The 144,179-nt window shown below is 44.9% G+C and overlaps 3 protein-coding genes across 3 annotated transcripts in view; all 3 read right to left on the bottom strand.

The window, feature by feature from the left end:
* Positions 1 to 17,438: 17,438 nt before the first annotated feature.
* On the bottom strand, positions 17,439 to 22,343 carry Sox7 (SRY-box 7). The gene is made up of 2 exons (XM_028758880.1): positions 22,106 to 22,343; positions 17,439 to 18,352 (listed from the first exon to the last, which is right to left on the bottom strand). Exons 1-2 carry the CDS (start codon positions 22,341 to 22,343, stop codon positions 17,439 to 17,441), a joined length of 1,152 nt encoding a protein of 383 aa, XP_028614713.1.
* A 21,770-nt stretch (positions 22,344 to 44,113) lies between these two features.
* Positions 44,114 to 101,447, bottom strand: Pinx1 (PIN2 (TERF1) interacting telomerase inhibitor 1). The gene is made up of 7 exons (XM_028758828.1): positions 101,312 to 101,447; positions 97,473 to 97,582; positions 95,604 to 95,696; positions 93,673 to 93,751; positions 90,094 to 90,186; positions 84,128 to 84,204; positions 44,114 to 44,891 (listed from the first exon to the last, which is right to left on the bottom strand). The coding sequence occupies exons 1-7, from the start codon at positions 101,328 to 101,330 to the stop codon at positions 44,367 to 44,369; spliced, it is 996 nt and encodes a 331-aa protein (XP_028614661.1). The 5' UTR covers positions 101,331 to 101,447; the 3' UTR covers positions 44,114 to 44,366.
* A 39,163-nt stretch (positions 101,448 to 140,610) lies between these two features.
* Positions 140,611 to 144,179, bottom strand: part of Xkr6 (XK related 6) — a 206,522-nt gene continuing 202,953 nt past the window's right edge. The window contains exon 3 of the mRNA XM_028758765.1: positions 140,611 to 142,453. Within this exon, the coding sequence (XP_028614598.1) occupies positions 141,489 to 142,453 (965 nt within the window). The 3' untranslated portion in view covers positions 140,611 to 141,488. The remainder of the gene's footprint in view (positions 142,454 to 144,179) is intronic.

Here is a 144,179-nt window from a genome sequence, read left to right as displayed (position 1 = left end):
CACAGCATGGAGCTGGGGACACAGTTCAACGTGGCAGAGAAGCCACAGCAGCAGCAGGGGCGTGTGGCAGCTGGTCACATTGGATCCACACTTAGGAAGCAGGAGAGCAGGGTAGGCTGGCAGTCAGCTTGCTTCATCTCTTTTATTCACTCCAGGACCCCAGCCCATGGAATGGTACCATCCACACTTTGGGTGGATTGTCTCACCTCAACTAATGTAATCTTGAAACTCCTTTTCCAGACATGCCCAGAGGTTTGTTTCTAAATCCTGTTAAGCTGACAGTCCAGATTAACCATCACAATTCCTGAAGTAGTTTCAGGCCAGCCAAGACTCAAGGGGGCAGGCAAACAGACACAGCCCTCAGTGCAGGGCGTGACAATCATATAGAGCCATCTGTAATCTGCCAGGCTGGCACAGACACTGTATACGCAAGGAAGCAAATTAGAAATCAATTGAGCAAGTAAATCTGTGAATGGGCGCCACTGGAGGAGTCCATGCATGGCCTCCTTGCTCAGCTCCAGCACTCTGCTTTGACTCTTGGGATTAGGTCTTAATGCTAATTTGTTTCAGACTAGGTGCTTTCCTTTTTTAATCTCAGAGTTATGAAATATCAAAGCTGAAGGGATCCTCAGGGTGCAGAAATCTACTTCAGCCATCTCCTAGCTGAGTAAAATGAAGAAGGGAAAGGATTTGCCATGGTGGCTTTTGACCCATGACTGGGATCCTACAAAGGCTCTTCCCAGAGGCCTGTTGTTTACAAGAACATGGGAGTCTGCCCTTGTGAAGATTCACTTTCCAGAAATCCCTCTCAGTACCCTGTTGGGAACAGTTATTGAAACATCTTCAGAACCCAAACACAGGAGGATATTATGGAGAGAACTCAGACTAGGAACTCACAAAGCCCCACTGTAAAACTCCACATTTGTTCCAGTGGTGGCCCACTCGGTTGCCAATCATGTAGCCACGTGGCTTCAATAGTCACACCTATGGTGACCACCCACGCACTGTGTTATTCCACATTCCACAGTCCGGAGCTATCTGTATGTTTGGGTCCATGAGCATCATGGGGAAATCATATAATAAAAATAAGCTCTGGCTTACATTGAGAACCTACTAAGCAAGGCTCTGATTTAGTCTCCTCAATTTATGGATGAGAAAACCAGATCCAGAGATGTTGGGTAATCCTGGCTCCGTCTCCTTATTAATACTTCATCCGCTGGGACCAAACCAGACCGCCTACTCCTTTCTCTCAGTCAACCTGGATGTCCCAGTATGCTCTACGGGGAGATCTCAGGGAGCTCTGATTCCTTAAGTTCAATCCATGAGGAGGCAGAGCTGAGGGAATGCTGGTCACAGAAACAGGACTCCAAACAAGAGAGACATACTGAGCAGGGGTGGAAATGTCTGGAAGCTGAGAGGCTTGAAGGAAGGCTAGGAGTATATGCAGCCACACGCTGAGCAAGCCACATGCTGTTACATGAATTTCTTCAGAGATTTTTTTTGGGGAGGGGGAGTGAGACAGGGTTTCTCTGTGTAGTCCTGGCTGTCCTGGAACTCACTTTGTAGACCAGGCTGGCCTCGAACTCAGAAATCTACCTGCCTCTGCCTCCCAAGAGCTGGGATTAAAGGCGTGCACCAACACCGCCCGGCTTCAGAGATGTTCTAATCAGTCCAGATCTAAATAGCATTGAACAACCAAAGAAGTGATTCCATTCAAGTTAGGTGAACTGGTGAGTTTCCTGGAGTTATGTACAGGCACATATCGGCAAAGGATTATGTGCAGGGGTATGGATGTCTCAGAAGTAGCTTTTTCACTGGAAAGGCCACCCTAGCATGAATGACCACGCTAGAAAGCTGTGTCTCTGGAGCCTTCAGCACAGCTTGTGCGTAGCTACACCACTAATGTGTCTCCTCTCCCATAGCAACGATGTGCTGTTTGTGGAAGCTCCAAGAGGACAGCATAACCCTTAGACATTTCTTGTGAGTTTTACGAGCCTTCTGAACCTTCTGTCCTCCAGGAGGGAATGTTTGAACCTAGGGAAAACAGCCACACGATACAGGCTTGCTCCTGTGTTGGATGGAGAAGAGACTGGTTCGTGAAAGCCAGATGATGAACTCTAGAGCGAGCAGGATTTGTGACTGGGGAATTCTGTATTCCAAGTTCATGGTCAGGGGACCTGTCTGGAGGGAAACTCACATGTTTCCTGAAGTGCCCTCTGCCCTCCACCAACACTACTGCAGGTGCCTAGGAGACAAAAAAAAAAAAAATCACATCCTACAAAGTCACAGTCCAGCTGGCAGAGAGACACAGGACTAGGCCCCATGTGGTTTACAGAGAAACCTCCAGGCTCAGGAACCCCAGGGCCTTTGTCCCTCCTCCCAGGAAGAGAGGTTTCCATGTTAAGCAAGATAGTACAAGTCAGGGGCTAAGCCTGGCCAGCCGGGCCCAGGCTTATTCCCAGCACTGTGGGGCATCGGGGCCAAGTTACTGACTCACCCTGCAAGCCTCACATAGTCATTTCCCTTCAGGGCAGTGGTCCAAGCTTGAAAGTGGGCATCCCTGCAGCCCTGGCCACTAGGGCCTAGGCCTGGAGCCCAGACGGGCCTTCCCAGCATTTCTGAACAAGACTGACTTGCTGCTGGCAATTGTGTTGTATCCTGGCAGGAAAACTCCAGAATCTCTTGATGGTGGGAACCATTCAGGTAGTCTCCTGGAGGAGTCTGTGCCAGTGGGAAGACTCAGCTGGAGCATGGGAAAGGTGGTTAAGGCCCTGTGCTTGCCAAGGCTCTGCAGTAGAGGAAATAGAACCTGGTTCTAGTTCCTTAAGCAAACTCACAGCATCCTGGGATGCAGTGACATGGAAAAGAGCCTATAGAAGGTTCACCACAGGGTGTCCAGTCACCACAGGAGTATAGGCAGTGATGAGGAAAACATTCAGGATTATATTTATTCATTTAAAAAGCAAGTTCCCAGCCTGCTCTGGGCACACAGGGAATAAGCCGACGAGGGTGAGGCAAGCAGATCACAAATTCCAGGCTGAACTCTTTACTCTCAGAAAAGCCAGTTTTTGAGAGCTGGGATGTAGCTCTACATCCCACAACCTGTGCTAGGCTCTGAGGTCAATCCCCAGAACCATTCAGAAATAAAGCAGCATGTTTCCAAACCAAGAATCTCAACATTCTAAAAAGACTTTGGGTGGTTTGACTGTAAAAACATCTAGAAAGAACATAGTGAAATATCAACAGACAGCATCACTGCATATGGAGCTTACAGGGATCTCCCCTGTTCCAAAGGGATCAATGGAAGAACAGGATTTAGTGACCTGATAATATGTGTATGTGTGTATGCACGTGTTTATATGTGCACATGTATCCATATGTGTACATGTGTGTATACATATATGTGTGTGCACGTGCACATGTATGTATGTGGGTGTTTATATGTGTGTTCATGTATGCATGTATATAATGCATACATGAATGTGTGTAGATGTAGATGTATGTGTGCATATTATATGTAGATGTATGTATAGATGTGTATCTATATAATGTGTGTATGTGTGAATATGTATGTGTATGTGTATAATGCATGCATATCTATATGTAGATGTATGTATATGTGTGTCTATATATGTGTTTATAGTTATGTGTTTATGTACACCTGTGTAATGTATACACTTTTGTGTGTATGTATAGTGTATACAGAGGTATGTATATATATGCATCTATATATCTGTGTGCCTGTGTGCATATGCATGTATGTATGTATGTATGTGTATATATATATATATATATATATATATAATGCATTTATATGTATTATGTAGATACATGTGCACATGTGTGTCTGTATATATATGTGTGTGAGTGCGAATGCATGTGTATGTATGTCTGTCCCCATGTAGCACAGATTTCCTGCCTGTCCATACCCTGGTGAGAACAGTATTCCAAAGCACTTTTGCTCATGCATGATGCCAGGGTGGGGTGTGGCTTCAGCCTAGGAAGTTGCAGAATTCAGAACAGAATTAGATTGTTCCAGAATCAATAGAGGGTAATATTATTTGGAAGCTATGTTTCACCATGGACTGTCCCCGGCTATTTCAGCTGATTCTGTGCTACCTCTGATGTCCAGAAATACCACCTTGCAGAGAGAAATACAGATGCAGAGAAGCAAAGCCGCTGAACTCGAGTGGAGCCCTGGGCTGGGGGAGAGCTCTAAGGTAGAACAGAGCTCAGGACCAAGGCAGAGCAATGGGGCTCTCAGGCCTGAGCAGCTGTTATCCATTCTGCAACCACCTCAGTACACCTTCTCTGTACTTGCCACAAAGATCAATGCGATGACCTTCCCAGATAAACACATTCCCATACTGGTTGGAAGAAACGCTTACAGAGCTGGCATCAACACACTATGCTGCCATGTGCAAAAGATTATGGAATACACAGAACTTGGACCAGTCAGCTCTGATGGGGACTGTGAGAGAGCAGGCCCTGGGGAGTGAAGGTCATGCTTTCAAAGGTGGAAACATTTGAATCAGTGTCCTGACACATATTGGGAATTTTCTACGTGAAGTTGTGGAGGAGAGCAACTCAGCAGGTGAGAACCACGTATGCAAAGGCCCTGGGGTGTGAAGTAACGAATGACCTATCTGTAAATTTGCTGTGGACACCAGCTCAGGCTAAGAAAATGGCTGGAACCTCACGGAAATAACCCTCGGAGAGGGTCACACTTCATTTTGTTAGCAGAACTGAGCTAGCAGATGTTTTAAAGGTGGATAATTGCCTCCTTAGATTGTCTGAAAATCTTCTGGCTGCCTGGGAGAAGGAAAGGCCCCACAGCAACAGGAATAAGGCAGGACAGAATCCAGGAGGGCAGGGGCTCAGAGACCCTGTGCCTAGCAGCAGAATCCTAGGCCCCATCCTGTGGGAGGACCTGTGGACAGGATTTGACCATCAAGACATCTTGTCCCATCCTGTTCGGTGGGCCCAGGCTGGTGGAGAGATGGAGAATCAGAGGTGGGCAAGGTGGGGCCATGTTTGCAGGAGATAGGGGCCAGGCTGGTGATGTATGGGAATGGAGCCAGGCCAGGTGTCTGGGGAACTCATGTCATGCCTTGGTGACAGAAGGCTGGGTGGCAGCCAGGGGAGTGGGGGCAGCCAGAATCCTGACTGAGCTGCGTTCGGGGCAGGATACATCAGTTCTGGTTCTAGTCCGGCTGTGTGTAGCTCTTGAGCCTCACCTGGCTGAGGTCTTTCCCGGAGACCACACAAAAACCATAACCATATAGAGATCACCCTAATACAGGGGGCAGGGGCAGAGCAGGGAGGGACTAAAGAGATCTTTCCACAGTTCAGAAAACTCAGATGTTTTACCACTAGGACACTGTGAGTTCTGCCTCCTAATTTAGGGAAGCCCAGAAAGGGTATGCAACTGGTCCAAAGTCACACAGCAATTGGATGGCCGAGCTGGACTGGCAGAGCACTAAAGAAAAAGGCCTTGACCCTGATCTGCCTCCCACACTAAAGGACTTGAGATGTACATTGGCCCTCTGCCATCTGCCTTGCTTCCCAGGGAATTTCCCTCCTTTCTCTTGTAGCCCACCAGCTGCTTGAGAACCTGTGGCTTTGCCCACTTGGGAAGAGGCTCACTCCAGGATCAAAGTAGACCCAGAGCCAATGGAGCAGAGACTGGTGGAAAGGAGTGAGGGTCTGGCCTCCACTGCCTAAGGCCAGTCTGCACTCAGCTATGTGGGTGTGGCCCCCTACTATGCAACTGGGTGACATTCACAAGAATCAGAACCAGCTTCCCCATCTGGAAAGGGTGCACTTGTGCTTGGGTCAGGATGGCTGTGATGAATAAAGAAACCAGCAAGTTTGACAAGGGCCAGCACTTAGAACAGCACACACTCACCTCCTCACGCGTGCACAAGACCATTCGCCCAATAGATGCAAATACGTCCCCATCAAACCTAAGCACACCTGCTCAGGGCAGTAAGCAAGCCTTATGGATGGTGTGTGTGTGTGTGTGTGTGTGTGTACAAGTGTGTATGTACATGTGTGTGCACATGTGTGTACGTGTGTGTACATGTGTGCGTGTGTACATGTGTGTACATGTGTGTGTACATGTGTATGTACAAGTGTGTATGTATGTGTGTGCACGTGTGTGTGTGTACGTGTGTGTACATGTGTTCATGTGTACGTGTGTGTGTGTGCGTGTGTGGAGGTGTACATACTTGCACAGGAGTACATGGAGAAGGAGAACAAGACAATTGCACATGTCATTTTGCCATCCACTTTTTTGTTTTGTTTTTAATTTTTACTTATTTTTTAAAAGACTTGTTTATTGTGACACACAATAAACACACTTGTTTATTATTCAGACACACCAGAAGAAGGAGGGCATTGGATCCCATTACAGATGGCTGTGAACCACCATGTGGTTGCTGGGAATTGAACTCTGGACTTCTGGAAGAGCAGTCAGTGCTCTTAACCTCTGAGCCTTCTCTCCAGCCCCTTGGCTCTATTTTTTAAAACAGAATTCACTGGGTAGTCCAGGATGACCTGGAACTCACAGAGATCTACCTGCCTCTGCTTCCAGAATTCTGGAATTAAAGGTGTGTGTCACTACACCCAGCCACTTTTTGGTTTTAGGTCAGATTATTTACTAGCCTGGACCTCCACATGTAGGCTAAGCTAGCTGGCTAGTGAACCCCAGGGATTCTCTTGTATCTGCTTCCCCAGAACTAAGATTACAAGCCTGCATCTCTGCCATGCAGATTTTTCACATGCGTCCTGGGAATTCAGGTCCTCCAGTTTCACTGATTCAGCCATCTCCCCAGTTCTTTTGAGAATCTTTTTTTTTTATAAGGAGTCAACTCTGAACCAGGAGAGAAATGGCTAGAATATAAGGATGAGAAATCCACCTACTTTGGGGAGATACCCTAACTGGGGATAGGCCTGGGGAATGATTAGGGGGTGGGGGGTGACAGGAAGGTCACTCGGAAGCTAGAGTTTGTGATCATAATGGCCACAGCCCTTACAGGACCAGATCCTCCTTCATTCACTCTCTGCTGAGCTTTGAGCAGCAAGCCCGTTCTCCACAGTCTATATCTATTGTACCCCTACGTGTCCCACTCCAAAGAGCAGAGTTTGGTCCGGCACCATGGCAGGTTAACAGAAGGATCCAGAGGTTTTCCTATAGGAAGAGGAGCTGTGGTCAGCCAGAGAGAACACTGGAAACAAGAGACCCCTCCTCTGGCCACTCACCTGCCTTTCTTCCTTAGGGTTTGGGGGGCACTGAACAGGCATTCCTACTGCTCTTGACTGTGCCTAGCTTCCAAATCTAAAGAGGGGTTAGCCCCTAGAATCTTGTGGTTTGCTTTCCAAGAGTAAAAGGCAGCTCAACGAAGGACAAGGCTATCTCATGGGCTGTCAGAGAAAGTGGGGTACAAACCTGCACCCAGAGCCCACAGCTGCCTCTCCTGGGATGTCCCTTGGAGATGACCGAGGAGGCAGGTTCCTGGATGACAGAGCAATTTGAGTGGTTTCTAAAGCCCAAATTCCAGAAGTGGGGTCTGATTGGCTCCTGCTAGTGGAAGGTCTGCCATCCTGAAAACAGTTGGCTCAGGGAGCAAGCTTTCTGTTCTCTGGTGATGCACAGGGTGGGACCCTGAGACAGGCGGAGCCCCTAGGTGGGACCCCTGGGTGTACAGATCCCTGCATTTCCTGTAGCTGCTGGGGACACTCAGGCGGACAGAAAGGAAGGCACAGACCTCTGCTAATCTGGAGAAGAGATTTTTCTCCTAGAAGGCCCTTCCTTGGGCAGGGCTCTCTTGGTGGTGGCCGTGGCGGCTGGCCTGAAGGTAGTGGCCAGGCTCTATAGGGAGAGGCTGCCTTATCAGACAGGAAACACTGGGCTCTGGTCACTTCCTCCCACTCCTGGTCACAGCAGCTCTCAAGGCAGGAAAAGCTCAGCAGTTAATACTCATTGGTTCTCCTCCCCACCTAACCCTCTGAGCTGTTCTCCAAGCATAAAAGAGGCTTTCTTAGGTGCTGTGTGCCCCCGCTATGTGTGCACTGTGTGTGTGTGTCTGCGCGCGCGCGTGCTGTACGCTTGTACTATGCACATGTATGTGCTATGTTCATAGGTTTTGTGTGTGTGTGCTGCATGACGTATGCTCAGTGTATATATGCTATGTGTGTGTACCATGCGCATGTATGTCATATATACATAGGGTCTGTGTGTGTTCTGTTTGCTATGTGTGCACTCTGTGTATGATATGTGGCTGTACTATGCATATGCATGGGTTACATGGGTAAGTTCTGTGTGCGTGTTGTATGCTGTACATGTACTGCGTATAGAGGCTATGTGCATGCACTCTTATGTGCTGTATGTGTACACATGGTGTGCATGTGTGTGTTGCATGCTGTGTGTGTGTGCAGGTAGTTGTGTGCACATGCTGTGGGTATGTGTATATTGTGCTGAGTGTGTTTTCTGTGCTGCCTGTTGTGTATGAACTGTGTACATGTGTGTGTGTGTACGTGTGTGTACATGTGTGTGTGTACATGTGTGTACATGTGTGTGTATGTGTGTGTGTACGTGTGTGGAGGTGTACATACTTGAACAGAGTACATGGGGAAGGAGAACAGAAGACAATCTCAGATGTCATTTTGCCATCCACTTTTTTGTTTTGTTTTTAATTTTTACTTATTTTTGCTGTCATTATTATTATGTCTTCCGTTTAGCTTCTCTGAGCCTCATCCCAGCCCAGAGCTTGGCGTCTAGTGGCACAAAACCTTACAGCAACCCCTGAAGACATGCTAGGTATGGCCTCACCTCCTCTCACCTGCTTTGGGTCCCTTTTCCCAGGAGTCTGTCTGAACTACAGCCACTGCTACCTGTTGCCAACCCTGAGGCAGGGGCTCTTGCAAAGAGGGTGTCCTGGAGACCTGTGCTGGAGCACCTAGGAGTCTTCCCTCTCCTCGGTCCCTTGCTCTCTTCCCCACCTCTACCCCTCAGCTGCTTACCCTTAGGTGAATCTTTACCTCACTGAACCCTGTCATCAAACCTAGCAGGTTCGATAAAAAAGATGCCTCCTGCTCAGCCAAGGGGTGTTTTTCCTCCAAGGGTTCAGAGCTTGAGGTGATAGTTTCCTAGTTCCAATCCCCTTCCATTAAAAATGCAATATCAGCTTTATGCATAATAGCCAAAACCTGGAAACAACCCAGACCCCCTTCTATTGAAGAGTGGATAAAGAAAATGGCTCATTTACACAATGGAATACTATTAGGCTATTAAATACAAGGACATCATGAAATTTGCAGGCAAATGGATGGAACTAGAAAATATCATCCTGAGTGAGGTAACTCAGACTCAAAAAGACAGTGTGATACACTTATAAGAGGATATTTAGCTATAAAGTACAGGATACCCACGCTACATAGACCCAAAGAAGCTAAATAACAAGGAGGGCCCAAGGGAGGATGCTTGAATCTCACTGAGAAGGGAAATAAATTTGCTATTGGAGTTAGATGGGTAGATGGAACTGAGTGGTAGTGGGGATGGGAAGTGGAAAGGGGGATCAGATGTAGGGAGAGCTGGGCAGAGAGGACTGGGAGAGTGAACAAGTTGGGTGAAGACATCTCTAGGATTTGCCAAAGACCTGGGATGGGGGAGGGCTCCAGGGAGTCTATGAGGTTGACTCTAGCTGAGGAATATGGAGCCTGAAGCGGCTACCTCCTGTAGCCAGGCAAGGCTCCCAGTGGAGGGATAAGGACACCAACCCACACACAAAACTTTTCACTCAAAATCTGTCTGGCCTACAAGAAGTGCAGGGACAAAGACTTCACAGAGACTGAGGAAATGTCCAACCAATGATTGGCCCATCTTGAGGTCCATCCCATGGGCAAGAACCAACCCCTGGCATTATTAATGATACGTTGTGACACTTGCAGACAGGAGCCTAGCATAACTGTTCTCTGAGAGGCCCCACCCAGCAGCTGACCAAAACAGCTCGAGACTTACAGCCAAACATTAGTCCGAGTTCAGCTGGGGAAGTCTTGTGGAAGATTTGGGAGAAAGATTGAGGGACCCAGAGAGGATAGAGACTCCACAGGAAGATAAACAGAGTCAACTAACCTGGACCCTTGAGGGCTCCCAGAGACTAAACCACCAACCAAAGAACATATATGGGCTGTACTTAGGCCCCCTGCACATTTGCAGCAGACATGCAACTTGATTTTCATGTAGGACCCCCAACAACTGGAACAGGGGCTTACCCTGATTCTGTTGCCTGCCTGTGGATCCTATTCCCCTAACTGGGCTGTTTTGGCTGGCCTCAGCAGGAGAGGATGTACTTAGTCCTGCAGTTACTTGAGGTGTCAGGGTGGGTTGGTACCCAAGGAGAACCTCACCCTTCTAAGTGATGAAGGGGAGGGGAAATTGGAGCAAAGGCCATAGGAGGGTAGGACTGGGAGGAGAGTGGAGCTGCAATGGGGATGTAAATTGGATAAATAAATAAATAAATAAATTTTTAAATAGAAAAAATCAATCACAGTCAGGCCTGGGCAATCAAGTGGTCCATATTGCAGACTCAGTTACTCAGACTGAAGGGCTTCATAGTATTGCTGGTGTGGACTGTGTAGCTCTCCCCAGGACAGTCAACACTGCGCCTGGGAAGGCTTTGTTCCCAGTCATTATTTGTCATTTTCCAAAGACTGGCATAAAGAGAGGTTGCATAGCAGAGCTTTCTGTTAGGTGTCATAAGTCATCTGATGGAAAATCTCTGAAGGTGTACTCAGGCTAACTGTGGGCTGCACCCTTTTATATATGAGGCCTGAGCACAGGGAATTTGAGTATCCACAAGAACCCCCATACATACCGAGAGCTCTAAATTAGAATGGCCGAAGAGATGACAGTGGGATGGGACATCTCTCGTCTCATCTCTCTCGCACAGTTCAGAAAGTTACACATGTTTTCTGGCCTTCCCGGCATCCTGAGATGGAGTGGTAGGGATGGTATTCCTCTCTTTCCAGGTAGATAGACAGACAGACAGACAGACAGACAGGCAGGCAGACAGACAGACAGACAGACAGACAGATAGATAGATTTTTAGCTTCTTGAGATCTGTTGGAGGAGCTGTGAGATTTTCCCAGTTTCTGTGATAAGAACGAAAGGGGTAAAGAGGCATGGACAAGTAGACTTCTTTAGTCACCCTCTACATGACCTTGTGACCTTGAAGTCACAGCCTTACCGTATAGATCTCATCACTTCTCCAACACAATAACTAGCCTTCTTGGGGCCTCTGGAATGCCCATGGCATCTGAAAAGTGAGACATCAAGAGCCTGGTCACACAAAGTAAGTCACAAAAGGTCAGCAGGGAGTTCCAGTCTTCCCATAGGATCTGCTCTTCTTTGTGGGTTCCACAGGAGCATTTCAGCTTTTTTGTACCAGGAACTGAAGGCGATGTCCACCTTAAGCTATGTCCTAGCAAGTATAGCTATAAATGCAACCCAACAGATAATCATAAGGTTACTTAAAATATTGTAAGTTCTTTTTGTAAGTTCTGAAATATTGCCTATGTAAATGACATCCCGCTATGAAGTCATTGGATTGGACAATCTAATTATGGGAGAGTGATAGGGTGGCCAAGGGAGATATGTAAGCTGTGATGTCAGTTCACTGAAGTTCTGTGTAGTCACACAGGAGGCCAATATGAAGACAGATGTCATTGACCAACTCCTACCCTAGGGTGTTAAATGGAACAAGCTATTACAAGTGGGTTGTGTGTCCACATGATCACAATTATAGCACATACAACTGTGTAAGCTGGGAAATGGGACAGGAGATGCTGCACACAAAAACGATCATAGGTAAATAGATACAGCAAGTGAGAAATTTCTTTCTCGGCTTTTCTTTATCTTTCTCCTTTTCTTTTTCTTTCTCCTATTGTTCCTTTCTCTCTCCTTCTCCCTTCTTTCTTCTTTTACCCAGAGTCTCACTGTGTAGTCTAGAATGGCATCAAACTTGTAATCTTCTGTTCTGTCTCAGCCTTAGTGTTACTGGCTACACAATGGGATGGGTGGATCATGAGCCCCATCTGAGGCTCTCAATATTCTTATTAGGATTTTATCAAGCAGGAAGAGAACAGCTTTTGTAGAAGAACTAAGCATAATAATATGGGAAAAGTTTAACACTAAAGAATAAAATAATTGTCATAAAAGACATATGAAAATATATATCTAGACCAAAAATGTTTAAATCAAAATGGATATATGTTTAAAAAAAAGTGATGGCTGTAAGTTTTGAATGAGAGGTATCTTTTTCTTTTCCTTATGGTATTATTTTCCTAAATTTGCTGCAAAGACAAATCTATCTACATTTAGAACTAAAAATTAGATAACAGACTGACAGAAGGTTGGATGATGAATAGGTGTGTGTGTGTGTGCACGCACACACACACACAGATGAGTGAACACAAGAAATATAGAAAGGAGACATAAAGTGAGAAAGAAATGAGAAAAGACAGAAAAAATTATATATATATATATATATATATATATATTATATATTATATATATCATATATATAGATGATTAATAGATAATAGGTGATAGATTATAGAAGATGATAGATAGATGGATGGATGATGGGTAGATAAATAGATATGATAGATAGATAGATAGATAGATAAACAGATAGATAGATAGATGATAGATAATGTTTGCTAGATATTTGGCATTGTGGGGGGTTTTGTTACTTTTTGTCAACTAGACACAGATTATAGTCATGTGGCAGGAGGGAACTTCAACTGAGGAATTGCCTGTGGGTGTTTTATTTGACAAATGATTGATGTAAGAGGGACCTCCTGGGCAGATGGCCCTAGGGTGTATAAGAAAGCAAACTAAGCAAGCCATGCAAAGCAAGCCAATAAGTAGCACTCCTCCATGGCTTCTGCTTCAGTTCCTGCCTCAGGGTCCCTGCTTTGATGGACTATGGTGTGAAAGTGTAAGCCAAACAAACTCTTTTCTCCCCAAGTTACTTTTGGTCAGTCTTTTACCGTAGCAACACAGAAGCAAATGGGACAGGATGGGTATGTCCTTTTTCATTTCTCTCTCCTCTTCCCTTTGGGAAGAAAGCAGAAATATTATTTATTCAAAAAAGGAAGACTCGTGCACCATCTCCAGCCTATCTCTCCATTCTACACTGCAGCAGATGCAGGCCAACCTCAGTCACATGAACCTGAGAGACACACACACAGAGGCCTTAGGAACATGATTCCATGGAGGATAGACCCAGAAGGATAGGGGTCTTTCACCACCATTCAACTCAACCAGGGTTCTAAAACCTACTCTGGGTCTGGCAATGGAGGACACACAATCCAGTTGAATCCACTGCTGGCCCTATGGGAGAACAAGGACCTGCCACTTAGACATTGTATGAGCTATCACTAGACAGGCAATAGTGTGAGGAAGGGTATCCAGGGAAGGTGTTAGCATGGTTAAACATGGATACATGGGAGAAAATGGTATTTTCAGAGACCAGTTAGTATTCTTGCAGCAAGATCCACCGGAAGAAAGGAGAAGCTGAGAAACTTCTGGAAAGAAGAGCATCGGCCACCGGGGAACTAACATTGGGGCTGGGCAGATATGCAGGCCTGAGATTTGTATAGTTGGCAGGAGATGTAGAAGTGTGGCAGAAGTATGTCTTAGAGAAAAGAGCACAAGTGTTTCCCTTTCTATAATATTTGTGAAAATAAAGACTGCTCTGGACATAAGCAAGTGAGAGTTGAAATATAGGGCTCCTCAACCACAAGGTGAATCTCCTTTATTGTTCACTGTTTAAGGAACAGGAACAGAAATCTTCAGGCAAAGAGTGACATGGGAACATCAGCATGTTAGAAAAACAACTCGTCGTCATGCCTTGTCATCCTATAAGATGACATCAGTCACATAGTAACCTGAGTACCACAGACAGGGTGTACAGGTAGCTGGGACCCACAGAGACCTTGGTTCCCACACTGTCCCACTCAGAGCAGAGGACCCTCCTGCCTGCTTCATGTCATCTCATGGGCATGGACAGTGTAACCACACTGTGTATTACAATGATGCACGCCCATTTGGCAGTGCCAAAGGGCACATCTTGACCAGATACTGCCACTTCAGAGCTCAGGATAGCCCAGGATACTACCTCACTATATCCCTGAATATGGCTACGACTGGCCAGGTGCAATGACAGGCCAGAGCAGCATGGCTCTGTGTCACCTCAGTTGTTACCCACAATTCTTTTCTTCTTCTCTGGCTTGAGATGGTGATGGATTGAAGAACAGTTGATTCCATGCCCTAGTGAGGCACAGAAAACAGAAGCAAGGAGGCTAAAGAAGAAGAGTTTCCACAAGTTCAAGGCTAGTCTGGGCTACCTAGTGACTTCCAGGTCAGTGGGAACCACAACATGAGGCCACATCTCCAACACCAAAACCAAACCCAAAAAGCAGCACTAAGCCCTCAGCCACGAAAGCTTTCAACGAGTGTGCCATGTGGGTGCTGAAGCCAACACCCTAGGAGTGTGGCAGGTCTCATGCCATCTCCCACTTGAGACCTTGGTGTCCTTGGCTGTGTAATGCAGTGGGAATGATGAGTTTTACCTGGGCTATGGATGAGAAACAGTTCAGAAACTTTCTGTCACACTCCCTACAACTGTAAAGTGCTCCTAAATAATAACTGTAGGTTATAATCAGCAGGGAAGGATGTGCAGAAGCCCAGGAGGGCCCTCTCAAGACCTGCTTCTTGGCCTAGAGAAGCATGGGAAGGTGCAAGGCTACCGTTGACTTAAACAAGTTCCTTCTTTACATGAAGAGAGGCCAGTGGGAGGCACCACACATGAGACTGAGCCATGCTGGTTTTCCAGGAGCTTTTTGACTGGAGGTGTGTCCTGGAATGTTCCTGCTGCCTCAGCTCTTGATTCCAGGCTGTGTGTTTGCCTCCCCAACAGCATGCTGTCCAGTCCAGAGGGCCACTGCATGCTGCTACACCACTCAAGTAGGGGAGAGGGCAAGATGGTTATTTGCTTAGACTTGGGAAGCATGCAGTTACTGAACAGGCGTGGAAAAACTGCTCATGTGGATTGCCATGGATTTCTTTTGCCAATATCAACAAAAACAGCATCATTACTAATGTGTAGAATCGAAGTTCATCTTTTCAGCATGACTCATAAAAAAATTTTAAAACCCTATATAATTAAAACTCCTTAAAATAAAAATGTTGATTCAGAAAGCAACACAAACAATATTACAGGTAGCACTGAAACCTAGTATGAAAACTATTTTTTCAAAACTATTTCAAAGGATTGAATGGTCAAGGTACAAAAAAATTTATTTAAATTAAACATTTTCAACAAATTAATATTCATAACTGTTCCATGCATATGCAGTTTTCTTGAAAACAAATGGAACAGAGTAGCTTAATGTCTGTGATACTGTTTCACGAGATTATTAATATCCATCCGGGACTGGGCACCAGTCAATCATATCATCAACAATTCACTATTTATCACCAAGTGGTATATACAGTGATAGCATAAAGATTAAGTATATCTTATAAGTGATTTTATAATAAGACTTCTTGGGGGGGGAATCTGTCAACAATACAAAATATAAGGTGGACATAATGGCAGAATATAAAAACACATTTCATAAAGGCAATAATAATACACACGTGTCCAAGGGCAGACAAGAGTCTGTTAGCTCAGTGTTAGGTTGTGTTCCTTCAAAGGAGGCTTAGGGGATGGAAATGTCTGGGGTGGGACCAAAGCTCAGAAACATCTTTGGGTGTCACAGTGTGTTTGTTTGGGACAGCCAAAGGACAGTGGGATAGTTGAATTGTTCCGATGTATCCACTTGAGGGAAAAGAACCAAGTTCCCTTCAGGGGACTTATGCTTGGGATTTCAAGTGAGGGGCCCTTTGAATTAGGGGTCAGTTTGGAGGGAGAGTAACGGTGAAGAGAGAAAAGCCCTCCTGGGAGCAAGAGGCAGCAGACATCGGGAAGACAGTCATCCTTTGCCTCTGTAGTTAAGGGTATGCTACAGCTTTGCTTGAGAAATCGGCACACCCCAAAGCTGCTGATGTGTAGACAGATTCTTTAGGTTTCTAGCTCTTTGGTTCATTCTGCAGGGAGGTGCTGGGGCTTTGCTACACTTGAAAGAGTCTAAATCTGGCTACACACCTTGGGGCATGGAAGCAGGGAACATGCCTGCATAAGGGCGTTTCTCTCATGCTGTAGTCTCCTGAGATGTATGTAACAGAAACAATGTATCTAAAGTATATATATTTTTAAAAATTCCAGACTGAGTGTGGTGGCACTTGCCTTTAATCCCAGCACTCAGGAGACAGAGGCAAGCTTAACTTTGAGTTTGAAGCCAGCCTGATCTACACAGTGAGTTCTAGGACAGCCAAGGCTAACCAGAGAAACCCTGTCTCAGAATGAAACAAAGCAAAACAACAAGTTTGAATCTGATTTTGCTTTCAGAGGTGCAGTTGAACAAACTAATTTCCTGAACCAGGGTACATGTTTTCCTTTAAAAAAATTACAGTGTGTGTGAGTGTGTGTGTGTGTGTGTGTGTGTACGTGCATGTGACCATGCTCAAGCACACATATAATTCAGGGGAACACATGCATTCAGAAGTCAGAATACAACTTGCAGGAGTCAGTTCTCTTCTTCCACCATGTAAGTTCCAGGAATAGAACTTAGGTCTTCAGGCTCAACAGCAGGCACTTTTACCCACTGAGACATCCTACGCCATCTTGCCAGCCCAAGGGTGAATATTTTTCTCAACCGGAGGAGTTTCTTTGGAAATCTAGGATGGCTGTGGATGGGGTTATAGGAGAGCAGAAAACTTGAGTCCTTGGGCAGTCAGTGCACATGAAGTCCCTGGGAAGCTGCCCATTACTGAGGTCACACTTTCCTTGGCCTTGAAAGGGCTGTAACTTGGAGATCCATAGAACAAGGGCTTGACTATGAAGCCAACCTCAACTGTACAAGAGAGAACAGTCAGGGCTAGTCACGACAGAATGGGGTTTTGCCAGTTAGAGACTGAACTGAGATGGACCCCAGGCCCAGGGTCCTTCTCACTGGGAGCACCACAGATCAGAAGTAGCTACACCAAAAGCAGGAGGTCCAATGCACTAGGCTTGTCTCCACCAGCTACACGGATGGTATAAAGTGTCTAGAACATCCTATTGCATACAGCTCCCAAGGCTGTGCTTCCAGGGGGAAGCCAACAAAACACATTTGAAGGGACAGAAGGGGAGCTGGATCCTGGCTTTTGACCGAAGGCTCTGGGACAGCAGTTTTCACCTCTTGCCATTGCTACAGTTTCTGCTCTCCTCAGTGCTTCATAGGGAGGAGAGGATGGCAGGGCTGGGCCTGGCTCCATCCCTCCAGCTCTATGACACACTGTAGCTGTTGTAATACGTGGCCGTGGCATCAGCCAGGACGGAGATGAGGCTGGTCTCTGTAGGGCCTGTTGGAGTCCCCTGGGAGAGCGGGGCATGCCCAGTGAGGGTTCCTACTCCTGCAGCAGAGTCAGGGTGGCCAGGAGTGTTCAAATACTGGTCAAATTCATTGCGATCCATGTCCCCCAGAAGTTCTACCTGACTTAGCTGATCCAAGGTGTCAAAGCCAGGGTGCTCAGGAGGTGGAGACAGCTGGCCCAAATGGGCCTGGAGGTTGGGGTGGAGAGGGTGGTAGGTGGCATGGGAGTAGTAGGCTGGAGATGGGGTACATCCAGGAACAGAGGACATCATAGAGACCCCTGGGGATTGGCCAAGGGCCAAAGAACCTAGAGGGTGGGTGCAGTGAAGGGGACTAGGTGTGAACTCCGGTGAGTAAGGGGGCCCTGGTAGATGGGAGAGGTGATGGGGGTGGCCATGCTCCTCCTGACATGAGGACGAGAAGAAGGTCTGCTCCGGCTCCAGTGCATCCAGGGGTGACATCTCTGGGGGTGTGGGCAGCCCGTAGGGATATGCGTCCACACTGCCAGGGGCAGCAGCTGCACCTTCGCGGTAGCAGCTGTGCAGTCCAGGCAAGGTGGTACCTGGGGAGTACTCACCCCTGTCCTCCTTTTCCCCCAAGGCCCCCCTGCCAATGCCATTTTTCTCAGGCAGCGTGTTCTGGTCACGAGAGAGGGAGCTCAGGAGGAAGCCAGGGTCCACACGCTTGCAGAGGCGCTTGCCTTGTTTCTTCCTGCGGGGCCGGTACTTGTAGTTGGGGTAATCCTGCATGTGCTGCAAACGCAGCCGCTCTGCCTCATCCACGTAGGGCCTCTTCTGTGACAGTGTCAGCGCCTTCCATGACTTTCCTGATCACACAAACCAGAAAAAAGACATGCTCAGACTCCAGACTGCTGGTTCAGCCCTTGCACCTGCTTCAGCTTCGTGCTTCTTGGCATTTCATGTGCAAACACCTCCAACTCTCACCCCACCCACTGGACCCCTCTCACAGCCACAAAGGACACTGCCTGCCTCTAGGCTCTTTTCGTCCCATATCTCACACACACACTGTGTGATCTGGGCTGAACTAACTCTTCCTGTTTGCATCACACAATGTTAGCGTCGTGGAGAAACATGCTTAGAAATCACCATCTCACCCAAAACCACAAGACGAGTCAACCATTCCAACCGTGAGAGTCCCAGGGAAGACCCGCCCGGCCCAATCATCAGCAACAGAGAAAAACAATCTAAAGACCACAATATTGACTGGGGTTCTTATATCCTTTAGGGGTCCGTTGTGTTTATTTGTGGCATTCAATGAAAATTCCCTGCCATGAAGGGATATCACTCTGTTTAGTAATGTATATACACGGCTCTTACGTGAGGTAACCCAGCTCCAGCCAATTGTGTCATCAAGAAGTAGATTAAAGACTCTCATTCAGGTTCATAAATATTATTCCTCACCTCTGCGGGTCAAATAGACATTGCTATGAAAGGATATAGGTATGGCTTGAAAGCTAATATATATTTTTTATTGGATATTTTATTTACATTTCAGATGTGATCCCCTTTCCCCATTTCCCCCCACCCAGAAAGCTAATATTTACACACACACACACACACACACACACACACACACACCACAGAGAGAGAGAGAGAGAGAGAGAGAGAGAGAGAGAGACAGAGAGACAGAGACAGAGACACAGAGAGAGAGACAGAGACAGAGATGCACGCACCTATGCGTGCACACTACCACTTCTCCCCATGGAGTTAGGACCCTTCGACTACAGCAGGGCAGTTACTCAGCCATAGCTCTCCACAGAGGCAAGCTCCCTAACTGCCTTGTATCTTGTCTCCATCTTTCCTACTATAACATGTGCTGCTTCCAACCCAGGGCTCGCTTCTCTCCTATAGGAGTGTCCTTTCTGTGTATCCCCACTGGTGCTAAAATGCTGCTCGTACTTGGTTTTCTAGTCATCATTCCCTCTCTGTCTGTTCCATTGTAATTGCAAGCACCTTGGTATCACTCCTCTTCCATCTTTCAATGGAACACAATCCTACTCCATAGAGTCCTGAGCGTCACTTCTAGACATTTAAACTGTTACAGGCTAAAATGGAGGTGAGCATCTGCAAATTTAACATGCTCTCCCATGACTCTAATGTACCCTGAAGTTTCAGATCCTCTAGTGAAGAGGACAAGGCATCTGGCCGTGTAAGCCCTATAAGGAAAGAGGTCATGTCTCCCTACTGGGTACAATCCACTTGTGGCTAAGCACAGGGTTATGTATGCCCTGCCCTGGTCCCCTCTGTCTTTGCCTTTGCCCACATCGGCTGGCTCCATGGGTCAGGGTGTCATAGGACACTAGGGGCTCAAAGGCAGAAGCTATCGCTGTCTGAATTGTTTCAATTAGCTGTCACTTAGAAGTATGTCTTGAGGAGTGTCCACAGCACCAGATAAGAGATGACACTGGTTTTCAAGAGGCCACAAGGCACTTGCAAGACATCCAGGATCCAGACACAACCCATGCTCTATCCATGGCTTGACTATAAAATGTAGCTCTGGTTCCCAAATGTACCCAGATGCCCTAGTCTTAATAAAACATGATTTTCACTTTAAATCCTAAATGTCTAATTTGTGATACACTTTTTCATTCATCATGCACTAGGCATGCCTTGCTTAATGTATTTAAATAATGAAATAGTTCACTCTCATCCCTGCTTTCCTTCTCATAGGCCAGAAAGGGAAGAAAGTTCTCAGGAAGAAAGAACAGGGAGGCTGCAGCTGCCCTGCTAGCAGGCGCTGAGGGGTCTCTACCTTAACAAGCAGTGAAGAGATGCTGTTTTCCCCTTGCCCATTCTGAGCTGTGCTCCTAAAGGAGGAAAGACAGTTTTTTTCTGCAAGATGAACCGCACACCCTAAAGCCTAGAGTTGTATTCCAGATAGAATTAGTCCACAGGAAGGTTCATCTCCTGTCCCTGTCCTCACCGCCCAAACAGGCAGCTTGGATTCTTCTGCAGGTCCCCCACCCTTCTTTCCCTTCTCACCAGGGCCTGCATTAGAAACCTGGTCAAAAGTAGGAACATTCTCTTCCACAACTGGGACTGAACCACAGAGGGATTCATAAAATTCATTTAGAAAGAAAACAATATAAGCTTTCAGGTAAAAAAAAAATTGTTGCAGATATTAGTCTATTTCTTGTTGTGCTAATAGAGTAGGGAATGAATATATGGGCTTATTATTTTGTTTGGAGGAAGGAGCCCCGACAACGGCAATGCTCATCATGCACGCTGGGCACACTTGGCCACAAGGTTGAATAAGAGGTGCTTGGAACCCCACCACTCTCACCAACTGCTTTTTGGGGCTTCTAGACAGCCAGAGGGCTGGGCCATCTTTCTAGGCCCAGGCCTATTACCAGCAGAAAGCCAGCCCTTGCTCTGTGACTCTGAAAGAGGAAAGAGCCCAGGCTCCTACGGAAAAGGGAAGGGCTTCCATCCCAGCGGGGTGGGGTCGAGGGGCCTGTATGCCTCTCCTAGAAGGCCTTGGTGCCCTCTGCAAACACAAAGTATTTTGAGGGGATTTTATTGGTTAGAATAAATAAGAACCACATTGAAGGATAAAGAGATTTGAAGTAAGGTGAGGTTGAAAGTTGTTTGGCTTCAAGATTAGTGAGGTGGCGGTTCAGTGGGTAAAGGTATTTACCACCAAGCCTGAAAATGTGAAAGTCTAATTCCTGGAACCCACACAGTAGAAAGAAAGAACCTACTCCTCACCTTCCAGATGTCTTCTGACACCCACACACTCACGGTGGCATGCGTGTGCATACATATACACACTAACACAAACACATTTAATATATGTGTGCATACACACATGTATGTATGTATATATGTATGTATGTATGTATGTATGTATGTATGTATGTATATTCCCACCTACCCCTGCTCTGAGCACTGGAGAGAACAGAAAATCCAACAGGAACTCGGGTTCCTTGGAACCAGCTTAGCATTTTCATCCCCATTTCTCTGGCCTGTCTGGTTCCAGTCAGGATTATCTGTACCATAACTGCAAGCAAGAAGCGGTGGGCTTCACAGACCCTCCCTGGCTGCTCGAAGTATCTTTTCAAGTAATCTACACTTCTGCGATAACTAGATAAGCGAATCGAGCCTATTCCAGTGTGCGTCTTTTGTTACTGACTTTTTTCTGTTAAATAGTTAAAAATACGGATGTTTCTCAGTGAGGCCTTAATTGACGTACGTTCGCTATCTTTTTCCCCGCGATAATATCTTATTCTGATTTCCCAGTCATACTATGTGAGGAGTGGAGTCTCCTCAGTCTTTCAGCAAACGCCAGTTCCACCCAGGATGAACGTATCTGCAGGTCTGAGTCGGTGAGCCCGAGTTCCAGTCCCCAGGATCGGCTACCGGTCTCGCCCGCCTCAGGGACTCGGGTCTCTGCTACGTGACCCCCGAGAAGGGACCAGTCTGGAGCCCCGCGCTGGTCCTACGGTTTCACCGTGGACCACTTAGGCCCTGGTGGTGTCCGTGCTCAAATTCCCCCCGCCCCCAGAACGGCGTTGTCACCCGCGCCATCCTCACACCAGCTTCGCGCCCCGCGCACTCACCCAGCATCTTGCTGAGCTCCGCGTTGTGCAGGTCCGGGTTCTGCACTGCCAGACGTTTCCTCTCATCCTTGGCCCACACCATGAAGGCATTCATAGGCCGCCGGATTCGGCTCTCCGAACCCTTGTCCCCTGAAGGTCGGGAGACTGCGGGCGGCGATAGCCCATCCGACAGCTCGGCTTCCAGGGCGGGACACTCCAGTCCCTCAGTCCACGGGTAGGCGCCCAGCAGCGAGGCCATGGCCGAACGCGGGTCACTTGGCTTCGCCTCGTGGGGCCAGCGCTGACCTGGCCCTCGCTCAGGTCGCGACGTCCAACTTGGCCAGCAGCCTCGGGCCGGGCCCTTATTTATCAGCTTCGGGCCACCGGGCCCGCCAATGACTCTCCGGGGCGGCGCGGCCCCTCCCGGCTGCCCCGCCGCGGCGTCCCCGCTGCGACCTGCCGGCAGAGGGAGGGAGGGGCTGGGCCTGCCCCTGTGCCCGCCCCTGTCCGCCCCTCCGCCTCCCGAGACTGGCCGGGATCCGTGCTCCGGTGCAGGTGCTGCAGGGCCAAGAGGAGCGCGCCCACAGCCCGCTGTCACCTCTGCTTGGCAGGAGTCAGGTCCAGCCCCCTGTTCCGCTGCTGGGCCGCCCTCCGCGCTGGGACCAGACTCCAACAAAACTCCCGCAAGGGAAAACTGAACTCAAACAGCTTACGCCAGGATACCCGAGGAGGAGAGATGCTGACTATCAATGTCTCTAGATCGACCAATTATGCTGTTGTGGACAGATCACACCTATGGCTTGGGTCATCTCTCCCCAGTAAACGTGGGCGGCCACCAAGGGTCTTAAGTAGATGTGGGATCCACTGAACCTCAGGCTCTGCTCAGTGCCCTCCCCCAACTGATACTCTGGATCTCTAGAGGGGCGTCAGTCTTCAGGCTCTCTGCCATCCGATTTTCCTCTTCTTGTCTTTCCCCCCATCCCACTCTATCGCTGCCTCCCCGCAGTCGGAGTCTGCGTCTCCTTTACTGGTAGCCCTTTCGCGGAATTCATTTCTGGTGTTTCTTCCGACTCCAGAGGAGCCGCTTTTCCGCTCCTATGTCCCCCAACTACTTCCTTGCAGTGGAACCTTCTTGGTTTCCCGCATCCTGAACGAGCTATGGACTGGGAACTTGAGACCCTAATGCATATCGCGGCTGCTTCGACTGTTAGACCAGCACCTACACACCGTAGGCATTCAAGAACTGTCGAATGAATGAACGAAGGAATGAATGAATAAAATAAATGAGTCGATGTGGCTTAGACACACCCCTCTGTAGAAAAGACCGCGGCGAGGAGTGGGGGGAATAGTTCCCGGAATTAGACCCACAAATATTTATGGCACGCCACCCCATGTGGAGACTCCACCAAGGCGACCTTCGAAAGCGGCAGAGTCTGAGCGGAAGGCAGTGGTGTTGGGTGTTAGACTCTGCCTTGAGTTACTGAATGCGTGACAGCAAGTCCGGTATCTCCCAAGACCTTTCCTAATCCTAAAACCCGACCGATAAGGCTGACCTCACAGGCGGTGATGAGGTAAATACAGTGAGCTCTGGCTGTGTAATCTTTGATGGAGATGCCTCTCTAGTCTCAAAGTCCCAGTGCAGTGACTGAATTTGCTTACAACGTGCGAAGCGGCTCAGAGGCTTGCAACTTCTCCGAGTTTAAGACCTAATTTTACCTCCCAGAACCCCAGATAAAATTCATCAGGGCATGTGCTTTCGGCATAAAATAGACTGGCATTTCCCTTCTCCTCGGGCCAGGGTACAGAAGCAGCGCTCTAAGGCCGGTGTTCCTTAAAGCCGGTGGTCGCTCTGCTCCCTTCCTCCCCTCCTACTGTGCAAAGCCAGGACAGCTACCAGCCAAGGGTGATGCAGCAGGGAGCTGGCCTGGAAGAAGTGTCCTGAGGTGCAGGCAGCAGAGCCACCAGGCACCATCACTAGACTGGGAATGTTTACCCTGTGTATCTACCATGGAGGCCGAAGTCCCCCATGGGGCTGGGGGAGGGGGGCGCTAGGCCATTTGGAGAGTTAGGCTTCACTACCAGGATTGCTCCCAGACTTCTCTTTGAGTGGGATAGCTCTTTGAGAAAAGGGGACAGGACGTCAGCGGATCACTGGGGGCCACTATTTTGACCCTTTCTTTGCTCTAGGGTTGGGTACTTTTAATGCAACTTCAGAGAGGCCAGTGCAGTATACTCTTCTTAAAGAACCCTTAAAGGCCCTAATCCTTGAGCTCTCCGTAAGTGGAAATTGTGCGGCTGTGTACAGAGCACCTAGGACCCGAGCATGTGCCGGTTTGTGAAAATGCTGGGCTGGCACAGTGAATAGCTCTTAGGGAAAGCTGTAGATATCTTGGCAAATCCTGGGCAAAGAGAGGGGCCAGACTCAGAGAATACAGGTTAGGAAAGTTGCTTCCAAGTAGTTAGTTTCACACATTACAGGTGGTGATAGTTGTGAGTCTGGGATCAAGTGACTGCTTTCCATCGCTCACTCACTTTCGTTACTTCATCTTTGTAATGGTGCTTCCTCTTCTTCTTCTTCTTCTTCCTCCTCCTCCTCCTCCTCCCCCTCCTCCTCCCCCTCCTCCTTCTCTTCTTTTAAATTCACTTTACATCCCAATCACAGCCCCCTCCCTGTTCTCTTCCCAGTCCTATCCTTACAAATATCTCCCCCATTGTCCCCACTCCTTCTCCCCAGAGAAGGGGGAACCCCCTCTTGGGTACCACCCCCATCCTGGGGAATCTAGTCCCCGCAGGTCTAGGCACATTCTCTCCCACTGAGGATCAACCAGACAGTCCAAGTAGCAGGGAAGGGACCTGGGAGCATCCTCTTCGCCCAGTGGGAAAGCCAGAAAAGGGTGGAGGAGACGCCAAAGGACACAGAGTTACGGTGACCCTGGCGCCTCTCCGGTCTCTGCAAAAGTCAGACTTTGCAAAAGTACTGATCAGTCCAGGAGGGTCTAAAGGCTGATGAACTGCAACAGCTACAGCACCCCTTCCCGCCCCGCTCCTCCCCGCCCCAGGCATTCGGATGCCCGATTTTACCAGTGCTGGTCCAGAACTCTCCCTCATCCCTGCCCTTTTCCTTCTCCCTCAATCCCTCTACTTTTTACATCTGTAGTTCTCTAGCCCTGGTTTTTCAGGAAGATATAACCTGACACAGAAACCCTCAAATCCAAGTTTCTTGCAATGTGTCTGTAGATTCCAGCTTTCATGTCTCCATCTGTAAACTGAAGATTAAACCAGTTACGGGTGCACATCAATGAACTGTGAAACAATAGTACAGACACATAGTGAACGTCTAAAAGGCTTAAAAGGTCAGACCTTCAAAATTCCCCCCCTCAAGGAGATTGTTCCATGACTCTGGGAGCCTGGGGAGAGGGAGGGAGACAGACAAAAAGGATTGAAGCTGGCTTGCAGGTTCCCACTTCACCAAGGCAGCAGCACCCACTATGAGCTGCAGAGACAGGGGCAGACGGTCTCCTTTGGATGCTGACAGCTGCGGTGCAGTCACTTGGAGCAAATGTCTCTTGTTGCTGTTTGCCCCTTGACCTAAGCTGGAGGTGGAAATTTTCCTCACCATCTTTGCTTACACTGATCTGTCTGTATTTGACTGACAGGACACAAGCTGGTTGCGATTGGCTTGCTCCACTCTGCTTCCATACCACCTACGGGAAGTCCACAATGAGCTTAGCATAGGCCATTGCCCAGAGGAGGAAGGCCAAGCTGTGCCTACAAGTGATGAAGCCGAGACTCCACCTGGCATCTCTTGCTGTCATACCTCAGCTTCCTGGTTCTCTTATGTCCAGAAGAGGGCATTTCACCAACCCCTGATATTCACTCTCCTTGCCCCCTCCCCTTAGCTCTTTAACTTTAGGAAGTTTCAGCAGAACTTTTTTTCACAGTCACACCCAGAGGTCAAGACTTGTCCTGGATGCTGAAACCAAAAGGGCCAAGAGCAGCTGGAGCTAGCCCAGTCCCACCTGTGTACTGTGTACACCACTCATCTCTGGTGACGTCTATTTTTTCTTTCCTCTTTGTCCTTCCGTCTCCACCTTCCTTTCCTCTTCTCCCCCATACCTTCTTCCTCCCTCCCCCATACTTCCCCCCATTCCCCTCAATGGGTTCCTCACTGGTCCCAAGTTAGCAGCCCCCATTTCCCTACAATCCACTACCCTAGAGAGCTCCACTTTTTCAACCCATAGGAAATCTTTTCAAAGCCACTGATGATAAATCCATTGAGGTTCCTAATTTAGAATAACTTTAAGAATGAAAACTCCCAGCTAGGATTTGAGATGTCATTGTAACTGAGCCAACTGGAGCAAGCAGAGCACAAGGTCACCTTTATGGATCTCACAGGTCACAGGCTCGAAGGTCCTCTCTATAGAAAGGAATTGTTCCTGAGTGTGAATAAAGTGGACTTTGATAACTCTTCTGAAATATAAGAGTAGAATATCAAAACAATGTTTTCTTAAAGTTCCAGACACCCCTAGTTCCTATGGCACCCCACAGTCCCCAAGTACCAGCTCTCCAGTCACGTGCCTGGCCAATCCTGTCTTCCAATAGATTCTAAGAGATGACAGCAGGAGGAGGACTGCCTGGGCTCTAGAAGGCCAGTAGAACTGGACACTGCTGGTTATGGAAATCTTAACCATGGAATCTGGTTGGGTCCAGCCAGGTCCAGGTGCTCATCTGTGACCTCTGAAATGAAAGATTGTGATCTGTGAGTCTGCAGGTAAGAGGAACAGGAGAGGCCCAGACAGGAACATGCTTTCTAACTTGCTTCTTTCCACTCAGAACATTTGTCAGTTCTCCCTGAAAGAAGCAGGCTGCTGCACTTCTTGGAAATGCTGTACTTAATTGGTTAGGTCTAAACTCTTGAATCCTGATAAAGGAATCAACAAATCAGCCGGGTGTGGTGCCACATGCCTGTAATTCTAGCATTCCAAAGGCAGAGGCAGGAGGATCAAGAATTTGAGGTCAGGGGCTGGAGAGATGATGGCTCAATAGTTAAGAGCACTGACTGCTCTTCTAGAAGTCCTGAGTTCGATTCCCAGCAACCACATGGTGGTTCACAACCATCTGTAATGGGGTCTTCTTGTGTGTCTGAAGACAGCTACAGAACTCATATACATAAAATAAATACATCTTAAAAAAAAAAAGAATTTGAGGCCAGCCTCAACTTCATAGTGAGTTCAAGATTAGCCTGGACTACATGAAACTCAGAAGGAAGAGAGGGAGAGCTGGAGAGAGGAACAGCGAAAGCAAGAGTGAGAATGAGAGAGCAAGAGAGAGAGAGAGAGAGAGAGAGAGAGAACGCACAATACTCTGTAAGAATGACTGGGTCAATGAAATATATTTCTTTCTCTTCATCCTGTTCAAACTGCCTAGGTAGAGTGGAAGTGAGTGAAAACTATGAAGTAATAACACAGCATGGAAAAGAAGCGTTTGCTGAGGTAAGTACACCTAAGTCCTAGGTGAGGAGTGTCAGGCTGATGATGACAATGGTGACATTCAGCTTGATAGAGATCTGATCTCAGAGCTTTGTCACCAGCCAGCAATCCCAGCGTGAGCTGGCTGAGACACTTCTTGTTTGTTTAGCTTATGGGATTGCCTTAGTGGGTGGACTCAAAATTACTATCATTTTGTATTCTGGTTTTTTATTGAGGCATATCACATCTGCAGAAAAGTAGGGATGCGTGCTGGCTGTTTCACAGGATGACCAAACTTCATAGTGCCCAGATTAGGAAATGTAAGGTTCCCAATCCTGCTGTTTTTAGTTGCCTGCCTTGTCCCCATCATAAATTGCAGGTTTCCATAAAATAAAGCCTTTCATTCTGTTCCTACCAAGCCTGACAATCTGAGCTTAGCTCCTGGAGCACACATGGTGGAAGGAGAGAACTGACACCAATGGTTTGTGCTCTTCTTTCTCTCTGTCTCTGTCTCTCTGTCTCTCTGTCTCTTTGTCTCTCTCTCTCTGTGTCTCTGCCTCTCTCTCTCTCTCTCTCTCTCTCTCTCTCTCTCTCACACACACACACACACACACACACACACACACACACGAATGAATGTTTACAGTTCTTTAAAAATAGAGTGCTTAATAAAACATTTGAGCGATAGTAAAGTTAGCAGATCTGGAGCACACTGCAGTGTGTAATTAATATGCAGAAGAAGACAGCTTGTTACTCTTAGTGAGGGGTGAGGGGAACATTATGCCAGGAAGAGTCTAGGGGAGGCCTTTGGTTATACAAGAGGTAAAGGAAGGGTGGGATAGCTATGGGCAAGGGATGCCACCATCAGCAAAGGAAGGAACAGGTAGGGGAAGTGGCCTCTTGGTTTGGGTAAAAGGAATGGTGTTTGCAGGCTCTGGGCATAAGGAACTGTCCCTGTGCAGGGGGGAGGGGGAGGCTTGGTCCTGTGTGTGTGTGTGTGTGTGTGTGTGTGTGTGTGTGTGTGTACTCATTGGGAGGGGGGACACCTGGCCCTGAGTTGATAAGGACAAGTAGATAGTGACCTGGAGTGTGGAAGCTCACAAAGGAGGTGATTAAGGTTGAGCTCAGGGAAAGCTTTGCATATGAAAGATACGTCACAGGTGAGCTGCCTGTTATCTCTAGGAATTAGCTGACTGTGGAGGGTCATTGCTCCAGTGTCTGTAAAGCCCAAGAACTCAAAGAATCTGTATAAAGAAATTGCAAAGTGTAATTAATATGCATCCATTTTTGACTCTCTAGGGCTGAAAAGAACAATTTGCATCAGAGCTCAGCTGATACTCCAGACGATCCCACCCTCATACCCTCACCCTTGCCTGCCTCTCTGGTCAGCCTCCTTTCCTGGCCTGGGAATCCTCTCCTCAGCTCAGAGTCCCCTAGTCTCTGTTGGTTTCCACCCCCATCCCCAACCCCGGGCTGCACTTAGAAACCTTGTAGCACACAGGGCTCCCCAGAGGAGAGTGTCCTGTCCCTCCCCAGAGGACTGTGAAGGGAAGGTGGGAGGAAACAGTGAATGGTGGGTGGGCCAAGTGGGTAAGAAGAGGGCTCCCTCAGTGGCCTGCTTCCTGTGTTGTTTGCCCAGACCAAATCAAGGGCTTGCCTGAACACTACTTCTGCCATACTTGCTTGTGTGCAGGGTTGCTAATCTGAAAGCCAGCTTCTTGGCAGTTTTAGAGAAACCTTTACAGACAGATCCTAGGAGAAATGTGTCCCTCATTCAACATGACTGCTTAGACCATCTGTCTCAATTGGTCCTGGAACCATTTGCTCCTCAATTCTGCTGGGCCCAGTAGGGGCTTTGGAAGGGGTGCACTCCCACTGTTTACATCTGAACACAGGACACAGGGTTGAATGCAATGAGGCTGAATCAACTCAAACAACATCCTATGTAAAAAACAGAATCCCCCTTCTGCCCATGACGAAGACTTGAGGATCATAGCTACCCTCTTGCCTCACGTGCATGCCTGCAAAGCTGGGGAAGAAATAAGGGAACAAAGGTGTTCAGACATTGCACAACAGAGCACAGGATGCTAAAAGGAACACCCCTCTGGGGAGCCCTGTGTGCTACTAAGGTTTCTAACTGCAGCCCGGGGGTGGGGGATGGGGGTGGAAACCCACAGAGACTAGGGGACTCTGTGAGCTGAGGAGGATTCCCAGTCCAGGAAGGACAAAGCCAGCCAGGAAAGGTGGCTGACCAGAGAGGCAGGCAGGGGTGAGGGTGTGAGGGTGGGATCTGAAGTTCTTCTGGAGTATCAGCTGAGCACTAATGCACACTTACGTGTGAGTGCATGTGTGTGTGTGTGTGTGTGTGTGTGTATGCCGATTCTGTCAAGAGAGCACTGGAGAAGGCAGGAGAATAGTTGTTGGTCTCCTGAACTCTCACAGGGACAAAAAGATTCTGCCAGACTAGGAAGGCCTCCTAAGACATGCAAGTAGCCTGAGGGGTAAAAACAAGAACATACAACCTATAGTCAGAAAAAAACATCAATCAATAGAAACAACCAGAAATGACAGGCCTGATGAGACTGATAACATTAAAAGAGCTCTTTTAAAAAGTTCCTCCTCCTCCTCTTCTTCCTTTTCCTCCTCCTCCTCTTCCTCCTCCTCCTCCTCCTCCTCCTTCCTCCTCCTTCTCTTCCTCCTCCCCACTCCAGGAGGAAAGTGAGAACGTTAAGAGAGAAGAGAAAATCTTTAAGACCCAAACTGAAGACAGAAAGCTGCAAAAGGCAACGTGTGAGAAACAAAATACAGGAGATAGGAGCTGGACACTGCCGGAAGAGGTCATCGCAAGCATGGGAGTGCCAACATGAATTCTCCTAAAGGAAAAGGGGAGACAAACTACAAGCAAACAACAAGATCAGCAACCTTGGAGGTGACGCCAAGTGCAGAACTTAAAAGCAGCCAGACTCTCAGATGAGAGGAGTTAGAAAACACGTTTGGAGGAATAATGGCTGGAGACTTTCCAAATTTAACAGAAGCCATAAGCACACAGTTTCAAATGGCCCAAGAGCCCCAACCAGAGGCAACACAAAGACAGCACACTTGGCACACCTAGCCAGGTTTCTAATAATTGCTTTATATATTAGTTAATTTAGTTGTGTGTGTGTGTGTGTGTGTGTGTGTGTGTGTATGTGTAGAGGTGGGCAATGCTCATTGCCTGTCATGTGTGGAGGCCTGAGGAGGACACTGGATATTCTGTTTTGTAACTCTCCACCTTATTCCCTTGAGACAGGGTCTCTCATTGAACCTGGAGTGAGGATGGTGACTACTAAGCCACAGCTATCCTCCTGTCTCTACTCCCTCACCACCACCATAGTGCTGGGGTTACAGGCTCAGGTGTGTGTTTATTCTTTGATTTTTTTTTAAGTGAGTGTTCAGAATTTGAACTCAGGTCCTCATGGCTGTACACCAAGCAGACTCTTTCTTACCTGCTGAGCTTTCTCCTCCACCGTTAGTATTTGAAAAATTAAAAAGCACCTAGAAGTCCCATGGCAGAGGATGCCCCATATAGTATGTCCCATGGCAGATGATATCCTGTGGCAGAGGATGTCCAATGGCAGAGGACGTCCCATGGCAAAGGTGCATACACAGTAGTGAGTGGCAGATTCAGAGGAGGCCAGACACGTGGGGTGGCCTCTTCTCATACCAGCTCCTTCTTGTAGTCACTAAGCCAGGGCTCTGAGACCTAGGCCACACCCATGAGACAAGTGTCAGTCATTTATCCTGGGCACTGTTCTAATTGTCTCCTACCACCTCACTATCCCTTTACTAAAGGCCAAGCTTCCAGCACCTAAATCTCTGAGGGACATGACATATTGAATCCAGAAAAACTATTTTCTAAAATGCAGACAAACAAAAGACTTTTCAATATGCGAAAGTTGAGGGAACGTCACTCAGCAGGCAAGCACTGCATTGGATATTGAAGGAGGTTGTCTTTCCACCAAAGGATTGTGGTGCCGCACAGACTTCTAGGTCAACACAAAGGAATGGTAATATAATATATGGGCAAGCATAAGATATCATTGAAAGATAATTGTTTAAAAATAAACCCAACTTCCTATGGAATTTAAAACAACATTTAACTAAAATGGTGTAATAACAATAGCACAAAGACCAACTAGAGGGGCAGGAAAGTCCACTATAAAGGCTTTTGAATGCTTGTATATGTAATTATTCTATGGGAGACACTGATCAGCAATGTAGAATGTAAACTCTATAGCAACTACTTTAAAGAATAGGTAATTAATGTATGCCAAACCAAATAATAGAAAACAATGATTTTAACTTATCCAACACAGGAAACTGAAAGGAGAAACAAGCAACCAAACAACAAAAACCAAAGGGCTGGCAAGGGGAGTTGGCAGACACAAAATGCTTGCCATGAAAGCCTGGCTACCTGAATTCAATCCCGAGAACCCAAGAGGAAGGAAAGAACCACCAGCTCTTCAAAGTTATCCTCTGAACACCACACATGTGCTCTGTGGCATGCATGTGCCTGTGCTTCCATATACACATATCACACACACACACACACACACACGCCTAATTTAAATTAAAAACCAAAGCAGGGAGGATAAGTCAAAAGCAGTAAGATATTAGATTAAATACAGCCACATGTAAAACTAAACAACCCCCAATACAAAATCCAACCAAACAACAAAATCCACAATTCTGTTTCAAGCACAGAAGAGAGACAGAGACAGAGACAGAAAGAGACGGAAAGAGACAAAAAGAGACAAAGAGAAAGTTTTCTGGATAAACAAAATTTGGTTGTGACCTACCCTGAAAGGAATATTTTGAAAAGGTTCTTCAGGGTCTGGAGAGACCTCATCGGTCAAGAGTGATTGCTGCTGCTTTTGCAGACTTCCCAGTATCCACAACCCCCTACTGTACCTCCAACTCCAGATCCTATGCCTTCCTCTGACCTCCCCAGCACCAGCACATACATGAGCAGGTGTGTGAGCATGAGCAAACACATGCACACACATATACACACAAGAAATCTTCATTAAAAAATATTCAGAGAGAATAAAATTCCATAGGTCAGCAACTTGGATCTATATATAGAAAGGTCGAGAGAGAGAGAGAGAGAGAGAGAGAGAATTTTTGTGTCTAACATGAAGTGACTGAGCTCAGGGACTTGTGTGTATTAGGCAAGTGCTAAATGTGGCCACTGAGCTACAGCTCTAGCTGAAAATGATTAATTGTTTTTTATTATTCTTTGATACAAACAATGGATTCAATCATTATAACTTATCTGTGAGTAAAATGGATGACAGCAGAGCCAAGAGACATGAGAGAGAAGTCGGGGCACGCTGGTACCAAGCACTTGCACCACCTATGATGCTGGACAGTGTTCTTTGGACGCAGACTTGAATTAGTTATAAAATGTATATTGTAAATCCTAGGGTGACTACTAAAATAGTAAAGAACTGGTACGCTAACAATATGCTAACAATAGGAGGAAAATGGAAGTTTAAGAGAATGCTCAATGAGGCTGTATGGTTAAAAAAAAAGAATGGAAACAAAGAAAAGAAGGAAAGAGAAATGATGGCAGATACAGTGTGTATGATTCAGCTCTACGGTGACTGTGTCCACGGTCAGGGTTCTAAGCATCCACTGAATGAGTGGCTGTCAATATGGGCTAAAGAGCCGAAATCCGAAGAATATATCCTAGGCCAAAGGTATAGGAAATATTTTTGATATAATCATAGAAAAATTCACGAGTCTAGGAAAAAAGAGGCTCATTGTGTACAAGATATATACAGAACACCAAATAGGGAAAGAAACCCCCCCATCCTATCATCACGAAAACACTAAACATACAGAACAGAGAAACTGTATCGAGAGACAGAAACTCCAAGAGAGAGATGCTAAATCATGTGGGAAGGTACCCTCCTGTCCCCACTCCAGCAACAGCTGACTTTTCAACAGAAACTTCAAAAGCCGGGCCTTGACTGACAGTGAGGACAGCCTGCAGCGGGAGAGCATGCACTATGAGTCCCCGTGTTTTTACTTTCCCAGGGAATCACATCATTTCAGTATTTTGCTCCAGTTTTTCTTTTATATCCATTAAAATATGACACAAGCATTCATCTTAAAAAAGTAGATGGTTAAAGGAAAGTATGCCATGTTGGTATTAATCCAAAGAAATCTGAGCCAAGCCTAGTGGCGCACACCTATAATCTCAGCTGTGCAGTTTAGTGAGACCCTGACTCAAATCACAATGTGAAAAGAGGGCTGGCTCTCGGCTCCGAGGGAGAGCACTCCCCTTTCTGCTCAGCTGACTTTGTATAGGGGTCTGTGCGGGCTACTTTCTCGTCCTTTTGTGGATCTTCTATTTTCTTTATGCCCAGGTGGGGATTAAATCTAATGTAGAAAAGTTAAAATAATCTACCGTAGACTGTTCCAACATCAACCACACACATAAAACTCCATGCCTTTACAGCCTTCATCCCTGTGTGTCATAACTCACATCTCTACATGTTCTATATTCATTAATGAGACATAGCTGTTTTAATTACCTCACATACATAGGGTACGTTCATCAATGCATGTATTCATTAGGTCTGCATAGATTGTCTATTCATTAAAGTAGATGTATCTATTTGAATTAGCGTACATCTCTGTATATTCTTATTTTTTAAGGTAGATGTATATTTCTCTTAATAAAGTTGCCTTTCAAATTCCATACAAAGTTAAGAAGTGAGGCTGCAGAGAAATCTATAGTGATGTTTTCTAAAAGCTTATGTGTGTATGAGTGCTTGCTGGCATTATGCAGGTGTACCATGTGTGTGCAGTACCTTGTAGGGAAGAAGAGAGGGTTGGCCTCCCTAGAACTGGAGTAACAATTGATTGTTAGCTGTCATGTGGGTACTGGGGTGCTGAGAGAACCTGGGTCCTCTGCAAGGGGAGCAAACTCTCTTAACCACAGAAGCACTTTCTCTCCAGCCCCCTTTCCTACATTTCACGACTTAGACAACAACTGGGAGGCTCTAGAGACTAGAAGGTAACAACTTTGGAACCATGTACACATGGGCTCCTGTCTTGGCTTAAGGGTTTGCTAGTCGAATGATCTTGAGAAACTGTCAATCAAACAATGTCCTGCTCTCCACAGAGTGTTCACAACCACCTCTGGGTGCCATGAGAATAAATGAGAATGTACTTACAAAGCATCAAGTCTGAAAAGGTGATGATGAGATGGCTGCTATAACTTGGGTACAGTAGGCAGAACTGAAGTCGTTGAGAAACTCAAAGTACCCTTGATCAAAGTACCCTTGATAGAACTGTAACCATCGTGAGGGCAGAGGAGCTGGCTTAGAGGGTATGATTGTTTATCATGCAAGTGTGAGAATCTGAGTTCAAACCTCTGGCACCTATAAAAAAAAATCTGGGCATGGTGGCACATGCTTGTAACCACAGCACTGGGAGGATGGGGTGAAGACAGGTGGATTCTGGGAAGTTCTCTGGCCACTCAGTCTAGCAGAAATAGGAAGCTCTGTTAGTTGAGAGACTCTGTCTCAAGGGAATAAGGCATGGCACAATAGTGGTACCCAACTTCCTTCTCTGGCCTACCTATATGTGCACAGATGGGTATGTGCAAACATACAGAGAGAGAGAGAGAGAGAGAGAGAGAGAGAGAGGGGGGGGGAGGGAGGGAGGGAGGGAGGGAGAGAGAGAGAGAGAGAGAGAGAGAGAGAGAGAGAGAGAGAGAGAGAGAGAGAGAGAGAAACAGAATAGGTGATGGAGAGGAAAGAGGGATGGCAGGGAGAGAGAGAAGCCAGAAGGTCCCAGTATAGAAGAGATCATAGGAAGCCATTTGGGGTCCCTCTTCAGTCTGTAGTAGTCTTGCAACAAATTATCGAATTGCTGCCCTGACTTGTACATCTCTGGTGAATTTTCACAGGTTTCTTCTATCTCTAAAATCCAGGACCCATGAAGGAAGTTAACAGCAAAGTCTGGTTCCAGTGAGGGACTTCAAGGTCTCCATTTCTGACCTTCCATCAGAAGAGCACAAAGCATGCTGGCACGGATGGCCTACTCCTACCTATTCACCCACACTGGTTTTACTGCCCAGGGTGCACACGAACACTCCTTTGCTTGCAAAATCTTTAAAGGTTGACAGTTTCCTCTTGACTCTGAACACATGAAATCATGAAGGCTCAACTTTTGTGGCCCAGTTAACTGAACCATGAGCATCTGAGGGCTGGGGCCAGGTCTCTGTCAGCATGTTCACTATCTCTGGAAATGCTGTAGCCTGCAGGCTAGTGGAATGGTTAAGTGAGCACTGTGCTGGTATCTTCCCACAGTATTCTGCACCTCTTCCCTTCCTTGAGAACGGAAATGTGTTGGTATGGAAACATTTGACCAAAACAGGACTAAATTCAGTGGTGAAAAATAAGAGCAAGGGGCTGAGGTGGTGGTGGGTGGCGTGGGTATGTGTGGAGTGGGTACTGGGGAGGGGATGGCTCCATAGCACGCATGAGGCCCTGGGTTTGGATCCCCAGAACAAGTGGCAGCACATCTGTAATCCACTGCTGGGGAGGTGGAGACAGGACGGGCCAGTCCAGATGAACTGGTTAGTCCCAGGTGTAGTAAGAGACCCTGTCTCAAAACATCAGGTGAAGAGCTGAAGAGGCGACCTAGTGGTTAAGAGTGCTAACCCTGCAAACACGGAGACCAGAGTTTGGAGCCCTGAAAACACTTGTAGCTTGGAGACAGGAGGCTCACTGAAGCTTGTAGCTTTCAGCCTTGAGAAGGTAGGAACCCTAGTTCAGAGAAAGTATCTCAAAGGAATACTTCAAGTACTGGTGGCCCCTGTACTCATCGGCTGGGTGTGGAGTGAGCAGTTCTCATTTCAGGGCTGGAGCTGTGGACGGATCCTGATTTGGAAGATGCCCAGCTGTGTCTCTCCCTCTTCCAGCTCACTTAGCATCATTTGTTCGCCTCAGATGGGCAGTGCCTTGCCTCAGCACGGGGAGTTTTGCAATCCCTCCCAGCTACATTGCAACAACTTGCTCGACTTGGGGCTGCCTTGGAGTCCCTGGCAAGGTAAGGATCCCAAAGCCTGTCACCTGAGAAGTCTGAGTCAATGTAAGCCCTTCCCAGCCCTGCCCCAGGGCCTGCTCACAGGTTACCACCTCCAGTGGCCAGCCCTAAGCCTTCCTGGGACTCAGCTGGCTTCAGGATGACCTGACCACGCCTTTCAGTGTCTCATCCTGAGCTTGTCAGGCCTGCATGATCATCATCAGAGCTTGAGAGCCCTGATAATGACCTAGCATCAGAACTCCTGTTCCAGGCCATGTGTACTGAGGGGATGGTTGCCACCTTGCCTGTGACTGGGCTCCCATGAGGAGCTTCTACTTCTAAATATGGTTTTCTCAGAGTACGCCTAGGTTCATAGAACGTTTAACAAGAAGGTAGGTAGGAATTTCCCATGTGTCCCTAGCCCCCCCTCCCCTCTTATCCCATTGCTCCCAGTACCCACTTCCCACTTCAGGGAGAGGTGGTGGCTACAGTAAGTGGATGTCTCCCAGAGTCCACAATGGATGTGGGATCCTCTTAGGAGCTTACTCAGTCTTGCTTTGGACAACGTGTACTGTGACCATGTCACAGTAAGCACTGGCTTTGCATTTTCCCCTTTGACCAGTTGGAGGCAGAGAGTACCAGCTTCCAGTACCAGCTGTTGGGTATTTTGCTAGGTCCCTCTTACCTTTAATCCCTCTGCCACCCCATGAAGGGACGAGACTTGGAAGAAAAGGCTTTCTGAAGAGTCATATGAGGGTCTAGTGGTCAGGTGAGTCACAAGGAAGATCCTCTGGGAGAGGTGGGACTCGTATATACTGTGTATGTAAGTCTCTATTGCTGTAATAAAACACCATGTCCAAAGGCAACTTACATATGAAAGCATTTGTTTTGGCTTATGACTGCAGAGGGATAAAAGTTCATCATGGTAGGAGAGGCACAGCATCAGGAATAAGAAGCTGAAAGGTTACATCTGAACTGCAAACAGGAAGCAGAGAGGGCAAACTGAAGGTGGGGTGAAGCTATAAACTCTCAGTGTCCACCCCCAGTAACACGCCTCCTCCAGCAAGGCTCCGTGTCCTAAAGGGTTCGTAATTTCCCCAAGCAGCACTACCAACTGTACACATGAATCTATGGAGAACACGTCTCATTCAAAGCACCATAGTCAATTCCCTGGCCCTCGTAGGCTCATGGCCGTCTTCAAAGATCCCCATAGTCTTTTGCAGTCTCAACACTGTTTAAAAGTCCAGAGCCTCTTTTGAGACTCAGAGCAATCTCTTAGCTATGAGCCTGTGTAAAAGAAAAACAAATCACATATTTCCAACATACAATGGCACAGACTACACTTTCTTATCACAGAGGGGAAGAGGAAAAACATAGAGAGGAAACAGTGAACTAAAACCAGACAGGAGTCCATCAGGGAGGACACCAAATCTTGCAGCACCCTGCCTGTTGTCTGTGACTTTAATTCCAAAGGGTTTAAATGGCTTTGAACCCCCAGATTTGCTGCATGTGACATCCATTTATTTGGGGCTGGTCCCACTTCTTGCATACATCTTTCTTTGGTAGGTCTCACAGCTCTGGCATCTCCAGCATCTTGGGGTCTCCTCCAAAACTCAGGCTTCACTTTCATAGCCTCCCACAGTGGTCTCTCTGGGCCTCCATGCAGTGACTGCAGTCAGAACTAAGGAGCCATGGCACAGGGGAGCATGTCCCAGAGATTTGAGAGTGGAAAGGAAGGCCAGATGCTTGTGGGTAGTGTCCATCGGCAGAGCGGTCCAGTAGCAGTGCTAAGCTGTGAGCTCCAGGCCTGCTTCATCCACACATTGTCTGACCTCATCCAGGGTTCAAGTATATATGCCCAGGGAGGACATATGTCATGCGGGGAATTTCAGGGGACCTTCAGGAGGGAGTAGCTAGGGGTGACACTTTATTCCTGTGGTGTTTTGTTGGTCCTCACTACACAGGTTCTTGTTTTGTTGTGGTCTGTTTGCTACTTATGAAGAATCCTGGGCTGGAGAGTATATCTCAGTAGTGAAGAACTTGCCTAGAATACACAAAGTCTTGGGTTCAATCCCAAACATTGCAAACACAAGCCAAAAATGTATAATATTTGGGTTGTCAGGATACCTTAGCAGGTAAGGGTGCTTGCCGCCAAGCTTGATGACCTGAGTTTCATCTTCAGGATCCACACGGTGGAGAAAGACAAATGAGTCACTAAAATGCATCTTACTCATACATATGCAAGATATATGTTTTGAATTAAGTGTAAATCTTAAAGAGCCCTCCTATACTCATGATGTTTAAGGCATCATCTTGGGTGGTCCAAGGATACAGGTGAGCACCTTCAGAGCGGAATGGTGAAAGCAACACACAAACTTAAATACAAATGCATTTTGATGGGAGTGGAAGTGTAAAGATTGGGGCAAGCTAGGACACTGCCTTTGGAGTGTGGAACAGAAAGGGCTGCAGAAATTGTGGGGCCTTGTGGGTAGAGAAGTCAAGCTCTTTGGACTAAAAGGATAGTCTGTAGCAGGCAGCCAGAGCTAAGGAGCCCCATGGCACAGGGAAGAATGTCCAGAGATAAAAATCGAAAGGAAGGCCAGATGCATCCAGGGTAGTGCCCATAGGGAGAGCCATCTAGTGGGAGTGCTAAGCTGTGAGCTGCAGGAGGACAAGCCTGCTTCATGCATACTGGTGGAGGACAGGGGAGAGCAGCTGAAAAATTCACACCAGAGTTGCTGTCTGTGGGTGCAAGTAGTTCCCATGACAACAGCAGGTCCAGAGGGCAGCCAGGGAAGATGAGCTAGAGCTCCCTGGTAGCACCTAGGATTTGAGGGTGCTGGAAAAAGCCCCCTGGAGAGGTAGGTTAAAAGCTTGCTCAGACAGACCTAGGAACTGTCCAGGATGAAACAGAAACATAGGTCAGGAGCATCTCTACAGAGGGAGAGGGAAGAACAGCACAGAACACCCCCAAAATATTTAGGGTGTGTGGAGCCCTGCCCTGCCAGGTGGAGGGTGGGAAGAGCCAAGGAGTGGAGAAGAGACTGGGGAGGACATTATAGGATGTCTGGAGGAGACACATTTGTCATACTCTTCAGCCATGAGCCCCCAGACTAATCACCACCTAACTCCTTCACATTTTCAAGCTGAGTTGGACATTTTAACAGAGCACTCAATGGTTGACTTGGTCCCTTCTAAGCTAAAGGGTTATCTCTGGCACTGGGTGGAGTAGGCTTTCTCCTTGGCTCCTTCCATCCTTGTCTTCTCAGCAGACCTACTATGTATTGTAGAGCCACTGTGGGATAGCGTAACTCGCATTCACATGGACTCCAGGGTGGGCAAAACCCATGCCTATTGCCAAATGTGTGAAGGAACACTTAGAGAACGATCATCAGTTAATCAGCTAGATATGCTGTTGAGAGGGGGATTTTAGTAAAATCCATTCTAGGTTCAGGTTTAATAATGGGCTGGCAAAGACTTTCTGAAAGCTTCCGGCCTAACTGGAGCACGGACAAGGATGTTCTCAGGATGAAACACTGCTTGGATCGAGGGGAGGGAGCTTGAGCCTGGGCTTGTGCAATGGGATTATCTCAGGATCTACTGGTGTGCTCTCAAGGACATACTGGGAATGTGGGTAGATTTTCATTGGGTTAGCTCTTCTACCGTCAGTAGCCTAAGCCTAAAGTTGGTGATCAAGACATGTTTTTATGCTGGACAGCGGTGGCACATGCCTTTAATTCCAGCACTTGGGAGGCAGAGGCAGGAGAATTTCTGAGTTTGAGGCCAGCCTGATCTACAGAGTGAGTTCCAGGACAGCCAGGGCTACGCAGAGAAACCCTGTCTCGAAGGATAAAAAAAAAAAAAAGGCACGTTATTTACAATAACTGCTTTTTGTCATCTATGTTCACTTTCCCAAGGAAATCCAGTGCAGAAAATTCCAGATGCAATTAGTTACAAAGTCCTTCCCTCAGTTAAAGAACTCACTGCAGTCTTCTTACATGGTTATTGTTACCTTCACATAAAAATTTGACTCAGGCTTTCAATCCATTCACTAGCTAGTCCCTAACTGCAAGTATCACCTCTACATGAACTCTGTCTGGAGTGGCCCACTTTCTCTGTTCCCTGCTTTACACAATGCCTCTGTCTGCCTTTTTTCTCCTTTTGCTGGATCCAGAAGGGCTTGTGCGAGTCATTTTAATACATTCAGTATTTCCTAAATAGACTGCTTGTATGCAAGGTTAGTCACCTCCTTTATTAGGACATGGTACTAATTTGCTCATGAATAATGGTACACCATAAAAGCACACACCGGGCACCCGATCTGACCTCTTCCACTCCATGCCAGCACAACAGGCTCTAAACTGCAGCGGCTGCAGAAGCTGAGAGAGATAAACAGGGTGGCGGGTGGGGAGGAAGTTCTTACTCAAATCTAAATACAGCCGCTGCTTGCTGATCCAAGAACTGAGATCACTGGGAGAGATTGCAAGGAAACTTCTCTGGTGCTGATTCTTCTGAGCCAACAGGTCTCGGCCTGCTCCTGCCACTCAGGGGACAGGTGAAGAGAGAAACAGAGGCATGGCCTGTGTAAGAAAACAAATGCTAGTTTGGGTTTTATCTTCCAAAAGCATCAATATTTACTGCAAAGTAGAAGATTCTTTTAACCAGTCCTCAACACAGGTTGTAAGAGGCTGAGTTAGTCAAGTTCCCAACAACGGCAGGGCCAAGGTGGAAAGGAGGCCCCTTTGGGGATTTCCAATTCATCCAAGGGCATGTTCTTGTGTATAGGTAAAACCAATGTGAGTTAGCTGTGGAGTTTGCCAGCTGCTTCCCATGTGCAGATAAGTAACCAAATTATGGAACGATGCAACCCAAGGGCCTACAAGGCAGGTTAAGCTGGAATTGAGAGTCAAGGGGGCCCAGGATGGTGTGGAGAGGGCGCTGGGTCATCATGGGGCTTTAAGGCAGCATAAATCTCCAGCCATCACAAAAGGTTCTTCTATAAAGGGGAGAGGAATGAGGTTACCTCACAGGGCCGAATGACAATTTAACACGTTGATTTATTTAAAGTGCTTGGAATAGGGCCCAGCACATAAGACTGTGCTTAATGATAATTGTCTATTAAAATCTATAGAAAAGGTTGCTGCAAGACAACACGGGGGCAGCTTGTCAGAGGACTGTTCTTTTTCTGGGAACTTTTCCTCTAATGAGGCCACTGAGGAAAGCAATGAAGGATGCAGGATTGCTGCATTTTTATCTAGTGTAGTAACTCAGGCAAAGGCGAGACTTGTGTGCTAATGATTTTATAAGTATCCAGACTATCACACGCAGTTCCCTGTGTGCTTATCTTATTATTCCAACTTCCCCTCTGACCCATGGAACAGTCTCAGAGGGAGACTAGTAGGAAAACATAAAAATAGAGGCTTCTGGAGAAAGTGTTCTGTCTCTTTCAAGGCAAATGGCCGTACACCACTCTTAGTTAATTAAGCACATGCTTTTTCCGAAGCTACCTATTTAAGACCATTGAGTGGTAGTTACTAGGCATAGCAACTTGCTCAATTTTCAGCACTACAAAATACACAAAGCGCACCCAGAAGCCTATTAAAACTACAATCATACTCTATATCTTTCTATAGAGGGTGACTTGAAGCCGCTTGCATGTGGCTGCTGGGGATTCATCTCCCCAGTTAGTCTAGATGGATCTCACCAAGTGCCTGATCATGCAGACAAGTCTAGTTTCCCCTCCCCTCCCCACTTCCCTTTCCTACACCAGGGATGGAGCCAAGCAAGCTCTATCCCTGAGCTCCAGCCCTTGCATTGCACATCTTACTAATCGAGGGAACTAAATTCAGTATAACTGGGGCTGGACTGCTCAGCTGTTAGGAACACTTAATACTCTTGGTGAGAACCCCCTTTGGGTTCCCAGCATCTACATGGCAGCCCATAACCATCCATAATTCCAGTTCCAGGGGATATGATGCCCTCTTCTGACTTCCTTAGGCACCAGACACACACATAGTGTACATACACACATGCAGGCAAAACACCCATACACATAAACATAAATAAATCAGTAAACAAATCTTTAAACTCAATATGACAAAAGGCAAGAGAAGGTAGCCTATGTGCACTGGTAAGATAAGGTGCCCTTTAGATTCTATACAGCTGCTCTCCTGTCTGGGTCATCCATTTCACCAACAAGATGGGGCAAACAAAGAAGTCATGAAGAAAAGTGACTTTAAAAACCTTTGCGGCTTTATTGGCTTGGGATTCTAATATCCAGAGAACCAGTTGAAACTAGAGAGATGATTTCAGGCTCCGAGTCTATCAGGATCCTCTCTGAGGTACTAGTGGGCTGGCTGTGTTTTGAAGCCATGGAAACTGTTCAGTGTTCTTACAGGCTTGATCTACTCCATGGATTTTTTTTTTTTAGATCAAGACTTTCTGAACCAAGTTTCCCATGCGACATGTGACCCTAGGAATTAAAATCAAAGGGAAAATGTCACAGTGTGGGTGTAGGCCTACCTGCGTGGTCCTCATTACTACCTAAACAGTTCTGTGAAAAATATGGCCAATAACACACGACTGCCCCAGAAGGATGGGAGGCAGGGTCTGAGAGACAAGGAGGAAAACCAGGAACTGGAAATACAGGGAGAGCTAGAAAGAAGAAATGAAGGAAGGCAGAGGGGAAGAGGGAAAGTGGCAGAGAGGACACAGGCTGAGGGATCAGGCTGTGTTACCACACAGCAGGGCTGGCTGGCTCCCAGAGGCACTTAGAAGGCATGCGGATATATGGCAATGGGAGGAGTGTGGACATGAGGCAGCAGCACCTGGCTTGAGCACAGCTTGGTGGTATCTTGGATACCCATAAATATCTATACTTGCAAGAGCTTCCTTCGGGCAATCCTAATGCAGAGCCTGCCTTTAAGAGGACATCAGTTTCGTACCTTAGCTTCTTCATCCACCCAACTTTCTGTAGACTTAATGACCATTATACACAAAAAAGCCCAAGCCCACTCCAGGAGATTCAGTCAAGGAATATGAGACAGAAATATGTCTGACTCTACACTCAGGAACCTCTGGTGACCTATGAGAGCTAGGGACTCAGTGTCCCCAGTTGATGCTGTCATCAAGGGAGGCCTGGGATCCCTGGTGGCCAGTAGTCAGCAGAAGAAACAGCCACCCACCAACACTGAAGCACAGCACAGCAAAACACTCACTGGGGAACGCAGTCATGTAATTCCCGCTTGGCAGAAATGTATGGCTGGCTGCAGAACAAAAGGAACCATCTGCATCCAAGCCACTGCCTCTTAATCCCTTAATTACACTAAGTCCTTCAGAAGGAAGCAGCAGTTACTGAAGGAAACCAGAGAGCGCGCACACACACACACGCACACACACACACACACACACACACACACACACACACTCTCCTGTATTTGTATGGATATGAATAAATACTCTTGTGAAAGGCTCAGCATTTAAAAAAGAATCTATTTGTTTATTAAAAGTTATTTTATTCATTGAAAGCCATGATCTGGAACATTCAAATCAGTTCTCCTAGGAAGGTGACTTGGGAGATATGGTGACTTGGTGAGTAGAGCCAGCAACCTGTAGGCATGTTAAACGACACTGAGCTGCCTGGGCTTCACTGTGCTCTGACCTCAGGCCGGAGCATCTTACCCTGCAGCATGCTGACAGTTGAGTGGTTGGAGGCCCTAGCTAGCGACAAGTTATCTGGAATCTTTCTTCTTCTTTTTCACTGGTGCTTTGTCTAGTGTGGTGCCTACTGCTAGTCCTTCTGGCCTTTGCAGCTTTTTCTTTGCTTTCTTCTTCTTGGGCTTTGGGACATCATCCTGGCTGTCTGGTGTTTGTATATACTCTTCTGCAGCTTCGACAGAGGCATCGGAACACTCGTCCCCACTGGAGCCTCCAGGCTGCAGCTCGGCTTGGTATCTTTTCTTGACCACAGAGCCCCTCTCTGCTTCCACATGCTTTTTCTTTTTATGCCTCTTAGCCTTGTGTTGGGGAGAGTTCTCTATATCTATTCCTGCTGCCTCTTTGTTTTTTTTCTTTCCCTTTTTCCATTCAACAGGAGTCTCTGAAAGGTCAGAGTCTGGAGCCGAGGCCTGTGGCTTGCTCTTTAACTGAGCCATCCTCTTGGCAAAATATTCCTGGATGGTGAAGGCACTAGTTGTGGTCGTGGTCGTGGTCAGGGAGGTGTCCACCTCATCCGCAGTGGAGTTGCTGCAACCATCCTGGGGACAAGAGTGAAAAGCGATTAGTAACACTCATTCATCCCACGAAGCAGCCAGGAGGAGCCACCTGAACCCACGCATGATGGGCTTGAATTGCAGAACCTAGAACAAGGGATGACACAGAGAACCGTGTGGGGAGAAGGTCAGACAGACCTCATCTGGCAAGTGGCTTCACAGACTTGGAAGAACCCTTCCCCTAGAACAACAGTGTGAATGAGGATTAATCCCAGAGTCTTTTGCAGACACCAGGAACATGCATGTTCTAGAGCTCGGTGATTCTGCAGGTCCTTCTGTGCTGATCTAGAAACTCGGACATTTTCGTTTGAGCACACGTGGCTGGGCATGCTCTGCTGGTACAGCTCTGTTACAAAGCAGCACATATTAGACTTCTTGACACATAGCCCTCAACAACTTCAGTTGAACTAAAATTACTTCTCTGTTTGAAATTCTAGCAGAATCAACATTCTACTGAATGATAACTGGGCTCTGAGTAGCCACTGCAGCTCAGAGTTCTATCTAAGGGCATCAACGCCAGTACATACCAAATCGACACTGGCTGTACATTTTCCAGCTCGTGGCTCAAAAACAGAACCATGTGATCAATTTTGAGACTTAACAAATAAAATTCAGAACTAATGAGATAAATGGGGGAGAAGTTTAAATACTCTCAAGGGTGGCTAGGAAATCAACTCAGTTGCTACACAAGCATGAAGACCTTAGTTCAGTCCTTAGGACAAACTTAAAGAGCCAGGCACAATCCAATTGAGTGCACCTGTAATTCCAGATGGGGGAGTCAAAACAGGCTGATCACTCAGTCAGTGAGCTCCAAGTTTAACGAGAGATCCTGCTTCAAAAAATGACTGGAGAGCTACTGAGGAAGACACACAACACTGACCTTCTAGTCGCCTTAGAGGCCAGTGGTTCTCAACTTTCCTAATGCTTCGACCTTTAACACAGTTCCTCATGTTATGATGACTCCCAACTATAAAATTATTTTCATTGCTATTCATAATTGCAAATTTTCCAGTTATGAATTAAAACATAAATATCTATATTTTCTGATGGTCTTAGGCAACCCCTGTGAAAACGTCATTGAACTACCCAAAGGAATTGTGACCCACAGGTAGAAAACTACTACAACAGATTAATACTGAAGGAAACCAGAGATTGTGTGTGTACACACACACACACACACACACACACACACACACATTCCTCTATCAGTCGTTGCTGGTATCTCATCAGGTTATTTTGAAAGAAATAGAAATTAGCACCCTTAGGACTCGAAAACCAGGCCACTTTTGTTTCTCAAATGTTGAATGAGGACTGGAATTCTGCATGACAGAATGAAACACCGTCTTAAGGCTCTCAGTACTTGCCAATGCCAGACTGATGGACAAGAAAGATCTTGCCTCCCATGTAAGGGCACACACCCATAGCCATGCACAGACACGGGCACTGGGAATGTGGCCCACTGATGTAACAGAGGTCTCACTGATGGCTGTGTGCCAGGTTTGAGGCTGGGCCTTGTATTCAGGTCGTATCACCCTGGCTCCTTGTTCTTTCACTGACTATCTTCAGAATTCCTGTTTTCAATAGGTTAATAGCAGGAACTGGCTGCTGGTATTAATCATCCTTAGTTATTAGGAAACATAGACCATTTCTGAGTCAGTTACTCATCTCCTAATCCCCAGGAAGCATGGGTCTAAGCAATTCCTATGGTGGGGAGGTGCTGAGGACTCAGGCTCACCATTCAGCTCAGTAGGGGATGAGAAAAGTGCTGAGTACCAGCACTCACCCTCCTCAACCTAGAGAGTGGATAAAGCCCCCGTGGGGAGAGCAGTCCAGCAGGAAAGTCCCCTTCCCTCATCACTGGAAATCTAACTTTTAGAAAGGCTTTCATTTGTAATAGCTGGCAATCTGATTCCCTAGGGAGTGATCTCAGGACTCCCATCCTACACACTGACAACTGGAAACCAGTTTCACTATAGAGTATAACCCTAGCTCTGTAAAACAAAAACATATATACCTTTATAAGAAAATGGGTATTTTCAAATCTGGTCTAATTTCAAAGCAAACAGTTATTTTTTTTAAATCATTTAGAAACATTTCCATTAAATGCGTGATACAGCCTCAAAGAAAAACCATCATAAAATGATGAAAATGTGACTTTTCTACTCTGTACATGTTGACAATGTCTTAGGTTCATAGTGGTGCTTTAGAAACTAGTAAAATAACCTGACACCTTTGGGCTTTATATAAAATACCAGAATGAGAGGAATGATTAATACTTTTGCCAAACATTTCAGTTAAGTTCAAGGGTTCAGGACATCTCTCTCTTAAAAAGGCCTGTTGGGGTCCCAGCTACCAATCCAATAGGAAGGTAAAGATGAGTTCCCTGGTCCCTCTGTGCGCTGACAGCTGCTCTGTGCAGAGTGCTAAGGGGCCAGATCAAAACCAGGAAATTCATAGCAAACTTACTCTGACCACCAGATCAAGCCAGGGCAACAGGAAGGTCAGCTTAGTGCATCCATAGAGCAAAACAAACGGATCCACCACCTCTGGGATGTACTCTTCATTATGTACTGTCCTCAGAGGGCTGCAAGAGCCACCACAGGCCCTGGAGGGAATGGTACTATGAAGGCACTCACAAATCTATTTTAAACTCAGTGGAAAATAATCTCAAGGCTTTGTCTTTTATGAACAGGCAAGAGGGTGGGAGCCTAGATTCCCATGGTTACTTCTGAGGTTCCCTTTGAGGAACAATGGCTTGGGACTCTGTACAATCCTTTGTATCCCTGAACATTTGTCCAAGAAGGGCAGGTTGTGGTGGCAAAGTGTGGCTTCTAAAAGTGTGGTCAGCACTCTGAGTTGCAATGCAAGGTTCCCATGCTCCCACTCTAACATCCTGAGTTTTACCAACAGTAAAGACAAATGCAGGGAGATGTGTAGGCTTTCTCCTGGGCTCAGGGAGGGAAAGGGTGAGAGAGTGTAGGTATCCCCAGCCTTCTGCATTGCCACAGGTCTCCCTTATGTGGCTGTGGTTGAGCTTCTGGCACAGGCACATGTCATACATAACTATTATGGCAATTTTCTAAAGAAAGGGCTCAGGGGTGAGGGGATGGCAACAGCATTAACACTGTTTCTGCATTGTCTCATCTTCTGTTTCATTACTATTAGGAAGAAATGCTTGCAGAGACCAGAGCAGAAGCCTGATGTTTTCTATGTATTTCTGAAGTAGCTCTTGTTTTTGAAATAGCACATGAAGCAGGTTCCTGGTTAACCTGGGTATTCAGAGTCTCTGATTTTCTCACTTTAGTTAGAGGTGCTGAGTACAGTGTGTGTTTAAAAACCCTAATGAGAGGTTTCCCCCAAGGATAACAAGGGTTTCACTTCTGTACTGTGTGGATCAGAGCAGACCACTGGGGGGGGGGGGCTGCTCCTCACTTTATTGAGTTGAGAATTTAAGGGCAAAAAAATTCTATGAGACAGTTATACTGAGACATACTAGAGGAAATTATGCCAAAGTGCCCATACGCAGCTGACTGCAGAAGGCAGCTACCAACAGTGTGCCAGGTACTTAGTATGGCTCCATGAGTGGCTTACAGCATGACAAGAACAAACTCTGTCCATTACAGGGGCCCAAGAAAGACTTGGGGCACAGGCACCTTATCTACAGGCATGGAAGGAGTAGGACCTGATGCCATGCTATGGGGTGCAGAGCCTTTGTTCTCCACCATGGCACCCTGACTTCTAACCTGCATAAGACTCGTGCTGTGTTAGCTTTTCTCTTCAGGAGATTCTGACACTAAAGCATATCTACTGTTATGTAACCTACAGACAAGGCTTCAAGCTCAGTTCTGAGGACAGATTAGCTGAGGCAGCAGCTTACTGTAGAAACACAAACAAACAAACATACACTCATCTTTAAGGTCAGGAAAACCTGATTATCAAGCTTATACTTCACAAATATAATAATTTTTAAAAACATCCTGAAGCCAGGCTTAAGAGGTCTGTAATTTGACAAATTAACATGTAAATTTCCTTTATAGAAGCTCTTTATGTTTTCTTTCCCTTTTACACTGGGTCTTGCTCAGGCTGGCTTCAAACTTGCTATGTAGCCTTGGCTAGCCTTCAACTCACAAGCCTTCTGCCTTCTAGAGTCTAATCCTCTCTTGAGCATCTGTGGGGTTGCCTACTCCATGTTAGCATGCTTGTACTCTTTGACTTGGTTTCCTCATCAGCAATGGGCAAATTCAAACACTTGGAGGGTGCACAGTGTGAGGACCTCAATGACATTAATCAAAGAAAGGACAGTCATGCAAAGGAAAGAGATAACCCTAATAGGATCTACGTTGGGAGCTGTCTGTTGCCACTGTCTGCATCCTAGAGCTGAAAAGTATGTACACCAGTTTGTTCTGTCATTCCTAGACAGGCACCCTGTCTGGAGGCCTGGCAGCTCAGGAGCCTCTGAAGTAGAAGCTCTACTAGGCTATAGAGAACTCTGCACACGCACCACTTATACATGCACGCTGAGATGGCTTGCCAGGAAAATGCCGCAGAGAGGTTTCCTCTTAGTACTCTCAAAACAGCTTGTAAGGGGCAGGGAAAGCAAGCAGTTGAGAAGGGACTTAGGGAGGTGATGCCCTGGGTAAACATCAGACACTACTGTGCGAGGATGTGTCAGAGGCGAACCTTTCAGCTCACCAGCCCTTTTCACACATCACCGTTTGCCTTAGTGACAAGAGGCGGTCAGCTTTTGGACTTGCACGTTAAGACACAGAGGTCAGGTACAACAGGAATCTCCAGTGAGCTTTGCTCAGAAGAAGACATAGACTCCCAGAGCTCAAGGGTAACAAACACTCAAGGGTAAGAGGTTTTCACTTAATTGCTATTGCCCATGATGGACCAACTCTTGCTTCCACAACAGTCTGTCTATTACCAACCTGTGCCAGATTAGTCTGTGGAAAGTTAATGAAGTTTGGTGAGGAAGCAGCCTATAAAATCAGAACACTCTGTACGTTTTCCTGACTCTTCAACACAACAGTTTTGACAAACCCAAATGAGGTTGTAGTGGATCACAGCAAGGCGGCAGAAACCATATCTGTTCATTTCAGACAGAGATAAGCAGGTATGAAGTGACTCTGTGTGACTGGTCAGGATAAAGACAAGGCCGAGACCCACTGCATGTCACATAGGCGTCATACCTTCCAACAGAAGGGGCAGAATACTGACTCAGTTACCTGCTCCAGAGCCTAGATATGCTCTCTGCCCTACAGAACTTAGAACTTTCTTCTAGACCCCTCACAGCTATGTATATCACTTCAGTGGTGGGACCTAGAATCAGCACAAATGTCCATAAGTACCTCTGAAGGATTATCTAGATTAGGTTAACTGAGGTTCGAAGATCCACTTTAAATGTGGATAGTACCATTCTTTGCACTGGGGCCTCCTTAATAAAAAGAAAATGAACCAAGCACAAACATTCATCATTCTGCTTCCTGACTGTGGGAGCAGTGTGACCAGCCACTTCCTGTTCTACCACGCATCTTCCATGCTGCATGGACTGTATCCGGTAGAGAACAAATCTTCCCTTAAGCTGCCCATTTTTTCTGGTATTATCCAAGCAATGAAACAAAATAACTATAGTAACTTCTCTGAAGATCCTGTGCGAGCCTCAGGCTGACCTTGCAAGACTGTGCCCTTGTTTACTACCCACACCAGCAACTAGCTGCTTTTATTTTTTGTTTTTGATTACTTACTTGCTTTGCAAACATCTTCTTAAGGAAATTCTAAATTTCTTGATGGCAAGGGCTATTTTTATTCTACTTGTATTCTGCATACTCTCTAATGAGAAAGGCATGGACAGTGCTCAACAAAAGCATCAGATAAAAATGTACTACAGAGAGGTGGTGAAGAGCTCCTGCCACCAACCACCCACCTGTTGGGCAGGCTGGTACCAGCAAGGGGTGTGAAAAGGCAGGAAGCCAAAGGGACCAGGACTTGCAGAGCCCTGTCATCCATCCAGACACAGCCATCCTTTCAGTCAAAACCCTGCCCTATGATAAGCACCGCTTGCAAGGAACACAAATTCTGTCTGGTGCAGTGTACCAGTTATGATGACCCTTAGTGATATACTGACCTCAGTTAAATGATCTGAGTATTTCTCTCATATTACCACTCCTACTTTTCTCTCTTTTTCTACTTTTCACTCTTACTTTTCTCTCTCATATTTCCACTCCAGGGGAAATGTCAACTGAGACAATGTACAGCAGTATGGGAACTGTCACACCTCCTATGGGATTAGCTGGACACATTAATGGCCTACCTGGACTTAACTATACTTGATGGGCTGTACAGCAAGAGACTCTAAAGTCCAAGAAAGCCACAAGGAGGACAGCTCTTTGGACAGCAAATGAAGTTCTCTCACAGCTCCTGGCCTGAGGCCAAGGGGTCTGAGAGGCAGCAGTCCAAAGCCTTAGCTAGAAGTAGGCACCAAGCTTCTGGGGCACCTCTGTGGTTTTATCCATCCCCTTTGTGGTTTCAATGTAATTGAAAGAGTGAATGACTTACAAAGAATTAGTTTTGTACTCACAAAGCTTGTTCAAGCATAAGATCCTATGGTGTGTGTGTGTGTGTGTGTGTGTGTGTGTGTGTGATCCATCACATACATTTAGAATTAGGCTAAACACATACAGCCTCAGTAGTAGCCAGCCTAAGGAATTTGCTTAGGGAACTCAATCACTCTCAACATGAGGGAGTACATAAGGAAATCAAAATAACCTGAAAGCCTCTTACGGAAGATAAGTTTTGATGTCAAGCAATGAAAACTCAGGGCTACCATTAATAAAAAGGAAATTGTGCCATGACGTGTGTGCATGTGTATAAAGAGGTACAAAACCCAGTCACATGTAAGATGCCCACTGTGCAGAGATTCCAAGAAGGGGATCCCTAAAACAGGAACTGAGAAATTACTGCTGTGGATTCTAATGTTCACCTCCTAAGTAGATTTATTTTCACATTTCTAAGAAGTTGGGCAAGAGAATCAAATGAAGACTATTTCATAGCAATGTGAAACTACATGATTTTCGAATGACTATAAAGCCAGAATTTCCTCAGTAAAATATTTGTGGAAATGTTTTCTCTTTAGTTACACAAGTACTTGTTATAGGTGCTGAGTGAACATCTGCCTAACGGATACATTTTAAAATACAATCTGCTTTTATAAGCACTGTGCTGACAGCTTTTGGGAATACCAGATGTTTTTCAGTCACACACATACACACACACACACACACACACACACACACATCCTCCCCTCTATTCTTGGTTTCCTTTTGTATTAAGGTTTGAATGTGTTCCCTGAAAGTTTACATGTTGGAAACTAAACCTTAAAACTCACAGGTTGCCGGGCAGTGGTGGCACATACCTTTAATCCCAGCACTTGGGAGGCAGAGGCAGGCGGATTTCTGAGTTCGAGGCCAGCCTGGTCTACAGAGTGAGTTCCAGGACAGCCAGGGCTACACAGAGAAACCCTTTCTTGAAAAACCAAAAAAAAAAAAACCTCACAGGTTAAGAATATTTGAAGACAGAGTCTTTGGAGGTAGTGAAGGGCCATAGGCTCTTCCAAGAAGACTAAGACATAAGCTCATAGGTTGTTACTGTGTGATGCCTCCCGACCATAGGAGGAAGGCCCTCATCAGATACTGGTACCTTGCTATCAAAATTCCCAGCCTCTAAAGCTCCAATAGATAAATCATTGTTCTTTATAAATTGCCTCAGGTATTCAGCTAAAATGGCAGAATATAATAAACTAAGTGGAAAATTCTAGTAAATTGCTTGCCATTCTGAATCAGTGCAATGAAATCCTGTCCATCTGCCTAGATCATGAATCATCCTTTGTCCAGTGAATCTACACTGTATATGCTATCTCTACTTTTCATCATTTTAATGGCTTGCCTATGCAATCAGATGTTGTGATATTGTGGTACTGTGTTCAGGGATCCTCCCCCTCCTCCTCTTCCCTTTCTTTTCATTCATTTATTTATTTATTTATTTATTTATTTATTTATTTATCTTTTTGGTAAGAGCTCACAGAATCTAGGTTGGCCTCACTCCCTGTGAAACAGAAGGCAGCCTTGAACTTCTGATCTTCCTGCCTCTACCCTCTGAGTGCCATAATTACAGGTATGTACTACAATGTCTGGTTTATGTGGTGGGGGTTATGGAACCCTGGCATTGTTCACACTAGACAAGCACTCTAGCAACTGAGTTACCTTCTCTAGCCCCCTTGTTTCTCTCAATACTTCTCTGAACTTTAAAGTCTAAAGCATAAGAATAGCAATGCTGGCAACCTGAATATGCCAAAACTGTAAAGTACATCCTTTAGGTGAAAGGCGGAAGTTCTTAGGGGAAGAAGATGAATCATATGGTGAGGTTGCTAAGGATTATAGTCAAAATGAATCTTCTACCAAACTTGTGACTATGGAGAAAAAAATTCTTGGTCCTTTTCTGTTGCAGTTTAGGCAGTAGGAATGACTACTTCCACCCAAGGCTGCAGGTACTTCCAAGGTCTCAGGATCACATCCACCTTGTGCAATGGGGGACAGCTGAAAACGCTCAGAACTGGAGGCTTTAGCTGTCTTTTGCTAATGACAAAGACTAAACTTGCAGGACTGGACCACTATGGGCTTTCAAAGATCAGGGAACAATAATCCTGGAAAATGCAGTAATCTGCCATGAAAGAGAACTTTGGGTCACGCTGGAAGTGTGCAGAGGTTTTTCTTGAGTTAGGCACTGGGTTTTTCCTTGGAATTCATACACAAATGACCCTCTGTGAGGTAGTAGGAATGAAAGCAAATAACAACTCACTTTCTGCAGGGCAGGCTCCTCACGTGAATGCCAATATTAACAAAGCTGCCCATTCCTGTCTTTACTTCTTTTCCACTTGCCTGTCAGCTGCTTACGCTACCTCTCATTAGGAAAAGCCAACATAAACATGTTTTAGAAGGACCATTCTCCATGGCAACAACTTTTCAAGTCATGACATCAGAATCACTGACGACAAGTCATGCTACCTCTGGGGAAAAGAGAGGAAGGAATAGGGCAGCCTCCGGCCTCCCTGAAAGGTCCTCGGGCTTAGAAGCTGCAGTGACTCACATGGCAGCGTCTCATCTCATGCTGGCCACAAGATAAACGAGGCTCTTCCAGAGCAGAAGTGATCAATGTGACATAGGCACCAACATCTTTGAATGAAATCTAAAAATAATCCAAATTGACTGTTGTTTATAATTCTAGGTCAACTGGTTCTCCCCCAGAAGCAGGACACACAGCTTCCACTAACAGCTGTGTAGGGCTCCCATCTCCATGAGCAGAGGCTTCCAGGGAGTTCTGGCTCCTCCATTTCTCTACAGGAGACTGAAAAAAGTCACAGAGGAAACTTGACAACTCAAATTTGGGTACTTTTTTCTAAAAAAGCAAAGCAGTTTAAAAAGACATTAGACTGTTGTAAATATTTTTAAATCATTGCCTACGGTCCCAGGACTCATTAAAGTTTAAGACTTTAGAGAGGAGGGCCTCAAGAGCAAAGATTTTTGTACAGTTCAACACCTTTACTAGATATAACTGGTCACAGTGCTACCCAAGTAAACTAATTTAAGATAATAAAATTGAAAAAGGCCCAAGGTCCTTCTCACTTCTTGTACACTACTTAAGACTCTTTTTAATTCTGTAGAAGTCAGTCTAGAGAATCATTTAAAAATATATTCTTAGGAATAAATGTGTCTGGGAAAAATAATTTAGAATTTACTAAAAATGAATTAAAATTCTGACTACAGTGACTCTGACTAAGCAGACCACAGCTCCCTTCCCTTCTTGAAGGCTCCTGGGGCTCCTAGGGCACCACAGAACACAGCTGGAAAACAGCAGCTAAGCCTTCAGCAACAAGTATCTAACAAGCTTCCAAGCAAGAATAAAACCAGATCTTTTAATATTATGTAGTAGATGCAACCTTGAAGCTTATAAAATCTGAACTGTAGGCAGTTGTTCATTAAAACTATTCAAGAAATCACTTCTTCCAAAGACAGTAACACATGTCAACCCTTGACTCCCAACACTCAAGTCCGAAGTTGCAAACCTATCTTTTGAGACATGCACTAGGATGGGTAAGTGAGGAGGAACGCAAGGCTGGACTGCAGCGAGGACAGCGATGGCCTAACTAGGCCCTACTCCCATCAGGATGGCCATGCCAGGAGCATGTCCTCTCTGCCAGCTTTTCCCATGCTCTAAGTTAATAAGGAAGGTTCTGTGTCACCCTATTTTTATGATGCCACAGGCTAAAATCCTATGAGAGAATGTCATGGTCACCTTCCAAGCAGGAGGTGAGGACAGAAGGCACATGAGCTGGTATTTCACTCTTCTGCTCCCCCAACCAGGACTTCTGGGTGTCACTTTCTCATTATCACAAAGACTCTGAAAAACAGCAGTTTGACTTGTCAACAAACCCAAACTCAAATCTAATCCTTTCAGACCCAACCTGTGTTCTGGCAAAGCCCTAACCAAACAAAGCAGTCCTTGACCTAGAGCACGGGCACCTGGCAGGCCCTCCTCATGCTTCTGCTTCTGTATGCCTGTCTAGAACGTTTTGCTGTGCAAAAGCTACATGTGCCCACCAGGAAGGCAGCTCACTCCTCAGTGGTGCTGAACAACTTTGCAGATGGCGCTGCAACCCACTTTCTCCTCCTAGGCTCCCCCAGAGTGAGGCCAGCCCAATCCTGTTTGAAGTTCTGGCTGCCAGGAGATGGCCGTTTATGTCCCCTGTCTGAGGACAGGAAAAGGACCGAGCCGTGTGCGAGGGAGAGATAAGAGCTGAGATTTCTGTCCTCAGCCCCTTATCAGCCCTTCCTGCAACTTTCCAGAGCAGACAGCAACATGACAGGCACCGAGCTGAGTTCGCTGGGGAGGCCTGGGCTCCCATAGCTTCTGATGAGGATCACGGTAGGGAGGGGTGTGTAATGAGCTAAGAGAAAGTTTTTCCTTTATCTTAAAATAGTTTGGCTCAAACGAAATTGCCCTTTTCTCTGTTTAGACACATAGATATTGCATCTGCTTGTTAAAGTGCAGCAACAGATATGGGTTTTCATAACTTCCTTTCTGAGTGGAATGAAGCATTGCTTTCCTTGTGTAGATCCCTGCCCACAGTTTTGTGCTACCAGCTCTTGGGCACGTAGCACAGGGCCAGTCCAGTGGGGGTCCTCAGGCTGGTACCTTCAACAAAACCTATTTACAGTACAAGGAAGTACCTGGGAACTAACCTGGGAGGGTCTCACTAGGTAAAGACAGAACGTTTACCTTAGCGAAGATGGTAGCTAAGATGTGCTGGTACAAACAAATGTATTCCAATGTGCGAATGATCTAGAAATGGAAAACTTGCCAATTACCTTCAAGAAACACTGGAGAACCTCATTATCATTCTGAAAGCTGCTCGATCAAGGAGCTAAGCAAAAGATCCATCCCATTTTCCTATAGAAACTGGGCCTCAGGCCACTCTAAAAGTACACATGAGAACTATTGATTCTAAGCATGAAGGAGGAACAGAAAGAGATGGAGTCAGATTGAAGACTGATGTTTATATACAACTGTTATTTACTTCTGTACAGTGTAAAAATTCTAATAAACTTACAGATTTCCGTCCCTTACTTTTATGTGTTTGTGTGTGTGTATGCAGGTATGTGTGTACATGACTTCGTAGGCCAGAGGAAAACTGTCCACCTTTCCTTCTGTTGAGACAGAGTTACTCACTGGTGTGGGACTTGCCAAGAAAGCCAGGCTAGTTGGCCAGTAACACCCAAGGATCCTTGTCCCCCTGCCCCCAGCACTGAGATTACAGTAATGTACTACTACTTCCACCCAACTTGGCTTCAGGTTCTCATACTTAGAAAACAAGTACTTTATCAACTGAGACATCACTCCAGTGAGTCCTTATCTTATAAGATAATTACTTAAGGGCTACACTATTTATAGGTAAAATTCTGTCTTCTTAGATGGCTGTTTCAAAGCACCACATAGGAGAAGTGTCACAGTACTTGCCCCTCAGTAGCCATGACCGACACATCTAGATGCATTTCCTTAAGGCCTTGCTTTCTCAAGATCTACGTCTTTCTGGTGTGGTGTTCTCCTCCTCCAGCTGGCCAGCTACTGTGAAGACTCCATCCTTGGCTTCTGTGAACCAAGTCTATCACTAAAGCCCTTCAACAACATGCTCCAGGCTTTTGCTCCAGCCGACAGTGTGTGCCTTGGACTTCCTGCTCGTATTGTAAGTGGGACTATGTCTCACTCATTTCACAATCTGTCATCAACAGGGTTAGTGTGTGACAAGGAAAAACATTTGAGTCAAGTCAGAGAAAGAACTGGATGGAGGGAGGAAGCTAGCTTGGAAGTGATTACGGCAATAGTAGGAGAATGAAGAAGTAAAGAGAGATTATACTAAGACCACAAAAACTGCATCAAGCTGCTCATGGCCAAGGTCTATCACTGTGGTCTGAAATGCAAATGATCAGACAGTACATCTGGTTTTGGCTCTCTGGTAACTTCAACACATAGAGCTGATTTTATTCATTAATTTAAAGGAAGTGCCCCAAATCTCACCCTAGAAGTTCTAAATCCACATACGGACTGCTAAAGAGAAGTCTGAAATAACTGGGACTGATACCGATACGGTGTCATGCACCACAATTAGTTCTATTCCAAGACACTGCAGTCCACACAGAGCCAAACTGTCGGAGGCTGTGCTTCTGCCCTTAACATCTTCTCCTAACAGTGGGAGTGAGGAGCTCACGTAAACTTTAAAGCACTGATGTAACTCAATGAATAAAATCTCTTGAACTGTAGATATTATTCATTGTTTAAAAGATCACAAGGAAGTACCCTAAGGCGTCCAGGCACAGAGTTTTTACGCTAAAACTTTTTAACAATTTAGGAATAAGACACGTACACAGGTCTAAAGTACACACTCTATTTATAAGTTTCAGCAATGCATGAACATAAAAGAAAACTAACTTACTGCTTCCCAGCATCACTCAGGCACTTCCTGTCAAGCTTTCCTGTGGAAAGCTTGCTGACATTAGTACCCAGTAAGTGGATGTTCAGCTTTTCTGCTGGTAGGCAGCAATCCCACGGCATCTAATGCACTGAACTCAGTGTGATCTAAGCTCAGGTAGTTGTGAGAAAACTACTGGGGCAGTGGGTGGAGCTCAAGTTCATATGCTGGCACTGGCACTTGGAGAGCTGAGGCAGGAGAAACTCCAGACTATAAACTAAGATCCTGTCAAGAAACCCCAGACAGTGGTTTGGAGTTCAGGTTTACATACTACTTCAAAGCCTGGCATGTGAAACCCAGGCTCAATTTCATGATGCTATCAGAATCAGAAGCACAACAGAAGGTCTGGACAACTTAGGACAGATGACCACAGCTGAATGCCACTGCTGCTACTTTGTACAGGAAAAATGTTCTGCTGTGGCAAAGATGAACCTGTCGAAAAGTGACAGCTCAAAGCAGCCCAAGCCACCTTAGCCCTGTTATTGCTCCAAGAGACTGACTCAGGGTGAACTCCCCAGACATTCAGTCTGCCCAGAAAGGAAGGAGCAGAAGTGCCACAAACGGAAGACCAACCAGTCCTCTGGCTCCTAATAAAACAGGACTTAAATCTTTCAGAGGAAGCAAGTTATGTGCTTCCTTCAACCTAAAACTTAACATTTGGAACATGAGGTTTGAGGTTAAAGACCAAGTTGCAAACAAAGTTTTTCCATTGTTATAAATTGGTTCCAATGAAACTGTGCAAGATTACAGTTTAAAGACTGATAGAAACCAAGAAGCACAAAGCCACACTCAAGGAGGTCTTATTAACTTAAGCTAAATTTAACCTGCTCCTAAACTATTCTGTGGAGGAAAATTATCAAGCAACTCTCTCATTGAAATTCCTTACTTTAGATGCTTAGACTCCACCTACCAGTGTCCAGGTGATAAATCAGCTAATGACTTAATTACAGTTTGGATCATGAAGAACTCCTAAGGCAGAGGGAACTGTTTATTTACATCACTTAAAAAACGCTTTTCAGGTAGCTGTGAGCAACTTAATGCTGCTTGCTTATGTACAAACATTTGCTGCACTAATTACAGTCTGGTCTCAGAATAGCAATCCCACTGGGACAGTTTGAACAATAAGCTGGGGTGGAAGCTGTTTTTTCCTCTAGAGCAAAGGTTCTTAAACCCCAAACTACTCAGGGTAAAAGAAAAGCTTGAACACAAAGGCTTTCCACAACAGTGACCAGTGCTGTTGAATGACCATCTGGAGTACCTGTTGTGAGTATGTGGGGCCCACCGAGGGCAAGGTGTGTGTGTGTGTGTGTGTGTGTGTGTGTGTGTGTGTGTGTGTATGCACAGTTTGCACTCTCCCTGGAAGGAAGGTGTCCAGCTGTTTCTGAAGCAATGAACTAAGAATGGTTTTCTCTTCTTTAGTATTTAGGTTTGTTGACATGAAAATCAAACCAAATTCATTATGTCAGGATTGGCTACCAGAAGTTCAAGGCTGTATGTACCATTTTTACATTAATGATTCTCTGTGATTAGCAAGATGAAGCAGTAACTTTTACTTCTGAAGGTGTCTGCCTCATAAATATGTGGTCTGGCTCATGGTCTTTTTTTTTTTTTTAAAACATTTTCATTGATCCAAAAAACCTTTTAATCCTGTAGAATTACCTGTAAACATGTTTGCACCTCTGTCAATGATTAATGATTCCCTAATCATTAAAGGTAACCTAGGAAGCTGAGTTTGGATGATCTTTCTGAAGTGACTATCACTTGCTGAGGTATCGTGAATAGTTTATTAGTGTATGCTAGGGAAAGAGAACCTTACAGCTTGGGTGGACTTCTTGGGACAATTAGACCTGACAACTGAATGTCAAGGCCCTATCTGCAATGTGGGACCCAACTTTTCTCTCGCATGATTGGCTTTTGACTTTTGCTCCTATCACATACCAACCTGCTCAGCCTTCTTGGTTAACACAGGACTGGTGTTGTAAAGGTGGGAAACAGTCTAGGCAGGAGGGGCCAGGAGAGTGAGTAGGGTGGTCCTCCCAAGTCTCTCCGCTTGCCCGCTGCATGGGTGGGGTGCCAGCCTGCTTCACTGGTGGTTTACTCACCAGAGCTCACACTGTCCAGCTGGCAGAACTGTTTGGGATTAGACTCCTGGTAGAGGCCAGCTTCTATTCCTGGAGACAGATGAAGTGGATAACCACTACAGGGTAACAAGGGACAGGCTCATTTAGCTATCTGTCGGGTTCTGAAGAGCTTCCTGTGGAACTAGCTGAGGACTTGTCTCCACAGCCACCACCTCTCCTCCCAGCCCAATTATGCCTCCACCCTCCATCCCATTATGCTTCAGACTGTACCACCTGCATGCACTCTGAGGTCAACCAAGAGCGAGCTGCAACCAACTGTCCACCCCAGTTCCTTACTAATGATAGCCTCACTGGCTTCCTGTCCCAATTCCACCCTTAGTAGCTCAGCACCAGGACCCAGTAAGTCCTTTCTACTGCCTGATCGTTTTTAAGACTATGGTAGAGAGAATTATCTCTCAAGACAACAGTTATTTTGCAAGTGTTTGTGGCGATGACAGAAGCAACACATATGTATATTGGTGACAAAAGTGTACAGATTTTAACCCAACATTTACCAATCATTACCTAAATGCTGTTAGAAAAAAAAAAAGAATCTAAAATATTTATTACTATGAGTGTGTGTGTATGGGTGTGCATGTGGAGGTCAGATAAAAGGGACTGGTTGTCTTCTTCTGTCATGTGGACCGTAGGGACCAAGTGCCTTTACCCACTGAGCCACCTCACTGGCCCTATTTACATTATCTGACATTATTACTGCAGAAGAAACCATACCAGTTATTAACTATCACCAGCTCTGATTACGTTTTCAGTTAACAGATGGCAAAGAGCCACATGAAGGAAATTACCGATAAACGGACGTGGTAGGGATGTTAACTTGTGTCATGGGGTTCAGCATAGGATTTCTTCTAAAAGTAACGGTATTTAAGGGCACTATGAAGATGGACCCAACAAAATCCTGAATGTGGGGAATTCCTGAAGACAAAGAGCCTTAACAGACTTCAACAATCAATTCCAAAGAACAGAGAAGAATATGAAACCACCCTCAGAGAAGAATATGAAATCACCCTCACTAGCCAGTTACTCCAGCTGAACTACAGGCAGATTGTACCCACCTATCTTTACGTGGGTTCTATGAATTAAAAAATCCAGTCTTTATGCTGGCATGTGTGCAAGGGCAATCTCCCTGCCTCCGCTCCCTCCCCCAAGCATCTGTATCTTAATAGACATCAACAAGCAAATGATGAGAAAGAGTATGAGACTAGCTGGAAGGAGACTGGCTAAGCTGGGGAATGTGTATGTTGAAACTTACGCATTACAGAGGGGAGGAAGACTCTCCCCTCTGTAGCCATGACTAGAGTCTGGTAGGACAGCACAGGGAAAGATAGCACCATGGTGCCTTCATGAAAGTTGTCCCTGGCTGTTGGACCTGTCACAGTATAGTAGACTCACAATCCTCTGAGGAGTACAGACTAGTACATACATAGAAGAAAGAAGGCCTCTGGAGCCACCGGCACAAAGGTGGCCCCATCTGTGCGCTGACTCAGACAGGAACAGCGAGGCTGGTGGAGGACGACATTTCCGTTATGAGATCATGCTCTGGCCACTGTAGCTTCAACTAAAGCCAGCCCAGGGGTTTTCCCTGAAAGAGTCACAATACCTCTCCCCAGCAAAACAGGAACTGATCCTAACAGGAATATTATGTAATGCCAGGGAACCAGGAGATTGGGAAAAGCAGGGTTGGGGGAGAAGTACCCCAGGATGAAGGCAGAGATAGGGTGGAAAAGCAGAACCACTCTGAAGAGCCTTGGGATATGGGACAGGCCCAGTAGCCACTCAGCCCCTTCCAGCTCACTGGAGATACTTTCCAGGGGTAATCAGGTATCCTTCAGGCAGTCAGAGCATAAAGGGGAAGTGAGCAAATGCATCATCTCCCCATCTGAGAGAGGGATTGCAACAACCTGATACAGAGAAGAAAGCTGGCACTGGGGTAGGTGTGCTCTCCTGCTACACCATGTGAGCTTTTCCATCCAGATCCATTAAGGGGCAAATATTATAAATACTTAAGGTGAACAGGACAATTTGCTCTATGTATATGCTGAAATGATGGCACTACCCAGCTGGGTAGCAGCCTCACATAGCAGTGGTCTTTATGCGTGGTGAGGGCATGGCAAATCTCACTGCAATACTTTACAGTGATGACTGCCATCAGGATGAACAGAGGCTTCTAGAACCTACTCATCTCATAACTTTGCCCAAGCAATCCAAGCTGCAGTGGGCAAGTGAGGAACATGCTAGGGGTGGAGTGAAAAGAGCATGGAGACCACAAAGAATACGTCTCAGCTCAGTGACAGAACCAAACTTCAAGTGCCTAGGTATAGATGTTCAACAGCTTGTCAATGTTGACTCTACTTTTGGACAGACAGGTACCTGTCATCACTGTTACACATGCCTGGTCATGCACCAACCTTCTTACCATTGTTTTTGGCTATGTGCATCATGAAAAAAATTTTTTTCTTCATTTTCATGAACTAGTACAGCTCGTAACTTTTCTAGAGTAGATACTTACTGTTTTATTGATACCAGAGTACTTGATATTAAAACACATAGAGAAGGCCCAGCAAGTAATTAGAAACCTGGCGACCTGAGCTCATCTCTAATAGGAAAGAACTGACTCCTGCAGGTTGTCATCTGACTTCCATGCTTGTGGCATGGTGCTTGAGCACTGTCATACATATGCACACACTCCCACACAAGAAATAAATAAAAATACCTGAGTAGGGCTGGAGAATTGGCTCAGCAGTTATGAGTGCTTGCTGTTTTTCTAGAGCACCTGAAGTTCCCAGCACCAAGTTGGGTGGTTTAGAATTGCCATTAACTCCAGTCTTAAACCCTCTTTGGACTCCACAGATATCTGCATGCATGTGGCATTCATGCACAAACATACATGCAGAAAATAAAAATAATTAACACACATGCATGCACACGTACACAGAGTGAGACGAAGAGAGCAATACATAAAGCCCTATAAGCCTGAGAGCCAGCCCTCTCTCCAGTGCACATCTGCCTTTAGGTGTAGGCAGTGGCAGGGGCCGGTCCTTGAGTCTGGGCTGGTTAAAGGCAGTCACTCCTTTGTCCTGCACACAGATACTGCTGGTACTGCACTTTCAGAAGGTTCCAATGCCTCTCTCAAGGTTTTCCCCCATTCAGCCCATGTGTTCAAGGGGCAACAAAGGTTAAGTGATGTCTTTCAGCATGGCTCAGGATAGATAAACGTTCTCAAGTAAGACAGAGAGAGGTGGCTCACCTGGAAGACACAACACCATAAGAGAAGGCTCTGGCAGACATGGCTTTGTACAGGAAAACATTAGGAAAAGCCTCCCCTACCCTATCCTCAGTCAAGTGAAATGTAAAAATTCAAACTCAACAGCAAAGTCAGCAGTCAACAAACGTAACAGAATGACAGGCAAGCCAAGGTACCCCAAGTGCCTGGCAGTATGTTAGCTAGCTGAGGTTTCCCTCCCAGAGAAGCCCCTACCTATTGTGGAATCAAAGCTACCAGCTGCTATCACTCATATCTCCCCAGGATCCCCCAATTAGTTCTTTCTCCAACTCAGTGCTACAATCTTGACTCAGGCTTCTACAGCAGATCAACTATCTTTAGCATTTCCTCTTACCACTTCTGCAGACAAAAATACCTTCCTTAGATGCAAAACAATCATGCCATTCTGATGCTTGAACCCCTTCATAGATCCTTTACCTGCAGGCAAAGAAGGTGTCTAAACTTCTTTACATATGTCTTACGTTTCTCTAAAGCACCACCCTCCTCTTGGAGTCTATACTCACCTTGCAACACCCACCCCTATAGACAAAACCAATTTTAACAATTGTAACAACCTTTCTCTCCAGGTCCCAAATCCTAGAGTGGATTCTAGTCCTTCTCACAGTATGTAAGTGTATACAGCCTTATGGATGAAATCCAGTAGGTTATGGTGGTAGTTACAGATGACCAGGCAGGGATACAAGGTGCTCCAGGCTCTAGCCAGCCATTCTGGGGCCTGAGATTGATATTTCAACACACCTACAATTCAAATCATGCCTGCTGTGCCAGCTGGCAAACTAGACCCAAGAATAGAGGTGACTGGTGTCAGTCAAGTTACAGTTAGGATGGCTTGAGGCTGATGCTGGAAACAACTCTTCTTTTTAAAAAAGTAGTGAGCTATTTCTGCTCAGGAGGCCTTACCTTCACTACTGTGGTTGTCCCTGATGGGCTTAGGACCTGCTAGCCCCATACAACTCAAGTGTAAGTTCTGAAACAAGGGAAGGATGGTAGTCACCTCTCTCTGGTACTACCCAGGTAAAGGATACCTCCTAGCTAGCTCTGCTGCTGACATTTCTGCCTAGGACCTGTATAAGACTTCTAGGCTGACCAGAAAGAAGAACCTAGTCTTTGGAGGCCCCATGGCTCTCATGACACCCACTTTTTCCTCAGTCTCTACCACAGAGGACTCTGTAAATGCAGTTTTAAGGAGAAACTAGACAATCTACTAGAACACCTGTCCTTCACTTGGAACAACAAGAGGAGTCCAGACACTGGCTAATATTTTCTCTTGCAGGTTAAGCTTCTGAATTAAGGGCAACTAACTTGGATCCCTAGAAAACTAGACTTGGTAGATGCATACTAGCCTTCCATGCCCTTCCCTAGTTCTCCGCACCTTGGGTAGGTAGACCTGGCCACTGCAGCCTCCTCAAGAATCTTCCTACTCTCTGATGCACATGGCCTGCTTCTGTTGAAAAGCCCTCCCTGACCCTTTGCTCTTTCTAGATTGCTTGGAGCAATGCCTGCCTGCTGGAGGAAGGCAGGCCTCTGTGAGAAAGGTGCCCACATTCAAGCACTGTGGTATGTCAGCATGAGGATAGGCTACTGTCTCATTCCATTTGGCAGCAGCACGGTACCTCCTCTTCTTGCTGGGCATCTCACAACATGATCCATTGCATAGCCCAGCTTGGACCATCCAGGCAGCTTTGTCCCAATACAGTTGCCACATATGTCTCCACCCTCACTTGCTTCTTCTGAGTGCCCCCTGCATGCTGACATTTTTCTAGGGGTAAGATAAAAGTGAGGATAATGATAGCAAGGCTTTGCCCTTCAGAAACTTCTTACAAGTAAAAGCTTTGGTAGTTCCTGACCTCAGATCTGTATCTCAGAGTATCTATCTGCACTGTTTTAATGACCAAGCACATTATTTACACACTCCTCTGTTAGCTGGTCTACAAGAGACTTTTCAATGAATTATTGTCATGTCAAGAGCCAAAAGGTGGGGCTCTACGCTCAGTCTGCTTAAAAGTTTTGTCCAGATCATTACTTTTTCTACCCAAAACTTCAAACAAGCTGATACAAGGGAAAGGACACACATGCCCTTTGGAATAATCACATTTATTTTCATTTGAATTATGAAAGATCATTAACATTAGCTATACCAAAAATGCCAACTTTTAAAGGGGAAAGGAAGAGTAGGGCATTGTCCTCACAGCAGTGCCATGGACACAGTTAACACTGTTACAAGTCACAGTAACATGAGTCATCTATGGGCACTTTCCCTATATCCCTTATTTCTTGGACAGATTTAGCTTCAGATAATCTTTAAACAAACATTATTGCAGTAAGTATCTATAGCAGATTCAAACAAAAACAGGTTCAAAAAAAGAGGTAAATAATTCATCTGGGGCGTGTAAAGCAATAGTGCTTGGCACAGAGATGAAAACTGTAGTCAAAGATATAGACATGGCTTTAAATTTGGGCAACTAAGTATAAGCTAAAATGGTGACTGGATAGTTGCTTAGCAATAATTTTTATTTTTATTTATTTGTTCATTTATTTTTTGGTTTTTCAAGACAGGGTTTCTCTGTATAGCTCTGACTGTCCTGGAACTCACTCTGTAAACTAGGCTGGCCTCGAACTCAGAAATCCACCTGCCTCTGCCTCCCAAGTGCTGGGATTAAAGGCGTGCGCCACCACTGGCCGGCAGCAATAATTTTTATTAACAAAGCAATTCTTTATTGATTTTTCTCTTTGAGAATGGGAAAGTTGGACTGTGGAGATGGCTCAGTCAATAGAATGCCTAACATAATCAGAAGAAGCTGGGTTTGAATCTCTGATGGTCGGAAGACACACAGCCTCTGGCCTCTGTACACATAGGCGCACGTACCCACACACAAACTCAAATTCACGCATGCATTACATACACAAACAAAATTAGAAGATTATGAGTGGCAAATGAAGAAATCATTTTTTAAGCAGACCCCTAAGAACTATGAATGTTCAACTCTTGGTTATGTATCACAATTGACTGTTTGCTATTTCTTTTTCTAATAATTTAATTGTAAGTATAACAAAATATATAGATTCTAGGCTGGCAAGATGTTCTGTGGCTAAGGGCACTTGCTGCTAAACCTGAGGACCTAAGTATAATCCCCAGGACATGATGGAAGGAGAAAACCAAGTTGTCCTCTGAGATACATCACACCATAGCACATGCACCCCCCCCCACCAAACAATTGTAATAAAATGAAAAGAGCCTATAACTGTCCATACGAACAGTTCCTTTAGCCTACAAAGAAGAGCTGTGTTAGTCACAAAGTTAGCATTATTCTCTGTGGACTTAGGGCTAAAACAATCAGAACATACAAATAACTTCTTCGGTTGGTATGACTTTAAATCAGTAGTAAGGTGCCTTCAAATTAGACTTGGCATTACAAGCTCTAATCTTAGTGCAAAAACTTTGTAAAGATGGTGCTTAGTTTTTAATGACACTACATAAAAGTCACTCTGAATTCTTCCCAGCAACAGAAACTACTGTATTGCTTCCTGACCAAGTCACACTGAGGACTTCAACACCGCTGAAGAGGGATGGTGACAAAGAGGGGAAATAAACATGGAACATGTTTCCAGATAACTCACTGGGAAGACTGGTGCCCATTAAATCAGGAAAATAAAATTCAAGAGTGTGTTGATTTCCTTTTCTTTCTTTCCTTACTTCTTTCTAAGATTTACTGTTTATTTATTTGTTTATTTTCGGCATATGAATGCTCTATTTGCATGTACATATACATGCCAAAGGAGGGCATTATCACATTACAGATGGTTGTGAGCCACCACATACTTGCTGGGAATTGAACTCAAAGCCTCTGGAAGAACAGCCAGTGTTCTTAACCACTGAGCCATCTCACCAGCCCATAATCTTAGAGTTTTACATTTAGAAAGTCAACACATGAGCTGGAGAGATGACTCAATGGTTAAGAGCACTGGCTGTTCTTCCAGAGGTCCTGAGTTCAATTCCCAGCAACCACATGGTGGCTCACAATTATCTACAAGGGGATCTAATGCCCTCTTCTGGCCTGCAGATGGCAGAGCACTCATATATTAAATAAATAAATTAAAAAAAAAGGACAAAACAAAAAAATTATTTAAAAAACTCAAGATTAATTTGCTACAAAAAGTCATTTTGGCTAGGTGAAATTTCGATATTAAAAAAAAAAGTCTATTGGATCTACAAGAGAAAAAAACAAAACAAACAAACAAACAAAAACCCACACCTCAGGCAGGCCTGTTGGTATACTCAGGAGGTGAAGGATAGCTGTGAGTTCCAGGCCAGCCAGGGCTACCTAGGAGACTTGGTTGTTGTTGATGTTTCTTAAATCTCATGGCTAAAGGTTATCGAACCTCAATCTCAGACAAGTAAGTGCATAGAAATTTCTCTAGCTTAGCTACAAAGGCTTGGCTCAGGTCCCACTCCAACACTCCTATAATCAAAGAAGCAAAAGCGCCCTTCGGAAGCTATCAACCAAAATCTCCAACAATTAATGTCACCTTATGGAAAAACTAAGCATTTACCTCAGAACTTCATGGCTTACTCACTGCTTATAGGAAAATAAAATGAACCTCCAAGCCTTTCAAAACACACTGTGTCACCTGAAGTTGGTCAGCGTTAAAAATCAAAGTGACCTAACTTTTAACATAAAGGTCCATGCTAGAGAGTTTCAAGTATGACAGTCACTACAAACCAACAATCACAAAAAGGCTCTCACCCATGAACATCACATGTCTCTCACAGTTTCTAAGCTTCCACCCCATTCATCTGAACAAAGAATTTGTACAGAAAAGCAAAAACAGAACAACTGCTTTAAGTGCCTAAAGAAGGCTTATGATTAACTCAGTCACAGAAGTGTCTCAAGTGTTTTTATACAGGGAAGTAGCCAGGGATGCTGCAAGCCCTGTGGTGGCAAAGCTGAAGGGTTAGAGTACCAGTAGGATCACACAGGAATGTGATGAAGAAGGGATGGAGCTGAAACTGGTTACAGAAGCACACAGTGATGCACAGAAATGACTCATTTGCTTGGATGAGAGGCTTCTGGGCATTCTGGGTAAAACCTGAACAATGGGCAATCTAGGAAGAAGAGCTTTACCATGAAGTCAAAGAGCCAAGGACTGAAGGCACAGGTCCCCCTAGGCCATGTAGAACACAAAGGAATTTTAATCAGAGTAGAGATTAATGTGCGAAACTCTGATACGGACACTGTGCTGACTGACTACCTTGCATTTCCACCTTTATCTCATATCCATTTGGCATCAGTCTGTGTTCTAGAGGACAGACTCACAAAAACCATGACAGCAATTCTCTGTTATACGGATAACCCAGCTTACTAGGCATGTTTTCGAGATTGCTATTCTATTTGTTTAGTTCTAAAATTTCCCAAACTATATACAACAACCCTTTCTTATGGCTTCAGTTTGCTAGGTTTCCAAGCTTAACCACAGTCTGAAAATACTAAATGCAAAATCACAGAAAAATACAATTTTAACTTCACAGTTCTAATAAGTGTGATAACATCTGACATAATCTTGACTGGAATATGAATTGTCTTTTTGTTCAGTGTTCATGATATATATGGTGTTCACCTGTTAGTCATTGGTAATAATTTACATTATCTGATCAACTGCCTAGTGTCATAGGTCTTGTGTCTAAAGAACCCATATTTTACTTAATAATGACTCCAAAGAATAGGCAGAGGGTTGCAAAAGTTACTCCAGGGCATGGAACCTGGGACAGACTATCTCCAGTACTATTTGGCAATACTACAGTTCATAGAATAAGGACATAGTATACATTTCACAGGGCTCAATACTATTCAAGGTTTCTAAAATCCACTGGTGTCTTAGAATATAGTCTCCTCAGCTATGGGTATGACTGGACCACACAAGGACATGGAAAGTACTATGAATCAAATCAGCTTACTCCAGACAGTCTTTGTCTGGCAAAGTTGCTCTGTCTTCATTTCTTATTCTTGATCAGTAGTTTCTTCTCTTAGTCATCTAGAACATCTTTCCACAATTTAATCCTAGAAGCCTAAATAAATAAATAAATATATAAATAATAGGTTCTACATTCAGATAACTAACTGATGTTTAGAGAAGGACCATGTTCATTAACACAGAAAAATCTAAGAAGGCTGTAATATAGCTTTGTTAATTGACTACATGCTTCCAAATATCTATAATCCATAGGACACCTGGGAGTTGGGTGGGGTGAGACCCTGTCTCATAGCAATGCTGACAGGAAGAACTAGTACAAGGCACTGGCCACAGCTTCAACTGAAGCTGATCTAGTCATAATCTTCCTCTACCCCCAAATATGTGCTTTTCTACAGCATGATCTGCCTCTACCCCATGGGTGGTGGTGATTACACCCAAGGGTTTCATGCATGCTAGGCAAGTACTCTAATAACTGAGCCATATCTCCAACTCTACAATGGAAATTATTAACGAAATAAAAATAGTTAAGTTCTTTTAATCAGCCCAGCTAGTAGCTAGAACTCTTGAGTGCAAACAGTCAAGCAGGCAACTCTGAAGCTACATTATGGATGGGTGTGTGGAACAGCACACTGGTAACAAACTGGACAAAGCTGACATCCTTTAATCACCTGTTGCTTTTGTAACTCTCAAAAGGGGAAAACATCTTTTATTTTAAATGGAGGAAAAGGAATTATTTTAAATTTGTGCCTCTGCAATCTTACATCAGTTCTCTAGAAACTGATTAAAAATGCCAACCTGTCTGTCTACTTAAGACAAAGACTGAATATTTAAGTGTCTTTAGCCATGAACTGGAGGCCATGAACGTTACTACTCAGTAGCTCCACCTGGTGCCAGCTTTTCAAAAGACACCCTAAACTGCACAAAGAGGAATGACCTGTAGGAAACACAGCCATCACAAGAGCGAAGAGCCATCCTCTTCCTGGCAGGTCTTCCAGGGAAAGAACATTTTACCTCTTACTTAGTGGTTATGATCAATGATACTCAGAGATGTATTCTGTTTATGTATCATTTTCTGCTATTTGTAAGAAATAGACTGCTGGAGAGTTGGCTCAGCAGTTAAGAGCACTTACTTCCAGAGGTCCTGAGTTCAATTCCCAGCAACAACATGGTGGATCACAACCATCTGTAATGAGATCTGATGCCTCTTCTGGTGTGTTCAGACAGTTACAGTATACTCATATAAATTAAATAAATAAATCTTTTTTAAAAAGAAAGAAAGAAAAAGAAATAGACTATTGTAATGGTTTGAATATGCTGGAGGTGTGGCCTTGTCAGAGTAGGTGTGTCACTGTGGATGTGGGCTTTCTACCTGAAGTCAGTATTGTGCTAGCAGCCTTCAGATGAAGATGTAGAGATCTCAGTTCCTCCTGCAGCATGCCTGCCTGGATGCTGCCATGTTCCTGCCTTGATGATAATGGACTGAACCCCTGAACCTTTAAGCCAGCCCCAATTAAATGCTGTCCTTATAAGAGTTGCCTTGGTCATGGTGTCTGTTCACAGTAGTAAACTCCTAACTAAGACAACCTTCCATCACATAAATTTAAAAAGATTGAGAGTTTGCCCCTAAACCTACTTTTACAGAAAGGAATTAGAAATGGTGACCTGTCTAATTTCTTGAAAACTGATAAGTTCCAGCTTATTTAAACTATTTCAATAAGCATGGTAGTTGGAGAAAAGTTTCTTAATGTTGCCATTTAAGAAATAGTCACAAAAATGGCAGGGCAAGTCATTAAGTTAAATTTTTACTATAGGCCTGCAGTTTTATGCTAGTGATTTGAAATTTTCATCCTGATGACTAGTAAAACTGACAAGAGCAGGTGTGTGTGCCTCAGTGTCAGCGCTGTGGCTTTGGTATGAGTGCAGGGTTTCCCAGAGGCCTGAGAGCACTCAGGCAGGTGAAGACTGTTGCCTCCATTTCCTGCTGTGGCTCCACACTACAGCTTACTCTGCTATAAGAGAGTCCTATGCGGTTCCCTCAACACCCACTTGGCTTTGACAGGAACAAGATCAGGAAAAAGCCTCCAGAGAAGGCAGAGCCAGGTGGCCAAATCCAAGGGAGAGAGTGTTACAGCTGTCATCCTACCTGTCTCTCAACTGTGATTTATCAGACAAAAGTGTGACCTGTACATGTGATGAGGCACAGAGGCCTGATAGCTATAGTCACAGCACACAGTCATTTGGTAAGAGTCTCTTAGCAGGAGGCTAAGGAAAGACACTATTATTATTATTGGGCAAAGGAGTTTTTTTCTGGTTAGTATGACTTTCTACCGATGCTTGAATGAGGACCTCAGTAGCCAATGCTGGGATTGTGTTTCTGGCTGACCAGTGAAGCTCAGATGGGCTGAATTCCTGCAGGAAGTCGTATGACTAGAAGGCTAGAGGACTTTGGTGCAGGTCTGTGAAATGATGACAGCCCTGCTCTTGCTACTTACTACACGGTCTCATTTCTGTTTGTCATTTCTGGTCTGTAAGACTCATTACCTAGTTATGATTTGCTTTACATCCTTCTACTTCTGCTGTCACTTCCACAAAGTGAGACCTTATCCAGGACTGTAACCTAGTAAAAGCCTGAAATTCAGGATTTGTTGCTATTCCTAGAGTTTGATGACTGTAGACTGCATAACATAGAAACAAACCTGTATAGCTGAAGCATGCCAGTGTGATCCAAAGCCACCACAGGGTGTCACACAATGCTAGGGAACACTGTTCCATGGTTCTTCTACTGAACCATTTACTTAGTAAACTGGGCTTTTTTGGTCACAGCTAACTAAAACAGAATGGTATTAATGTATATGATCTGGCTGGGAACAAGTAGGAATTTTTAGTGCTATGCTAAAACAAAGGATTCATCCCAGCCTTCCTATAGCCAAGACAATGGACTGTGGTGCAGGACCTGCACTATTCAGTGTAGGGACCACAGAGCTGGCCAAGGCTAAATTTAAGGCAACTTCATCTTATAGGATCCTAAGAAAGGCTTCTGCTCTAGATTTATTGTCTTTGCTTAGGAGGATTGAGATAAGACATTTATGAAAACGCTGCTCCTGAAAAATGGAGTCCTAGAATTAAAAACCCTTAGCAAGGACAGGCAGAGGTGTACATTTAAAACCTAGCACTCAGTAGGGGGAAGCAGGGAGAGTTCAAGTTTGAGGACAGTTTAGGTTACATTATGAGCTCAAAGCTGGCATGAACTGCATAGGGAGAACCTGTCTCAAAAATAAACGGACAAATAAATGACCCAAACTATGCCGGGATGTAGCTCACAGACAGAACCTCTGTCTAACACACACAATTCCAATGGGTGGGGAAAAGAAAGGGAAACCAGAACACTAAACTAAAAACCAAATAACTAAAGGGAAAAAACCCCACCAAAACAACACCAGCAACACCAGCAGCAGCAGCAGCAGCAGCAGAAGCAACAACAACAGTGACTTCTTCCTAGCATCATGAAACAATCATGGCTCACCCTACAGAGGAAAATAGTGCAGAGAGGAAGCAAGGAAATCAGATGGTTCACTGAGGGTTTGCTAAGCACAAACCACAACTCACCTTGCCTCTAACAGAGCAACTGATCAGGATCTAGGCACTGGCTGACTAGCTAGCTAAAGGTAACAGTGAATCTTCACATCTGCATAGGCCTTAGGCTCCCCAGATGAAGAAGCAGAGCCCAGAGCAACTTGTATACATTTTAGAAGATATGTTTTTGTGCTTACTACATATTCAGGTAATATTTAATTCCTTCTCAGATTTCTGATGGATTTGAAGACTAGTTATGGTCTCATAATTGAACTTAAGTTGTTTAGCATTAAAGAAGATGTTCTAAATTTGATAGGATGGCTTTCAGATGGTAACGTGAGGTAAAATCAAAACAACTTAGGTATAGAATAGTAAACTCTTTAAGTTAGGGTAGATGATAGCGTAATGTGCCTAAATTGACAAAACTGACAGACTGGATAGTATTAAAGTATGACTGTGTATCAGACTTTATAGCTTATATAGTTGTTATAATCATGTTCAATGTATATTTGAGAGAAAAGCCTTTTTAATTGGATAAAAGGGGGAAATGTAGCTGCTTGTATTCTCGTACTAATTATGTTCCCCAAAAACCTGTTTGCATGAAAGACACTGAGGGACCCTGCCCCCAGTTGGTTCTGATTGGTATATAAAGATGTCAACAGCCAATGGCTGGGCAGGGCAGACACAGGAGGGACTTTTAGGATTCCTGGGCTAGGGACAGGGAGAAAGGAGAAGGAGATCCCCATGCCAGGAGAAGGAGAAGAGAACTGCTATGCCTGAGGAGAGTGAAGAACAGGGAGGCATAGCTATCAGAAAGGAGCTGGGAGAGTGTGGTCCAGCTGGGCATCACTCTGGGTTCAGAGCAGCCAAGAGAGAATGTAGGACTCAGTAAGTAATAACTTGGGATTATCGGCAGCAGAGGTGTGGGGGTGGGTTCACCACATGGAGGCCCAGCCATTGAGCCAATTTAGGCATATCAAAATATAAAGGCTGTGCATGCATCTTCCATTCAGGAACCCAGAACACTGGGGTTGGTAGTGAGGACTGCACTGCCGCTGGGGTTTATTTAATTTTTAAAATTCTTCACACAGAAGCACCACCTGCTTCATGGTGGACTAAACAAGTTTTTTCTCCCTGGACTTCCTTTTTCTGGAGGTGATGTGCAGTTATAAAACTGCCAGTCACTCTGAGGACTAAGTGACATAATGGGGACTTGAGCCCAAGTTCCTGTCTTAAGCCATCTCCACTCAAAAGACATGACTAGACCAAGGCCAGCCAAGGTTTGCCTCTGAGAGAAGCCCTATAGTGAGAAAGAGTTCCTGGTACCACTCTATCTGCTGGGAATTGCATTTCCAAGTAGCAGCAAGAGTCCTGCTGCTAAAGAACACAGCTGTCAGAGGACACGGTACCTCAGCACTGGCCATGACTGTGCTGGCCAAAAAGCAATAGCAACAATAAGACTACACATACTAGAACCATCTAATGTGGCACACGAGCATCATTCCTCTAGAGTGAAGGGGAAGTGAAGACACACCAAGTACCACTGCACCCTACTGATAAACAAGTGCTCACAGGAGAGAACCCACAACTCCAAATAAAGGAGCAAATAAAAAAGCTGTTGCCTGTACTTGGATATGTTCTTTTAGCTGGGCTTGCCTCAGTTGAGCGGATGCGCCTAGCCTCACTGAGACTTGGTGTGCCAGGGTAGGGGGACACCAAAGGGCACATACCTGCTCAGAGGAGAAGGGGAAAGGGATGTGTGGAAGAATTGTGGGAGGGGGTAACTTGGAAGGAGGCAGTGAGCAGGATGTAAAGTGAACAAGTTTAAAAACAAAAGGCAAGATGGCACTGAATCCAGAAGCCTCTGGGGCAAGTCACAAGCCACACCTTCTAGGGACACATACAGATGATTCAAGGTGAGGCTTTTCAAGCTACACACAGCTGGTTCCCTGGCAGAGGACACTCCATCTGTAATATAGATTGTGTTAAGCAGACACCAAAGACACTCAGCACGCCACCCCAGGCTACAGGCATTTTACTTGTATGGGGATAATAACTCCAATATTGCAGGCAAAAAGAAGCTTTGCACTCCAATCCTATGTGACACAAGAAAAGCACCCCCTTTAAAAATGCCTCCGATTTGGGGACTTCTGTCTCTGCCAGATCCCAAATGACAGCAAAACCCTTTCAGTTACTGTATAGTCTTAAGTCTGCCTGTTCCTCCCAGCCTTGACAACCCAGCAATGGAAAGAGGTAACAACGGGCCCAGGTGGAACCAGGAACTCCACTCCCTCACCTCACTTCTCTCCTCACATGACTGGAAGGAGGGAGTCTTAGATCTCTAGAGACTCAAGGGTACTCAAAGGAATGGGCATTAGATTCCAGAGAGATCCAAAACATTTATTTTCTGCTAACAGCTTGACTTCTATTATCAGAGAAACTAAGAACATCTTAAGAATGGTGACATTTTAAATTTACCACACAGAATTATTAAGCTGTCTTTGGTAGAGTGGGAAAAGATGGTAAGGAACACATCATTAAAAATCTTTTTTTTTAAAAAAAAAAGTCAGGCATGATGGCACATGCTTTTAGTCCCAGCACCCCAAGAGGCAGAGACAGCTGGACTCCTGGATTCGAGAAAAGACTGGTCTACAGAGTTAGCTGAAAGATAGCTAGAGAAAGTCTGTCTCAAAGCAAAAACAAAACAAACAAAAGCCTGTACAAATTTTTAATTTTCAAATATGCAAAAAATGTAATAAGGTCCTTGTGGTGGTTTGAATGAAAATGGCCCCGACAGCAGGCTCATAGGGAGTGGCACTATTAAGAGGTGTGGCCTTGTTGGAGAAGAGTTAGGGTGGACTCGGAGGTTTCAAATGTTCAAGCCAGGCCCAGTGTCACTCTCTTTTCCTGTTGCCTACCAATCTGGATGTAGACTTCTCAGCCACTTCTCCAGCACTATGTCTGCCTGTGCACCTCTATGCTTCTTGTCATGATAATAATGGACTAAACTTCTGAACCATAAACCAGACCAACTAAATGTTTGCCTTTATAAGAGTTGCCATGGTCATAGTGTCTCTTCACAGCAATAAAAACCCTAACTAAGGCATGTCCACACTCTTTCCAACAACTTTTAAAGTTTTAAAATACCATTCAAAATTCTGGGTGGACTCTATAGCTCAGTGGTTGATCACTTACCTAGTATGCACGAGGCCCTGGGTTTGATGCCAAGCACCATAAAAAATAAGCAAACAATACACCTCAGTAAGAAGCCGAGAAACCTCCTTACACAATCACACCAACAGTACACCAAATAAAGTAAGTATTAGCATTTAAGACACATCAAGAACCAGACTTTAGCCATCCTGTGTATAGCCAAATGAAGTCTGGACCAAACCTTCACGGACACATGGTTATTATGCTGCACAGGGTCTCTCTATACAAAGCACCCTGTTTTGTCCACTACCTCATTTCCCCCTACACCATGGGCTTGTAGTTGAAATTATGCCAGTTCTCTTGAGCTATATCCTATATTTTGGACTTTTGTTTCTTTCTTTATGAGGGTATTAAGCTTTCTCCTCTATACTCTATAGTTTCTATAACTACAGACTACTTTCAGACTTCACTGGCTTTAAGTTCAATTTTCTTCAGGGACTTGACTGTGTCACTCCAGGAGTGACATCAACACTGATCTGTGAGATAGAAGGCTCTTGATTAGCATCAGAAAATACCTTTCTTCCTGTTGAAATCAGATCTACTATCTAAATTATTTTGAGTAGCTCTTAGTATGCATAACTGTGATGGTTAATCTTCCCTGTCAACCTGACTGGATTTAGAATTACCACAGAGATATACTTTCCTGTTGTCTCTAGATTCTTCTAGAATGGTTTAACTGAGGAGGACAGACTTGAATGGGAGCAGCACCATCCAATGGGCAACAATCCAAACTGAATAAAAAAGGGAAAGTCAGGCTAGCAAGATGTCTCAGTGGGTAAGGGTACTTGCTACCAGGTCTGATAACTGGACTTCAATCCCCAAGACCCACAGGCTATCTTACCTTTATCTCTTCCTGACTATAGATGCAATGTCATTAGCTGCCTCACATTCTTGCTGTTATATAACCCTGGAACTAGAAGGCAAAGTTAACCCTTCTTTCCTTCCTTAAGCTGCTTTTGCTAGCAATAGGAAAAGAAACCCATATAATAAGCTTAGCATTAAAGTTCAATCTGTTGATCAATTTAATTATACAACTACTTAAATGCTATTCAGTGGGCAACTACTAAAGACAGTGAGTCAGAACCACCACTTATGATCAGCTCTGTGCAGGTACCAGCAGATGAGGGGGATAATCAGGGCTGTACAATACAGCAAGAAAGCAGGCCCTGAACAGGCAATGATGGTACCTGTTCCTTTATCTCCCTCTCCACTGATGGTCAGAAGCTCATGTCCTGGCTATTTTGATTTTTAAATCGGAATGGATTTACTGGTCTTTATCACAGAATTGGGTGGGTGAGAGGGGTGGTAGCAAGGATCAGCTATGTTCTGGCGAGAGGCAAGGACAGGAAGGCTGAGACTGCAGAGCCTCCCCAGTCCCCAACATCTCCTCTCACCTTCCATCTCTGGAAGCTGTGGGAATTTCCTGTATCTTTCCAGGGTACTATGAGATATGCTTTCAGAATGGAAGAAATTGACTTGCATTGTGAATAAAATTTTGAGGCAAATTTAAAAAAAAGAAAGAAATGTCAATATAGGATTCTATATTAACACACAAAGATAAGAGAGCTGAAGGTGCCGTAGGAAGCAGGAGAGAGCTGGAACAGTGTGGTCTGAGGGAGGAGCGCTCTTTTTCATTAGGAGCTACTCCATGCAGCCTAACGTTTCCACACCTATGGGTATTATTAATTTGGTAAAAAAAAAATAATAGCAGACATTCAAAGAGTCCATTCTGTGTGCTGGCCACTGCTGCAAATGCCACACGGGTGACCTCCCTCACCCTCACAGCCAAAGCAGGGGAACCCCTTATTGGCCCCATTTAAAGATGAGAAAATGTGAACTTGGAAAAGATAAGTGCTGCCAACAACCATGCCTCAGGCAGTGTGAACCACAGTCTGGAGAGTTTAACTTTGAAGGAAGAAAGGCAAGGATAATCTCACAAATTGTTATGTAGAAAGCTGTTGGACTTCACCTACGAATAAGCCCAGACAGGAAAACCCAATCAGGCTAACAGACAGGGGTAAATAGAGAGCACTTATTTTCTCATATCTAAAATCCTATACTTTTCTATCAACAACACAAAAATGCTGCCTAAACAGCAAGAGCAGCAGAAAAGAAAAAGTTGGGGAAAAAAATTGCAGTCACACAAACTGTAGTTAAAAAATGACTAAGTTTCCTTGATATATGAATTTGTTGGAAAACCATTTATCAACAGCCTGTTTCTCTCTAGCAGAGTCCCTCAAGCCGAGAGCCATGTCATTCCCCTTTGACTGATTAATTAGCCAATCAGGGGACATTTTTCATTGTGAGGCATGATGGTTTATTGCAGCTAATGTTTGGTCTCTAATGGCGACATATTAAAGCCAACTCGGCTATTTTAGCCCCGTGGAGTGACCAAAAGGAAAGGATAGGAGATAAATCAAGAGTGCCCTTCAGTTTCCCTTCAGTCCTTAACAAAACCCCCAAGGAGCAAATGGCTAGAAGTGAGCCCTACCAATAAAGGAAAAACAAATAAAAGGAAGGCACAACTGCCTTCAAGCGAAGGTAGTCCTTCCCATTTCTGAGCAACAATAATTTATCCTCTGTGATTAACAGACCACTGATAGAACAGACACCTAAAAGTCAATAGCTTGCTCTTCGTCCTTTTATCAAAGGCTGGGCTCGATAGGAAAAGTGGCTCAGCAATGCTTCTTGCTCACTGCAATGATTTCTCCTGCTCTCTGGATCCAGAGCAAGCAAGTACCCCCATGGCCAATTCCACCCCCACATTCTACTCCTGCCATATAAGCTCCCTCAGGCTACAAGGTCCAGGTGTCTCCTCCATCCTCAGGTCACTGGCAGGCACTGAAGTACAAGGAAGCAAGTCCAAATGCAAAAGAGTGCAGATAAGAGTTGCTCGTATCCAGGAGACAGCATACTTAGTACATTGATGGATGGAGGAAGCAGCAGGCTATGCAATTCCACACACAAGCATGGAAAACTACCAGCCTTTCTAGCTTCCAAGGAAAGCTAAAGAACACCTAGCAGTCTATTAGAGCAGACGCATAGATGCTTTGCATGTCTAGAGAGTAGTTATGGCCATTCCCTCAGAATGCATCTTAGCATCTTCATCACAATTTCCTTTAGTCCTTGACTTAAAGACTACTACACTGGCTAGTAGGAACCCCAGTGGCACAGGAATTTTACTTCTTTTGTGTACTAGAAGCACAGATGCCTTCAAAGCCCGCCTCTATCCTAGTTCCCTGTGGCCTTGCCTGCCATTGGCAAGGTCAGGGCTCTCCATGTGGGTGCTGGGTTTCTTAGTACAGTAGTTCAAGGCAGATGACAGCTCACCTCAAGGCTCCAAGCAAATGTTCTAGCTCATATGGGCTCCAAAGCTCTACAGCATCCCCACAGGCAGTCTATTGGCTGCAAGCAAACCAAAGCCACCCGAGGTTGGGGAAGGGCAGCTGGAGGTGGAGAGGTCATAAGGGAACCTGTAAGAGAATGTATGGAATGGGATGCACTGTCTAGTCCCTTGGTGGAAAACAAAACATGCTACCAGAACATATAATTCAGCACTCTTATTTCATAGATAAGAAACTGAGTTTACAGATAAACTAAGACTATCCAAGACTATCCAAGACCCTTGCCATCACTCTCTGGAATAACCATTCCAAGAGCTTCACATCCACCTCTTGGACAAAGAATGTAAGTGGACAAAGCCCAGTTGTCCACTATGAGAAACAAGAAAAATTAAACAATGAATGATGGCTGGTAACTCAGTAAAACATGGCGTACCTTGGATACCAGCAGCAAGTCACACAGGTGATTCCAAGTGCTCATCTTCCAGAATCAAAGCTTAGGAATGAAGGCTCACGGGCCTTTCAGTTACTCTTAACCTACACAGGACTTCCTGCTGGAAATGGACCACAGTTGTATCTTTAGCTGCTACCCAGTGGTCAGTCTGAGTTGCTTCACTCCCAGAGCAGCTGTCCCCACAGACCCCCCTTTAAGCTCCTGCTTCCTCCTTTCACGGCTCACCTGTGGACCACACCCGACTTTGCTGCCTGCTCCAGTGCACAGCACACATCTGAGAAACCTCTTCCATGAATATATCTCTAAACACACTCCTTTAAAATAGGGCACCCAGGCCTGAAGGCAACAAGTCAGTCTGCTGGCGGCAAACAAGCGAAAGGCACAACCCTCTACAGAAGCACCTGCCCATATTCAGGCCAAAGCCATGCTATAAGTCTTACCCTTGGTTAATTTGGGATCAGGTTACATGTCCTACCTTCTAATGTAATGATTCAATCAGACTTTACACATCTCATTAATTCACCTTCAAGAGGTAAAGTTTAGACCAAAAGTTCTAACTTAAGATTATTTGAATCTGGATTCTGTTATCAATGGTCAGACAGTGACAAATATGAAAATCATTATTCATGAAGAATCAACTGTAGAATCCAAGTGTATCATACCACATGTTTATGAACATGGGCAAGATTTATTCTAAAAGGTGCTTAGGATATCACAAATGCCTGTCTCTCTGGTGCCTGGCTCTGCAGTGAGGACAGAGATGGAGGGCCACATCCTCTAAATTACTTACCAATTCAACCTAGAATATTAGCATGGAAAGCTGGAATGAATGGACAAAAACAAGCCTCCTAGTCAAAGATATTTTAAGTGAGAAATACTTTAACATTTTGAAAAAAAAAAAAAAACAAACCTCTTTTTGTAATCATCTTTCACAAAAGAGATTTAAGGTACTGCATCCAACCGGGGAAAACAAGGCTGGTGTGAACTGGCTCATGAATTGATGTGATCAAACAGAGAGGGACTGTGGAAGCAGCGCTCAGGTGAAACGACGGGCAAGACGTGGCCAAGTGGACGTGTTACATGAGATGAGAAAGGTGCGCACTTACAGAAGCCATGCAGAGAAAGCCGTCATTAATCTGGTATCTTAAGTGTACACAAAATAATGCAAGGTTCTAATTCAGTCAGGTCATATGGTGACGACACCACACTTACTTGCCAGGAGCCTATGCCAGAGGCTTGTTGTTTAAAGAAACAAAGTGAGACTGTTAGTAACACATTTCTAAACCTCGATACGGTTTAGGAGTATTTTCTCTAGTGATAAGGCTGAATCAGGAAATAAGCTGGATGGAGGAAGGAAACGGGGAAGGTGGGGGAGGGAAAAAAAAATGAGGGGGGGCAAACTAGAAAGTATCAGGAAGTTCACCCAGATAGGAACTACTGGAATTTGTTTTTCAGTGTCTTCCAACTTCAATCTGCAAACTGTGGGACGGACACACATACACACATACACACACACACACACACACACACACACACACACACACACACACGACAGCCCCTCCCCCCTCTTGAGAACATATACATAATTCCTAGAAGTAACAAGTTCCTCCTAAGGCCCAAGTAATTTCAATTCAGTATACTGGACCACTTCTTTGTCTCCATAGAGGACGTAGGTAGATCCAATTTAGGAAGCACTCTGCTTCACTGATTTCCAACTAAGGTAGAACCATGTTGGAGAAAGAAAGAACTCAAAAATGAGACAGGTACGGCGTCCATCCTAGCTCAGTGCAGTTTACTAACAGCTCTGAGTAATTGTCAGTTTGTGATATTCCTTCACTCATTAAGCAAGTTCTTCTGAATAGCCAGATGCAGGCAGGAGCTCTGCTCCTCCCATAGCCTCTCCAGCTGGAAGAAATGCTGAGCACCAATAAAGTGAGCAGAGAAGTCAGAGCAGAGGCCTGTGGTGACAAGTGCAACGGGAGACAGCGACAGCTAGAAAACTACTCTAGCCTGAGATGATGTCTGAAAGCCAATTTCTGACAAACTGTACTTATCTTTAAAAACATAAAGTAGCACAAGCAAGTATTCATCCAATAATCCCCCTCAAGAATCTACTATCTAGTGCCAGCAGATGGTGCTTGGCACTGAAGGCAGCTTGATAAATACTTCCTAAAGGAGAAGATATTCAAATGCCAGTCTCAAGTTATGCAAGGCATCATTTAAAAAATATTTAAAAACTGAAGTCCAATTTTTACAAGAAGATGTACAATTAAATTTCTATTTACTAAGTGAACACCCTACCATGTTCCATACTGGATGGTGCACATGTTAGGAACCCAGAACTGGATACAAAGCAAGTCCTTTGTCTTTTAAGATGCTCACTGTCCTGACAAAAGTACTTGACAGATGAAAAAGTCCGTATGTACAATAAAGTAGATGGATTTCTTCATTAGATACAATTAAATCATTAGACACAATGTTTGGCAATGCAAAATATAAATTCAAGCCAATGTTGCTATGGGGGTCAAGAGAAGAAACACAATAATCCAACTGAGAAGAGGAGCCAAACAAAACAAGTATTTTCAAACCAATCTGATCAAAGGCCTTTTGCCCTTGCTGTGCAGACTGCTGTAAGTAACATGGTAAGGTTTCTTAGCAACATTATTTAAGGAAGGTGCATCTGTACAAAGAACTCAAAAGTAAACCCAATGTATTTCCAAGATAGGACTGCATAGGGAGACTTTTGCTTGTTGTCCTTAGCACAGTTAGATTGTTTTCTGCATGTGTGTGGCTGTACAAATGGACTCATCTCCTTACTGTGCACGTGGGCTAACAATACCCATATACCCCATAAACAGGCAGACTTAAGAATCTGCAGGCCAGCAGGCTCCTTAGGTGACTGTGTGGCACCTGGAGGTTTGTGAAGCCCAGCCACACAGTGACAGTGGTGGAGCAGCTCTCTTGGTGCAGCTGTGGTCCAGGGCTCCCCTGGCATTCCCAAGCCAGGTTCCTTATCACTGCAGTCCTCACCTGGATTGTCTACCAAGACTAAAAAGAATTCTTTCTCATATGAACAGTATGTATTCACACATAGGGACAGATGAATACAAGCCTGAGGTTGACTTTGGGTGTCTACCTCTATTGCTCTTCACCTTATATACAGAGACAAAGTCTCTCATTCAGTTTGCTATCTCTGCCAGTCTGGCTAGCCAGCTCACTCCAGAGATCCTCTGTGGTGTCCCTACCCCCATGAACCCCTATCTGTAATTACAGATGCACTATCACACCTACCTGGCTTGTTATGTGGGCTCTGCAGATCCCAACTCTACTTTATCTACTGTGCTATTTACTCTGATCTAAAACCAACCAAACAAACAAAACTTAACTATTTTCTTCCACTATCAGATCATGTCAGCACTAAGGACAGGCCACCTTCCATGTAACTCAGCAGTCACCAGCCTCAGCAGGCCACTGGGAGCCCTAGGAAACAGCTTCCTCCATGCTCACTCTGCTAAAGGAGTGAGGCAGAGAAGGGGCTAGGCAACATAAGAATCCAGCCTTAATTTACAAAGGAAATTGCTCAACAAAGTCTCTCCTCATAGACAATTCTCAAGTTTCTAAACGTAACATTGAGTAACAAATATCTACTACCCAGGAAGAAAAGACATCAGTCAGTCTGAAAAAATGCTAGAGATAATGAAGGTTGTCTTTTTTTCTATGGTCACCACATACCTGGCAAGAACCAACAAAAGAACAAAGGCACAGCATACCAGATTCATGGAGGAACTGAACTGTGGCAACTCTAGATTTTGTTAGCTGGAATTTTGTTAGAAAGAATTTTCATTCTCTCCATAAATCTAGCTAAAGTCTTTAGTTTTCACATCAGGATGACAGGCAGGCTGTCTCTCACATTTGGAAGTAGTGCAAAAGTTCTGTGCAATATACAGCTCAATGGAATCTAATAGAATATGAATTATGGCTTCACTGGTATCTTCCAATTTTAAAACAAGCCATTATGTAAAATGGAGGGTGTTATCTACTGTCCATCTCATCCCCAGGATCTAGAGGTTTAGGTAGGAGTGGGGTGAGTAGCTGTCTGTGACATTTTCATCCTCAGGGAAGAAATAGAATGGGGACACACAGACAGCAGCACATCTACAGCTGGTACCTGAGCAAGCTTCTTGTTCCTCCTTTTCCCAAAAATGCAGTCCAGGTCAGTTTCGCTCCGAGAGGACAGATCCTTCCCTAGAAACAACACAAAGCTTTTCATAAGACCATTCATTTGAAACGAGAAGAACAAGTATAAATATATGACTCCTGAAAGAAAGGAGGCGACAGCAGAGGGTCAGTCCTGACTCTGACCTCACTTTACAACTATGATCATAACACAGACTACAGTTAAAGGTTCAGTGACTGTCTTAGGACCAGAACTGTCCAGTCCCCTCCGAGCTGCAAACAACCTGGCACATGGACTGCAGAGAAAGCTCCAGTTTGAAGTGTCCTTCCTGCTTGCTGTGCCTTCAAGGTGGGTTCACTATCTGCAAAACAATTCCATTTTCTTCAAAGAGACAAAACACAGGACTGAAAATACTGATAGGCACATAATCTCAAACCCTTTAAATACTCACATATTCACTATTTTTTGGTACACAATATCTCAATAATAACTAAGTGAAAATTTAAAAGTATAAAAGTAAATCAAAGCTCAGTTTTTCTTTTTAAAATGTTCTTACTTGTAACAGCTCTACCAGTCAAACGGAAGGTTACATGGTGACTACAGGGAAATAAATGGCTCTGGTAAGAGCAGTGTCCAAAGAATCGATGCTTCCTGTTTGAAAGACTAACCTAACTCAATTCCAACCCCCAAACCACTAATTTAAAATTCACTTTAGAACTCCACTTCAACCCAACAGTACCCTGTGAGCAGTCAGCCAAATCCACTGCCATCCATCAACTTCAAGGAAAGTGCATCTGAGAGCTTAACTCTCCGTGTGAAGCCTACTAAACTGGGGAAGGGAGGTCAGGTCACATACAGGAATCTGGGTTTCTAGCTAGAAGCCAAGCTCCATAGTCACCAGCTCAATGGTCTTGGTTTTCTGCAGAAAACTGACTTGATAAAGTAATGTCATGACCCAGAAAGTTCTGGTTCACTGATTAGCACTGGGGCATTCAAATATAATACTGCTCAGTGACTCTACAAAATTGAAAAAACAAAACACCCTTCAATCTGATGCAAAACCAGGTGCCAGAACCAGTTTCAGCAGCAGTGGTACCAGAGACGGTACAGTTGGCACAACCTGTTCCTGAGAACTGGCGGAAGGTTCCCAGTGTTACTGTCCTCCCACCAAAGGCCAACACTAGCACCCCAGACTCAAAAGAAACCCTAGTCAAAAAACAGCCAACCAAAACAACCAACCAACCAACCAACCAACCAACCAAACAAACAAACAAACAGAAACAAGGAGAATCAAGAAACAGGGAGAAACAAGAACAAAGTGATCCCTATCACAAACAGTACACAGGAAAGAAAACCAGAGAGGTGGCAGAGACTACTTGTGTTGCAGCACTGAGAAGTGCACAGCTTCTTGGGAGGCAGTGATCTATCCTCAGCTGTCACCAGTGCAATCCATTTCTTAATGCAAAGCACACTCACTGTGGAAGTTGTATCTCAGAGAAGAGTCTGTTTAAGACGGCTCAGAAAGAGTATCAGAAACCAAGTGTGACAATGCATGCTGGAATCCAAGCACCCTGTAAGCAGAGGCAAGAGGACCAGGCAGTCGAAGCCAATGTGTGTCACACAGTGAAAGATACAGCAACTCAAAAAGAAACAAGAACCCTCAAACCACTGACCAGCTCTCCTTAAGGGTTAACCCAGCCCCTGAAAAGAGGAGCCATCCTGAAAGAAACATAAATTTATACCTCTTTTTATAGCAATTTCACTGAGCAAAGGTTCAAAGAAAAGAGAGAACATGGGGCCACAGTTCACAATTCGTATGTGAAGAAATAAACACACTGAGATTCAGAACAAATCTCAGATTCAATGGAGGTGCTAGGGGTTCTAGAGTTCTAATGGATTCTTGGGTCAGAAATTTCTATCCTCTAGCAAAGTTCACTTAAATGTATAAACCAGGGCTGTACAGGACTTGCTCTGAATTTAATCTGAAAAACAAGAACACAGAAACGAGAGCTAGAGTCCATAAGGAAGGAACCTGTAAGTGGGTATTATGGGAAGACAGGTGTGATCTTGAAGTTAGGAGTCAGCTAAAGGTCCTGACTGAATCATTTATATATGTTATGAACTTATGGTCACTCTTGGATAGAATACACATAGTAAAACTCAACTTTGAATGGATGGGAGCTTCAGTTTTGAAGCTTCAGTTTTTCTATGGTAAAAATCACAACAAAGACTGATGACAAACTTAGACTTTTGACAAAATGACAAAAGAAAAACTGAACAGGGCAGAAAACATATGTTGCCTATTTAGCTGTGGCTGTTCTAGTTCAGCTACAACTGTATCTGGAGAACCAGGAAGAAAGGCTTCCAGGAGCCACAGACATAAGGAAGTCCATTCCAGGCTGGGTGTGGGTTTTCACAGAGGAATGCTGCACTGAAGACAGCAATCAATCTGTCACTGTTTGGCTATCAATCACCGTTATCAGCTTTTCTAGATCATCTCAGTGGTCACTGAGAGGAGGAGTGTGACTCCCAGATTGACAAGTGCCAACTGCACCCACTAGTCTGGCACCTGAGGAGGAAATGGACTATAACACAGGTAAAAGATCAACGAGGTATAGATAGTCCTAACTCTAAAGAAATGTTGCCTCAGTAAATATATTTGTTAAATTAAAAAACAGGTTTATCTGGGCTGCTTCAAAATTCATTTACATGATTCAGTCAAGAATAATACATTAAAAATAAAACCAACGCCCCTTACAATCAGGGTATTACTGTGGGATGTAGTGAGAGTTTTCGTTTCTTTAAAAACACAATTATGTTATATGAGTATGATTTTGTTTTAATCCCCGGTGTGGGGTATGGGGCTGTTCCGGTTTGTCCATAGCCATTAGCTATAGTTATCTCATGCTCTAGGAGGGGCATGATCTTTGCCATTTGCAGATCGTTTAATTCTGGGGATGCTGGAGAAGATATAAATGAAAGAACTCTGAGAAGGCCTGTGGCGGCTGCTGCTCCACCTGCTTCGGTGTTTACTGGATTGCTGGTTTGCTATTGCTGGATATTCTGATGATGAAAATTAGACTTGCCTCAAGGAACCCGACACCCCTAATCAGCAGGAAGTAGTCTAAAGAGGTCTAAACTCCCCTTTCCCTCTAACCTTCTTTCTCTCCTACCTAGTGTTGAGGGTTGAGAGGGGTTAGGTGGAATAAGGCTGGAGATATAGTAGACATAAGAACCCAATGAAATAGCTAAAGGAATACACCAACAATGGGAGGAGCTAGATTTCAAACAAATATAGATGATAGTAACTTAAAATGACATAATTAATTATTCCAAATCAAATGACCAAGTAGAAGCCACAAAAAGAAGTAATTATGCATCAGGACGTGGGAATTTAGGCAGTAGCAGATATTACAGTACCACTTGCTCTAGCCAGGCATTTTGTAGTTCTTCTTTGAGATAGGGTATCACTTTGCAGCCCTGGCTGGTCAGGAACTCACTATGTAGATGAGGCTGGCTTTGGATGCAGAGATCTATATGCCTCTAACTCCCACTACTGGGACTAAAGGCATATGTCACCACAAAGGCTGGCCCTTGCTCTGGGAAGGTCTTCAGCAGGCTGTACAGAGGTATTACCTTCCTACATTTTAGTTTTCTGGACTACATAGGGGCTTATGATGTGATTCATCCTCATTAGCAAAGGGAACTAGGAACTTTCATCATGAATGTCAAATTCCCTATTTCCACAAGGCTGGAAGATTCCAGTATGAGTTCCATAAGAAGGATCATGTCTCACAAACCACAGAACAGAGCCCAGCTGAGCATCATGGCAGCTTGCAAATATCTCCTCTGTTGCAGAAAAGGAAACAGAGTTTGAAGGAAGGGAAATGGTTCGGGATGTTTCTGGGAGAGCACCAACCAGAAGCTAGCTTCCGCAGACCCAGACAGGCTCCTTTAGGATAACGACAGTTCACAGATGTCATTCAAACCCAGAGACAAGACCAACTGAAAAGAAACAGCTTTTAGGAAATGAAAAGAACTGTAACACCAACTTTCACTGGACGGTGCAGATGGTGGTTATCTGCTGTTTCCTCTACTACCTGGATTTCCACTCCTTTTTGTTCTTCCTTTCTTATTCCCAGCCTTTGAGTCCTCTGTTTCCTGACACCTCCTCTCCCTCTAACACAATACACCTTCATCTCTTTCTTCTCTGCACACCAAGGCCTCTTTTTTTCATGAGCAGGGCTGATAAATATGCAAACCTCACTGTGAGAGAGAAATGAAGGCATAACACACCAAACAGTTTGACAGGGTCACCAGCAAGGGAGTGGCTGAATCAGAAATAGAAAGCAGATATGGCCAGAATTCATCAGACTGAAGCAACTTAGGGAGGTTTATTCTAACTAACTTCAGCAAATGCTTCAGATGAAGTCAGGCATGCAGTCAGGTTCTAAAGGACAATCAGAAGACTACATATATTTAGAGGGAAGGAAGTGGGGGAGGCTACATGTCATCCAAAAGTGAATTCCATTTGTGTGCGCTGCAACACCCTTCTGCAGTGTTTCTAGTCTTCCTATAGTGTCTAATGAAATAAGAAGGGCAGCTTACGGGACCAGGGACTAAGGGGCTACCATTCCTTACCTCCCAAGGACTAGAGGGACAGCAAAGTAGTTTTTTGGTCTATAATGGGTTATGGTGTGGTGGAGATAAGTCCTGGTTAGAAGCCTCATGCACCTCCAACAACAACAACAACAACAACAACAACAACAACAAAATGTTTGCATGTGAAAGAGAAAGGGATAGCACAAAGGAGCCCCTTAAACCACACACTGGAACAAAGGGGATTGCAGCTCTCCTCCCACAGAGCCTGGAAGTCACTCTGTTCCCGGACCCTAGTCTCTGCCATGCCTTTTCCCTTCTTCCAAACCCAGTTCTACCTGTTGGGGCTCTGGTCCTGGAGGAGAGCTACTAACAAGTTTCCAGTCAAAACTGTCTCCCATAGCTACAAAGGCAGGTTCTAGGAGTTAAAAAACCCCAAAATGCCAAGACCAAGGCAAAGAGATACCTTTTTCCTGGCATAGAGACAGGAACAGACATCCAATTTCCCATAGAACAATCAAATAGTAAATGGATACCATAGAAGAGTAACCATCACATCTAGTACACATGAAGTACAGCGTGTAATAATGAATAGCTTGTGGCCACTCTACAGAAACATCTGAGACTTGTTTACAGCAGAGGCTTCTCATCTATCTGTACACGACTGCCATCTAATGGCTACAGAGAAAAGCTGCACCCACCAATGAGAAACTACATGGGGAAGATGGGAGTGGCTTAGAAAGGTGGTGATGAGCAAAGGAGAGTTTGTTGCCCTATTTCCAACCACTGCATTATCTCAACACCACCCTGGCCATGGCCATGAAATGCCTACTGTGATACTCCATGAGATGGAGAACTTGTGGAGACTATTATAAGGGTTAGCTTGGGACTAGGTGTCATTACAGTGTAGACTTTGATATAATTAATGACGCAAACTGCCAAATAACAGGAACGATCTTCCACAGCTTTTAAGAACTAAATAAAGGGTCAAAGCTGTAAAGATGAACTTCAATTTTTTTTTCTGATCTAGCTACATAGCACTACCATCTCCTCTAAACAGAACACTGACCTCCACTCAGCCTACACAGGACTTACCCAGTCTGAAGCCTCCCCTGGGCTGTGCTTGGCACCACTGCACCCCAACTTGTACTTTAATAAGATTCCTGGCAAGTCAGAAATTGCTATTGTACTAAGCCCTTGACACTCAGGGCTGCTGCAGATCAATCCACCAGGCTGCCCAGACCTCGCATTCAGAACTTCAAATAAGCAGCCAGTGCTTAGGGCTGGACAAGAGTCACAGTGCCTCAGGAAACCCAGTGCCTAAATACATACTTCAACAAGTGAATGCTAGGTCTCACCTTTTGTGAATTTCATATAATGAACCCGGTTTTTGGAGATTTTGGATTTTTCTTCAAGGCTAAAAGATTTCTTTTCCTTGTTTTCTGAGGAATCTTTAAAAAGAAGAAAAATATTAAACATTGTATAATTCATTCTCTTCATGAAAGATGTTACTTACATAAACTTCTGCAGGAGTGTCAAAAACGTATTACTGAACTGTTACCAAAGAATTGGAATTTCTTTTAAAAGTGTAGAGCAGGCAAGGTTCCCTCGAGCCAATAAAACCTTCAAAGAAGAGAAATGAAACTGTCTTGATATCAGAATCTACACATGACTATTCATGGCCATATTCGCAGCAGTACAATACCAAGGTAAGCCAAAAGCCTTTCAACATGGCTGAGCTCACTGGCACAGCCTGATACTAGAATGTCATTTAATCACCTGCAGTAAATAGTGGTGAGTTGATTCCCACATGGCCACTGAGCCACATCTTAGGTAGCCATATCTCCCCCAGGAGTTCCTAGTAATTTCAAAACTGAGCATGCCGCAGAGCAGGCTGGGAACACTGTGAAGACAGGTGCTTCTGCTTTCAGCCAGTGCTCAGCACAGGTTACTAAAAGTGCTCCTTAAGCCACTGAACTGTGTCCCACCAGAGCTGCTCTCAGTTTATAAGGCCTAAGGCTTCTGACCTAAGCCTGGACTGAGCCAGGGGCTCACTTTGTCTCTGGGAGTTGTCAGGCACTCCTCTGAGCAGAGAGCCACAGCCCCCATGGCCCTCCTTCCCCACATGCCTTGATACCACCTTAGGTGAGGCGGTTCTCTGGGATCAATAGGGAACCCAGATATGGGTAACAGGCCCCTATCTTTTCATCAAAACCAGCCTTTCAACTTATCAAGACACAAGGCTAGACCTAACTCAAAACACAAATATAAAAAAATTAAGAATAAACATATATTAACATAAGATACAATGGTGTACATGAGATGGAAATATTATTTCAGAGTAAGGAATTATGAAATAGAGCCTTTCTGACAATTACAGAAGTATGTATACTTTAAACAGATGACAGTGGGCATCAAATTCGATGGTCTCTGCCATTCACCACAGGCATCTAGGATTGCTATAAGTGTTGGGGCACACTTTCAAAATTCTTTTTGGGGATAGTTGAGTAAAAATTTTTGAGGATGCTGCTTCAAACCACACCTTTACATTTAACAACTTCTCAGTAACCCACTTTCCATCTCGAAATATTTAAAATAATGAATGGCAAAATATCAGAAAGTTAATAGGCGGTTACTATGGCAGAAGAAAGTGCCCTCGAAATGCTAATGTGAACTTTGTCAAGCTTTATGCTTAAGCAAGACAGGATAGCTCTTCCCATGTGTGCATACATGCATAAGTATGTATGTATATATGTATGTATGGTTATAGACTTGCTCATTACTATATGTATGTTGATGTCTGTTGTGTGTGTATGAAAGTATACACATGATTGTGGAGGCCAGAGCCTGATGTCAGGTGTCTTTTTCCATCTTGCTACACATTCTTATTTTGAGACAGGGTCTTCCACTGAAACTGGAACTCACTGATTGGCTAGGGAGGTTGGTCAATGAGCTCCAGGGATCCTCTTATCTCTTCTTCCCAGTCCTGGGGTTATAGTCACATACTATTTTTTTTTTTTTTGGCATGGTTATTGGGGACCTCAACTCATGTTCTCATGATTGTGGACAGGTACTTTATTGATAGCCCCTGCCTTTTCTGTTTGTGTAACACGGGCTGACCACGTACTGACAATTTACATGAGGCTAACACTGAACTGATCCTCCGCCTCTTTCTCCCAAGTGCTGAGATTGTAAATACACTACCACACCCAAGTATGTGAAAAAGGTAACTTTTAAGAATGAAATTTAAAAGAATATTCTGACTCTTGTGATCTACAAGAGAACAACATAAAAGGTCTGCTTAGCTAGAAAACAAACAGTTTGAATTTACTAAGGATTTTAACCACAGAAACGAATGCTAGGTTCCTATGTCATCTACCATGGAATACAAACAATGCATGACTATGGTAGAAAAACAAAAACAAAAACAAAACACCAAAACCTCACATGGATGAAGACATTGCATTCAAAAAATATGGCACAGCAGGAAAACAAGCTCTCTCCAGGTCTGTCCTGGGAACAGGCTTTCCCTAAAAGGAATCTGCTGAAAGATTCTTCTACTTCTGGGTCGCAGTGGAGCCACAGACAAGTTTCTCTAAATGCATAATCCCAACAGCAGGGCTACTGGCCCCCTCTAGTGGCCCAGACAGGGAATACCTAGAAGTTGGTAGCTGCATGCAGCTTTGACATCATTTAAAATACACTTGAAATAGGTTTGGGCACCAAGGAAAATGAAGCCCATGGTGACTAACTCTGGAGGAAGATGAAGAAGGCCAACTATCATTTGTGAAGTCAATCATAGCCTTCCTGACAGACAGCTCAGTTCCCTGGGTCTTTCAGAACACCTACTGCCTGGCCTTGCTTAAAAACTCTGGGAGGGGCTGTTGCAGGTCCCTTATCAGCCCTGGTCATCAGTGTGGTTCAAGGGAGGCCTGTCCTGAGACAGCCAGGGTCTCAACAACTGAAATGGCACCTCTCACTTAGAAAATAGTGATTATAACACCATCAACTGAGGAAAATGGAACTTTCCAGATAACCCCTGAAAATCTGAAAAACAAGCCACCTCTTCTCTATCTGCACAGCCCATCCCAGGTTTCCCTTCTTTGTGGGATCTTAGAGCAGATCAGTTCTTAGACTTCTGTGGCCTGACAGTTATGAGCACTCTCAGAGACACTAAGCATTCAATGACAGTAACAAGGTCAAACCCAGTACAGGATGGTTTGCCCTTATTAAGAACAGGGATATGGACAACTATGAGAAAAGGATTCCAGGTTCAAAGGTCCATGAGGACACTAGTGACAAAAGCATCTCATGCCCGGGTGATGTCCTAGTCATGACACTTTGATGTCACCAGATGCTCACCAAGGTGGAATTTCTGATGGCCAAAGGTTTAGCTCACTTTCATTTTAGTCTTTACAGAGCATTAATTTCATACGGTGTATTTTACTTTACACCAGAAAGACTCAAGAAATGTTCACAATTCTTTTTGTCACAACATGTGCATAGCATATAGATATATTTAAAACCTATACAGCAGAGGAATTACAAAGTGAACCCCTTCCTTCATACACTACTTCCAGGGTCAGACCAGCAGCACTATTAGTATCTAGAAACATCCGTGTACCCCTTCTCAGTATGCCCTGCTGTTTCCTCCAAGAAAGTTAAGCATTCTTTGCTATGAGCCACAGCTGTTTTTGCTGCAGAACACTTAGTCATGGTCCTTGCATTACCAAATACAAGTAACATGTCCACAACTGTGACAACTGAAAATGTTGCTATGACAAGCAGGATGGACCAGTAAGCAAAAGCTCATTCAGTGACAGTGCCATTAAAATATAAAAAGAACCGAGTGTCAGGTCCATTAGCAACTGAGGTCTGAAAGGCCTGCAGCAGGTGTGTGACTCTGCTGGGAGAAGCAGCAGTAGTAGTGTCCTTACCTGCTGTTTCCTGGCCATGGCAAGTGTTGAGTGCTGCCAAAAGCTGGTTGAAGTCATCCTGGTGAGCAATCCAGTTGTCCTGGAAGCACCAGAAAGTATGAGAGGCAAGCCTGAAACTTGCTATAATGCTGACACAGACATGTAACAGAAATCTGGAAGTTAATATGAAATTGTACATGTTTCATTAAAATATTATTTAATCAGTTTAGCTGGATTCATAAAATAGTATAAACTTGAAATAAGATTTAAGCAGATCCATATCAAAGGGGGGACATCTAGAGCAAAGCTCAGTTGTAGAGCCCTTGGTTTGCACGTGCAAAGTCCCAGGTTTGATTCTCAGTCAACAAAATATATATACATATTAAGAGGAAGCTATTTAGCAGCTCAAACCTGTATCTCAAATGTGAATAACCCATCAACAGTTAAGTCAGAGCAAACACAAAGCAATGGGCAACATTTAGAGTATTATACTAGAGCAATATAAAATTCATGCTTTCTCACACAGAAAGACTACTGGGAGCTAGTTAAATGACTCAGCAGATAAGCGCACTGGCTGCTCATATAGAAGACACAGGTTCAATTTCTGTTGTGTCCCCAACCCCAACATGGCAGCTCACATCTGTCTGTAATTCTAGTCCCAGGTGATCCCACACCCTCTTCTGGCATCTATGGGTTCTGTAAGTATGTGGTACCAACACATATGCACAAGTAAAACACTCACACCCATTAAAATAAACTAAATCCTGGAGGTGGGAGACGGGCACACACTATGACCATGAAAAACAGGAGCAGCTAGAGTGGAGTCCTCCTCTCTGTTCAACAGACTATTCTGCTGAATTCTAACCACTGTGTCTGCAGCAATTTACAGAACTCTCTGGAAGGAGACCCTAAGTCTCTGAAGCAATGAGATTCAACTGCAAGGTGTTCACTACTGATGGCCTCCAAACAATGAAAACCAGTTGGCATCAGGGTTTCTGAGCAGGAATTTGCCCCATGCACTATACACAAGCATTTCTTATTAAGAAAGTTTAAGCAGGGTGTGGTGGCACATGCCTTTTATTCCAGCACTCGGGAGGCAGAGGCAGGCAGATATCTGTGAGTTCATGACTAGCCTAATCTACAAAGTGAGTTCCAGGACAGCCAGGACTATTATACAGCTGAAAAGTTAAGGTGTACATCAGACTAACAGAACACATCCTTCTCCTAAGAATGTACATACAGCATGCTTTGTGTTTCTCAAAACAGCATTCACAATCAACATTATAAAAACTCTTTCTTTAGTGGCTAAAACTTTAGCTGTTATTCCAGAGAACCTTAGCTGTTCTAGGCAGAGATACCAAATTACTGAAGCAATTTAGTTTACATAAAGTAATTCTCCCAGTTTTTTACTGGGTTCTGTTAGTTATAAGAGTTCAGGAAGAAAGCTCCCAGGCGTGGCTCTGAATGGGAAGGGGTAGGTGGTGCTGAACTTGACTCTGGCAGCTGTGGTGTCAGTGCAGAGTCTGTGTTCAAGATAACAAGGAACCAACTGTGGAGCACCAACAGTCAAAACAAGACAGCTTTCTTACATCACTCCTCACTCTCAAAGCCACCCACATTAACAAAACAAACTAATACTAGGATGCAGGTAAAGGCAAAAATTGATCTTATCCTGAAATGAACATTTCTTTGAAAAGATTTTTTATAAAGTTCAGCTATAAAATAGGAGTGTCTCTTGAGGCCACTGACTAAGTAAAGGATCCAGGAGGACAAGGCAAAGTGGTGGATGCACTGCACAGGATGAAGGCCAGCCAACCTATGTCCTCTTGTGTCTTTCTTCACCCAAAGCAGGAACCATACTCTTGACTGAAAACCATCCCATTGCATGAATCCCAATGTTTATGTTGACACAAATCAACTATGCAAAAAGACACTCAGAAATCATCGCTCACTTCATTATTGTTTGTAGCTCCAAGTCCCAGGTGGTTATTTTTAACTTTAACTTTAATATGTTCTGTGGCTCCTTGCTCCTGAGCCCCCAAACCCTGTGGAGATTAAACAGAAAGAGATTAAATATAGCTCTATCAGCTATAAAGAGAAATTGCCTTTTTCTTCACAATCTATTCAAAAAGAACATACCCTTAGGCAGCAGTTCTCAACCTCTGGGTAGTGACCCGAAATCCTTTCACACGGGTCACATATCAGATATGCTGCATCCCAGATATTTATATAAAAATTCATAACAGTAGAAAAATTACAGTTATGAATTAGTAATGAAAATAATTTTATGGTTGGGATCACCACAACATGAAAAGCTGTATTAAAGGATCGCAGCATCAGCAAGGTTGCGAATGAGAACCACTGGTCCAGAGGGTTCTGGAAGATAATGTCTGCAGTACCATAGACGCATTCTTAACTGTCAATGCTGATTCTTGAACCCAAGAACCAATACAGAGCCCACGAAGACACTACACAGAACACACATCTTACACATGTTCTGGACCAGGCCACTGCTACAGCAAGCAGCAGACGCCCACAGGAGCACGTGGAGCATATGGCATTCTCTGGTACTTACTCTGCTTCATGACATCAAGAAAGAAGGCGGAGTACTCCAGGTTCCTGGCCTCATTTAGCTCTTATACCTAAGGTTGTAGACATACCAAGAGCAAGTGCAGAGACTGCAACTGAGAAAGAACCTCACAGAACCTTGACAGAGTAGGGATGGAGATTTTGATCCTTGGAAACAACGTTCAACAAGGGAGCAAGGTGATCTAAAGTCTAGTTTGAAAGGCCCTCCTGCTTCCTTTATGCTGAAATGGACGGAGGAGGAAAAAAGGGAAATGGAGGCAGCATTGTTTGACTGCAGGGATAAGCACCACTTTTGAAAACCAGGAAAGCTTGGAAAGGAGAAGACTTGAGGGCATAAGAGGTTTATAATAAAAACTAATCTTGACATGGCCACTGGAGTATCACAGCCAGGAGGTATAATCCAATGCCTGGTAACACGTGAGAGCACCTGAGCAGAGCATGCAAAAAGTGGCTTCACAGCCACCCTTTAATGCAACCCCCATGCTGTGGTGACCCCAACCATAAAATGATTTTCATTGCTCATTCAAAACTGTAATTTTGCTACTGTTGTAAATCATAATATAAATATCTCTGCTTTCCGATGGTCTTAGGTGACCCCTGTGAAAGGGGTCATCTGACCCCAAAAGAGTTGAAAGCCACTGGTCTAGACAAAGAAGATGGTTGTGAGTTAGAGGTGGCTAATGACATAAAGAACAAGGCAAGATAAAGGGGATAAGGCTACCACAACAGAGATCAACAAAGCAGCCATTGCTGAGGGGTGAGGTGATTTAAGGATACCATATGCCCACTGCATTCAAACACAAGAGCCCTGCAACCCTGACAGAAGCAGGATGTATAGTTTCACAGTAGAAGACCCACTGCAGTTAGGAGTAAGCAGAATATAAGAAACTCAAGAAAGCATGTGTCTACTACAAAGGAAAATTAAGGACCACTGTTGGAAACAACAAACTCTGATGCTTAAGTATGAATCCATGTGTAATGATTTAAAAGATATCTGAGAAAGATACTAATTACAACAGTTGAATTGATAAATCAGAGGACCTAGTATTTATGTTCAAGTCTAATTTACCACTTGGTCACAATTTATTTCTCCAAAATCAATTAAATTGATCTAAAAGAAAAAAAATCAAACCTGATCTAAAGCACAAAGTTCTCCCAGATTCTAAGACAAACGTCTTCTGAGTCCTAATTTCCTGCCACGGTATGGACATGTTAGAGCTTTGATACAGTACCTTTCCTTTAGACCACCCCATCTTCTCAAGCATCTTCTGGCCAAACTTGGACTCGTCATTGCTCCACGCAGTACCTCTGGGATCCACGGTCCATCTCTGCTTCCGCCGACCTTCAAATCAAAAAGTATATCATCATCACCTGGAAGAACACACACAAATCAAGCACATGCTTCATACAACATGACACATTTAGTGTCCAAGGGGCTAACAGACAGAACATCTTCCCTGGTATTCTCAGTAACTATATATTCCTGACATAAAAACTGGCCTTGTTAAATTTAAAGTAAACTACTCCAAGAGACAAAGCAAAATACTTAATAGAGCACTATTTGAGCCTTCCCTATCCAGTCACTGGCAGCAACCAGAGCCTCTCTGGTGAACACCGTCACAGCAGCAGGTGTAGTCACTACGACCCTCACTGGTGCATGCTATAGGGCAAATGCTTCCACAGTGTCTCAATGAAGGGAAATAGTCTTTACCTTTTTGATAAGAAAACTCAAGTCGGAGAGCAGGCCCTGCATCTCACCTAGGCAACACGGTGGAGCTGTCCCTGGTGGCAAAGGCATGGGTGAGCCAGCCCTGAGGGTGTGTGAGAGGGAGAGCTGTCCTACCCCCTTATAGGGTGTAGCACTTGGGAGAAAGGGTCCCCACACCTTGACTGGGCAGCACAGTGGAGCTGGCTCTGGGGAGTGTGGGTGAGTAAGCCAGGCCTAGAGCTTGAGAGCAGGAGAGCTGTCTCTGCCGCCTGCTGATGGCGACACTGGATGGGCTAGCTGAAGCACTGCTGGAGAGCTCACCTGCCCCGGAGATGTGGATAAGTGAAATCCAGGGAGCTGACCAGCTCAGCTACCACCCTGGCCCAGATCCAGGGCTCTGAGTTGGCCCACCCCAAAATTTCTATCATCTGTGAATAGTTGGGACACATCAAAGGACCAGATTTGCTGATTCAAACCTGCAGGATCTCCATTACACAGGGCAACAGCAGGATAACCAGGAGTTCCAATGAGGATCCAATACTGATGGTGTCACAGAAGCTAGAGATCTCAAACCAAACTACTGACTCACTGCAATGAAATTTGCAAGTGAAGATGTGTGGACAACGGGATACACTGGGAACACACTTCGACACACTACAGCTTCAGTGATGAGATGTTTTCTATGCTTTGCTTTTGGTGTGTATGTGTATGTGTGTGTGTGTTTTATTTTGTGGGGGGAGGTTACAAGTGCAAAGGGTGGATATGAGGGGACAAGGAGAGAAGTGGGACTGGGGTACAGGATGTGAAACTCACAAAGAATCAATAAAAAGTTAAACAAACAAACAAACAAACAAAGAAAAACCTGAGTCTAGGAGAACAAAATCTGCCTAATGTCCCCAAGTAAAGCCCAAATCTTTTATACAAACCAAAGTCCTACAAATTTCAACACTTACTATTGCAGGCACTGGTAAGATGGAGACTCATGTAGTGCCCAAGTTAACCTTAAATTTGCTATGTAGCAGGCTGCAGAGATGGCTTAGCTGTTAAGAGCACTGGCTGTTATTCCAAAGGACCAGGGTTCAATTCCCAGTATCCATATGGCAGCTTAAAACTGTCTGTAACTCCAGTTTCAGAGGATGTGACACTCATACAGGCAAAACACCAATGCACATGAAATAAATTTTTTTTAAAAAAATTTTAATTAAAAAGAAATTTGCTACATACATAGTAGCTAAGGATGACCTTCAATTTCTGATCCTACTGCCTCTATCTCCCAGGTACTGGCATTATGGATGTGTACCACCATGCCCAGATCAACTTATATTCTTAATTCACAATACACAAGTCATTATGATCTTAGAGAGAATCAATTGTACATCATGATTAACAAATGATATATCTCTTCTTATTCAATACCATAATGGATTCTCTTAGCCTCCAGAACCATCTATGGTACTTCATACCCCACTGCACTGTGGTATTTATACCCATCTTTCATGAGTCTTATTACTCCACATCCCTTACGTGTCATATTCAAACCTTCATCTTTACACTTCACTGCAAGGAGGAAGATAAAAAGCACTCTGTCCATAGTGACAATTGATAAAAATGCATGGATACATGAAGGAGTTAGAAAGGAGAGAAGTGAAGGAGGAAAGGAGAAAGGAGTGAATAGCTGATGTAAGGGAACTGCCCAGGTATCATTGAAAGCTTTCTCTGAAATGAGAAATGAATATAAATAACCGACCCCTAACAACTCAAGCTTATCCCTGTAGTTCTACTGTTTGTTTATCTGAGACAGTCTAGCTCTGTAGCCTTGGGTGGCCTTGAATTGGTGACAGTCCTCCATCACTTGGTGGGGATCACAGGCATGAGCCACCACATGTGGCTTCAGGAAAAACTATGACCCACTAGGTCAACAGAACAAGAATACAAACTCTATAAAGGTGTGGCCAAGTAAGAAATCTGAAGGTTAAGTGTCATTACTGCTTACCCATGGCATTCTAAGCACACTAACAGCAACGGCCTAAAAACTGAACAATAACACAACCTCTAGTCAAAAGAACTCACTGCGTTCTATGTAAAATCAACAGAGATCCTTACCTATATATACCCCAGCAAAACCAAGAAACCCTTTATAAGCATGCAGGCAGGAAAACAAAAACAAACAATCAAAAAACCCACCACAAAGCAAACGGAGTTGGACTCAAATGCAGTGCTATGCCTGGGGGGGAAAAGCTGATCTAAAAACTTGTTCCACTCAGCTCAACAACCTGGTATAAACTCAGCACAACACTGTCTTCTTCCTCATGAGCACAGTAAAGGCAGTCATATTAATCAGTGTTCTTCATGCATGTGTCAGACCCATGTGTGGAGAATGCCTGCCAACGGTTGCTGACCAAGGTTTGTAAAGGAGCCCACCTTCCCCCTAAGAAATGCATCCCTGATACATACTTACACAAGATGCACTGCCATGCTGTGTAAGGAACCGGCTGCCAGGTCACTTGTTCAGCCCTGTATACCAATGACATTCCAAACTGTATTCATGCAGTCACCTCACTAAGATTTTTAAGCCTGGATGAGGCAGGGAGAGTAGTTCATTTTCATAGAAGTAGAGACTGGGTGAACTGCCAGGAAGGGGGATCTACCTAGAAAGGACAGTTTCCAGTCTGTAACCTATTGAGCTGCTGGCAGGATATGCAGTGTGCTCCACTAAAACACGCTTTGTTCTAAAATTCCACAATGACATCTTTTTAAAAAAGAAAATAATCTGTTTATGTTCTTTGATAGCTATACAACTTCCAGGAAAAGTTAAAAGCCAGTTCTTTGTGACCATCACACGACTGCCAACTGGTGGCAAGAATCTGTAGCTACATGTTGTCTCATTTATAAGTAAAGTAGCTTCTGGGATTAGGAATTAGTGGACTTCAGAGTCTCGCTTAGAACCATTCATCAGCCTGCACTCTAGACAGGGGTTTATCACTGCCTCACACTTGTAATTCTGCTTTTCTTCTCTGGGTCCAATACATTTTGGACAGTTAGGATTCAAGGCCTGATGCGATGCTACGGTACCTGTCTTTGTGGAACCTCAGGACACTTGTTTTGAGCCCGGAGAAGTGAAAGAATCTTCCCAGGTGGCCACGACGGCCAGCGCAAGTGACAACAGTCTGAGACCCGGTCTCCTGAATATCGGGACGCACGCGTGCGCGCACGACCCGAGCCTTTATTACCAAGAAGCGAGTCAGCAGGACATCGCTGTTCTGTCCCTCGCGGGCCCGGCAGTCACTGCTGTCCCCACTTGGGCCCGGACACCCGCGCCCCCGTCACCCCATCACCCGGTCGTCCAGCTCGGCGGACACTCACGCTCCGCTAGCATCGACATTGTCGCAAGTCTGTCGAGCGCTGCCTCTGGCCTGGCGGACAGCGGTTATGAGGAGCCTGAAATGCGGATAGGGAAGAAGCCGGCTCGAAGAGCACGCCGGGTCTAAAGTTTCACTGGGGCGCGTACTGCTGACGTCACCACGCGCGACTCGCTACCGACCACGTGAAACCGAGAGGCGGGCCCGTCTTGTGGGACTGAGGCTCAGATTTGTTCCAAGGCTGAGGCAGAGCTTTTGAGACACAAGCAGTTCGCAGTTTAACTCTGAAAGCGGTTGTGCATGCAACCTTAGAGTTGGCCGGGTTTCTGTGAACCATGGGTACCTTTAAAGAACTGGAGAGTTGGCCGAAGAGGAAGGTATTGGAACTGTGGAGTGGGACCTACGTTCCTCACGCTCTACCTCTACCCATTGGAGATGCTGAGAGAGGAGGGAGGGAGGGCGAGAAGGCAGAAACAGCCATCTAGCTGGCAAAGTCAAACGAAACACACCATGTTTTTTGTGCTTAACAGTCGAGAAATGTTAACTCTTCCCTAGTCTTCGCTGTGACAAGACTTAAATCCCAAAGGTCTTTCCCAATTCCATCACTCAGTATGCTATGCCTGGCATTTGCTGAATGCATCTTGTCACATTCTGTTCTCTCTTTTTGCTGTCCTGTCTCCTCCAGATGTGTGACCTCTACTGTCTCCCAAGTTGTTTATTTGCCATTTTTTCCTCTAGCCCCTCCCTTCAACGTCCCTTTCTTTGTCAAGGCTTCGGCTTCCAATCTAGACCTTAGCTTTTCTCAAATCTTCTTTGTTATAGCCATGCCTTCAGTGCTGGCCAGTGCCCTGACCTTTCAAAGATTCTTCTTCCTCGTTTTGTCTTTTTTTTGGAAGGTCACATCCACTTTTCATCAGACCCAACAAGATTCCATATAGACCCTCATGGTAGTCCGTGCAATCCTTCTAGAATGCAGTGTGCTGTAGAAACATGGTTGTGTTGGAGGAAGAGCTCAGGACTGGGAGTCGACAGACCTGAGAATCAGGCTTGACTCTGTCACTTTTACCTACCTGTAAGATGAGGAGGTTGATAGCGCCTGGCCAAGGGTGCTTAACCACGGATTATTAACAAGAAAGAAGAGGCAGTAAATGTGACCATGTGTCAATGAGGCTGGGTCTGATGAAATCACCCACTTAGGATATCTGGGCTCTGCCCCAAATCCTTTCCAGCTTTCCCTTTCCCTGGGCTAGGGTTCCTGATCTGGATCACCAAACCCAAGCCCAGGTAAATGGTGGGCTTTAAAGCAGGAGGGCACACAGTAGCATTTCCTCACATTCAGTGAAGATACCGGCTTTGATGTATGGCCCCTCTTTCCTCTCTGTAAGATTTTTACAGGACAAGGAGGATTGGCCAGGGGGTAGCATTCCCAGTGAGTGTTCTTGGATCACAGCATCAGCTACCTTTGAAAGTCTTTGTCCTTTGTTTGAAGACATCTTTGGGAAGCATCATAAACTTCTATTGTCCATTAACCCTAGTTAATTGGAGGAGCAAGTGTGGAGAGGACAGAAAGGAGTGTAATCCAAGCAGTCTTGAAGTCTGAAGCAGGTTTATTAGGGCACTGTAGGCATCTTGTTTCTATCCTGGCTTTGCCTAGAGCAGAAACTAGTATTGGTGATTTAAAAAAAAAAGTAAGCTAGTAAATAAATCATTTTAGAAATAAGAGGCAACCGGAAAAGTCAGTGTGGAGTTAAGCATGCATTATGTAAAAATATTCTGTAGCTGTGTGAGCAAAACTCCTGCTTGCTGCTAAATCCTGACTGATTCTCCAGGAAGAGAGCAGGTTGACATGATTCATTTGTGCCTTACATCATCATTCCTCTTTCACTATTGATATTGGTCAATGGGGCTCAGAACTCATTCACGTATAGCCTAAACCTGACTGAGCAAGGGGTTGCCATATCCTTTCCTCTAACTAGCCTTTGTGTGCTGTTCCCAGGAAGAAAGACTGCCGAGTGGTATTCCCGATTCAAGGTGACTTTTTTTTTTGTGAAACATCAGAGGTAAAAAGTAAAGTTGTCACAGTTCAAAACAGAAAAAGAAAGATGGATGAAGGGAGAGGGAGGACAGAAAAGGGAATGACTCAGTTGCTGCTTGTCTTGTCATCAGAAAATATGCTTATGCTTGCTTCTTCATTACACCAAAATGTCCAGGGGCTGATAAGAGCTCAGTAAGCTGCTAGGGTGGGGTGTGTGGCAGCAGTTCACCCTGGTAGCTGCAGGGATTGTAGCAATAGTCCCTCCCACAACCTTAACTGACAGGGACAAGGAAGCTCAGAGAGAAGAGCAGACCCATTATAACGATATTAATTCATGTGCTGAAACCTTCACCCCAAGGAGACAGCATGAGAAGGCAGTGCCTTTAAAAGGGGAGGAGTTGTGTCTGGTCATGAATGAGGAGCCTCAGGATGGGATTGGTGCTTTTCAGAGAGAGAATCCAGATGTCCCCTTCTCTCACATGCTCTGAGAATGCAGCAACATGACAGCCTCTGGGAACCAGGAATCAGCCCTCATAGAAACCAAATCCGGCAGCCATTCGACCTTGGACTCAGCCTCCAGGACTTTGAAGGATAATTTTCTGTTATTTCTAAGCCACTTTAAGTATTTTGTTACAATGCCTCAAATGGACTAAGACAGGCAAAATTACACATTGGCACAGAGTAACAATCTTAAATTCCAGACCCATCTTTCCAAAGAACAATAATTGAGGAAAGTGTCTCCTGTCATTTCCTCGGATGTAGATACTTAGGTGGGTGAATCGCACCCACACTTGGAGGAGGAATTTCAGTTAACAAACACCAGCACAAGCTTCCCACATCTTTCTCAGAACCTAGCCCTTCTTTAAACAGCAGAAAATGCTGTGAGTCAAAAATTCCCACCAGTGCAGAAGAATTACAGAAAAATGTATCAGAGGGAATCCCTGTGATTTTTCTGGTACGTATGTCTTCAAATTTATCCCTTCATAGGACTAATGTGTATTTTATATTATTGACAACTGATTTGTTTCTAAATTAATGACTTGAACCATAAAACAGTTTAGTCATCAGCTCCCCTGGACTAGGGTCACATGTGTTTTAAGAAAAACAGAAGATGGTTGAGAGAGTCAAAAGCAAAGGCAGCCTGCTTCTTTTAGTGTTCCTCCTGGGGAAGATAGATACGGTATGTGGGAAGGGGAACATAGAAATACATGAGGATAGGGCTGGAGCTGCCTCAGTAGTTAAGAACAATCCTTGCTCCTGCAGAAGACCAAGTTTCAATCCCCTGCACTCATGTAAGGCAGCTCACAACTGCCTGTAACTCCAGCTCCAGAGAATTCAGCGCCCCCTCCTGACTTATGTAAGCACCTGCACTCAATTTCACATACCATCCCCACATAATTAAAAATAATCAAAAATAAAACTTTTTAAAAAAGGTTATATGTGTAGAAAGCTGCGGGTACCTGGGAAAATAGGACATCAAGGGATAGGACGAGTTGTTGAGCCTTGTCCTAGACTGCTGAGTCTGATTAAAGCACTCGTTTTGCACTCTGTCTCTTGCTCACTCTCCAAGTGAGAACCCAAGGAGAGGAAGACACCCTGACTTTGATGTGGATTTCTCTCAAACTATGTACTTTCCCCTTTCCTCAATACTGCACAGTTTCAAAATGAGCCATGTTCAGACATGTAAGGGAGAGTAAAGAATTACATCCATAATTCCTGTTACTACCACTTTTTGCTGCACATGGTTTAAAAACAGATGCAGTCCAATAGACACACCTCTTCTCCCCACTGGTCTGCGTCCTTGCTTGTTCCACCCCCCTTCAGTCCACCTTCCAGCAAAAGACATAAAAATGGAGTATCATTATATCCCATTTTGTGTTTCACCTGACATCACAAATGCTAGATTACGGACTGGGAGATGGCTCAGAGGGTAAAGTATTTGCCTTACAAATCTGAGGATCTGAGTTCAAACCCCCAGAACCCACATAAAAAGGTGGGTATACTTATACATGCTTGTGATCGCATCCACAGTAAGATGGAAGGTGGAGACAGCCAGATCTTAGAGTTTTCTAGCCATTAGATTAGCATACTTGGTGAGAGTCTAGGTCAGTGACAGACCCTCCCTCAAACAAGAGGTAGAAGACACCAGAGGAACAAAACAGGTTGTCACCTGAGGAACAACAGCCAAGGTTGTTCTCCAAAGTCAATCAACATGAGTATGGGCATGCACATGCATTCAACAAAGCATCCTAACAGAAGCATAAGAGCCCTTTTTGCTGCACGTCCCTGGGTTAGTCCAAAGGCATTTTACTTCAGCGAGTCATCTGCAGATTTTTAACAAGAAAGAAAAGTTTATATCCCGAAAACACAGCTCCCATCCTACCCCCTTACCCTTATTTTTAATATGGAGTCTTCCTCTCCAAGTTCTCAGTTTAGTGTCTCTGGGCTTCCCTTGCAAGGCCAGCGTGGGCAGGCCAGATGGGAAGCCAACACAAGGTAGAGCACAGTCCAAGTCAGGAGGCCACCACTTACCTCCATATTTCCTTGCTTCAGCATCTTGTCCTCTCCCAAAGGCACCAGCTGCTTCCAGCTCCTAACCCAGAAGCTTTTGTTGCAGGGGAGGTCTCCCACTGCTCACACTAAGGCCAGTTAACACTTATTTCTTCCACCCCCGGGGTGTTTAATCCCACCCCAACTATACACAAAAGGAAAAGACACACACACATGTTATTAAAATGAACTGTTTATATTATCTCAGTTGAGTCAATACATTATAATGTATTAAAATGGAAAGGTACAAAATTGAAATAAATACTTTCTGATTCATGTATAAATCTTTTTTTGTCAAGATGACTTTGATCGTCAGTACATGTCACAAGAAAACATTTAAAACGACACCAAAACAATCTTTGAAATCATGGTGCATGGAGGAAAAGGGTGAAGAAAACAACTGTTGGCTTGTTTTGGCATGAGACCTTGATACAATTTGGGTTCCCCAAAACCACGTGAAGGGTGATAAAATAGAAATGCTCAAAACTGACTTAAAAAAATAAACAGGCTTTACAAAAACCCTCTTTTTTTTTTCTCTGAACCCAGCCACTTCTCTACATGGTCTGCACTTACAGTAGATACATTCATTATTGTCCAAGGGAAGACAGCCACTGCCTTTCACTTAAAGAGCTTGGTGGAGAGGCTGAAGGGATACGCTGCAGCCGAAGGTGAGTAGAATGTTCCAGAGAACAGAAAAGTCTACATGGTCTTCAGGAACAGCACTGAGCATGATAGGGCAAAGGGTCTCTGGGCGGGAGGTGGAGGGTAGGGAGGAGTCCAGATCTGAAGCAGTGGAGACCAAAGGATGGAGTAGGGTTAGTGGTGGCCGCCATGGGCACTGGGCATCATCTCTCAGCCTGAGCAGTCCTGGGTTTGTCCTTAGCCTGGGAACACTGCTCTGTCAGTGAGAGGTGGGCCCTGGATTTTGGAGAGGGAATATGGTCTCCTTTCAGGCACAGCAGCATGGAGGGGACAGGCAGGCTTCCAAGATATGCCATGGGAGGGACTTCTCTCCTGGTTCTGACTGTATGACAGGTGGTCATTAAGGCAATAAGGACTTTAGCAAACTAGAGGTTAAGGACAGCTAAATTCAGCCAGGTCAAAAGTGAACAAAAGGTGAGAAGGGTGCCCTTTCTCCTCAGCTACTTTCCCCAAGCTCAGCAAACCTCAGCTCCTGGAGCACGGTTTACAGTACACAATAGCAGAGGGCTTGCCCTTTGGGAGGCTCCATGGAAAGAAGGCTCATCCAAGACTTGGGGCAACCTAACCAGTTTCTATTTTCCAGCCTATTTCCTGTGGTCACTTTCTGGTGAGTGGCAGGTAGAAGCACCAAGGTTCATGCAGAAGTTAGGTCAAGACCCCAGCTCTCATCTTGCTGGTCTGTCTCAGTGGCCTTGAATACCATACATCCTGGAAAACCAGGCCAGATGCTTGCATGTACCCTAAGACCTACACTGCTGGAGAGTGGGCACCCTCCCCTGAGCAGATGGAAGGATAGCTAAAGGGCTATGGAACTTTGAGGTCCCACATGGCCTCTGGAGAGTGGAAAAAAGCTCTTGTGGCTTGAATCTACTCAGAAGGAGACATGCAGAAGATAAAGGAGAGCAGAACTATTCTCTTTTCCCATGCTCTGGACAAAGGAGATGAACCTTATAATGCTATGGGAAGGGTGACCTCACACAGCTACCTGTTGTTCTGGGCTAACTTCTGACAAGAGACTTGGTGGTCTGACTGCTAAGGCTCTGGAGTAGAAGAAGGGGACCTGGGACAGTTTCTGCCAAAGGACACAGCTACCTATTCCTGCATACGAACCAAGTATGACCTGGGTAAATCAGGCCATCCCCCATCGTCCAGAATGTGATAGCAGGCCAGAAAAGACTCTTTATGAGCTGCAGGTATAGCAGCTTGGAGATGCTAGATGCAAATTTTTCAGGAACTCCCTAAGGGAACTTGGTGGGGAATAAGACATGTGCAAAAGAAAATACCATAATGGCCAGCTGTCTGGGGCTAGATCCATGCCTGGTACCTCTGTGGTAGAAGTTGTCTTATTTGGACCCTAAGAAAGTGGGTAACAGGACTGTAAGGACTACAGCAATAAACCACTGACAAAAACATGTGACAGGCATGCTGTAGAAATGTGGACGAAACAAGATTGGCAGCAAGTTAACTGATCCTTGCTAAGGAGGACTGGTAGATGACTTCCTTGTCTAATCCTACTTTAGTGCACGATTAAACCTATCTTCTAAGTGATACACAGTACAAGCCAAATCCTCTAAGAAGCAATCTAGCTTATTCATTCCTTTCCCTGACAGAACACTCAAAGCCACTTGGGAAGGGGCTATAGAGAACGAACTACAGTCCAGCCATTTTTCTACATCCACTGAGACATTGCAGTCACTTTTATAGTCTCTCTGGCTCTGGTCATACCATGTTGGGAAGCAAGCAACACTCTTCAGAACTCCTGCCCATGAGCCTCGGGAACATAGAAGTCATAGGAGGTACCTTGTTGCTTTGCTAGCCCTGCAGGTATCCTTCTTAGGAACCTGCTGAGCTCAATGGAGCAGCATCTCTGGGCTGGAGGATTACTGTGAACAGGGGCCAATGTGTGGCATCAGCTGCTGACTGAGTAGTGTGCTTGCTCACCAGCCCTGCCTATTCTTGGAAGAGTTTAAGAATATGGGAACAGAGAAAACAAATTGTAACAGACAAAATGAAAAGTTTTCTAAGAATGCAGAGACTGCTTATACACAAGGATGATACCTGAAAGTGCACAGAAAAGTCATTTTAAGATACTGAGATTATGAAAGAACTTTGCAAATTTGATTGTTTCCTAGCTTTTTAAAAGTAGAGACTAATGATAATTGTTATCACCAAGTTTTAGGTCTTATGCTCCTAATTGGGAGTAGTGACAGCTCCATTTCTTGATGGAACAAGTTGGCTATGTGGCTTACTCGCCATATAAATTCACCCCTTTCCCACAGAGCCACAAGAGGGCCTTCTGTGGCCATAGAATTAAGAAAGAGCCTTGAACCTTAACATTTGACCCAGACCTTGCAGGGGGTTGGAAAAAAATCTCAAAGAACACTACCAAGGATTCCCAGGATCCTTCCTGGGCCTCTGGCGAGGGCACAGGCTTCTCTTCAGCTGACTGAAGGGAGTCGGGGGATTTGACTGGGGTCAGGAAACGGCCCCTTGAGAGTATGCTGTAAAGGGCTGGGACAGCAGTTCTTTGAAGGTATAAAGCCCTTTAAAAATCTCCAACTCAGGAATTTGATCTCTTTCAAGAAACAGCCTCCAGTCTAACTGAAATAAAAAACATTTCTCTATGTAATATGACAAATGGGGGAAAAAGACCTTTAAGACCTGAAGGCTGGGGCCAACAAGACAAGCTTTCTGAGAAAGGCTGTTAAAAAACAACAACAACAACAACTGTAGAATGTTCTTCCTGGGATGAATGGAGAAACTTTGAAGAAAGCCATCAAGGCAAGGGGTGGGATCTCAGGGATGGGGAGATATATGGATAGTTAGACTACTGTGATCATTAAGGAAAACCAAAACCCATTTAGCAGGAGAGCTTGGAGGGAAAGGCAAAGATGGAGAATCTGCTGTTATTCTCATTCAGTGCCTTTCAAAAGCACAGAAAAATGGGATACCAGTTCACTCCTTGTCCTACACCCTAGCCTTCCTCACTTGGCTCTTGCAGGCTGGGAAGTGGAATGTGACCTGTGTGTTCCCGTGAACCATGATCATGGAATATACTTAGGAAAGTCAAGCATGGTGGTTGGAGATAGTCCACACAGATTTCATAAATTAAAGGAGCTCCGTGAGCTGGTAGTGGTCCTACATCAGAGAGGGACAAAACGGCACCATCAGTTCTGCCAAGATCCCTTGCACATTATTTCTTCTCTCTAGGTGTGGCTTGCCTCAGCTATAAAAAGGATCCAGGTCTTCAGGGTTCTCAGGACTTCTCTGGCATTCAGGTCTGAGGTTCCAGATGCTGTTAGCTGGAACAGACAAGAGTAAGGGCTGAATTCTACAGCCTTATACCCAGAGAGTGAGCTTGCTCCTGGGAAGTAGCAAGTCAGTGTCCTCGCAGCCTCCTAGAGACTGGAGACCAATGTCAGCACACTGGCTCTGCTCCCCATGAACCCTGGCCACAGAGGGCCTGCAGGAGAGGAACAGTGCTGACTTGTTTCTCTGCAGCCAGCCTTGGCCTCGAGGAAAAAGGAAATGTACTCACTATATTCTGAAAAATGGCCACCAGCAGCTGAGAACAATGGGACAAACACTCACAGTCATGTGCACCTGACTGCCCACGAGGGGGAAGATGCCTGGGAAGTGTGTTCTGAGCCCTTAACTCTGATTTAGCTGGCCATTAGACAGATAGATAATTTTCTGTAAAACCAGTAAGCCCTAGGACCGTGGGAACCTGCCATCAGCTTGAGAAGGAGGAAGCAGCCTGTTTGCAAAGAGGTGAAGCATCTGCCCCAAGTCAAGCAAGTGAGAGACCTGAAACCGAACACCACAACACAGCAAATACTAATGGTACATGCTGGATCCCATCAAGGGTTGCCTGTCAAAGTCTGGGATGGAGAAAGATGGGGCGGCAAGCTGCTAGCACACCCAGAGCATAAACGTGCCCACAGATGCAGCCTTGGTAAAGAGAATATAAGATTCTAAAGCAAGACTCAACTCCCTTGACTGGAAATACTGCCATATTTCCCTCCATCTGTTCTGAGGGAACCATCTTGCTGAAGAGATTGCCTGTGGAAATCTTGACATTAATAATCAATTTAATACACGTCTTTCCCTTGAGCAAGTCCAGGTGTCCTGAGGAGGAGGGGAGAAGTTGCAGGCGTTGTCTCCAAACAGCAGTTCAGTCTTACGAGTAGTTCAGGACCCATTTTTGCATTAAGTGCACTAAAGACCCAGGAAGGGTAACTGTCTCCCTTTCTGTCACCTCCCTTCCTCACAGATAAAGAAACTGAGGCATGACAAGGCCATCAGTTTTTCTTCAGTCTTCCATGAGGATCTGGTGCCATTCCAGGCAAGGAAAGCTCTCCATCTCTTTCTGAATCCTTGAACATGTCCCATTGTATGCCTAACTCAACATTTGCCTTCTGTCTGCCTTTCTATCTACAATATATTATATGTACTCTTGTGTATAAAATATAAATAATTCTTAGACTCCCACTTACCTTCTTATCCTTTCTTCTCCTTTATATAACTAGGACTGAAAAAATAATGTTCCATGACAAGGGGAAACCACAGTACTGCTCAGAGGGAGAGATCGAGGGAAAGAGAAATGCCCGCCCTTGGCTCCAGGGCCTGGTGCTTTAGAGCTGGACTGCTCAGCTGTTCAGTGGAATGTAATTCAACAGAAATCAGCAATGGAGACAGCTGTACCTGATGAGTGAACTTCCACAACCTGGTTCTAAGGAACAGTAAATACAATAGAGATAGATAGGTATGCTATGTTGAACCTTGAGTACCAAACACAAGTTATAAATAGAATTATGCTAAAGGAAAGCAGACAGACATCATTGGGACTAAATCTGGTTGACAACCAGTCACCATTACGATTAAAAAGTAAACTGGCCTGTTCATTGTGCACCTCCACGACACTTCTTAATGCACTAAGTACATTTTAACCATGCAAAAATACACAACATCTTAACTAGTTTTTTTTTTTGTAAAAAAAATCAAACACCAACATTATGCATTTTTGTTAATTATATTGGTTAAAGTAACAGCCAGTGGCTGCCAGATATCAGATACATCATATACATATTTTTATACAGAATCTGGACAACACAACATTACACATCAAAGAGAAAGAGAGAGAGAGAGAGAGGAAGAGAGAGAGAGGAAGAGAGAGAGAGAGAGAGAGAGAGAGAGAGAGAGAGAGAGAGAGAGAGAGAATGGATTTGTTTTGTTCCTTTGTGGGTTTGTTGCTGTTCAGTAAAAAAAATAAAGTAAAATATGAGAAGCAATGCTAAGAAGGAGACCGCGTCAACACTTATGAATACACGGGGAGAATTGCTAACTGGAAATACAGGAGGCAAAGAGTTCGTATTTAGGTCTGTGTCTAGAATGCTCTTCACTAAGAAATAAAAGAGCACAACAGGTGTGTTGGTTTGGAGAGGCAGAGGGGCGGTAACATCACACTGTCTTTTGCCCAGCACGTTTCCAGCGGGAAGGAAAAAAAATTATAATCACAAATCAACTCCAAAAGTTTAGTGTTTTTAAAAACGTCCTCCCTTGCCCAGGACGCTGGGCGATGCAGGGGTGGGGGCCACTCAGTCGAGAGAGTCCCTGGCAAAGGTTGGACCCAAATCGTTGGCCTTGAATTAGTTGGAGATGTGAGCTGTTGTGGGAACTCACAGCACAATGGGATGCGGCGAAGCTTGCTCTTCTAGGAAAGGTCTCCCTGGCGCCAGGGCAGGGACGTCTCCATGACAAATGCCACTAGTCAGGCCCCAATCCTGCCCCCTGAAACTTTTGGTGTCAACACAATCTTAAGACTTCAACCTGGAAAGAAAACAAGGCCTTGAACACAAGCGATGGAAGCTCTGCTGTGGTTATGGTTAATACAAAAATGTGAAAATCCAGATGTAATCAAAAATACAAAATCAGTTTCAATAGGATTTGCTTTTGTTGTTTTTGTTTAAATACCATTACAGTGCAAGGGTTTTCAAATTACAGTAAAAGTTATATGTCTGCTTACAGTAACTAGAATAAGTAGCTGATTTTGTTCTAGAATCAGAGGTCCCTGATAAGTGAGAATGCACCAATCGAAATCAACTCAGAAAAACAGATGGCGGTCTTAACAGAGACAGGGCGCTTAGTGGGTCGCCGCCTTCCAATGCTAGAAACGAGAGAGGGTGGTGTTTTGCACAATTCGCCAGCACAAGATGTCTATTCCTTCAAAACTGATAACAATTTCTATGAGAAAATAACTTAGAAAACTGAATTTGAAAAATGGAGGATCCCGAGGGAGTCCCACATCACTGAGCTTTTCCCATTATACTTAGAAAACAATGCCCAAGCCTCCTGGCCACAATGCATTGTGCTTCAGTTACTCTTCCAGGCTGTTGGGAGAAAGGGTGGCGCCACCTACTGCACAGAAAGAAAACAACAGAAGCAAGCAGCGATGGGGGTAGAGACCCAGAGGCCTCCATTTGATAAATGGATGGCCATTGCCAAGGAGACAGAACCTCTCAGGGTCTCACATACTGGAAGGAAAAGAAATCAAGAATCTAGAAGGACATCTGAGAATGGGTGGCCAACCTCCTGAGCCTCACCTAGGGATAAGAGGCTGAAAAAGAGGAAGCTGTCTTAAAGACTTGACTAGGTCCATGGGTGGGACATGAGGAGAACAAGGGGGCCTGTGGAAGACTTGCCTCTTGAGACCTGTAGCATCAGGAATATGGGGTGTTTTAGGAGACTCATGAAGTACTGGAGAGGCACATGGTCACCCTTTCTGTGACCAAAGGGGGTTGGGGGTGGCAAACATTTGGTACTGGACACAGACAACAGCAGGCCAGAAGCTTGAGAAGCCACAAACCCTGCTTTGTTGGTCTTTGGCTTTCTTCATGAAGCTCTCAGGAGTTCAAGTCCAAGAAAGCCACACTCTACCCTATTTGATGGTGAACCTTGGCCATTTTAGCACAAGAGTTGCTTTGGGTGCAGGATTAGCTAGACCTCTGTAGGATGTGGAAAGCAGTGTGTCCCAACTCTGAGCTGTGGCTGGTAGCAGGATCCATTGGCTTCCTCCTAGTGAGCTGCCTAAGTGGGTAGATCATCTACTCACATCTCCAGCCTAGAAGGAAGCTCTGACTCCTCTGCATCATCAGGATGTCTCCCTGCCTTTGACACTGGGTGGGAAGTGGTGATACAAGTCCAGGAAGTGCTCTGTGATTTGTTAGAATCTGGCCACTGGAGGAAGTATGGGCTACCTCTAAAATGAAGTACACTCCTGAAGTTTGGCAAAAAGGGGCTTCCACTCCTCCCTTTGGCCAGAAGAGACCCTATCTCCAAATCTCTCTGACTAAGCTTCCCCAGAATTAGTCACCAGGCCACAGCCCACTCTCCTAAAGGAATCACCTTGGAAATGCTCTTTCCTCCCAGCCCAGTCTGACCCACAGGCTAGCCCACCATTGCTCTGGGCACCTCTAAAGTGACCAACCCCTCCCAAACAGCTGATGTCAACAGGCTTTGCTGACTATGGATCTTCCTACCAATGGAGGACTTTAAAAAGCTGGCCCTCCTTAATAGCCTTTACACACGCTATAGTCTTCAAATAAATCCCCAGAGTTCTGCATAGACAGCCAGGCTTCCTCTCTCCAAATGATGCATCATTTAAAGATTTGTGATAACAGATGTGTTCATGTGAGGAAAGGGACAGAATGAATTAAGGGTCATTCTTGGTACTTTGGAGTACTTGGCACCATTATGGAGCTGCCTCTAGCTGAAAGACATTCTCATGAATGATGCTTCACCAACTGACACTGTTGGCACTGGCATGGTGGCAAGGTGGCTTCTGTATTACTAATGTGTGGTTTGCATATCACCAAACTGACACTGGAGTCTAGGGTGGTTTCTTACTTCATTGCAGTTGTGTGAGCTCAGGCAGGTCAGCTTCTCTGACCTCCAGCCTCTTCACATTGGGTGTGAAACCAATTAATTCACAGTGATCGGAGGCAAAGCAAGCAGTAAGCATTCAGGAAATGCCCTGGAAAGCCTCATTTGTTTCTCTTAAGCTCACCTCACCTTCCCATTCTGTGGAGCATGATGACTTTCTCTATCCAGACACAGGATTAGTGACACATTCATCTGCTGTAGGTGGCTTCTGAAAGTCAATAGCATGCGTGGAGTTCTTTTGTACTTGGCATTATTTGGTCCGCTGGTTAATTTCTGAACCTCTAAGATGGCTGGCTCCCAGCTTAGCCCCTTGTCTCCGAACACTCAGATCTTCCCCTTTCACACTGTGAATGTTTAACCTCATCAACAAGACAGAGCTTGAGAGAAGCAATGATGGAGTGTTTGTTTGTTTGTTTGTTTGTTTTTTAAGCAAAATAAGTGATTTGGGCATGTTTATTAGAGCATTGAGCAGATGGCTTCACTTTTTTCTTTTAAATTAAGAAAAATGTAATTGATTTTGGAGATGTTTGTCTTTGTTTTGTTTGTTTTGTTTGACTTTGTTTTGAGACAGGCTCTTTCTATGTGAACCACCACTATCTTCTTGGAGTCTTACACTTAAAAATATTAGTGTGAGTTAGGAATGAGGGAACTGACGTGTGTTCCTTTGATAGATAAGTGGGTGTGCTGACAACAGAATTCTAGGCTAGCAAAGGACTTTAAAGAGTGTTGTCTGTATTTGCTGAAGAAGAAACTGCATTAGGCTAGTGTGTTAGGCTGATGTTACATCCAGTGCGCCACCTGCCTTACTTGGATTGTGGTGAAACTAGAATCTCCTTAGACCTGAGCTGTGCTTAAGATTTCTCAGCATAGCTTCCTCAATTCCAGATTTCTCTTTATGGAAGTTATTCTCAATCTAGATGGAAAAAAAATCCACTGGCTACAATGCCCGGCCAACTCATATGCACCAGTTTGCCAAGTCAAAACAGGAAATTACAGTGGAAACAATAACTCTTTCTGGAAGGTTTCAAGAAGGATCAATGCTATGTCTCATCACTGTTAAGCAGTGAGAACTTTAAAATACCACCAGCAATTACCATGATGGACTCACTAGGAGATAAATACACACTGCTTTGGAAATAGGCATTTGGTAAGTAATGTAATGATGATGATGCACACCGACTCCAGAACACATTTGATAAAGTGCTCCAGCAGAGATCTCAGAATTGGCCATGAAAATAGGCCAGAACAGTGGCAAAGAAAAGACAACTTTTAGGAGGAATTGGTGACAATCAGTTTGGGCCCAAAAGGATGCTGGGGAACTGGCCTATGTGGCTTCTGAGCTCACAGGGAGCTTTTAAAAGTTAGCCAAGTATTGCAAAGCCTCTTTCTCTATCTGATCCTCAGAGAATATTTTTCTCCTTTATTCTCAGTAACCATAACCCTGTAATAGAATATAGATTCACATGACCTCTGTAAGTCCCTATGGCTCAGGACAGAGCCCTATGGTCTGTGGACATGAACACATGATGGTCAAGAACAATAACTAACAAGGTATAGTGTCAGTCTCATTTCTCCTGGAGGCAAGAGAATAGAGAGGCTCATTCTTCCAGCTTGAGATCAATATTAGCACAATTTGGGTGCAAGCAACCATCCTGTATCTCGGAGAAGCTAGTTCAGTGAAAGAGGAACGTGTTATCACTCTCCACTCTCTTTGTCTCTTTTCTTGGTTGAGACATTTTTCCTAAGTGAGCATTGCTTTAGAGAAGGGCTCTTTGGGCCTTTGCAATCCTCTACAGATGGTCTACAGAAACAAGCATTGGCATTCAGTACTGGGGACTTTCGGGGAATGGAGCAGGGAAGAGGATGAAGCACACTGTGCTTGTTTCCTCATCAATGTTCATAATTCTTAAATTCAGGTGGCACCATAACCCATGGGGAATGCTCACCAGACAGGGGAGGCATAGAGCTCATGAAAGCCATGTCACCACCTCTGTTTTTGAAACTCAGTGGTGTTAAACCATCTTCCTGTCTTTTGAACCCCAGAGAGTACCACTTCGCTCAATCTTTTTGGACTGGATTTCCGCCAACAGACTGTGCATGACTTGGGGATGGGTCTAGTCAAGTGCTTGAGATGTCTTCCAGGCATTAGTGAGTGGCAAGACTGAGTTGAATCTGTTAACTTGTCAGGGATTTAGGAATCTGGTGGAGCCCTTACCCTAAGGAAAAGAAATCTCTTCCTTTAGCCTCATAAGAAATGGCTGTTGGTTCTGATAGGAGGTCTGAGACAAAGGCAGCTGTGCCTGAAGCAAAGCAAGAATCCAGCCCTTCGGACCACCAGCAAAAGCTGCTCAGTTTCTGGTTAGCAGTTTGGGTTCTCTCACAACAATGGTGTCTGATCCCTTCTCTGCTGAGTGGGGTGATCCTTGAAAACTGGCCTCCTGGGAGAGGTCTAAAAAGAAATTGATCAATGAAGTAGGTTCTCATAGATTCTATGTTGGCATTCTATCAAGGGAAAAATCCTTGGAAGTGAGGGAAATAGGTTTGTTGCCATCTGTTAGGCCCAAATGAATGTTATTCTACATCTTTTTTTGACCATTTTAGCATGTCATCAGTAAAGCTATTACAGGCATGTTTATCTGTGAAATGAACTTTTACAGTTCCTTTAGGCAACAGAAGGAAACAGAAGGCAAAGAACCAGTTGATCAAGAAGGGTGTGTGTGATCAGAGGTGAGGTGGGAAGATGAGGGGGTTTTGCTCAAGACATCTAACTATGTGCCAAGGTTTTTCTCTCCTATTAATTGAGGGAAGCCGGGACGGTTATTCAACCATCCACACCTAATTTTCCTCTGTAAAATAAAGCTGTGGTTTATACTGTTAGGTACTGAGGTTAATCTGAAGACAAGAGTTTGTGTCCACTAAAAAAAAAAATAGGGGCCCACTTAGCAAAACAAAAGGAAGCAAAATCCCAGTCAGCATGAATGAGATCTAAATGGGGAACACTTTGGGCCACACACTGCAGAGGACAACATGACATATGATGTTTGTAAGGGGTGAGCACAGGTCTAATGTCACTTATCTGTTGCAAAGTAACAGGGATACTCAACTTTAATATCCCGAAGCTAGGACTTAAAACACTCACATCCTTTCTGGATGGATGCTAGGCCGACAGGGCTGGGTTCTTATCTGCTGAACAAACCCTGGATTGTAGTAGATTGGTAACAATTGTTATTGTAGGATGATTAAAGAGAGAATAACCACAATAAATAGGACTAAGGGAAACTGAGGAAATCTGATAGCTGTTGCTCTAGTTCAAGTGCTAGAAGTGCCACCCTCTGCATCTCACAGGCTATGCTCAGGCCAAGGTCCATCCTCAAGACTAGTCTACACTTGGAATTGCCAACCCCAGTACTGAGAAGAAAGCCACACCTTGTGCATGCTAGAGAACAGAATGCTTTCTCATCAGAAAGAAAACAATCTTAAGACAACACATGATACCTGACTGAGGTTATAGTCAACCCTAGTGGCTCATCTCCATGCATCCAATAAATTCTTCAAAATCTGAACTAGAAGCTACCATTTCCAAAGTCTTTGCATATACTTGCACTTGGAAACACCATCTTTCTGCAGAGGCCCCCTGCACTGTACACTTCTCTTGTGCTCTGTTTCCTATGGTGTGATAGGGTTTGTGTGCAATTCTTACCCCTTCTATTAAATATCTTGAAATATCTTTTACATTTTGATCTCCTATGGTTCTAGTTCTGTGCTTGGTATAGAACATACTCTTGGTGGTCAATTGGCTGAATTTTCAATGGGAATACTGTTTTTGCAGGGGAGTCCTTTGAGGTAAAATAGATTCATTGTCTGGCAATCAGCCCTAGCAGGAAATGTCAGAGCATGGCAGACACAGTGGTCTGAGTAGCCCAAAGTGTAAAGTTTCTACCATGGCTGTATACAATCTTGAATTTGAGGTAAAGAAATACTGGTATCATTTGTCACTGGCGTTGAAGTGTACTTCTGCTCATGGTTCAGTGATCTACAAGTCCCTCAGGTCTAGACATTATTCTTATCCAGAAGCAGAGCATACAGAAATCAGCAATGGATGGAGGAATTGGGAGTGACTTCTAGAGGGAGCTATATCAAGAGCAAGTAACAACTAAGATGAAAAGCCTCTTTCTGGAATGGTTTCTCTTTGGAACAGTGTCTTTTCCCTTCTCAGGGATCAATGAGTGTCTACTTAGAAATAATGAGAAAACATCATCAGGAATAACTCCTCACAAACAAAACTAACAGTGAACAGACCAGGGAAGGACCAGCCCATCCTGAAGAAGTGAGCTGTTTCACAGTGAGCCGAAGTTGGCTATTTTTCCTCACTCCCATGCCACCCTCACTTGCCTGGGATCTCTCTCTCTCTCTCTAAGAAGCATGCACACAAAGAAGCAAAGAGGTCACTGCATGGACAAAACTGGCTTTTCTGTTCATAAATCCCACCCATGTCTTCTCCTTGGTCTATTAGCATCACCCAAGCCCCTTGGACCTTCCTCTAGAAAAAAAATCAACCAAACAAACAAACAACCCCCCTCCCTACACATTCTGCACCTTGTGTTCTTTGCTACATTAGACACATGCTGTCTCTACCAAATGCAGGGAGGACAGAACCAATGGTGAGTGTGGCCTAGAACCTGAATGGAAAGAAAACGGAGACTGGTATTCAAACTCTGGCAGGTTCTCCCAGAATGGAGGCTTAACCATGGAAAAACTTGGGGAACCGAGCACATGTATAGGTGATTTAGCATGGGCAAGCATTTCTGCTTTCTCTTGGTGTTGGGTGAAATGAAGGGCAGGAGGCAGAGGCAAGGAAGGAATTCCAGTTCCCTCCTTGGACTATACTGTAGCTATGGAACCAAAAGGGTAAGTAATAATGGGAATTGTGCTTTCTAGTGCTGAAGCAAGGAAGGAAGGAAGAAAGGAAGGAAGGAAGGAAGGAAGGAAGGAAGGAAGGAAGGAAGGAAGGAAGGGGGAATTTTTTTAAGCAAACACTTTTCAATCATTTAATTATTTCCAATGAAATCTTATAATTATAGAAAGCTCAGTGAAGTGGAAAATTCCTAAAAATCGAAATCCAACTTTGGAAGTGCATGGCTATTGTACTTATGTGCGTGCGTGCACACACACGCATATGTGTGTGCGTGCGTGTGTATGTGTGTGTCGTGTATTCCCACTCACCTAGTTACATATACACACACACAAATATATATATAAATATATTTATCATTATGCTTTCCCTCAAACTCAACACCAGTGTGTTCCATCTTCAGAATCATGTTCTCTGCATTTCAACTCATGGACAGACCATCATATCATAAAAAGAAAAACAGCCAGGGACAAGCAGAGTGTAACATAGCCATGGTTGTTTTCAATGCTAGCCCAGCATTGTTAAAGAACAAAACAAACCTCCTTTAAATACAAGTTGAAATGTCAACCATTGATATACACCAAGCAATTCCTTATGATCATTAGAAGAAAAGAGAGCAACACAACCAAATATGAAATTGAATCAAAGGTGTTTGCATTTCCTGTAGCATTGTAGCACTTAGAGGGAGATCACCACTTTCCCCCATTGAACTACCTTTTCCCCCTTGCTCCTCAGAGCTAGGGACAAGTCTAGAATTTGGCAGAAGTGTCATTTATAAGGATATTTTCCCCTAAGTTTGAAACCTTTCTTCATCCCACTTCAAGCACATTTAATTACTTCGAGAAAAGACATACATAGATTTTGGCCCATGACACAGGAAAAAATGATTGTTGAAACGTACAAATTATACAGGGCTTGCAACATGGATGTGCTTAGTGAAATGAAGGTAATTTCGTCCAAACACATGGCTAAACAGGATAAATTGAAGACAGTCCACCTTCTATTCAGGATCTCATGAACCTGTCCCATTATCCATCTGGACTCTCCAGGGAACCATGAGTTATTAGGTGCCTCCGGCTTGTGCACTGTGAATGGTTCCAAAGCACCATTCCTCTTAACACATGAGAATGGAAGAGAGTTCCAGAAGGTTTAGAGAAGAAGTGGAGGCTAGGTACAGTAGTTCACCTCCAAGTAGTATAACATGATATCAACCTAGAGAGAATAGCAATCAATGTGAACAAAGAAAGTAGCTGTGTCAGACCACACAGATAGGCAGTCAGCGCAGCCTGTCCTCCATGCCGCAAAGTTGAGATTACAAAAGGAAATTATATTGGACCCAAATAAACAGAAAAGGTTTCAACAACAAAACAAAGCCAAAGCCAAACCAGTGTGTCCCTCCCCCCCCCCCCCGCTATGAACAAACCTTTAATTCTAAACCCAAAGAGCAAAGGCGTCAGGATCAATCCTATTACCTACGAGATTCGGTCTGCAGAGACATTTCCATCCAGTCACTTTTATCCACAGAAATAAAGCACCTTTGAAACCATGAGTTGTTCAAGAATCCTAGTGTCTTATTCAATGTGTCAAAAAATACAGTGAAAATAAACAGAATAACTCATCAAATGGCCAACATAACAATATTGACTCTAGTGACTAGGCAAAGCGCTCCCGAGGACAGTTCACAACCAAGAGGACAAGAAAAGGCTATGACATTTCATGAATATTCTGTGTTATAGCTTTGAACTTTATTGCAAAGCAAAAAATATATATTTTATATATATATATTTTTATCTACATTTCACCTCTGACATCGTACACAACACGAAAGCACAGGAAACCAAAAGAATCATAATGAGGTAGATACAGAACACTTACAGATGGAGGCGACTAAAGATTGTAAATTTGGCTTAATACTGTGGCCACCAATGTCAGCCTTCTCACCAGGCCAGCAGCAGCCCAGTGATCTCTGACCTTAAAGTAAGTCCCAGCAGTAACACCTGCTTCAAGATGAAAAACAACAACAACAACAACTTTTTTTTAAAGTCAGGGTAACAGATGTGTTCAACTGCAAACCCTGGTTTAAAAAAGGGGGGGGGAAGAGGGTTTTCCTTTGTCGTTGTTATTATTTTGCTTTTGTGCTCTCTATGCTCACCCTGGAAGGAGTTTTAATTTATCTAATGAGGAGTAACCTGTCCTGTAGGGTTATTCTCTGCCTTCTTGAGAAGTGGGACCTGGGGGTCCCAGGAGCTTGCCAGTTAGGGGTCAGTGGTAAGCATGTCATGGGGTTTTAATTCTCTGGAGCATCTTCATAGTGGTAGCTCCTAAGAAGAGGGCTGCTGGCCTTCGGGACCCTTAATACACCAACTGTAATGAATCCAGCTTCTTTCTGGGATCAGCTGCTCTCAGAAGCAAGAGGTGCCTGCCAGTTGGCATCCCAAGGCATTCCTTTCTCCTTATTTCAATTAAGAATCCTTCCCATGGGGGAAGTTAATGAGCTACCCAGAAGGCTATCTTCAGCCTTGACTGTATGCATGCTTTGTCACTGCCTGGAGTGGTGGTGACTACTACAAAGACCAGTTCCTCTGTGTCCTTAGGTCCTGAAATGATAGGAACATGGACAGAAGGAGGGAGTAGGAGAGGAGGACTGGGTGAATCATGAAAACAGCTCACTAGGGAAGGTCAGCTCAGACACATGTGTATGGCAAAGAAACAACTGGCCATGTTGTATGTGACCAGAAAGCTCTATAGACTTAGAACAAGAGGTGCAGAGGGACTAGAACTCCAGTCTATCTATGGAGTTCACATTGAACCAGACTTCAGTGGATGGTTTAATGTATGAGCTACAGTTATACACGTTTCCACTTGTGACTAGATCCTGCTTTGGATGAAATTTGCTCTATTGAGAAATACCAGAGACAACTAAAGGCCAGGATAGCCTTGGGTCAGAGGGAAGGCTGAGAGGTCCTGGTGGAATGCCTACTTTCTTTGTTGGGGGATAATGGAAAAGGGATGGAAGGGAACCTGATGTGCTCAGGGAGCACCTTGGGGATGTGTGAGAGTGAGAAGCCAGAGTTTGACTGGTTTGACCCTCATGTTTGTGCTTCATTGACCTGAGGATTGGAGGCAACCCAGGAGACCCTCTTTTTCTCTCCAAAGCTAAGTGCAATCCCTGGTCCATAGACAACATAGTCCAGATTGAGCTGTGTGTTTAGGAAGTACAACCAGAGGACTTGGTTTGGCATAAGGGAGGATCTCAGTGTTCTCAAAGCTTTGGAGATGATATGAATATTCATCTACATCCAGGTGGCTCCAGGGTATCTCCTGCCCTTCTGGGCCCATACCAGGGAAGGACGAGGCTTTGAACCCTGATCATCAAACATCAGGATAGGTAAGAGAAGAACTAAAATCAATTCACCTATAAATAGAAGCCACCGTGAGGCCAATTTCTCCAGCCTGGCTGTGGGTGTGGGGCTTTCTGTCAGATCCCTTCCTTCTCAGAGAATATGGCCAGGTGAGTTTGGGATTCCCAAGGTTGTCTTCAGGAGTTCCTGGACCAGGCAAGACTAAGAGCATATCCAAGGATCCCAAATACTGGATCTCTGTCCCTTGGGGACTCAAAGCAAGGAGAGCAGCTGGGACTATAGTAGGCAACATTAGGACAGTTCTGAAGGAAGACTATGTGATTTCATGGTATCCTATGGGGAACAAAGGAGAGAGTGACTTTTGTCTTTGGAGACCTGTAACAGCAGACATGAACAAAACCTAGGTGACAGTGTCTCCTTGACACTGTGAGATCCTGTCTTCTCCTGTTCAATGATACTCGGCTTTGTACATGGTAATGAAGGGCTTTCATGGTGGACAACCTCTAGGGTTAGTGCAGAGTTGGGACTGTGTGCACTGAGTCAGAGTGCTATTAGACAGTGAGCTGGAAGAGATGCTGTCACAAACATACAGGGACTGATAGGGCCAGCAGAATATATCCATCTTATCTTCCCTACCTTCAAAATCCCTCTCAGTGACCCCACATGCCGCCCACTTCTCTGGCTCCCTCTCTGCTCCCTATGCGTTCCTCCATTGTTCCTTCCTGCCTCCAGTGCTGGAGGCTGTGACTCTTACTTGGTTCCATCTTGTCATTATGCCTTCCCTTCCCTGGTTTAGGTTTGGAGCACAGTTGGCCTTCCTAGGTTTGCACACATCAGCTCTTACATGAGACTCTCCATCACTGCACTTACTCATCCTGCTGTCTAGTGTTCTCTGCTTACATGGTTCATAGATGCTGAAGCCCCACCTCTGCATTTTAGAGACAGGGAAACAGAAGCTCATGGGAGGCAAGAAACCTGCCTAGAAACGTAGGGACATGAGAAGCCGTGGTTCCCAGCCCTATGCTCATCCCCACCTCGGGCTGATACCTTCTGAGATGCTTGCCTGGGGCCATCCTGCCATGTTTATTGGATGGAAACAAAACGGCAGGTTTCTTGGTATCCATCTCAGTCTCTACCAGGCTATGTGTGTCACCTGATCATTGTGAGCTTTGGCAAGAAAAAACTGATGTGGGAAGAGCCTGAAAAGGAGTGAACCCCTGAGGCAGACCAGAATCTACTATATAGACCCTCAGCTGTACCTCTGACTGACCACAGAACCCTGTTCAAGGCATTATGGGCCTCTGTTTCTTGGCCTGTAACATACAGTGAGATTTCTAGCCTTTCAAGATTTTAGTGGATGGAGCTAGGCGAGGGAGCAGCCTCGGTCTCCTGCCTTACTTGTTCTTAGTCAAGTCAACATCCCATGGATGGGAGTTCCCTGTTCTTCTAAAAGTATCCTGTTACAGTTGGCTATCACATCCCCAAGGTCCTGACTGGGCGTACTCTGACAGTGTGATTACAGGGAACTTGAGAACTTGGTTGTCCCCTGATTGTCTTCCTTCCCCTGGTAAGTCATCCTGGGAACACTCTGGGCTTCACATGCTTACCCAGCCTGGGCATTCTTGGCATATACATGAGTGCTGAACTGTCTCAAGTGGGAACTAATAGTAGGCACTTCTACTATAGGTCAGCCCACAAGCTACAGCAGGGCATGCCCACTCTGATGGGCGCTTTCTCAGCACAGGTATAGGCATGAACAGTTGGTACCCATAGACACAGTCTCTGAGAATCACTACCATCACAGACCTTAGAGGCAGGAATGTGTCCCTTCCCAGAGTTGGGAGTTGACATAGCCCTCATACTTTTCCCTGTGGCTTCTCTTCATTTTGGCCTAAACCTGAGTCTCTTGGAAGACCTGGAAACATTGGATCTGAGTGGCCATATCTGGGCCTGAACATCCATAGGATTGGTCCAGAGAGGAAGGGGTCACAGATCAGGACTTCAGCAACCACAGACAGAGTCCCAGCTCCTTAACCACTTTTCAGGGAGCCAGGTGTTCGGGAAATTTGTGTGTTTTAAATGTTGCCAGGATTTTCTAAACCTTGTAGATGGCTTAGATTCTGGCAAAGAGTTCTGGGAAGGGGTGCTTATATAGGCGGGCTTCAAAGTCTCCAGAAAGCAACATCCAAAGAGGTACTTACTACTTTTAGAAGAAAGAAAGAGGAAGATGTTTCTGGGATGTGTCTCAAGCATCTCCTGATAGCTAAGAGAACAGGGAGATTGGGGGGTGGGGTGGGGATGCTAAAGACTATGCTACTCTCATGCAAACAATGATCTCCTTCTTTATCTCAAGGGATTCCATCTATGTTCCTATCAATTAGGGTGAGGGAGCAGCTTGTGCTACAGAAGTTAGGCAGTGTCTGAATTTGTCTATTAAAAACTGTCTTGGATGGCTCAGCCACCTTGTGCAAGATTTGTAAACCACAAACAAAAATCAGACTTGTGCATTCTCAGCCTAAATAAGGGAGGAGCTGCCTTCTGCCTGCAGGGCTTTCCCTGCCTAGGTTGTGCTTTATAGAACCCTAGGGCTCTCTTCTTCTCCATAACTATGTCTAAAGACCTTGCAAAGCTGTACCAGTTCACTTGAATTAGCCTCACAGGACATGTGGACGAGCTGGAAGCTGATATACTCATAATGTCACTCCACCACATAAAGTGTGTAGGTACATGGCTGGCTTCCTGAGCATTTATGCTTTTAGGCCCTTGAAGTTCATGGGGCCCTTCAAGTCCCCTTGTACTTACATTAGCTTCAAAGGGAAAACAGGCAAGTTGATGTCCATGTTGACAGGGGACTGGAAAGGATAGAAAAGTGAGGTTTGTCAGTGGGTATGAAGTGACATCTGGGAAAGATGAAACTGGCCAAAAGCTGAGGTGGAAGGTTCGACATGGCCCTCTGAGGACAGGTTACTCCATACAGATGACCACAAAAAAAAAAAAAAAAAAAAGAAAGAAAGAGAGAGAGAGAGAGAAACATCCAACAGGTCAGATCCTTTCCAGAGCATTCCAGCTCCCAGCTATGGTCTGATTCAGGACCAGGTTGGAAGGGTTACAGTGATAGCTCCAGGTGCATACTACCCACCACCTCAGCCACAGAGATCACAGGCTCATTGTTCCACTTAAGCCAAATTTGCTTTCTTGCATTAAGTCAACATATCCCCAAAACATATACCATGAACAGTAGAATCTCTAAAGGAAATTAATCATTTCGAAGCAAAATGAGGATGAAAACAAACTGTAAACACAGAAACACAAAATACACATCAGATCGCTTACAGAACCAAACAGGATTAGTACATCGAATCATTTCAAACGAAAGCAAAGAAAGCTTTTGTTGTGGTTGTTAGCTCTTAAATTCAGGCAAAGAATCACTGTTGCATGCTCACCTTGAACCAGAGATTGGTCATTGTGGTTCTTGGATAAAGGAAAAAGAAACAATCTGTGAGGGATATGGAAAAACAGCTTGGAATCTGAGGTGAAGGGGGTGGAGGGAAACTGGAAGATTGCATAGCTGTGAGACAGAGGCTTCTCACCAAGGCGAGCGAGTACATCATCTGAGAAATAGCATCTGATAGATTGATTTGATTTTCTGTTCATTTCTGTTTGCAGTATTTTGTTCTCTGTCCATCAGACACATCATACACAGAAACGCATATACAGTACACACACACACACACACACACACACACACACCAGCAATAAGACCAAAACCACACAAGCCAACCCCAACCTTTGAAAGACCCCTTGCTGCCTGTTCCAGCAAAGTTTGGATTCACCAGTACACGTGCCTGAAGCCCTACACTACTTCTTACACAAAGTAAGATTTCAGATTTTTACTTACAGTAGCAGTTAAAAGAGAGGATTGGGGACGAGGCATGAAGAAAAGCACCAGAAATGGTTTAATTCTCTTATTGATCTCTCTGTGGCAATGCCCCACATTTTGGTTAGGGGAGTCACAACATTTTAAGAATTGAGAGAGAGAAAAAAAACTGCCTTTTTTAAGCTTTCTTGAGGTAAATGTTATGTGTGAACACCTTAGGCAGTCATCAATACAAATACAGAATGAACAACAGCCAAATGTAATATCCATGTGCAGAACATGAGAAAGCATATTCACACCTTGCTCTGTGTCTCTCTCCTCTCATTCAGCCTGCCTTCTATAAAGTATGGAACAGAACAGAAGATGAAGGATTTCCTGTTTCACATTCAGCACCCATCATCCAACCCTCACCAGACTCTCTTCCACACACATGTACCCAAAGTCACAAACCAAGGGAAAACTGAAAATAGAGCTTAGAATACTGTACACATTTCCACTCTTGCTATATGCCTTCAGCACATATAGACATATATGCACACATATGTGTGTATACATATATGGTAGTTTACATTAATATAGGAAACAACAAAGGTCTTTTAGTTACGGTTTATGCAAAGTCTCTGCATCTTATTTGTGTTTTTCTGTTCCCTCTCAATTTTTGGATAAACAACCAATCTATAACAATCTATTATAAGGCCTCACAGAAAGAATTCTGCATGTTTTTTCTCTAAGAACCAAAGTGTATAAAATGAGGTTTGATTCTAGCACCTTAAAACAGCATTAGTGATGTTCCCTTGGGAGAAATTAGCTCCCTAACGCCCTCAAGACTCTCCATCCATCACACACCATCCACAGGTATTACTGGAGGAAGGAGATGAAAACCTGCTGGTAGCTGCAGAGAGGAAGCAAACCAAGCCTCAAGGTGAAAGTCTCAATGACATACACACAGAATCTCAAAGTCAGGTCAAGCTGCTGTCTCCAAATTAAATTTATTGACTGTGCTCCTAACAGGCAATCCAATGAATAGTCTTCCCATGAGGTATGGAAATAGTATGGAAACCATTTTAGATGGGGAAACTGAGTCTGAGAGACCTAAGAAGGTTACAGAGGAAACTGTCTTGAGTCTGGACACAAATCAAGAATGCCAGACTTCTCACCTCTAATTCTCAAACCATCCGTTGTCAACTTTGATGGGTGAGTTGAGATTTTTCTTTTTTCTTTTACTTTTTCTTTTTTGGAAAAGCAGCTTCTGGCCATGAGCAAGGAAGCAAAATGAACAAAGAAATTTTCTTTTTAGTATCAGCACCAAAGGAAGTTTAAAAGAAGCTGCCTTGTGCTCCTTTATCAAGTGTTCTGTGTCATGGAGACAGCAACTTTCACAAGAGAGCTCATCCCAGGGACAGGAGGACAGGTAGCTCACCTTGCCTGTCACTGTCCATCCCCAAGGTCATTACTCTCTAGAGAGCCAGTAGGTCTAGTGGAGCATTATAGTTTTGTAGAGGAATGACCAACCCCCACCAAAGCTGTATCAGAACCTCAAATATATAATTACAGAACCACAGTGGTACATCTATATCCATGTTAACTGACATGTGTATACACTCCCATCTCTGACTACACTGGCACGGAAGACTCAGGAGAAGTCCTGGTACTGTTGTTTGCTGTAAGTGGCCACCTTGAGTGGAATTACATGACAGAAAAGCACCACGAGAAAAGGCACCACGGATTTCAAGGAGTTAAATCTTGTGTTGTTACAGCTCTGACCTCACCATGGTGGGGGCACAGATAGGTTGTTCAAATTTATCAAGGACCTTAAAGCCTTTGAGTCAAAAGATCTCATCCCATGTACATCTGCCAATCCCAGCTCACCAAGAGAGAGGCACCAAGAGCCTGGCAGCCTGGCATTGTCCTTTCCAGTGACCAGTAGAAAAGAAAAGCATTTCTGATACAGAAATTTAAAATGGGAGGTCCTCAGACACTGGAAGCGAGCCCATTTAAAAGGGGAGCATGGAAATTTATGTGTCATGATGGTTAGTTGGATTAAGAAGGGGGGGAAGGAAGGAGGGAGGGAAAGAGAAAGAATGGAGAAGAATGGAGGGCCTATTACATCCACATCCAGTTAGCCACAAATAGCACCAAATGGAGATTGCCAAAGATGGATAGACATCCACGAATGTCTACACAACTAAGGACCATGCATATTGACTTAGAGTCCACATTACTCCATCCTGAGCGTTTGGCTAAGAAAATAATAAATAAGAAAATAGAAATCATTGGCCATCTGGAACAGCAAGGACTCCATAGGCCACTGGAAAGCCAGGAAGGTGTTGCTGAGTAGACACGGTGACATTTTAATTTCCCTCAATATACTTGCAGGCCCTGAAAACTCCTTCTGTTTCTGACTCCAGGTGGAAGTGACACTCCTGGTTGGCATGAGTACTTACTCACATTGTAACAGGAAAGTGGATGCAGAGGCAGAGTGCAGAGCCCTCACAGATGACTGCCTTTGCCTGGCTCTAAGTCTATGCTGGAATAGAAGAGTCCTCTGGCCATGTTGGTGGGTCCTGCAGGCTTCAAGTCTTTTTTCTCTACTGTCTAAGCCCATGGTGATGAGCTAGAGAGACCTGGGACCAAAACTGTGATGGCTATCTGCACAGGGACCTCTCAGCTGGCTGGTGACAGTGGGGAGTGTGGCATGGCAGCCTGTCTCTGTACTTCACCGATACAAATGTGGTTCTTGATTTTCTTTCTGCTTCCTCAAGCTGCAGGATTAGCCTTCATGGTTTGCATATCCCAACACTTAGCTGAGCCTCAAGTGGCACTTTCTGTAGATGGTAAGTAAATGGTTACTACTGCTTTCTGTGTTACCAGCTGTATAGCCAAACCTATCTTGGGCACAAGCAGCAAAAGACAAATAAGAGGCTTCTGCAGAAATGTTCTCTGTTTACAAGGGAATACTCCAATAGCATCCTGGGATGGAAAAAAGCCATCTGCTCACTCTTCACCCAAGACACCTCCCACATCATTTGCCTCCATTAGAGCCATGGCTGACTGGAGTCTGTCTGTCTGCCATGTCTGACATGATCTCGGTTCCCTTTTCTCCTCCCTAGGGTTTCTAGAACTTCTTTCTGGGTGGGAACTAACCTCAAGCTTTTCCTCTTGCCATTCCTCTGCCTTGTGGCCCCAGGTACTCCTGATTATGGCAGTGGGTGTCTGAAAGCTCATATCTGCGCCACTGTCTCTGCTGTCGCTCCTTGCTCTTTGACAATGGGAGTAGCAGCAAGAAAGAGGAATCCAGCTTAGTCATTACTGTCTTCCAGATGACACTGGATGAAAGGTGAAATCCATGGCACCAAGGGGCTGTAGGCCAGGGTACTGTGATGGAAACCAGTGGCTTAGCTGAGAATCTGCCTCCTCTAAGTCTCCATCTCCAAGGTCACGTGCTCCCTCCCATGGAACTGGCCAGATCCTGCCCATGCTTCTGTGTGACTGTCAGATTCTACCCTGCTCTACAGGATGTTCAGTTTCCGAGTCAGGTGTCTTGAGTATTTAAAATTGAAACAAACCTTTTTGGAAGCAAGAAAAATTGATAAGTAGGAAGGCTAATAATTGGCCAAAGGTCACAGAGCTCATATTTAATGATCTCTCACTGGGAGTCTGTATGCTGGCTTATGGTGACAAGTTGAAATTAATTTCCAGCCTCTAGGCCTGGATTATCATTTTATATCTTCCCTCTCTCTCTGATTTAACCACATGGCAGGCCATGGGTATGTTTGGCATACATTAGCATCAACAAATAATGGCTTCTTTAGTCTCCCTCCGAAGGGGGTACATTAATTCCATAATGCACAACCCTGGTGTGCTTTTCCAACCCCCTCTCAAGGTACACATGAGCAATGTGTGTGCACGACCCATATGATCAAAGGTAGGATTGCTGCTAAGCCCTTCCTGATGCCTAGGTCAAGCTGCTTCTAGGCCAGGCATGTTTCACTGAAATGCAGGCTAGAAATTGGCTCCTTCACACTGACTCAGGTGCAGGGTTCGGTTATCACAGGTGGCTATAAAGCTGAATGTTTAGAAAGTTCAGCTGACTGGTTCTGCTTACTGAGGATCATGGTTAATGTTGGCAGAGTCAAGGGTGATGGAGTCATGTGCCGAGCTTGGGGCGCTACAGTCCACTCACATCCTCTCTTGGGGAAGAACTGACCATGTCCATCAGGAATAGAGAAGGACTGGGGAAAGGAAAGAATCCCTGTGGACATATGGGATGTTTGTGCCTCTGGCCTCATATAATCAGGAAGGGATGGTCCAAGACACCATTGACAGCTTGTAAACACTGTTCCAGATCTTTGCCTTTCATGGACAGGAGATGCCTACTCATTATTCTGTGGGGGAAACCCCTGGAATCTCAAGATTAATTACAACTTTGTTCCACTGAAATCCAAGAGAATAACTATAGCCCATTTCTCAGACCACCAGTGCCCATAGTGGATACAAGGTAAATGGGGCAGGACGCCCTGAGGTTAGCCACTCATAAGAATTAAAAATGGCATACACTCAAGTCTCTAAACTACTGGAGGAGTTTGACCTCTTTAGCTCTGTAAAGAGCCAGCTAGCAACACATGGACCATTATTGGGTAGAAAGAAAAGCCTCCCAAAGGAAAGCTTGCACAAATATAAGAAAATGACCCCAGCTTGCCACCATTCTGAGGAAAGTGGATTCTAGTCTTCTGGTGGAGGAGTTGAGTTCTGAAGGCTCAAGAAAAGCCAGAACACAACAGAGTGAGTTAGTGAGGCAGGAAGCCCATAGCAGAGCTTGCTATCGGAAAGACGCTGAGCCAGAAAATACTGGAACTTGGGGCTGAGGGTCAGATATGTATTTGCTTTGAACAAAAAACCACAGCAACAACCTGATGACACCAAGAGATGACAGGAAGAGCTCAGTGAGGTCATTTCCTGTTTTCCCCTCTCTATCTCTCAATTTTTCCTTCCTCCCATTCTCCCCATCCATTCCTGCCTACTCCTCTCCCTCCTCTTTTCTTCTCTTTCCTTCCTTTTCTTAATATATTACTTTCTGTAACACATCCATCATTTTCTTAACAGCCAAAGCTTAAGGCTGAGTAAGAGGAACGGCTCCTGCTGCCTCTCTGTGACCGAACTCTCATCTTCTGTGACCCAACTTCTAACTTTTTTACTCACACCCCAAGGAGCAGTTTCTCCATAGCACTTATAGGAACGTGGTTTTCTTTAAACTTTGTTTTTCCAGAAAATAGTCTGTGGATGTGAAGAGATAATGGAAATGTTACTCATATTTGGGGTTGGCAACAAAAGTCCTGAAGATGGACTGACTTCACTTGGATGTAATAAGTCCCATGTGACTCTGGGATTATGAGGACAACAAAGGTGAGGAAAAGGAAGAGAGATGGCTGGAAGGAGGCACACATAAGGACTGGAAGCACAGGAGGAATCTTTTGTTATCAACAACATGGGGTGAGACGTGCCCATCCACACTGGGAAAGGACAGTGAAGCAGCCGAAGTTCAGAAGGCTCAACACTGGAGCCACCCCTGCTGAGGGCTCTGGATTGTGAGCACAAGGACATGCCTTCTAGCGCCCCTTCCTTCCTAGGGAAACCTACTCCAAACCTCTGTGGTCCCCCTCAAAGACAAATAACCTCCCCTTTCTCTTTGTCACTTCTCCCTTCTCAAAGGAACATTCAGCAATTCTTTCCTTTCTTCAAAGACTGGTGTCATAGGACAATTTTCAAAATAATAGGTGATTTCACTTTGGTTCTAAAACAAGGAGGATGCTCCCACTGGGCTCTGAGGAAACTCTAATGGCAGGAGAGTTTCTGGGGACTCAGGGACACCCCCTGCGGACATTGAGGGTTCCAAAGCTAACAGGCCAGGCAGTGTTTCTAGAAGGCCTGAATTGGGGCTAGAACCTCTACTTGCTCAGCTCAGAAGATGTGGGCTCTCTGCTGAAACTAGTGAACCCATGGCACAGTACTCCCTGAACAACGTGCAATGTGCTATGTGTTAGAAGACACATTTGGCCCATACCATGTGCTGGGAAAGGAATTGCTCAATGCACATGGAAAAGCAAATGAGAAATTTAAACAGGCTTTGTTTTATGTGAGGTTTGAAAATCTTCCCCCACCACCAAAATGCAAAAGCAAACAAGACAGTCGAACATTTTGTTTTCAGGCCAAGATCCTCATCTTTGGAAGCCAAGACTTTCCAGCAAACAGAGTACCAGACTTTCCAAGGAAACAAACAAGCCAAAAAGTACCAAGCTATTCCAGGACGGCCACGGGGACTCTCTGGATCTAAAGAGAGAAGATGGCTGCTGCCACATTGAGCCTGGGAGGAATACTTGCAACAACAGAACCAAAGTAAGTAAGCACTGGTCCCAGGGCACACAAGCTCCCTCCTGCCGTCATCTCTCCACAAAGGGAGGAGAGGGTTTCTGAGGAACACATTCTCTGACAGAAGCCAGGGCGTGGAGAGGCCCACTTTTCAACTCTGAAAGGAGAGTGGCCTTTCTGGGAGCAGATGATAATATAGCCCCACACTGAGACAGCTCCGTAATTCTATTCTGTTATCGTTGTAAAGTATACTTAAGTGAAAGAGGAGAAGGACTTAGCCTGGGATCCTTTTTCCTGCATATATCATGGCACCTTGTATCCAGTCAGTGCTCAACTAGTGCTGAAAGGGCATTAAGTAGAAAGCAAACCCAGTAATCATAACACTGTTATCCTCAAGTGCTTTACCAGACCTTAAACTGCTTTATCCTCACAACACCCCTGTGAGGTAGGTAAGCAATATTCTCATGGCACAGAAAGAGAAATTGGCTCCAGAGTGACTCGACTTGGGTACATCTCCAAAAGGGCAGTCTTGCAATTCCCAATGACATAATCTGTCTGTCCATGAGAAAGCACCATGCTTTTATTTAAATGCTTTCTCCAACCCTTTTGTTAAAACAGAGAAAATACTTAAAGATGTCACTCTGTAAAATCAATTTCCTGTGTTCAAAAAGAATACATTCTGCTGTTTCTGCCCCAGGGAATTGGAAGCACTGACTGGCTGGACACAGTTTCCTTTAGCACACTTCCGGAATCCTGCCTCATCCTTATGTTTTGCCTACCATCCATCCATTGAGGCTCTCTGTGGCTCCAATTGTCCATCTTCTGAGTCCCTGTTCACAAATGCTGCAGGATCCTTTCTTGAGTCAGAATGAGCACAGATGAGGGCAGAGGTGCAGCTGGGGGTCCTCTGTATGCCTTCCTTTCAGTTGCCATCTGAAATACCTTGTGGGAACAGATAAGGCCAGCAGGGTTGGCCTCGCTACACACAAGCAGACAAAAACTCAAAGGAGCTATTACTGACTTTCAGAGTGTGGCCAGTTGATCCTTTGCATCAAATAGCATTAACCTCACAGAGCAGAGTCAGAGCAGGTGTGAAGAGAGTCAGGCCAGGGCTCTGTGGTCAAGGGCAGAAGAATTTGGCAGCAGTACCCAAGACCCGCCCTTGAGAGCACTCTGTTCCTCTGGGGCAGTCTCACAAAGCGACTTTTCTTTCCTTTTGTGATTTTTGGTGAGAATTTCTATACCAGAAAAGATCTAGCCCAGGACCAGCTTGACTGATCCATGGGTACCTGGACTTCTATAGTTCTCTTTTTGCAAGATGGTTCTCAGAACCAGTTTAGAATTGGTATCATGGCTGCACCCCTGAGTGCTAATATCCTCCATGGCTCCCACCTGCTCTCACTCTGGGTCAGGTCCTAAGAACAGTGAAGTTCTTAGGATAGGTCTGTTTTCTTGTTCCAAGTGTATCTTGGTATTTGAAATGATAACAGTCAAACCATAGTTTAAAAAGGAGGCAGGGATCAGGGAGAGGAAAAGAAATTGAACTTAACTTTTTTCAATTCAAATTCTGAAGAGGAAAATATTCCAATTTGGTAAAAGAAAAAGAAATGAAAGAGAAAAACAACAACTGCATGTTACTCCCTGGTTCCACATGTCTCTGAAGCTTTGCCTGCAGGCTCTATGCAGAGCACACCAGGGAGTGGTGAAGGACCCATGACATGCATAAGCACTTGTAGCTGACAATATAGGTGTTGGAAAAGCACATTCGGGGCTCTCTGTACTCTGCGTGGGTCCTGGGGGCGATGAGTCCATTTGGGAAGAGAAACCTCAAGGATTTGAGCAAAGACAAGAGACCCTTCCCAAAGAGTTCTGGCCACCTCCCACACCATCCCAGGGCCACTTTGCTGATCCCCTCCCTCGTGTCTCTCAGATGCTCTGTGAGTAGCCATTTCCAGAAGCACACTCCCCTGTATTTTCTCTGGTCATTCAGGAAAAACTTACATCATGGGACTTAAGAATTGACAGATGCCCAGTAGGTGCCAGATGACCAGATATTCCTGGCCAGATGCTACTGTACTGAGTTAACAGTGCTGTGACATATCTGACAACCCATGGCTCTCTTCCTGTCTACATGTCCTTCCTGCTCACCTCCTAGACTTCTAGGTGTCAAGTGGATCTGAAACCTCCTCCTTTTCCATACTTCTAGTTCCCAAGGAATGGGGTCACCCTTATTCCTATGAGATTCCTTCAATACAAGCAGCATTGACCAAATCATTGGAGCATCCCTGAGCAGGAGGGAAAGCAGAGGTGCTTACCATCCACTTTACTGATGAAGAAACCAAGGCACCAAGAGGTGAAGTGAGTTATCCATGATCACAGTGGAGCCCTGCATCAGCCTTGTGGCCCTTCCTGATCTTTCTGGCTTTAGGCAGAGCACCTAGGAAGTGTGAACCTAAAACAAGCCTCCAAGCCTGAGGACCCCAGGTCTACACTGAGGATGGCCTAGAGTCAGATGGCTGACTGCTCATCTGTATCTGCAGTGACAGATGGCCAAAGGTTACTTAGAGACAGGTGCTTTCCCAGTTACCAAGAAGAAAATCATAAATATCTTTCCCCCTTGACTTGAGGGTGATGTTCTAAAAGCTATCCTCCCTGAAGGCAAAAACAGAGATTACTGACTGACTTTAGTTTGAAGAGAGGGCTAGAGATTCTTGCTGGAGACCAGCCAGGACAGCATCTCCTATCTGGGCATACACATTTTTTCCATACAACGGGGGCAGCCCAGGGCAACTGTCTCTAGATCCTTGCCTGCTCCTGCTCGTATGGTCTATTCTTAGCCCTTGACACAGGTGCTGGCCTGAAGAAGGGGAAGCTCCTGCAGAGACAGTCTGTCTGCTGCTCTCTGGAGCCATCATTAATAGAACTCATGACCTTTGGCTCCAGAACACTCCTGCTGTGTCCTGCCAGTCACTGCAAAGAAAGATACAGAGAGAAAGAAGCAGATGATGCCTGGGAGTTGAGTAAAGTAGAAAGATCCATGTAGGCAGAGGAGAAAGCTGGGACTAGGTCAAGTTAGTATCTTTTGATATTTAGCCAGTAGCAACAGATGCAGTGTTTGGAGTGAGAAACCTAAACCCAGCCAAGGATGGGGAGGGTGAAGGAAACTTTGTCACAACATCTCCCTTTTCCTGGGGGAAAGGCTTAGAGAAAACCTATAAGAAAACAGACTTGCCTTTTACATCGTTATACATTCCAAAGTTGAGACAGGCACATGTTGACTTAGGCTGATCTTAAGAGTGGAGAAGGCTGTTGCCTGCTGCTGGATAACCATTACCAATGCCACATTCCAGAGGCTGAGCTGTAGATGAGAAAGGAAGGCTGTCCAAACTAGCTCAGAGCTCAGTTTGAGTAAAGGAGATAGGGTAAGGACATACTTGAACCTAGAGGAGGCTCCCATGATGCCTACCCCATGTCCAACGAGACCTTTATGAAAGGAGCAAAGGCTGAGCTGAGCTTAATTCCTGCAGGAGGCTATGTTGTATCTCAAAAAGAGGGGAGCCTAGGAATCAGCAGGTGTTTGAGACCACAGTACCTGAGGGGGTTGACTCCTCAGAGTCCTCTCTTTCTCCTTTGTATTGTCTTTACCATGATTCCTTGGGGCATGCTCAGATTTCCCTGGCAGTTTGCCAAGCAGCTCTAGACGTGCCACTTGAATCCATGGAATTACACTGACCTCTCTTCCCTTTTCATGTTAAATTTGCATGCCATGCTCCTAGCCAAATCTGGTGGGGTTATTTTAGTATTTGCCAATTACTGGGCACATGGATGCTAGATGACCATCCACAGACTACCTGACCTGAGACTTAGCACTGCAGGGTGTTGGGATCCTGAATACACTCCAGCTTCATTCTCCTCTAGACTCTCCTTCTATACACCAGGGGCTCAAACCTACATACAGAAGCTCTGTTTTCAGGTAAGGGGTAGAGAAAAATATTTTCTCAGGTCTAGAAGCATCAAGGCTTGGGATCATGAGAGACCCATGTAAGCGAGGCACAGAATAGACAGGGTAAGACCAATTGGGAGTTCTTTCTCAGGCACGAGGAACTGCAAAGGGAGCTCAGATGCATGTGAGGAAGGGTCACCTGACTTTTCCAGAGCTTCTCAGATGGAGACACACATCTAGGTGGCGACAGCAGATCAGGCTGGAGGAAGAATGGAGAAAGTTACATGACTTGGTGCTTTTAAAAATACCATATGTCTCTCTGAAAACTGAGTCTAAAGCCTGTATCATGAAAGGCCATATGACCTGGACAGTTGTCCTTGGGACCAGACAGGATCTGCCCTCTTTTAGCCACAATGGGGTCCTAGGGGCCATTGCTCTTCAGAGGCCCAGGGACCACAAAGAATTGGGTGATTCTGTATCTGCGGAGTAGGATACAGGGGTCCTCCAGGCTATGGGGAGATGTGTCTTCCCTTGATTAGGACACTTAGGAAAGATGGAGCCCACTGTCTCTTGCCCCCCAATCTACCTGGGCTTTGTGTGTTCCTCCTAACATCCCTGGTTCCAAATACAGAACAAGGCTTAGATTAAAGAGCAGGGAGACATTTTGCTTGAAATATCAGAAACTTTAGGGCAAATAAAGTCCAAAGGAGCAGATCTGATGGATTTAGATTCTTTTAACTTCCTCTATCATGCCCTTGAAAGATCTGAAGATTCCCAAGGCAGATCCACCCAGGATGTGGAGGGGGAGGCTTTTAGAAACAATACCAACAAAACTAACCTCACTGCATGGATAGGACTGTATTTCTTTGAATACAAGAGCCAATCATTCTATGGGGTTGGGGGAATGAAATATGAACGTCTATAGGCATATTGTATGGTGAGGGACAATATGAAAAGAAAGAACAAGATACCAACAAAGCTATCAAAGCTAAATATTAGGAGTTGGTTATTTGATCCAGGAAAAGAAATAGGTGCAGAGATTTCTGTTGCAAGCACTGTAGGTTCCAGCTGAGGAAAACTTAGATGGATCTTATTAACTCATGAAACAAAAGGTTATCAGGGGCCCAGACACTTGTCAGAGTGAAAGCAGACAGCCAGGGGGTGATGACACTGTGCCTCAGTGCAGTGGTCCTGCTGTGGGGTACCCAGGTCATCTGGGAGGAAGACACTGAGAATGTGTGAAGTCCTTTAATGACCCTTGAGTTACCAATGGCCTCTGAAGGGGAAGAATAGAAGACCTCATGGGAAGGAATGCTTAAGAACAATGGAGTCTGGAGATGGGGCTCTCTTCAAGATGAGGGCGATGCTACCAGAGAAAACAGATCTAGTCTCTCTTGAACCTTGCTTCTTCCTGTCCTGTCTCTGCTGTTTGGCTCATTCTTCTTCCTTTTTCTTGTCTCCCTGGTCTTCCCTGATACTGCTCACAGATTTCCAATTGTATGACTGGGAAAGGTAAGGCATGATGGAGTTGCTCTGGAGAAGGACAGAAATGCTACTAAAGAAGGAGGGGAGCCCAAACCCACCAAGCCTGAAGCAAAGGGCAGGTGAGATGTCCATGGCCGCACCTCTTCCTCCTTCACCATCCACGGCTCAGGCTTCCATAAGCTGAAAGTTGTTTTTCCCACACTGGATGTTCTCAACCAACATCCACAATTTCTAAGTTTCATATAAATATGGACACATGTGCTTGTGCGTGCATTCCAAAGACAGAGTGGTCACACAGAGGTGGCAGACTAAAGCCAGTGGTGGGGTCAAAGAGCAAGAGATAAAATGGAAAGGTGTCTAAAACTAGACATACAAGAGCAGTGTCAGAGGTCCATCCAGAAGGGACATATGGCATTGAACAGCTTCAAAGAAGCTATCCACTGGCACACAGAGCTCCAGACCTGAGACAGAAAGGACCTGGGACCAAAGCTAGCTGAAGAGATGCCCTGCCACCCCACAAATGGACTCACCATGCCCAGCCTGAGCAGAGTATTGGGTGGAGCTTGGGGCGGAGCCCCAGCAGCTGCATGTGGACTGGTCATGTAGAGAGCGCCCTTTGTTCACCTCTCTCACACACAGCTCCAAGCCGTCCCTCTCTCCCTGACTTGTCCCTGCCAGGCAGATAGTCCAGCTGGTCCTCACCTCAGCCCAGGTGTGCTCTGTTGTTTCCTGCTTCCCAGAGCAGGGACCAGGTAGGACCCATCTAAGGGAGGTCCTGCAAAGTTGTGGTGACACGTGAGATAAGGTGGTGGAACAAAGGAGGGTTTCACAACTAATACAATGTTTTAAAGATTTAAGAAAAGAAAAAGAGGATTCTGGTAAACCACGAAGGGGTGACAAGGAGGGACTTGGTTTTGTTTTGTTTTTAATAGTTATTTAAAATAAATTTTAAAAATCCCTCAAATATAAAAAAAAATTCCTCATTTTTTGACTTCCTTAAGAATAGCTCAGTGTGAGGTCTCGCACCCTGAACAGTTAATCCAGAATTAAAAACCAATTGCAACCACAGACAACAAAGACTAACAGTATGTACTTAAAAATACTGTGTATGTATATATATAGATATATATATATTTACACATATATATCTTTTGTGGAGATATTTTTCTTTTTATGATTAAATTTCTTTTTCTTTTTCTTTTTTCTTTTTTCTTTTTTTTCTTTTTTCTTTTTTCTTTTTTTTTTTGTGCCCAAGTAGAGATAGAATGGTATCGAAATAATACCCTAAAACAGAAATACTGTTTAAAGGAACAGTACCTTCCAAACACAAATTAAAAATTTTACAAATGGTCAAGCATACTTGTGACACCTCCAGAAATTCACCTTGGTATAGTGAGAAAATAAACAGTCGACTCTGATCCTCACCAAAGCCACAGGGCCTGGATGATCAGCCTCTGCAGCTGGGATGGCAACTTGTTCACCAGGGAGATGGCCACACACAGATGCCACCTATCCCACCTTCCCATCCGGCCCTCTCGCTTCCCTCGCCCAGCTACCACAGCATTTACCTCACTTCAGTTCTGTGTATTTCTGGCAAGACCTTGCAGCAGGTGTACACACGCACGCACACACACACACACACACACACACACACACACTGTCCACTCACCCCAAATGCACCAGGCTGAATGAGTCTCAGCCAACCACATTGACAGAAGCACCAGTCTGTGAAATGGGTCGGTTAATATGGTTTGACTTTTTTATATGTGGATAGATATTCTAGTGTTCCTCTTTATGTTATTTTTTTAAGCGCAGATGAAAAATGAAAAATTCTTTCCAGATCAATTTAAGGCTTCCCATCAAATGAAAAGAGAAGAGGCCTTACTCACTGTCACACGTCACACACACTCGCGCACACACACACATCCTTCTCAGCCTTAAAATGACGGAAGAGATCATTGTAGTATTGTGCCTTTAAATTGATGTCGTCCCTTTTGCTACCATGCTGAGTTTGATCATTGCTGATTCTCTTTGATGGCGTTTATGAACATCTCCTTTGATCTGCTTTTAGAATTTATCAAATTGGGTGTTTGGGAGTTTCATTCTTGTTTGTGTTTTGGTTTGGTTTTTTGCACGGGAATATAATGCAATTGTTGCTAGGCAAATGTTAAATGGCACATAGTCAGCCTTCAGGGAGCTTTTCTGGCCAGTGGAGATCCAAGCAGCCCTTTAGCTTCTAGAAGGCTTTACAAAATGGGAAAGGGGCAGGAGAAATCGAACAGAGAGAGGGGCTTCTATACCTTTGCTTTTGGTCAATTTGTTTGTTTGCTTGTTTTTCAATACAAATCATCAGATAGGAAGGATTGTTTTGATATGGTATCTGTTTGCTGTTTTAGTTTATTTGCTTTGTTGGTAGATTTTGTTTCATTTGATTATTTAATTTTTTTTCCTCTCCTGGTACAAAAGTTACCAGAGAGTTTTCTGTGAGGAAACGTGACAGTACCTAAAGAAACTCAGCACCTAAGGGCATAAGGCAGTTGAAGGTTTTTGTTTGTTTTGTTTTGTTTTGTTTTGTTTTGTTCTCTCAATCAGCACCAATCCCATATATGATCTACACTTGGTGTGAAGTATAAAACCTTTGTTTGTTTGTTTGTTTGTTTGTTTCTTTTGGAGAGGAGATTAGCTCTTCCTTCTCCATCCTAGGAACTGTAGTGTGGGATTATTTAATTTTTTTCAATACTGTTTCTTATGTGTAAAAAACAAAAGAAAGGTTTTCTTTTTGTTTTTACTTACAAAACATAGAGAATATCTTTGTATACATATAGTGACTGGAAAGAAAGCTTATCTGAAGGGGATGTGACTTATTGATCTTTTTTGTAGTGTTGGTGTTGTTGGTGTGGCGGTGGTGGTGGTTCTGTGTATTGGGGGAAGGGAGGGTTATATTTCTTGCAGGCGGCGTTGACCGCAACCAAACTTAAGGTCCCCTTCTCAATCTGGGTCAAGGTGTTCTAGAGTGAAGACTCATACTGCAGCAGCTCATAGAGCAGAGGCCCATCTCGGTAGCGAATGCCCACTGCGGTGGGGGTGACGTACTGCAGGATGTTAATAGTCCTCCGCAGCCTCCTGTCTACAAAGTGCGCATCCCAGGCCGGGTACCGCTTTCTTGGCATGTCAATCTTAATCAAGGGCCCTTCTGGGTGGTAAGGACGCCCTGACGGGGTAGAGGGCCCCATGGGTCTCACTTGGAATACAGGCAGGCAAGTATCAGCCGTGAGGTCCTCCTGCTGTTCCGTCACGGCTCTGGTGGGCGTGACCTGGGTCCCCCGGTACCCAGGGGTCTGAGGTGCCATAGGCTCAACATCAGGGGGCAAAGGGATGCCCCAGAGCAGCTCGGCACAACAGGAGCTGGCAAAGACCTTAGCCCGCGGCCCCATGGGATGCAACACGCCATAGTATAAGAGCATGAGCGTAATCCCAGCCACAAAGCTAACGAAGACACAACACAGTGCTGGCACGGCATAGGAGTCAGTGTTCTCCGGATTTCTGTAAAAATACCAAAGGAACGTCAAGGCAGCATTCTCGGTCAAGACTATCGTATAGTATGCGAACATTCGGTATCGAGTCCGCCCTTCCTTGACGTTAAACCAGCAGAAAATGTACACGATCCCTACCACCATGTTGAAGAGGATCTCCTCCCACTTGGACATGCAGAAGTCTGTCCCACCATGGATGATCCAGAAGGCCATGGCGCACCAGTGCACCACCACGAAGATCCCGAAATACAGCTGAAAGATGGAAGCAAAGAGGGCGAAAGAGATAACTCGGGATGAGATGGTGAAGAGGCGCCAGAAGAGGTGGATGAGGGCCCCTCTGTAACTCATGCTCTTCTTGTCGTCCCTGGAGTCCCGCAGCAGCTTGTGATAGGAAGCTAGCACCCAAGCCAGGGACATCAGGGAAGTCACAGAGGAGACACCTGCCAAAAAGACACAAACCCACACAGTTAAAACCTTGGATATCTACTGTGGGCGCAGCGGGACTGCTGGCTGAGGAGACGCCCCCCCACACGCTGCAATCTAAGGAGGGAGAAACAAATACAAAATCAGGTACTGGACCGGAGTCCCAGCTGCTTCTTACACTTGACCCCTTTCATGCACTTGCTTTCTCAGCAACCTCTTCCCTTGCCGGGTTGTGCTTTGGTGTCCCTCCCAGGCTCGCAACTCCCTCCTGCTTTGGGAGTACTCCTTCTCCTAACGGGTTTGGTTCCCCTCTGGGCCTCTGTGATTCATCCCCAGCAAATCATCCAACATCCAAAGATCCTGGCAGCTTGGATGCCTCTGACCCTTGGAAGCACTTCAGTTTCTCTAAAGCAAGTTTTTTTCTAACGCTGTTGAATTGATGTTTGTAAGCAAATTAGATGAAATGGTAGTGATAGCTGTTGGCTATGGTCATTACTGCATCCACCCAAAAACAAGTAGTCACCTACCAAGCACTGTTGTACAATGTCCTCTCACACAGGATTCTCCCAGCATCCCTGAATTCCTCATGCATAACCCGAAGTTAGCATCCAGTGCCCCCTTGTGTAGTCCTTCCTAAAATTCAGAACTAAATGCAACGGGAGGACTGGCTGTCATCTCGTTGACAGTCTCCTTAACAAATTGTCTGATCTCACAAGCATGACTCTCCTATTTCTCTGTCTTTCAAGCTAAAATCAGTGCTACACTGCCTGTTATCATTAAGGTCAGATCCAGGCACTCAAGGTTCTAAGAAAGATAGCTTGGACCCTTCATTTGGGTCCCAGCACACCACTTTACAATGATCCAAGCTTCAAGGGGGAGCCAAAGTCCCTCTGCTTTCTGGTCCCAGGATTCTGGTCCTGTCTATCTCACATGTCTCCCTCTTCCCCTCCTCTTTTGGTCTCATACTGTAAAATAGTATGGCAGGAGCCAGAGCAACTCCAGCATGTGGGCAACACACAAAGAACATTGAACATCTGGATAGTTGGCTGCCACCAAGAGCATATGCTGCTGTTGTCCTATCAATAAAGATACAAAATAAACAGGAGCAATGAGGCATGAACCCAACTTCTCCATGGAAACCAATCGAAATAAGATCCTGAGAGCAGTGATGGTGGATTTTCCTCCAACGTCTCCGGAAAGTTCTAGAATGGATACTTACATGCCCTGCTTGCTTATCCTACCAGACACAGGGCATCTGGTCTGCATCCTAGAGAGCACACATGGTTTGTGGACCAAACATTCAGAGGAAGGTTGTGTTCTGGATGCTAGGTTGGAGTAGGAAGAGCAGGTCCCCGTAGGAGTCACTTGACTTGGGTGTGGGTTTCCAGAGGGCAGGGAGCAGGAAGTCTCACCATTGTAGCTTCTATTAGACTTAGTCCCCTGGGACACTCTGAGGAAGTTTCCTTTCCAACATCCTATGGTTCCACTGTCACTTAACTAGACTGCTTGCCTTCCTTCCTTCCTTCCTTCCTTCCTTCCTTCCTTCCTTCCTTCCTTCCTTCCTCCCTCCCTTCCTCCATTCCTTCCTTCCCTTCTTTCTTCTTACCTTGAATTGAGGAGTTTCTGAATAGTCTAGGCTGGTCTCAAACTCAATACTATAGCTCAGATTAGCCTGGGACTCTGAATCATCCTGCCTCAATCTCTAGAGTTCTAACAACTGAACTCATTTACTTTTGTTTGTGT

The sequence above is a fragment of the Grammomys surdaster genome, unplaced genomic scaffold (assembly GCF_004785775.1).
Source record: "Grammomys surdaster isolate TR1022 unplaced genomic scaffold, NIH_TR_1.0 126219, whole genome shotgun sequence".
Classification (NCBI taxonomy): Eukaryota; Metazoa; Chordata; class Mammalia; order Rodentia; family Muridae; genus Grammomys; species Grammomys surdaster.
The sequence above is the reverse complement of the archived record's forward strand: the minus strand, read 5'-3'. Positions and strand labels throughout refer to the sequence as shown.

What these genes read in the sequence shown, in the direction of transcription:
- Sox7 (XM_028758880.1), bottom strand. Translation starts at nt 22,343, where the DNA reads ATGGCCTCGCTGCTGGGCGCCTACCCGTGGACTGAGGGACTGGAGTGT. An exon ending in GGAGCTCAGCAAGATGCTGG is followed by an intron (nt 18,353 to 22,105) that starts GTGAGTGCGCGG and finishes TTGTGTGATCAG; the next exon opens with GAAAGTCATGGAAGGCGCTG.
- Pinx1 (XM_028758828.1), bottom strand. An exon ending in CCATGGCCAGGAAACAGCAG is followed by an intron (nt 90,187 to 93,672) that starts GTAAGGACACTA and finishes TTCTTTTTAAAG; the next exon opens with ATTCCTCAGAAAACAAGGAA. An exon ending in TTATATGAAATTCACAAAAG is followed by an intron (nt 84,205 to 90,093) that starts GTGAGACCTAGC and finishes TGTTGTTTCTAG; the next exon opens with GGAAGGATCTGTCCTCTCGG.